This window comes from Lynx rufus, unplaced genomic scaffold (genome assembly GCF_022079265.1).
Source record: "Lynx rufus isolate CCGP_SWC_20201006 ecotype Redwood Valley unplaced genomic scaffold, mLynRuf1.p SCAF_1, whole genome shotgun sequence".
NCBI lineage: Eukaryota > Metazoa > Chordata > Mammalia > Carnivora > Felidae > Lynx > Lynx rufus.
The window spans coordinates 124,136,175-124,252,454 of record NW_025814823.1 but is presented as its reverse complement, the minus strand read 5'-3'; the positions used below and the strand labels follow the sequence as shown (position 1 = coordinate 124,252,454).

The 116,280-nt window shown below is 36.3% G+C and overlaps 1 protein-coding gene across 3 annotated transcripts; it reads right to left on the bottom strand.

The window, feature by feature from the left end:
- Positions 1-29,445: 29,445 nt before the first annotated feature.
- Positions 29,446-115,233, bottom strand: DDX4 (DEAD-box helicase 4). Of its 3 annotated transcripts, XM_047064772.1 has the most exons (21): positions 115,162-115,233; positions 100,644-100,704; positions 84,163-84,240; positions 80,265-80,342; positions 78,566-78,616; positions 73,875-73,934; positions 64,773-64,874; positions 63,518-63,598; positions 62,472-62,519; positions 56,459-56,506; positions 56,301-56,348; positions 55,940-56,082; positions 55,126-55,278; positions 53,969-54,123; positions 48,414-48,543; positions 46,977-47,143; positions 42,765-42,910; positions 31,944-32,043; positions 30,487-30,757; positions 30,227-30,337; positions 29,446-29,523 (listed from the first exon to the last, which is right to left on the bottom strand). In XM_047064772.1, the coding sequence occupies exons 1-21, from the start codon at positions 115,231-115,233 to the stop codon at positions 29,446-29,448; spliced, it is 2,181 nt and encodes a 726-aa protein (XP_046920728.1). The 3 variants fall into 3 exon arrangements, with proteins under 3 accessions (XP_046920728.1, XP_046920835.1, XP_046920766.1); XM_047064879.1 differs by lacking the exon at positions 64,773-64,874; XM_047064810.1 differs by lacking the exon at positions 73,875-73,934.
- Positions 115,234-116,280: the final 1,047 nt, after the last annotated feature.

The following is a 116,280-nucleotide window of genomic DNA, read 5'->3' as shown; positions in this document are numbered from 1 at the left end:
AAAATAGTAGCTAACTCAGAAAAGAGGTTTATAATTTTAATTTATATCTAAAAGAAAACATGTTAAACTGAGAGTCAGGAGCCCAAACTAAACCACTTATTTACCTAAGCTGCTTATTTAGCAGGTTATTATGATAGTTATATGTGGAGATCTTACCACTTGTCAGGCACAGTACTAAGAACTTTATCTCCTTTGATCTTCACAACAATCTTAAAATTATCAATAGTATGTTTATTTCCATTTTACAGGTGAGGAAACTGAGGCCAAAACAATTGAGAAACTTGTCCAAACTTAGTGGTGGGGCAAAGAATTGAGCTAAGGTAGCCTGACCCTCAGTTTCCTACAAATCAAAAGTTTAAATTAGATTATTTCTGGGATTCATGTGAGCACTATAATTTTACCTTATTTTGCAACTGACAAAACTGTAAAGGAAGTAAACAGATTAAGGAAGAGATTATGATGCAAAGGGAAAGAAAACTTATTTTTAAAACAAAGTATGCCTTCCAGCCTGTTTTATTTTAAACCCATTCCCCATCATCTTCAGGCAATGTTTCCCTAAGTCAAAGAATTTATCAGAAATAAGGAGATAAAGAGGTAGTCCCTTACCTACATAAGATATTAAAAACTCCATTTATTGTTTACCATCACTAAACTTATGCATAAAAATAGCACTTCTTTGGGGCACCTGGGGGGCTCTGTTGGTTGAGGGTCTGACTTCAGCTCAGGTCATGATCTCACAGCTTGTGGGTTCAAGCCCCATGTCAGGCTTCGCACTGACAGCTCAGAGCCTGGAGCCTGCTTCAGATTCCATGTCTTCCTCTCTCTCTGCCCCTCACCCCTGCTTGTGTTCTCTCTAAAAAATAAACATTAAAAAAATATCACTTCTAGGGGCGCCTGGGTGGCGCAGTCGGTTAGGCGTCCGACTTCAGCCAGGTCACGATCTCGCGGTCCGTGAGTTCGAGCCCCGCGTCGGGCTCTGGGCTGATGGCTCAGAGCCTGGAGCCTGTTTCCGATTCTGTGTCTCCCTCTCTCTCTGCCCCTCCCCCGTTCATGCTCTGTCTCTCTCTGTCCCAAAAATAAATAAACGTTGAAAAAAAAAATTAAAAAAAAATATCACTTCTTTAATTTGTTCAACAAGTACTTAGTAAACACCCAGTATATGTGTAACACCTGACTGAAGGTGCTGGGTATGACATAAAATCCTGGGTAAGAATTTGTTGATTAATTCATCTGTATTCTCTCAGCAAACTCCACAAAAATTATGGGAAAGGTATAGAAACACAACACAAAACAAACGGGAGCAGAGAAAATAACACATGAAATAAAGGATGGCAGCAAGTTTGGGGAAAATGAGAAGTGAATCAAGTGGTAACTGAATTGGTAAAAATAAGAAAAGCTGGAACCTAAAAATGCCTCAGAGAGGTGCCAAGACGAAGAATTGGGTGGTGGAATCACACAATGGCTCAGGAATTTGAGACACCAGTTGGATACAATCTATCTTCATTATTCATGGATTCCATGTTTGCAAATCCACCCTCTAAAATTTAATTTGTACCCCCGAAATCAATACTCTAGATGTTTTCACAGTCATTTGCAAACATGTGTATTGGCAAAAACAGAGTCACCTGATGTTCACGTTCCCAGCTGTGGTGAAACAAGATGACACTTTAATCTCATACTATATACAAATATCCTTTTCATCATCTATTTAGAGCCATGTTTTCTGCATTTTTGTTGGTGGTTTTGCTGTTTAAAATGGCCCTCGAGAACAGGTCTAAGGTGCTGGCTAGTGTTCCCAAGTGGAAGAAGTGATGTGCCTTACAGAGAAAATATGTATATTAGCTAAGTTTCATTTAGGCATGGATTACACAACTATATATATTAAATAAGGTGTCTTTAAGCCAAAACACACATAAAACAAGGTTATATATTGATCAACTAATGAAATAATTGTAACCAGAGGCTTGCAGGAACTCAATCTTGTTATTTGCCTAGAGAGAATGGTGTCTTATTCAATAATTTAGTGTTCTCAGCAACTTTATAGGTCATAAACACCACAGGGGTGCCTGGGTGGCTCAGTTGGTTAAGCATCTGACTCCTTGATTTTGGCTAAGGTCATGATCTCACGGTTCATGAGTTCGAGCCCCACATTGGGCTCTGCACTGATAGCATGGAGCCTATTTGGGATTCTCTCTCTCTCTGCTCCTCCACCATTAGTTTTTTCTCTCAAAATAACAAATATTAAACATTAAAAGAGAGAGAGAGAACAGAATTACCACAAATAACATCTGTGCAACAGAGAAGGTTAATGTGAACTGGTGGAGGAGAGCAACTTGAATCATGATCTCATGATTCGTGAGTTCGAGTCCTGCATGGGGCTCTGTGCTGACAGCTCAGAGCCTGGAACCTGCTTCAGATTATGTCTCCCTCTCTTTGCCCCTCCCCCTGCTTGCACGTGCATGCTTTCTCTCTCAAAAATAAACATTTAAAACAATTTTTTTTAAGTTCACAATTTAAGCGGGGAAAAGAGACATGTAAACACAATGCTATAAACTAATATGGCAAGGGCTGCCAAAGAGGCGTGTACAAAGTGCTACAAAAAAATGACAAAAGGGAGTCATTAATTCCACCCCCAAAATAAGAGAAAGGGACTTTTTAGTGGAAGACTAAGATGTACGAAATTATGTTCTGTGTAGAGAAGTGTAATAGCCAGACATTTGCTGGCACCTGGGACGGATTCGTAGAAGCCATACTAGTATCCCTTCAGTATACTTCCTGAAGTAGGATGAATGCTGGACCTCCAGAAGACAGATCTAACCAGAACCTGAAAATATAATCTTATTTGGAGTAAGGGTCTTGGCAGATGTAATTAAGGTACAGATCTCTAGATGTGATCATCATAGATTAGTGCAGGTCCTAAAGCCAGCGACTAGTGTCCTTGTAAGAGAAAGAAAACACAGAGACACAAGGGAAAGCTATGCAACTAGGAAACCAGAGATCAGAGCAACATGTGTGCAAGTAAAGGAAGCCAAGAACGGCTACAGTCACCAGAAGCAAGGAGAGATGCGTGGTACAGATTCTCCCCTAGACCCTCCAGAAGGAACCAACCCCATGGATAACTTGATTTTGGACTTTGGACTTTCAGAAGTGAGAAAATAAATGCCTGTTTTGAGCCACCCAGTTTGTGGTACCTTGTTACATAGTCCAAGAAAACCAAATTGCATGTGATTCACAGGCAAGGCTAACCCATCAAATTCTTTCATCTAGTAATGTGGGAGTGAATCAGCTAGACTGTGGTGGACAATGAGGCTCAGGTCGTGAGTGCTGTCAGGTTCTAGACATGCAAGAAAATGAAGAAGACAGTGAAGAAAAGCAAAGAGATAAGCAAAGGGGAGAGTCCAGGTGAGGAAAGTTCAATACCCAACTTCCTAGTTGTTTGCGTGGAACACATGAAACTCTGGTGCATTCTCTGCCTGTGGATATCCATGACATTATCTGCTATGTCACTCCAATATTCTGTTAAGTACATTGAATCCGTTTTTGTTCCTTGCAACCAAATGATCCTCAATTTAAATTGATTTTAATTTAAAATGATTTAAATTTAAAATGATTCCTGGCAGTAACTTGGTTTTAAAAATATACAAGGAGGTTGAAATAAAATGGTAATTGCTAAACACATGAGTAATTTCAAAGAGTAAGCTGTTAAGAAAAGGTTAACAGGTGTGAAATTTTACCAATAAAAAGGGTCACTGAACAGAAAGCAGTTAAGCTTTCTTTTGTAACTACCAAACTGATGGTTTCAGGCTCCAGACTAAATATTCACATCAGGGGAGAGGATGGAAAAATTGAGAGTATCAAATGGTCCAGAGACCAAAACAAGCAGAGTTCTACTAACCACCACTTACAACCCTCCGCAGAGTAGGTCTTGTGGTCCCTCTACCTTGGATTAGGTCTCTTCATCTTATATGCCAATTGCATAATTCCTTCAGTCTCTGAACATCTATTAGTATCTACTACATGCCAAGGACTGTGGTAGGTCCAATGTGGTAGCCACTAGCTACAGGTGGCTATTGAGGTGTAATTCCAAACTGAGATGTGCTGGAAGTGTACTATACACACCAGATTTTGAAGACTTAATACAAAAAGAAAGTAGAATTCTTTATTACTAATTTTTCTACTGATTTTATGTTGAAATAACATTTTAAGTACACTAGGTTAAATATATCATAATTTTACATTTTTTACTTTTTAAAATGAAGCTTGCATGACATTTGTTGGAGAACAGCTGCTCTAGTTTTAATCAAACTTACCCTGACCTCTTTTCTCCCCTATTCCTCTTCTGAAAATCTTCAGCTATAGTTTTATACTCTCAAAGTTTTGTAAATTTTACATTATTTTAATTAGGTCATCCATGCTTTTCCTATACCTTGATTCTTAAACTTAAATGTTAATAAATAGCATTTATAATATGATTAATCTGTAATCACAGCAGAATCAAGTAGTGTTTTGCACATATAGAAAAAGAAATGCAATCCCATGTCCCTCAAATTGTCACACTAGATTGAGTATACTTCAAAAAAAAAAAAAAAAAGAGAAGAGAAGTCAACTGGATTATCTTTTCCTAAACTCTACTCTAATCCTCAAAATCATGCCCCATTTATTCCTCCTAATTGGACAATGACTTTCTAGTAGAGCTTTTTGTTTTTCCTCAAGTTTTTGTTTTCTATTCTTTTGTTGATATGAGAAGCTTATACCTTCCACCTAATACATAATCATCCCAACTCTTAATCACATGTTTTGTTAAAATAAATCCATTTTCTTCTTGAAGAGTATTCTTGGAGCCAGCAACAATGAGGTTTTGACAGCAGGAAGTGGATGCAACAGGAGGGGTGCACAGTGAGGAAGCAGCATGTCCTCTGAAAGAAGCTTAAGTCTGATAAGAACACTGTAAAAAAGGACACATTGGTGGAATGGAAGGTAGAGTGTATGTATTTATTTGTCCTCTCAGAATTAAGAATGGGCTTGAATTAGGGCACTTGAGTCGCTCAGTTGGTTAAGCATCTGACTTCAGCTCAGGTCGTGATTTCATGGTTCATGAGTTTGAGCCCCCCCATCAGGCTCTCTGCTATCGGTACAGAGTTCACTTCAGATCTTCTGTTTCCCTCTCTACCCCTCCCCAACTGGTGCATGCTCCCTTTCTAGCTCTCTCTCTCAAATAAATAAGAATGGGCTTGAATGAATGTATATGTAGATTAGAGTCCTTTCCACCTAATAGCCTCAGTTTCCCCCACTAAAATAGGAGAAATGGCCATCTGCTAAGAAAAGGATCTAAGGACAGCAGTGACATTTACCTAATGAGAAAAGCACACTAGGGACCAGATCCTGCTTAGGACAAGGTAACTGAGTGACACCATGGATCCTACACAGCTAAAAATGAAACATTCTTATTCTCAGAGGCTGACTGGTGAAAAATATCCTCATGTTTCTGTGGCACTCATATGAAGACTCAATTCTTTATTATTTCAGGACAAAACAACTATAGGGTAAAATCAAGGAATATCCTCTAGGCACAGGTCAGAGGGATGTTTCTGTTTCCATTACTGTTAACTAAACTCTTGATTCCATCTTCCTGTTTTAATAATTATAGCAGGAGATAATTACACAGCTATCTGTAAATTAACTGTATTAAAACTGCAAGAATCTCTGGCAGCCTTTCTCATCTAGGCTTCTCATCTAAACTACAAACAAGAACTTAAATGACAATTCCATTTCACAAAGAATGGAACATAATTAGTACCAATCCAGATGCTGAGTGGTCCATTTATGAATCTTGAAAAGAAAAACAAAGCTGGAGGCATCACAATTCCAGATATGAAGTTATATTACAAAACTGCAGAAATCAAAATATTTTGGTACTGGCACAAAAATAGGCACATAGATCAATGGAATGGAACAGACAGCTCAGAAATAAACCCATGTTTATATGGCCAATTAATCTTTGACAAAGGAGGCAAGAATATTCAATGGGAAAAAGACAACCTCTTCAACAGATGGTGCTGGGAAAACTGGACAGCTATATGCAAAAGAATGAAACTGGACCACATTCTTACACCTTACACAAAAATAAATTCAAAAATGGATTAAGGACCTAAATATGAGACCTGAAACTATACAAATCCTAGAAAAGAACCCAAGTAGTAATTTCTTTGACATGAGTTGTAGCAAGTTTTTTCTACATGTGTCTCCTAAGGCAAGGAAAACAAAAGCAAAAAATAAACTACTGGGACTTCATCAAAATAAAAAGCCTGGGCACACTGAAGGCAACAATCAACAAAACTCAAAGACAACCCACTGAATGGGAGAAGGTATTCATAAATGACATCTCTAATAAAGGGTTAGTATTCAAAATATATAAAGAACTTATCAAAGTTAACATCCAAAAAACAAATAATCCAATTAAAGAGTGGGCAGAAGACATGAACAGATATTTCTTCAAAGACATGTAGAAGGCCAACGGACACATGAGAAGATGCTCATTATCACTCATCATCAGGAAATACAAATCAAAACTACGTAAGATATCACCTCACACCTGTCAAAATGGCTAAAATCAAAAACACAAGAAACAAGTGTTGGACAGTATGTACAGAAATAGGAACCCTCACATACTCTTGGTGGGAGTGAACTGGTACAGCCACTATGGAAAACAGTAGGAAGTTTCCTCAAAAAGTTAAAAAAGGAACTATCCTATGATCCAGTAATCGCACTGGGTATTTACACAAAAAATACAAAAAAGCTAATTCACAGGGATACATGCACCCCTATATTTATTGCCACATTATTTATAATAGCTAAAGTATGGAAGCGGCCCAAGTATCCATTGACAGATGAATGGATAAAGAAGATGTGGTGTGTTTACACACACACACACACACACACACACACACACACACACACACACGAAAAGGATGAAATCTTGCCATTTGCAACAACATAGATCGAGCTAGAGAGTATAATGCTAAGAGTATTAAGCCAGTCAGAGAAAGACAAATATCATATGATCTCACTCAAATGTGGAATTTAACAAACAAACAAGCAAAGGGAGGGGGAGGGGAAGGGAGAAACAAATCCAGAAACAGACTCCTAACTATAGAGAAAAAACAGATGGTTATCCAGAGGGGAGGTGGGTGGGGTGAAGGAGATTAAGAGTATACTCTCCTGATGAGCACTGAGTAATGTATAGAATTGTTGAATCACTATACTGTACACCTGAAACTGTACATTAACTATGTTGTACACATAACACTGTATGTTAACTACAGTAGAATTAAAACAAAAAAAACTTAAAATTGAAAAATAAAGTGGGTTTTTGAAGTCTATTTTTCTGAAATATAATAGAATCATGTAACTTTCCAAGGAAACTCTTACAAATGGATCCATTACGTTATCATGCCAAGAGCTAATGGAGTATTGTGCTTTCTGGGAAACTCTACAAGCCTTTCAAGAATTTACCTCACTAATTATTCTTCAAGAATGTTTAAGACCCATGAATGGAAAACATTATTTGCATTTTCATATAACCACAAATACCAAATGGTTTTTCCACATCATTATATCTAAACCATTATAAGTAAAAAGGATATACACAGATAATAGTCAAGCTTCTCTCATTGTGTTAATACTAGCTGAGAAATAGTCAATGTGCCCTAGAACTTGACTTTTCAAAGTAGAGTCTATGGCTCGGCTGCAGAAGTATTAACTAGGAGCTTTTGTTTAGAATTATTTTTCTTTTTTTTTAAATACCAGTATAATTATGACAAAGTGTTATATTTATTTCAGGTGAAATAACAATTCAGCAATTCTATACATTATTAAGTGCTCATCATAAATGTACTTTTAATCCCCTTCACCGTTCAATTTTTCTTTTATAGCTTCTTTTTTACAATCTTGATTTATAAGTTTTGAGATTTTTTTCATTCTACATTTAAATCTTTTACATTTAAATACCTAATCTATATGGAATTTACTTTTCATTCATCAAGGATTTCTTATTCTACTGAATCAAAGTATTATTCCTATCACAAATTAGATTAATTTCTGGATTTTTCTGTCAATTCTAGGGATCTATGTTCTGGTAGTCAGAGGATATGTGAAGGGAAAGGGAAGAAAGAATAAATTTATTACAAAAAAAACCCGTCATAAAGTGGAAATGAGGGGGGTGCCTGGGTGACTCAGTTGGTTAAGCATCCAACTTTGGCTCAGGTTATGATCTCACAGTTCATGAGTTAGAGCCCCACATTGGACTCTGCACTCTCAATGCAAAGCCTGCTTTGGACTCTCTGTCTGCTTCTCTCTGTCCCTCCCTTGCTCACATTTTCTCACAAAAATAAACATTAAAAAAAATAAAGTGGAAATGAGAGCTGATTTACAATATGCACACACACATTTATTTGAAGGGCCCAGAGGAGCAGATAAAAAATAAAGGCCTAGGTACTAAAGAAGCATAGGATCCAAATGAGTTCTGGGAAAGATAGAGCTGAAATCAGAGATCACAGGATTCAAACTCCAATTTAATAAAGAATTTTGAAAGAAGGGAAAAAGAGTTGACACAGGTAGCATTTTGTACTATGGATAAACTAAAAAACTGAAAGATATTTATGCAAATAACAGGTATCTTGAAGACACTAAGAACATAAGCATTAACCAAGTTGGGATAAAGGTTCCTTTCCCAGCACATGGATGTACACTCCTCCTCTAATTACAGTGTGCATGTTGCTGCTGTTGCTTTTGTTCCAGTAAGAAGCACTCTAGGAGATTCTACATTAACTAAGAGTAGGGACTTTTGTGTTCTGTTTTTGTAATACAACCTTTACCTTTGAGACTACTTAAATTCATGTTTGTGGGAAATACCATTGCTGATTTATTGTTATAGAAAATTGAACTTAGACTTCTGCTTACAATATAGAAAACTCCAAGAAAATTTAACTTCCACCTTAACAACAACAAACACAGCCAGCTAATACACAAAGATTTTTCTTGAGCCCGTCAAAGAGCTGAGATCCTAAGGCAACCAATAAAAGGAATTCTAAAGATGGGCAAGTTCCTGCAAAGAGAGACAGATCATACCAACTGTTTCACCTTAAACAAGAAAAGGAGAAAGAAGTGACCATCATACAAATAGATAACAGGTCACCAAGACTTATAATGAATCATTAATGCCAAGTGTGGACTAGCATTTCTTTTTCAAGTAGTTGGGAGAACCCAGTCACAAACAAGCTCTTTACCAGACTCCTCCATTGACTTTCACAAGAAATACTGGGATGCGCCAAGAGACTGCACTCACCCACCCCCACCGGACCTCCTCAGTGAAGCAAACGGCAAGATGAAATCAACTGATTACAACAGTATCAAAGCACAAAGAACCCCCTCGCCACTAGGGCACAGACAAAACTCCACTTCTTCTATGAGGAGATAAAAGCAAACCTCACTGCCTCTGGAAGATGACAGGAAAATCTTCTAACTTCAGGACACAGGAGAAGATCCATTAGCCACTGGGAAACAGGTAAAAACAAAACCTCTCTACTCATTGGGCAGGGGCAGGAAAGCAGCTCAGGCTCAGTATCTGGCACTTCTATCCCAAAATCTGCTACCACTGGAATACAGAGTAAACCCTCTCTTGCCCTAGACCAACTACAGATCTCAGGCACAGGCTAGCTGCCAAGGAGAGGAAAGGTAGAAATGCTGAGAAAGTCTCACCCCCAAGGCTTAGGAGTACAAGTCTTCCATAGGACAACTTCTGTTATGCCAGGACAGCCATAAGTATAGCATCAGGTAATCAGCACCCACGGTCTTCTGATGGGGGAGAGAGACCCCTGCTGTGGTAGACCCGGGTCTGGTAGACCCCAGACCTCACTCTAAGCAAAAGGTAATAGCAACCCACTGTTAAATAAAAAAAAAATTGCAGCCTAGGATACACTGAAGCTCAAACCAAGCTCAAAATCTGGCTAGGCTGCATCAAGTCCCCACACTGATGGCCTGCCAGAAGAAGTACACCTATTTCCAGGTATAAAAATTATTTACCTGATTCTTTACCCATGATTGGAATTTGAGTAAAATTTGTCAAGATATAGTTAGCAGAACCAAACTAAGACATGACTCAGATAGTGGAACCAACAAACAGAAACCCTAAGATAATAACCATATTGAACAGCTTGGTGAAAAATCTTTAAATGGTATCTAAGAAGTTTTTCTCTTTATATGTTGTGCAACAGGATAGTTTTGAGATATTAATATTCCACTATTTTTCCTTTCTTCCCCATTATGATCAAGAAACAGGATCATTGTTGTCTTTGACTCAGGAAGGTGAACAAACTGGAAATGTCTACGTGAAGTACATGACTCGTTCAGTGGTTAGGGAAAGCCCAGATTAATGGAAAAGGTAACTCAGGGAAGGGAGACGAAGTGCCTAGAAGGGAAACAGAGAGTAACAGTAAAAAAGCTCTGACCCAACTTCAGATTGGGGACAGATTAAGGATTTGGAGGTTCCATGAGCTTGATCTGAAGGGCCTGCCCACAGCTTTGGTGGTTGGTGTTCATGACCTAAAATCCCAACCAACTCCATGTGTTGGGGTTAGAGTGATCCCCATAATGACTGAGATAAATTCCCTACTATTTCAATCAGATAGAAGATTCCAAATGAACTTTTAATTTGTGATATTATATTTAAGCATATAGAACAGGATTCACATCCAGACTCTTGTTTTTAATTTTATATCATTTATGTAATAATTTATATTCTGTGGTTACAAAGCTTCTAGACACAAGGTCTCCCAGTGATCTTGCCTTTTGTTATTCACACTCTGTATAATGCTGTCTTGAATGTAGATTGGAACTAGTAATGTACATTTAGTTTGTTTATTTATTTATTTATTTATTTATTTATTTATTTAGAGAGAGTGCATGCACACATGGGTTGGGGGGGCAGACAGACAGGGAGAGAGAGAATCCCAAGCAGGCTCCACTCAGCACAGAGCCTGACATGGGGCTTGATCCCACAACAACAAGATCGTGATCTGAGCCAGTATCAGGAGTCAGACCCTCAAGCGAGCGACCCAGATGCCCCAGTAACTCACTTCTAATTAAAAGAATACAGCAAAAGTTAAGGGATGTCACTTAAGGTTTTTAAATTTTAACTTCAGGGGCACCAGGGTGGTTTAGTCGGTTGGGCATCCGACTCCGGCTCAGGTCAGGATCTCACAATTCCTGAGTTTAGGTCCCGCATCAGGCTGTGTGCTGACAGCTGTGTGCCTGGAGCCTGCTTTGGATTCTGTGTCCCTCTCTCTCTCTCTCTGCTACTCCCCTGTTTGCTTGCTCCTCTCTCTCTAAAAAGTGAATAAACATTTAAAATAACATTAAAAATATTGAAATATTTAAAAACATGGAGGCAGCCATAGCACGGATTTAAGAGGTAGAGGAGAGAATAGGTGAATTAGAAGATAAAAGTATAGAAAAAGGGGAAGCTGAGAAAAAGAGAAATAAAATCCAGGAGTATCAGGAGAGAATTAGAGAACTAAGTAATGCAATCAAAGAGAACAATATGTGTATCATAGGAATTCCAGAAGAAGAAGACACAGAGAAAGGTGCTGAATGTGTACTTGAACAAATCATAGCTAAAACTTCCCCGATTTGGGAAGGAAAAAGGCATTGAAATCTAAGAGGCACAGAGAACTCCCTTCATATGAAACTTGAATCCATCTTCTGCATGACATATAGTGAAACTGGCAAAATACAAGGATAAAGAGAAAATTCTCAAAGCAGCTAGAGATAAACAGGCTCTAACTTACAAAGGTAGACACATAATAATAGTAGCAGACCTATCTACTGAAACGTGGCAGGTCAGTAAGGAATGGCAGGAAATCTTCAATGTGATGAACAGAAAAAATATGCAGCTGAGAATCCTTTACCCAGCAAGTCCGTCATTCAGAATAGAAGGAGAGATAAAGGCTTTCCCAAACAAACAAAAACTAAAGGAATTCATCACCACTAAACCAGCCCTACAAGAGATCCTATGGGGGATTCTGTGAATGAAATGTTGCAAGGACTACAAAGTACCAGAGACAACACTACAAGAATGAAACCTACAGACACCACCGTGATTCTAAACCCATATCTTTCAATAATAACACTGAATGTAAATGGACTAAATGCTGCAACCAAAAGACATAGGGTATCAGAACTGATTAAAAAAAAAAAAAACAAGACCCATCTATTTGCTGTCTACAAGAGACTCATTTTAGACCTGAGGACACCTTCAGATTGAAAGTGAGGGGATGGAGAACTATCTATCATGCTACTGGAAGTCAAAAAAAATCTGGAGTAACCATCCTTAGACAAACTAGACTTTAAATTAAGGCTGTAACAAGAGATGAAGAAGGGCATTATATAATAATTACAGGATCTATACATCAGGAAGAGCTAACAATTATAAATGTCTATGCACCAAATACAAGAGCCCCCAAGTATATAAAACACTTAATCACAAACATAAGCAACCTTATTGATAAGAATGTGGTAATTGCAGAGGACTTTAATACCCCACTTAAAACAATGGATAGATCATCTAGACATAGGATCAATAAGTAAACAAGGGCCCTGAATGATACATTGGATCAGATGGACTTGACAGATACATTTAGAACTCTGCATCCCAAAGCAACAGAATATACATTCTTCTCGAGTGCACATGGAACATTCTCCCAGATAGATCACATATTGGGTCACAAAACAGCCCTTCATAGGTACAAAAGAATTGAGATCATACCATGCACACTTTCAGACCACAATGCTATGAAGCTTGAAATCAACCACAGGAAAAAGTCCGGAAAACCTCCAAAAGCATGGAGGTTAAAGAACACCCTACTAAAGAATGATTGGGTCAACCAGGCAATTAGAGAAGAAATTAAAAAACATATGGAAACAAATTAAAATGAAAATACAATAATCCAAACGCTTTGGGATGCAGCAAAGGCAGTCCTGAGAGGAAAATACATTGCAATCCAGGCCTATCTCAAGAAACAAGAAAAATCCCAAATACAAAATCTAACAGAACACCTAAAAGAAATAGAGGCAGAACAGCAAAGACACTCCAAACCCAGCAGAAGAAGAGAAATAATAAAGATCAGAGCAGAAAATAAACCATATAGAATCTAAAAAAACTGGAGAGCAGATCAACAAAACCAAGAGTTGGTTTTCTGAAAAAATAAACAAAACTGATAAACCTCTAGCCAGGCTTCTCAAAAAGAAAAGGGAGAGGACCCAAATAGATAAAACCATGAATGAAAATGGAATTATTACAACCAATCCCTCAGAGATACAATCAATTATCAGGGAATACTATGAAAAAGTATATGCGAACAAACTGGACAACCTGGAAGAAACGGACAAATTCCTAAGCACACACACACTTCCAAAACTCAAACAGGAATAAATTGAAAACTTGAACAGACCCATAACCAGCAAAGAAATTGAATCAGTTATCAAAAAATCTCCCAACAAGTAAGAGTCCAGGACCAGATGGCTTCCCTGGGGAATTCTACGAGACATTCAAAGCAGAGATAATACCTATCCTTCTCAAGATATTCCAAAAAATAGAAAGGGAAGGAAAACTTCTAGACTCATTCTATGAAGCCAGCATTACTTTGATTCCCAAACCACATAGAGACCCAGCAAAAAAAAGAAAACTATAGGCCAATATCCCTGATGAATATGGATGCAAAAATTCTCAACAAGATACTAACAAATCGCATTCAAGAGCATATAAAAAGAATTATTCAGCATGTTCGAGTGGGATTCATTCCTGGACTGCAGGGCTTTTTGCATTTGCAAATCAATCAATGTGATACATCACATTAATAAATGAAAAGATAAGAACCATATGATCCTGTCCGTCGATGCAGAAAAAGCATTTGACAAAACCCAGCATCCTTTCTTAATAAAAACACTCGAGAAAGTCAGAATAAAAGGAATATACTTAAACATCATAAAAAGCCATTTATGAAAAGCCCACAGCTAACATCATCCTCAATGGGGAAAAACTGAGAGCTTTCCCCCTGAGATCAGGAACACGACAGGGATGCCCACTCTCACCGCTGTTGTTTAACATAGTGTTGGAAGTGCTAGTATCAGCAATCAGATAACAAAAGGAAAACAAGGGCATCAAAATTGGCAAAGATGGAGTCAAGCTTTCACTTTTTGCAGATGACATGATATTATACATGGAAAACCTGATAGACTCCACCAAAAGTCTGCTAGAACTGATACATGAATTCAGCAAAGTTGCAGGATACAAAATCAATGTACTGAAATCAGTTGCATTCTTATACACTAATAATGAAGCAACAGAAAGACAAATAAAGAAACTGATCCCATTCACAATTGCATCAAGAATCATGAAATACCTAGAATAAACCTAACCAAAGATTTAAAAGATGTGTATGCTGAAAACTATAGAAAGCTTATGAAGGAAATTGAAGAAGATACAAAGAAGGGAAACACATTCCATGCTCATGGATTGGAAGAATAAATATTGTTAAAATGTCAATACTACCCAAAGCTATCTACACATTCAATGCAATCCCAATCAAAAATGCACCAGTATTCTTCTCGAAGCTAGAACAAGCAATCTTAACATTTGTATGGAACCACAAAAGACCCCGAATAGCCAAAGTAACATTGAACAAGAAAACCAAAGCCAGAAGCATCACAATCCCAGACTTTAGCCTCTACTACAAAGCTGTAATCACCAAGACAGCATGGTATTGGCACAGAAACAGACACATAAACCAATGGAATAGAATACATACCCCAGAACTGGCTACAAATGTATGGCCAACTAATCTTTGACAAAGCAGGAAAGAATATCCAATGGAAAAAAGACAGTCTCTTTAACAAATGGTGCTGGGAGAACTGGACAGCAACATGCAGAAGAATGAACCTGGACCACTTTCTTACACCATTCACAAAAATAAATTCAAAATGGAAAAGGACCTGAATGTGAGACAGGAAACCATCAAAACCCTAGAGGAGAAAGCAGGAAAAAACCTCTCTGACCTCAGCCGTAGCAATTTCTTACTTGACACATCTCCAAAGGCAAGGGAATTAAAAGCAAAAATGAACTATTGGGACCTCATGAAGATAAAGAGCTTCTGCACTGCAAAGGAAACAATCAACAAAACCAAAAGGCAACCAAGGGAATGGTTTTTGCAAATGACATATCGGACAAAGGGCTAGTATCCAAAATCTATAAAGAGCTCACCAAACTCCACACCCGAAAAACAAATAATCCAGTGAAGAAATGGGCAGAAAACATGAATAGACACTTCTCTCAAGAAGACATCCAGATGGCCAACAGGCACATGAAAAGATGCTCAACGTCGCTCCTCATCAGGGAAATACAAATCAAAACCACACTGAGTCATGCCAGTCAGAGCGGCTAAAATGAAAAATCAGGAGACTATAGATGCTGGAGAGGATGTGGAGAAACGGGAACCCTCTTGCACTGTTGGTGGGAATGCAAACTGGTGCAGCCACTCTGGACAACAGTGTGCAGGTTCCTTAAAACATTAAAAATAGAACTACCCTATGACCCAGCAATAGCACTGCTAGGAATTTACCCAAGGGATACAGGAATGCTGATGCATAGGGGCACTTGTACCCCAATGTTTATAGCAACACTTTCAACAATAGCCAAATTATGGAAAGAGCCTAAATGTTCACCAACTGATGAATGGATACAGAAATTGTGGTTTATATACACAATGGAATACTACTTGGCAATGACAAATAATGAAATATGGCTTTTTGTAGCAACATGGATGGAACTGGAGAGTGTGATGCTAAGTGAAATAAGCCATACAGAGAAAGACAGATACCATATGTTTTCACTCTTATGTGGATCCTGAGAAACTTAAGAACATGGAGGAGGGGAAGGAAAAAAAAAAAAAGAGAAGGAGGGAGCCAAACCATAAGAGACTTAAAAACTCATAATAAACTGAGGGTTGATGGGGGGAGGGAGGGAGGGGAAAGTGGGTAATGGGCATTGAGGACGGCTCCTGTTGGGATGAGCACTGGGTGTCGTATGGAAACCAATTTGACAATAAATTTCATATTAAAAAATAAGATAAAATATATTTGATAAATAAATAAACTTTAACTTCTGTCTTTCTCATACTCTTTTGCCCTCTCACTTGCCCTGACAAAGCTAGCAGCCATGTTGTGAACTGTGCTACAGAGAGCCATACATGGCAAGGAACTCACAGGACAGCCTTTGATCAATAGGCTGTAAGAAACTGAGGTCTTCAGTCCAACAACCTGATATGAACTAAATCTTGTGAAAAATTTGAGTGAGCTTTGTAGCACATCTTTGCCCAATCCAGCCCTGAGATGACTACATCCCAGGTAACACCTTGACAGCAGCTTTGTTAAAGACCCAGAAACAGAGGACTTAGCTAAGCTACATGCAGAAACCTAACCAACAGAAACAGTGAAATAATATGGTTTTATGTCACTTAGTTTGGAGGTAATTTATTATGCAGTGATAATTCGAACAGATTTCAAGAGAGAAAACAGGAAAGTTATTAATATACATCTATCTATATGTGATATTTCTTTATAAAGTAAGTATGACCAGTGGTTCTTAAGCAAGGGTGTTTATCAGAATAACCCAGGGCTAAGGTGAGTGCTAGAAGGGAGAAATATATGGGAAAAGTAAAGTGGGGTAACAAAAATGAAGGAAGACAAAGTCCATTTTGTTCCAGTGGGATTCCAATGACTCTGGTTCAGGACATGGCAGGTGAGGCTGTTGAGGCCATTGTCCCAGGATTTGATCTCCCTGTTACAGAAGGGTCCTGGCTCACCATGTTCTTCATGTGGTCCCTCAGGATCCTTTGGTTTCCTGCTTCTATGTACCATTTGGATTTGGTTTCCAAATTGCACTGAAGACAAACTAGAGTCAAGAGGAACACCACTGTGGTATCATCAGAATCATCCCCAGACTTTATCCTGGAACAGGCTTAGCAGTCCTATTTTAGGAAATGGATCCAGATGATCCTACAAAAGCCCATGAAAACATTCTGTGCTTTAATTCATTTATTCTGCCCTGGCAAAGCTTATGAAACAGCAATCCTGACAAAGAGTACAGTGAAATGTCCTTTTCACATGTATAGTCTCTTCACATCTCCCTCAGGATCATGAAATAGCCAAATGGGTTAAGTTTCATTTTCAGTCATGTCTCATTTTCCAAAACTACAAAGCAAGATTTCAAGTCATATCCAGAAAGGGTTGGCAGAGTTAGAGGTTTAAAAAATCCCTAGAAAAGATAAACAGAGTAAAAAATAAATAAATAAAAATTAAAAAAATCAAACAAACAAAGGACAGAGATTTGACAAGTGTTTTTAGACTATGTTGACCTTAACAGGATAAGGGCCTTTGGTCAGAAAAATATAACAGAATACTTAGTCTTGTCAGGGGGCTGAGAAATAACTTACTTAGTAATGGGAAGCTCTCATAATAAAATATGGGGTAATAACCACTAAAGATTAATTAGACATTAGCCTCTTTGCTTAAGAATGTTCCATTATATTCCCTTCCTATTCTATACCCTATACCTCAATCTAACTGATCAGAACATATTAAAAAGGTCTAAAATGGAGACACAAGGTGCCCAATTCAAGACCTACAAAGGTAGTTTATGAGGATAAAATGATGTAAACGGATACTACATCTCATCAAACAATCCCATTTACAATTGCACCAAAAAGAATGAAATACCTAGGAACAAACTTAATCAAGGAGGTGAAAGACCTGTACTTTGAAAATTAAAAAACACTGATGAAAGAAACTCAAGAAGACACAAACTAATGGAGAAATACTCCATGCTCATAGACTGGAAGGCTTACAACCACTAAACCGTCTATACTACCCAGAGCAATCTACGGATTCAATGCCCTGTCAAAACACCAATAGCTCTTTTCATGGAACTAAAACAAATAATACTGAAATTTGTGTGGAATAACGAAAGACCCTGAAAAGCCCAAGCAATCTTGAGAAAGAAGGACAAAACTGAAGGTATCACAATCCCATATTTCAAGATATACTACAAAGCTGTAATAATCAAAACAGGATTGTACTGGCACAAAAACAGAGACATAGGTCAATGGAATGGGACAGAGAGCCCAGAAATAAACCCACACTTACATGATCAATTCATCTATAACACAGCAGGCAAGAATACACAATGGGGAAAAGATACTTTTGATTTTATTCAAAGGTGTCAATGGAAGGTTTCACACAATTAGATCACAACTATTACCTGGCTGGCATCAACTGTAAAATGCATCCTGATACTAAAAAGTAAGAACATGTACATCCTGCAATAGATGAAAATAGTTTAAAATCTTTAGAAGTGATTTTCCATTTGAGGAGTGCAGCTTCTAGCCAAAAAAACCTGTATGACATTTCAGGACCAGCCACAGGCAATTACACAGGATTTACCTGGCAGGCCTCACAGGAGAAAGCTGTCCTCCCCACATCCAGTTTGGGGTACAACCAGTACACTGTAATCTCTGAAAGCTGTTGCAATAAAGGACTCTGGCCCAGGTGACTCCATTTGGAGGTCTCCCTATATGGGAAAACTGTAAGGCAAACTCCTTCATTCTGACTGAATACTTTTTCACTCCTAGCCCTTCTTCCTCCTTCCTCCAACAGTCCATAAATCTGCAGAAGGCTTTTGTTTGTGGCTCACTCAACACCACCCAATATCTATGCTGATGCATCTGATCCTCACTCTGTAGGCCATTCCATAGGGAGAAGTGGAACTGGGAAGTCTTTTCTCTGGTTTAGACTCCTATTTATTTAACCGCAATAAGTGACTAAAAGCTTGACTGTCACTTTCATTTTGGCTGGTTTAATTCACTACTCCAATACCTGGCAGCTCAGCTGAGTTTCTGCCATTCAGTCAAGTACAGCAGAACGCAGTCAGGCAATCTCAACACAAAGCATGGCCATAGTCAGAGGTTCTTAAGAAGCTCATCAGCCACGATTTCAGGATTGTTCTCTTTTTCTGTGTATTCAAGTAAATATTGAGCAACTGCCGCTTATGAGAACACTGACTTGCTGTGCTAGACATGACAAAACTTATCCAATGGAAACAATTCACAGCACTGTAGATATGTATTTGGATGATAAAAATATTTTATTTTCATGAGAAAGGACTTGAAGGAAAGAAGGAAGCAACTCAACTATGGTAATCAAGGAAGGCTTTGTGAAAGGAAACCATCTTCAGAACACTGAACTAGTACAATTTGGGTAATTAGTGGACAAAACATATGCCTATTAGAGTATAATATTCCCACTATCAAAGAATATAAAGAGTCCTTTTCTAACACTGAGGAACATTTTCCAGGTTAGGGTTTTGTGGGATTTTGTTTTTGTGGTTTTTTGTTTTGTTTTGTTTTCTTTTTGGTAAATTAGAGGTGCATGCCTCTATAACAAGAACCTATTTTCCTCTGCAGAGTAACATGGAGTGGGATGTAGGATTATTTTCCATACTTTCAACCTTAATTGTTTCGACTACATTTTCCTTTGGTTTATATTCTCCAAATCCTAACTAGTGGGTTATAGAAAGGGCACTTGAGTATTTTCCCTCATAACTGTTTACCTGTGACAAGTAATAGGCCATTTGGCCAGTTAATAGCCATTGGGCTGGATAGAGGCATCCTCCAAAAAGTGTAACCATTCTGGTCTAAATAGTTGCACTCTGAAAGCTAATTTAAGGAGCAATTAAGTTTTGAAAAAGAAGCCTGGCTTCGCTCCAGCTGTTCAATTAATTTATTTATTATGCCTCACTTTCTAACTCCACTAACATTAAAATAGGTTGATAATATCTTCAAACCACAAATATTTAAGTACTCTTCAATGCCAGGGAGAAGTTCATGCTTTCCTAGAGCTTTCAGTTCAAACTGAGTCTATACTCTAGAGCTAAACTGTTGACCAAGAAGCCAGTAGCCACATGTGGCTATTGAGTACTTAAAACATGGCTAGTACAACTGAAAAACTGAATTCTTAATCTAATTAAAATTAAAATCTGAGAATTGTCTCACCTACTGGAAACTTTTCTAAGTATGTTTGGAACAACTTGGGTATCTATAGTACATATGTGAATCCTAATACATTAAGTCTATTTTACAAAGACTAAATAATTTCCAATGAAAACCACGTCTAAAATGAGTTGTGGGGATATCTGGGTGGCTCAGTTGGTTAAGCATCCAACTTCGGCTCAGGTCATGATCTAATGGCTCGTGAGTTGAGCCCTGCATCAGGATCTGTGTTGACACCTCAGAGCCAGGACCCCGCTTCGGATTCTGGATCTCCCTCTCTCTCTGCCCTTCTCCCACTTGCACTCTATCTCACTCTCTCAAAAATAAATAAACATTAAAAAAAATTTAATGAGATATGAGGTAATTATAATATGGTATAGTGGATTTCAAAGATTTAGTACAAAGAAAATTTATAATATCTAATTCTTATAAAGATAAAATGTTGAAATGATATTTGGGATATACTGATTACATATATGGCTCACGTTATATTTCTAAAGTACAGGACTGCTGTAAAGCAATACTTTGCCCATAAAAGCTTAAACACAGAACAACTTAAGAAACTCTACTGCATACACGCATTTTCTTTCTGTTCCCTTCTTTCTTCCCTTGTTTTCTTCTCCCTACTCCTTCTAACAATGATGTGCACTCGACTCTTAAGAGCTAGAAAGACTGCTGACCCAGGGCTTAGATGATTCAAGGCAACCTATGTCTTACTGGTCTAGAACTTAATAAAAGAAGAACAGGGCAATGACTCAGCAACTCCAACATATTAGGAACATCTTAGAAACTTAAGGGAAAGTGTCAAAGAGCTTTGCATTTCTGCAAGGACAGTATCAGGAGTCATTTTCTATTAAGTCTCAAAAAAAATGGTTTAAGGGGTTTTTAAAGTTTTAAAATCACAAAGTCCTGAAATATTACTAAAGGACAAAGTAATTACCTTATTCTAAATTACATTTATTTTATAAATATGACATATTAAATAAATAAAATGGAAAAGAGCTTTCAACAAAGTATTTTAACCATCACATAATGGACTCATTAAGTTATCATTATCTGTACTTCTAATGGTCATTCTCCAACTCCTACAGCACTGTGAGGGTACACAAAAAGAATGAGAAATGCCTTATTTATAAGTTTACATAGATTCATTGCTATTTGAAGGATATCAAGAAGTTAGTTTTTGTCCTGACTCAGTTTAATACAGAAATCGGTTGACTATTCCTGAGAACATATCATTTCATCAGTATTGGCAGAGACTGCTGGCTGATTCCCAGCTTCCTGGGCACACAGAAGAAGACTACTTTTCCGAGCTCCCTTACAGTTACATTCAATTAAGTTCTCAACAGTAGAATGTGAAAAGAGATGTATATGCCATTTCCTTGCCTGACCCATCAAAATCTTCCATATGTCCTTGTCCTCCTTCCTCTGCCTCCACTCTCTTCCGTTCTCTAGCTTGATGAAGAGAAGCATAAAGACCTTTTAAGCCATTTATCAAAGATTACAGATCTACATGATGGAAGAATCCTGGAATTCTAAGTAAATAGTTGAGAGGCAACCTACCTACTGGGAATACGCTCCTTAGACAGTCAAGGTGGGCAAAAAAAAAGTAAATCTATCATAAGTCACTGAAGTTTTAGGGGTTAGCAACAGGTAGGGTCACCCTAATAGATATAGTCAGTGACCCAAAGGACTGTTATTTAGCCTAAGGACAAAACACTTCCACATATCTTGCTGTCACTATTGAGCAAGATAGCACCCCATCTCTCTTAATTCCATTTTTTCTCCACTCTCTTATACCACTCATGGTATATGGTTTGCAAAACCTGACTAGGTAGAAATGTAAACAGGTGTAGAGACACAAATATACCCAACAGGCATATGAAAAGGCACTCAACATCACTAACCACCAGGTAAATATGAATTAAAACCACATTAATAGCTAGAAATAGTAATACTGGCAATACTAAGTGATAGTGAGGATGTTGAGCAAATGAAATAGTCTTAAAATGCTGGTGGCCACGTTAAATAGTACAACCACTTTAGAAAACTCTTTGGCTGTTTCTAATAAAGTTAAACACATACCTACTTTATGACCCAGCAATTCCACCCCTAGGAGAATTGAGTGCTTATGTACCAAAAGACTTGCACAATATTCATAGGCACTTTATTCATAAAAAATCGTGAACAATTGAAATGCCCATCAACAAGAAACTGGAAAAACAATTTGTAATGTATTCATATGACAGAATAAAAAAAATGAACAAACTAGTGATACACAAACCAACATGGATAAATTTCCCAGGTTTTACGTTGGACAAAAAGCCAGACACAAAACAGGGCAAGCTCTATGATTCCATTTATATCAAGTTCAAGAACAGACAAATCTAACTATTGTAACAAAAATCAGAATAGTTATAACCTCTGGGCAGCAATTCAACTGGAAAGGGGCAAGAAGGTCATAGAAGTGATAGATATCTTGATTTGGGTGATGTTTAGAAATATATGCAGTAAAAATTTAAGCCATATACTTAAGATTTGTGTCTCTGATTATATGTAAATTTTGTTTCAAGTTCAAAAATTAAAAAGTTAACTTGTTTCAGAGCACACAATTATTAGTAAGTTGTTGAGCTGGGTTTGAACTTAGGTCAGTTTGAGTCTTTTCACTTACAGTAGGGTTCATTTTCCTACCAAATTATATACACAGATGAGAAAACTACAAGGTCTCTTTAGAACTTTGTTTAAATAGGCAATCAGCATCACTCTATGTATTTTATATCTAATACCCACACTATGATAAACTGTACTTGTTTTGGTACTGCATTCTATATCAAATGGTGGTATTAACTTTGTGACACTATATCAACAATACTTCTGTTTTCAGAATTGAAAAAAAATTACTGGAACCAAACTTTTTACAAACACAGATGACTGGTAACCCAGTAATATAATTCAGAAAAACAACAAACATTTTAAGATGAAACTGTCAGAACCTGCATTACATTTACCTGGCAAGAACACACTGGCTCATTACCACGTGTGAATTATCATGAATAAATCTTCAGTGGTGGAACATCTAAAGGACGATGAAAAAATGAAAAGATGAAGTATAAAGATGCCAGAACAGTCAATTAACAAGCATCACTCATGCCCATGTAATATTTATAAAGAGATTCAACCACTATAGCTGCAGATGTGATCTGACTTGTTTCTCAACTATACATTTAACACTGATAAAGCAGCTAGTGCAATATTAGAATAAGACTTGAACATCAAAATACAACTATACCAACATTTAGCTATGATACTCTGCATTCTTACACAGTCTTCAGACTGCCTCTGTTAAAAAACACTTTAATGCATGCATTGTGTGACTTCTTCATTGATTAGAGATGAACATGGAAAAAAACCCAGTTATTGTCTTATTTTTATATATAAGCAAACCAAGGCCTAAAGCAGATCACTGATAGCACTAGGCACCACATGTCAACAAATAAAGCCAATGTTAAGGTTACTCCAACTAGTTATTTATTTTGAAGCATCATGCCTACCTTGCTATATAAGAGCTTCTCCTCCAACACATGTAAGCTTTTAAATAAAGTGTTTGGATTTCTGTTGAAAATGTTTTAATCCCCTACATTGTAACCCCCCTTCCAAAACGAAGACAAAAATCAAATTAAAATGGACATATCCAAGACTTTGGGATAATTAATAAGCTCATATATTCAGGAGAAGAAAAGGTGGTTTTTGTCCCTGGAATAGTGAAAAAGAATCCCACAAACACATTAGACTCCAGCTGCAGAACACACTAAGTGATGGAGACAAAAAATCCTTTTACGAATTCTCACACTCAAAATCCCCCACAGAAAAGTAAATTCCAATACCCCACTTTGATGATTTTAAAATTATTCCCTAAATTACAGCAAAACAATCAATCATTTAAAGGATTAAGGAATTTACCTGAATCTCCAGCCCCCAAACTTGAGGCCACATCATTTGCTCACTTCTATTTCAGCGTCTGTACTGTCCTCTCTTGACTTGAATTCCTCATGGCACTACCGTATATTCTCTAGAGTAGGAGTCTTAAATCTGCTGTTCTGAACCCTTTGGGTGGGGGGTATAAGTGGATTTGAGAGAGGCTGATAAGAGCCCTGAGATTTAATGTACAATTGGGCTCTGTAGATGTGATCCAGAAAGTTTAGGAATGCTAAAGGGAAAGTCCAAGGACAGCCTACAGTGCCATCCCACCTCCAGTGCACCCGTCGCCCATGCAGGCACCCTTCCGCTGTGGTTCAGCCCCCTGGGTCCCTTCAGGCCAGCCTCCTACTCCACCCGAAGGCTCCCTTTGCCCCACGCCCTCGCTAGCTGTCATTTCCGGGCCTCGGAATGAGCTCTGCCAGGGCCTGGAGAGCGGAAGAACCACAGGTTGGGGCCGCACCTGGGAGCCGCCTCCAGAAGCCCGGACGCAGGCGGAAACTGCTCCGCAGCACCAGCAGCTTCACAGTGGCCACCGCCGCCTGCGTGTCCAGGCTCGGCTCTCTCCTGGTTGGATGCTGAGAGCTCCTTTCCTCAGGATCTCGGGGCACAATGCTGGGCTAATATTTACAAAAGATGTATTAGGCACGCAGTTAGGCAAGGGGTGCGAAAGGGCAGGGAGCGGCGCGGGGCGTGGGGAGGGGGCAAGAGGGGATCATGCCGATAGCAAGCAAGAGCAACGTCTGCCCACCACAGATAGCAGCCGCATGCTGGCGAGCGACTGAAAAAGGGCTCTCAGAACTTAAAGACTAGATAGGTACCCTATCTTCAACACATTTAAAAATCTGTGAAGAGCACACAAACCAACCAAAATGAAAAGCTGCCTTCTCCCAAATTAATCGGATAAATAAAGCCGTTAACTATGCAAACTGGGTAAGTGTAAAGTTATGGGCAGGGTTGGAAGAGTAAACGTCCCACCAAGGCATCTGCTCTATATAGAAAAGTTATCAACGCTGAAAAACGTAAATCAGAAAAGCCATAGCTACTCCACTTCAAGAACAGAGGGACAGATGAAGTAGGTAAGTTTACCCCAACTGTAATCAGGACCACTCTTCACCTTTATTTGCTACTGCATCACCATTATTCCCAAACTTTCACATTATGCTTCATATTCCACATTTTGAGCTTCCTACTTTGGTTTAGGCCAGAGCCTTTGGCTCATTAAAAATGCACAAGCCTCTAGGAAAGAAAAGCTAAGCTTTATTGTTCACATCCCAACCTATGCCTTCTCTAGAGAACAGGCTGTGATTGTAGAATTAAAGAGACACAAGGACTCCTGGGTGGCTCAGTCGGTTGGGCACCAAATTCAGCTCAGGTCATGATCTCACGGCTTCTAAGTTAGAGCCCTGCATTGTGCCCTGTTCTGACAGCTCAGAGCCTGGAGCCTGATTTGGATTCTGAGTCCCTTTGTGACTCTGCCCCTCCCCCATTCATCCATTCATTCGTGTTCTCTCTCTCTCTCTCTCTCTCTCTCAAGAATAAAACATGTAAAAAAAATTTAGAGAGACAGAAGAGCACTTAACCTGTAGGCCCTGCTGGGAAAGGTAGACATCGCTGTATCTGAGTAAAGCTAGCATTCAATAAACATACAACTTACATACTGATCAAGGCTTAAGATTTCTGATGCCAAGCAGCAGAACAACTGGTGAATGTAAAAAAAAAAAAAAAAAAAAAAAAGGAAAAGAAAAAGAAAAAGAAAAAAAAAAGATTTTCAGGTTAAATTCCTAAGTGAAGCAGAAAATTCACTATTAAGCAACATTTCAAAAAACAGAAGAGGGGTGCCTGGCTGGCTCAGTTGGAAGAGCACTGCAACTCTTGATCTCAGGGTTGTGGGTTTGAACCCATTCTGGGTGTACAGATTAAATAAATAAAAACTTGGGGCGCCTGGGTGGCTCAGCCGTTAAGCGTCCGACTTCAGCTCAGGTCATGATCTCACGGTTCGTGAGTTCAAGCCCCGCGTCGGGCTCTGTGCTGATGGCTCAGAGCCTAGAGCCTGTTTCAGATTCTGTGCCTCCCTCTCTCTCTCTGAACCTCCCCTGTTCATGCTCTGTCTCTGTCTCAAAAATAAATAAACGTTAAAAAAAATTTAAAAAAATAAATAACTTAAAAAATAAGAAAAACAGAGGAAAATAAGATTGCCCTTGGAAATAAGAAATTGCTTTTAAAAATCAGAGGGTTAAAAAATAGTACAAATTCTACCAGAACATAACAAGCCAAAAGACAAAAAACATGAGAGATAGGATATAGACAGAAGAAAGAAAACTTAGGAAAAATTATGAGACAATGTACAAAACACTTTCAGGTCCAGAAAAGAATGATCTGCTAAACACACCAACTACTAGCCAGAATTAAAAAGCCCACTCAAAAAATTTAGAAATATCAGTATCTTTTGGAGTCAATACAGTAACCCAGAAAGGTAATGATATGGTGAAAAGAGCATGTTTCTTCTCCCAGAAAGAAAAAACAAAGACAAACTGAAGGGTAAAATTGCTCAAAGGTAAAACTGCTCAAAGAGACTACGATTCAAGTTTAAAGCAAATTAGTATGTGGAATGGTTTTGATCAATTTTCATTTGACCCTGACATTTAGAATTCTTCCTGGAAACACAACAGAGATCATAAAATTGGAAAAATAAATTTAAAAAAAGGAAATAAAACTGGGTTAATTGGTCCATTCAGCAAACAATATTTTCCTCTGTTTTTCTTATTTTTTAAGTTTTTATTTATGTAAACCCTGCCTGTTGATTTCCAATTTTAGAACCAACCTATAAATATAAAAGAGAAACTTTATGGTTATTAGAATAGAGTGGAAATGTTAACTCTGGAAATGTTAATGTACAGTTTGAAGTTGATACACTGTAAAAGCCCTAACAGAGAGAAGAGAAAGGGTGACTTTACCATCACCTCACAAAGTATACTTATAACTATATTAAAATTACCCAAGAAGTAAGACTGAGGTCAGTTAAATCTTTACCTATTATACAGAAAGCCAAGAGAAATCTCAGCTTGGTGAGATAAAAATAAAACATAAGATACCAACTACCAGAAATGGTGAAAGACCATTGAACATGGGATGTGGAATAGCAATTTGAAAGAAAGAGGCAGAATACTTCTTCCTATTATAAACTCTTCAATAGCATTTTATTTTCTAATCATACCTGTACCTGTTACTTTGATGTATTTTAAAGAAATCATTCAAATGTATACCTAGAAATGCAGAAAGTAATTGAACATGGGGACATTAACAGTGGGTTTGTAATGATACTGTAACTGGTACAATTTTATTTCCTTTTTTATACTGATTCAGTAATGCTATTATGGTAATTTGACAAATCATGCAAATTCAAAAATATTTTTAAAGCAATCAGGCCAGGTATGACCAAAAGCTCTTTCAAGAAACAGAAAAAAGGGGCGCCTGGGTGGCTCAATCGGTTGGGTGTCCGGATTCAGCCCAGGTCATGATCTCACGGTTTGTGGGTTCCAGTCCTGCATCAGGCTCTGTGATCCTGGAGCCTGCTTCAGATTCTGTGTCTCCCTCTCTCTCTCTGCCCCTCCCCTGCTTGCACACACTCTCTCTCTCAGAAATAAATAAAACATTTAAAAAAGAAACAAACAAAAAAGACAAATGGACTGTAAATACCCTTTGTAAACAAAACAAACTGGAGGAGAAAATTAAGACACACAGGTACTATGAGTAATGACACCAATGCTTTCCTTAATTTAACCTTTCCCAGAAATGAGATTACACAGTACATGTTAAATATTTCCCATATTTTCATTACTTGAACTTCCCTTGAGTTGTCTGTCTGTTCTTTGTGCATTCCTCTAATGGTATTCCTATATATCCACATTATCATGAACTACTCACTGATAATCCATTGGAGTCACTGTAATCATTGTAATCATTGTAGTCGTATTTTTCTTTGTTGTTTACTCGTTAAATAAGCAACTCATCCTTTTGTGCACAAATCCTTTGGGATTTCTGACTTCTGAGTTTTAACTCAACTCTCACCCCCAATTCAAAGCTTTCATACTTAACTGTATTTTTTGTAGTTCTAACTTTTAGTAATGCACATGGAACTGATATTGAATATGGCATGGGGTAGGTATCTAATCCTAAAAACATGTGTTAAACAGACCTTCTCTTTTCATGTGCGATGCCTTAATTATAAACCAAATTCATGTAACAAGATATATGTTGAGGACATGTTGCTTTGGATATTTTAAGTTAATGATAACAAACATTTGTAATGGTTAATTTTTTGTCTCCCTAATTCTTACTTGTTCCATGTCTTAATGTTTTGGTTCATTTACTTAATGATTTATTAAGAACTACTTACATTCTAGACATATTTAAGATATATATTAGTAAATGAAAAAAAGTTTCTTTCCCTCATTATTCTTAAAATATCAAAAAATTAATTGTGGCAAAAGTGAACAGTATTGTTTTTTGTTGATATAGTTTGATTTCAAATAATGATTTTCACTATTACATTTGTGTATGAATGTATATCATACATTAATATTTAATTTATGTAATACCTTGTTCACTTCATTGATTTTACAAGGCTCAAAATTTCAAAATACAGGAGAACTATGATATGCAACAAAGAAAAATTTTAAATGCTGTTAGAAAACTAAGGGCGCAAAGTGTTTCATCCTTTATTTTCAAGGAAAGTCTGTATAGAATAAAAACAAACATTTGTTACGTCATTGTGTACAGAGTTCACATTGCATTTAACAATTTTCATCACATATGTGATGACCTAAAGTCAAAATCACCTTAAAAGGCTTATGTCTTTCACTGTCTGTTACATGAAAATCATGTTACCATATTTCAGTGACACACTATTGCTTTAAAGGCTCCTTTTTAAGCAAAAAAAGGAGACTCAGTTTCTAAACAAAAGTTTGTCATAAATCCTACTGCTTGTTTTAGGATCAATAAACACCACACTAAGACTATGTATTTAGACATGAAACATGTTTAAAACCCCTGAAGAATACACTAGAAATAAGCAAGACATTCAGAATGCTTTAATCTTTCCAGTTAACACCATTTATATCAGTAACTGCAATGTTGTTAATTTTTAGTATTTCACATAACTAATCAGCAAGAATTTTTTTTAAGGGTAGGAATAAGAACAGAAGGACAGAAGATGCTAGAGTGTCAGGTTTTGCACTTCTGTTAAACTCAAAAATCAAAACTATTTTCTTCTCTGCATCAAAACTGTACCACAAACTTGAAGGATGTTTTAGCTTTAATCCCATGACTCATCGTCTACTGGATTGGGAGCTTGTGAAGAAGAAAACCCTGCTGTGTTCAAAGTATTCTTGCCCTGGTAATTCTTTAAAAAGAAACAAAGAAAGAAAGAAAGAAAGATTTAATTTTATGATATCTCTCAAATTACATTCCCAGACTCAGAGAAGGTACTCAAGCTTCCCACCATGTTTTCCCCAAAAATATAAAAGACTGGATTCTCACTAAATTTAATCCATTTGATAAAGGCCCATATGAGCCTGGGTAGTCTAAATTACACAAAATATTTCAAGAAAATCTTTCTTTAATCAGTAGTTTTGGCAGATGGAAAAACTGAAAGCTCTATACCTTAATAAATAAGCATAAATATTTAATGGTTAGTGCATTCACTGTTGCTGTATAAAAGTGGTGCTGCCTATAAACAGACACATCAAAAAGGACATGCAACTCACTATCTCTAGTATTCTGTCTTACTTAATAATACTGTCAGAACTCTAAAAATAAGGAATTCTTACAGGAAATTCAGAAGAATCCAAAGGAGAACTGTAAATGCCAGCAAATTTGAGAAAGGAGGGATGTTTGAGCATGAACTGAAAGGTTATATTATTCCCCACTTTTAAGACCAAAAATACATACATACATAAAACTTTAAGAAATATTAAACTTTTAAGTATAAAAAATGACAAGATAATTATTAAACGTTATTGTTACTTCACAATATTAACTACAACATTCACAAAGAGTAACTGGAAGCCAAGTTCTAAATTTTTCCCTCAACTAACCTTTCTAGTATCAACTGATGCAAATACATTTCCTCTTGCACTACCACTGAAGCCAGGAACATATGTACTAAAGGCAATTTCTTCCAACCACGCAGGAACATCCTGTTGAGCCTAAAAAAAGAAATTATTAACTTCATATTCAATATGCATCTAGTCTCAAAGATTACAGCAGTTTACTTTTCCTCAATATACATAGATATACAAGGTCTACTTTCAATGATAGAATAATATCCATTCAGTTTTAAACATTTAAAACTTACATCTGACAGTACTTTCACTAAAGGCTGTGCCAAATGGTTATCTGATTCAGGATCAAAAAAGGAAATAGCTCTGCCAGTATTTCCACAACGACCAGTACGTCCAATTCGATGAACATATTCATCAATGGTAGAAGGAAGATCAAAATTGATAACATGTTGAACATTTTCAATATCCAGCCCCCTGGCAGCTACTGAAGTAGCAACAAGAACTGGGCACTTTCCACAGCGAAAATCTCCCAGAGCTTGCTCTCTCTCTCTCTGTTCTCGGTCACTAGAAATCAAAGAAAGCATGTGTCAGGACAACTCTTAAAAAATTATTACAGTGGGGGTGTCTAGGTGTCTGAGTCGGTTAAGTGTTTGACTCTGGATTTCTGCTCAGGTCATGATCTCACAGTTCATGATTTTGAGCCCCACATCAGGCTCTGCACTGACAGTACAGAGCCTGCTTGGGATTCTCTCTCCCCTCCTCTCTCCCTGGCCCTTTCCTGCTCACATGTGCTCTCTCTCTCTAAAATTAATAAACATTAAAAAAATTACTACAGTGAACCATTCAAGTTCAACATGTTTTCAGTAACAGTAAAAATAGCAGCAATCAACATTGCTATCTACTTCTTACATACCAGGTATTATACTAATTTTTTTCAAGCCATCATTTTATTTAATTCTCACAGTAACACTTTGAGGGTGGAACAATTATCCTCATTTGCACGTGAAGTAAGGTAACAAAGGTAGTACAGAGTGCTACAACACAAATTTAGGTCAGACAAACAAACATCAGGGTATCTGAGCGGCTCAGTCAGTTAAGCATCTGACTTCAGCTCAGGTCATGATCTCACATTTCTTGAGTTTGAGCTCCACATTGGACTCTCTGCTGTCAATGTGGAGCCTGCTTTGGATCCTCTGTCCTCCTCCCTCTCTGTCCCTCCCCCACTTGTGCGCTCTCTCTCTCAAAAAATAAACTTTAAAAAAAAATTTTAACAAGTGTGACAAACATTAAATCTCACCCATTAATCTTTTACTTGTCTTGACAATACACAACTATTTGATTAGAATGTTTTCTCAAAAAAATTGTTTAAGTATAATCTCAGAATTCTGTATATTCATTAGTATTTCGGATCCATGAGTAAAGTGTCAATGAAGTTGTGCTCATATGACATTTTTATGCACTTCAATAAAAAATTTCAACCAAGAGGAAGATTGGATTCAGCAGAAGAGAAAAACTTATTGAGTTCTCTTGAGAAGTTACCACTCCTCATGATGAGGAGTCCAAGACAAACCTTTAACTCACCCATCCCCACCTCTTAGTTCTTATAAAAACTTAAAATGACTAACAGTTTAGATCTTGAGAATTCTGAATCTTAGGATTATGTCATGTCGGTTACATGCACTGCTATTTCTTAGCAAATGACAAATACAAGTGTCACCTCCCTACTATGAAATCGTATTAATCTACTCACCCATGAATACTTGTTGTTGATATTTTTTCTTGACAAAGGAAAGTAGCAATAAAATCTGCTTTTTTCTTAGTCTCAACAAAAACCATAGTTCTTTCATCACCTACAAGACAATGAAACAGTGATAAACACAGAAACTATAAAATTAGGAAAAGGAAAAAAAGACAGGAGGTATTAGTAGGATATAGTCTCATCCATCACTGTATTCCCAAGACCAAGACCAGGCCTGGTAGGTAACAGCAGCCCAAATATTTCCTGAATGAATGAATGTCAAAGATAAAGTATCAGAACTGTTTCCTACTTTAGGGACTAAAAAAATGAACTTGACCGTTGCCCTCCCAGGCCAACACCAAAAAGCTGACTAAGGGCAAGATAAATGGTATCTACCTGCCAACTCTTAGCAGTTCCAAATTCATCTCAGGACCTTCATTTCCCACTCATTAAATTAATGCCTTTGCTCCTTACCTCCCGAGATAATCCAATCTTGCATTCTGCCTTGATTGCCCAAACTATTTATAAGGCATCCAACCCAAGGCTGACAAATTCTGCAACATTCTGTGTTTCAACATTCTCTGTTAATTCAAACCCTTTTATTTCCAAGGTATTATTTATCAAAAAAACTAAGTGACTTTATCCTAGGATTTTATAAGTCAAAAATATTTACCAGTTAGCTTAAAGAATTTAATTGGTAGAACTTCAAGCATGAGCCAGAGATTTTTTCACACAAGGTATTTTTTCCTCTCCCTATGTTGGAGAGGAAAGAAGGTAATTTATAGCCTTAATGGAAAGAAGACTGTATTACTGTTCATAATTCCTCTCCCTCATTTCCCTATTAGTTGGCTTCATTTATTCAACAAATATTTAGTGCCTAAGAGATGCCAGTCACTATTCCAGGTGTTGGAAATACTGCAAAGAAAACAAAGCCCTTGCTCTCATTGTGGAGATGCAAATAATAAATATTATGCAACAAGCCCTAAAATGGAAAAAAAAAACCCACAAGGATAAATAGAGTCCCAAGAGGGCTACTTTAGATGTACCGTTTCTAATTAGATGACATCTAAGTAGAACTAAGAATAAAATAATAAACTACTGAGATACTTGGGGAAGAACATCAAGGCACAGGGAAGGACAAATATAAAGGAAAGGCTAAGAGACATGGGAGTTATGTGCTAACACACACACACACACACACACACACACACACACACACACACAGGGGCCCTCATGTGACCCCTACATTTTGGGTAGAGGGAACAGCAAGTAACAAGGCCATGACGGAGAAACGCGCTTGGCACGTGTGAGGAACAGCAATGAGGAGTCTGGCTGGAGTAGGGTGAGCAAGAGACAGCAGAACATGAAGACAGAGAAGTAATGGCAGCTGTGTCACACAGAGTCGTGAAGGCCATTGAAAAAAAAATGTCTTCATTTTGAGAAGGGAAGCCACTACGTTTTGAACAAAGAAGTGACAAGATCTGGTCTTTGTTTTAACTAAGGACTTAATGGATTCTGAATAAATTCTGCTGTTAGAGCCAAAACGATTTTGCTAACAGAAATGATATATGCAGTTAAAGAAAGAAATCAAGGAGGACTCCCAAGACTGTGTCTGAGTAACTGGAAAAACAGAACTAACATTAACTGAAATAGGAGATCTATAAGAAAAAAAGGGCTCAGAGGTGGTGTTTCATTAACTCTCAGACCTGTGAACAATCAAGCAGAAAAATCAAAGGGCAAGTGATTCCTACAGGAATAAATCAGTTAAATCTTTGAGATATAGTCATTTTCATATTATTAGAATAGTGATTTTTTATCAATTATTTTTCCACAGTTTTGGAAGTCATCCAAAAAGATGCCCAAAGCCAAAACTGATACAACTGATAGTATCAAGTACTTAACACTCTTGAGCAACTTAAGCCCTGATCTCTTTTCTTGGTTTTCAGTATGAATCCCAGTGGCAATAAGAATTTAACTCTGACTTTCTCTAGAATTCTTCCTCTCTAATGATTTTGTATTTATTCTAGTTCAGACAATAGGTCATACTACCACTGGTGATAGCAATAATTGCAAATTTAGCTTTATGATCAGACCATTCAGTGATCTCTATAAACAGATGAATTATAAATCTCTATTCTGTTGAGTGAGAAGTGAAAGAGTATCCATTTTGTTAGTCCATTGTGAGCTAAGTAAAAATCAACTAAGAATCTAAAAATAATTCTAATAGATTCTACTATTCTCCTAATAGAATAGTAGCTAGATTGCAATTCTCTGTATTTCTGGGGTCAGTCTTAACCCCAGAAAGTTAAGCGGTAGAACTGTGGCTTAAAGCAGTAGAACTAAAGCACTTTATGTGTAATTCAGAAAGGATTTATTATATGTAATAATTATGTTAATACCTTGTGGAGAATATTAAAAAATTAAATTACAACAGCTCTTAAAGCCTCTTTAAAAAGCCTCACACCTGTAGGAATGGCTAAAATCAAAACCAAAAGAAACAACAGGTATTGGTAAAGATGTGGAGAAAAAGGAACCTTCTTCCACCATTGGTGGGAATGCAAATTCGTGCAGCCACTGTGAAAAACAGTATGGAGTATGGAGGTTGCTCAAAAAATTAAAAATAGGACTACCCTACAATCCATTAATTGTACTACTGGGTATTTACCCACAAATTACAGAAATGCTAATTCAAAAGGATACATGTACCCCTATGCTTACTGCAGCATTATTTACAATATCCAAACTATGGAAGCAGCTCAAGTGTCCACTGATTAATGGATAAAGAAGATGTGGTATATACATACCATGGAATACTATTCATCCATAAAAAAAATCTTGCCATTTGCAATGACGTGGAAGGAGCTAATGAGTATAATGCTAAGCCGAATAAGACAGAGAAAGACTAATACTATGTGATCTCACTCATATGTGGAATTTAAGAAACAAAACAAACAAGCTAAGGGGGAAAAAAAAGAGAAAAAAAAAATCAAGGAGGACTCTTAACTACAGAGAACAGAATGATGGTTACCAGAGGGGAAGTAGGTGGGGAATGAATGGGTGAAATAGGTGACTGGGATTAAAGAATACACGTACTATTATGGAAGGAAAAAAGTAAATAAATAAATAAGGGAGGATAAAGGAACACAAAGGGAGATAAGGTATCTACACTTCACTCAAACTGACACAATACAGACAACAGTACTGACACACTGTAATTATTTATGTGCAGTGTAATGCCTTGAGAGCAACCACTAACAAAGGTATGCTAAGATATACTTAAAAACTCGGGGCGCCTGGGTGGCGCAGTCGGTTAAGCGTCCGACTTCAGCCAGGTCACGATCTCGCGGTCCATGAGTTCGAGCCCGACGGGGCTGATGGCTCAGAGCCTGGAGCCTGTTTCCGATTCTGTGTCTCCCTCTCTCTCTGCCCCTCCCCCGTTCATGCTCTGTCTCTCTCTGTCCCAAAAATAAATAAATGTTGAAAAAAAAAAATTAAAAAAAAAAAAACTCAAAAAACTAGGAAAATCAAAACTGAATTCTAAAAAACATTCAAGGAAGACAACAACAGAGAAATGAGAAACAGAAGGAACAAAAAGAAGACAGAAATGGTTAAACAATAGACTCTTAAATATAGAGAACAAACAGAGCTACTGGAGGGGTTGTGGGCTGGGGGATGGGCTAAATGGGTAAGGGACATTAAGGAAGACGCTTGCTGGGATGAGCATTGGGTGTTATACGTAGGGGATGAATCACTGGATTCTACTTCTGAAATTATTGCTGTATATGCTAAGTAACTTGGACAAAAATTTAAAAATAACTAAAAATAAGAAATGAAAAAAAAAAAAGAAGAATAGGCAAATGTCATGGACGAATCTGAACTTAGTCCTTTTCAGAGTCTTGTAAAATCAAACCTAACTTCTTCATGTTTACTGGCACACATAAAAATAAATGTTCTATGGCACAAACATTAAAAAAAATGAAATGATTAAGCCCTAACCTCTAATAAATGCAATGAACCTAAATGGTATAAATTTAACAATTAAAAGGAATAAAATTGACAGAAGGGCTAAGAACCAAAAATACAAGTATATCCATACCATGGAATACTCCTCAGCAATACAAAGAAATCAACCACTGACACAACAACTTGATGATCTTAAGGGCATTACAGCGAAAGGAAAAAACTATTTCAAAGGTCACATATACATGATTCCATTTACATAGTATTTTTGAAATTATAATATTATAAAGATGGAAAACAGAAACAGATTAGTGGTTGTGAGGACACAGGGATAGGCAGTGAGGGTAGGAGTGGTGGGTATGCTACAAAAACAGCACAAGGGATATCTTTGTGGTGAGGTAGTAGCTCTGGATCTTGATGTTGGTGGTAATTACACAAATACACCCAGGTAGCAAAATGGCAGAGAACTATACATATACACTGTACCAGGACCAGTTTCTGCAAAAGTGATGGTAAATCTGAATAACTACCCAAACTATCTAGAATACAACCCAGAACAAGTAGAAAGTATGAAAATGAGGTTACAAAATATGGAGGACAGAACAAGAAGATCTAATATTATCTAATTACTGTTGCAGAAGGAGAAAATAGGAAGAGGGGAGAAGCAAAACTAGAAAAAAAAATTATAAAAGTCTATTAAAGCATCTTTTAAAAAGTGTCTTATAGGTCTATCAAATTAATTCTGATTTGGTTTACTGAGTTAAATAAAACAGAAAAATAATTTATAGAAGCAAACATTCCTAAAATTCCCAGAGAATAACAAAACTGAATTTCTAAAACTGAACTGTTTTTGAAAAAAAATCTTCCTACAGGAATTAAATCTGAAACATTTAAGATTACAAGTACACATAAGTGAAATCTTTGATAAACTCAAGACTAATAACTTCAGTTTAAAAAAACACACATCTTTTCTCTGATTTATCAGTTTTAAGCATAATACAAACACCTTATTTTAGTTGGGTTTTCCTTAGCCTATGTAGGTTAGCCACTCAAATAAGCTAATATTCTCCATAATGTTTAAGAGCATAACAACATAGGGGCTCAGTCGATTAAGGTCCAGCTTTGACTCAGGTTATGATCTCATGGTTTGTGGGTTCTAGCCCCACGTCAGGTTCTGTGCTGACAGCTCTAAGCATGAAGCCTACTTCAAATTCTGTCTCCCTTTCTCTCTGTCCCCACATTCTTACACTCTCTCAAAAATTAAAAAAATTTTTTAAAGACTTAAAAGTATAAAAACAAACTTGTGTTCAGTAAATTGATTCATTATTCAACAGTATTTATATTTTGCATAATGTCATCCTGAAAATAATATCCAACATCTTCAGCTTTAGGTAACTTAAACGAGTAGATTATATTGAGTAAATTAGTGATCACTAGAATTCTCACATATTAATTACTAAACCAAGTTCATGTTCTTTTGCTTATTTTTCATATGCAATATCTTTGAGGCATGTTAATAAACATGTTCATTTTTGCCACTTAAAAATTTGCAGCACTTTCATACTTTAACAAAGTGTGCCGTAAAAAAGTAGTATATGTAGTTCATGAGGGGCACCTGGGTGGCTCTGTCAGTTAAGCATCCGACTTTGGCCCAGGTCATGATCTCACTGTTGGTGAGTCCGAGCCCTGCATCAAGCTCTGTGCTGACAGCTCAGAGCCTGGAGCCTGTTGCGGATTCTGTGTCTCCCTCTCTCTCTGCCCCTCCTCTGCTTGCGCATGCTCGCTCGCACTGCCTGTCAAAAATAAACACTAAAAAAAAAAAAAGTGAAAAAAAAGTTCATGAGCTCTGGTAGTCAGCTACAACACTTATGTCTGACATTCCTGCCTCCAGTTTCCTCTATGAAACAGAAGTTACTATGGTTAAAAGTTATAATTAACATAAGTTAAGTGAGACTATAGGAGGAGTAATAAAAACAGAGATAGAAACTGTATGTGCTTCTGTTTTGTAGGAAAAAAAAAAAGAGTAGTTTTTCCCTACTGTAGTAGCTCTCAAAATTTTGGTCTGTGGCCCCATTAAATTCTTCAATTCTTATATTATTGACAATCCCAAACACTTTCAGTTATTAAATCTACCATATTAAAACTTAAAACCAAGAAAAAATTGAAATACTTATTGGCATGTATATTATGTTAAAATAAATAATTCTCAGCATAATAATGAAAACTGTTTTACCTCAGAGATCCTACGAGAAGGTCTTAGGGGACCCAGGGAACACTCATTTTGTCCTAAACTGAAGTGTCAGTTTACTCCAGAAAATAACTTACAGCTATTTTCAGTAATTACAGTATTAAAGTTTATTCTTTCTTTTCCTTAATCAGCTTATATAGCAGAGACTGTGCTGACTTTATTATGTTTTTTGGTTATTTAAAGGGAAAAAAAGCAGCAAAAGTACTATATTTATGAAAGAGCTATGGTTCTTAACAATCATGTTACCTTCTATATTTATTTTTAAAGGTTTTATTGTCATTTAATTAAACTGGCAACCAAGTACTGTTTCTCAGCCACCAATGATCCTACACTAATCCAATGTTCAACTCTCCTCTGACAACTCTTGATTCTGCCTTTCTAAAAATGAACCATAAATTAAGAAAAAAAAATCCATCTAAACTATCATTGTGATTTCTCAGAAAACACCAGGAAAAGCACAAAAGTTTGTTATCTCACCTTAAAAAATAAAAGAGAGGCTAAAAAAAATTAGGCTTGTTTGATGTGTTACTATTTTTAAGAGTTGAATGGCAACAGTTGTCAAGTCAGAACAGATATTAAACTTCCTCTAGGTTAAAAAGCATAGGTAAGATGTAGACTTTATGGAAATACTTTCAAAATTTATACCTTCTGGGAAGTCCCTGGAGATGTATAAATGCCCATATGTTTACACCTACAGGAGAAACATTGACTAAAATACTTAGGAAATAACTCTCTAGAGTTTTTCTATATTGATCAGAGGGCTAGAGGCACAATGCCTAATACAACAGCATAGTGTTGCCAATCAGAATTTCACTTATTATTTAAAATGTTTATATGTAGGGGTGCCTGAGTAGCTCAGTCAGTTGAAGCTACATCTCCTGATTTCAGCTCAGGTCTTAATCCCAGGGTCGTGGGATTGAGCCCTGCATGGGACTCTGCACTGAGTGTGGATGGAGCCTGCCTAAGAATCTCTCTCTCCCCACTGCCCCTCTCCCCTGGCGCACGTGCTCTTTCTCGAGGGCACTTGTTGGGATGACCATTGCGTATTGTATGTAAGCCAGTTGGACAATAAATTATATTTATTAAATAAGTAAATATATATAAAATAATTTTTTTTATTTAAAAGAAATAGTTCACTTCTTAATTTTAATATAGCACCTTCTAGGCTAGTGGTTCTCAAATGGGATGTATACCAGACTCACATGTGGCATTCTGTATAAATACAGAAAAGCAGATCCTATTTGCACTTACTCAATCTTTTTACCAGATGTTCTTGGTATGAAAAATTAGACCTACCCCATTTTTATAAATCAGATGTAACATTTACATAGTTCTTTGAAAATAGGCTTATCATTATCATTAGAGACATTTCATTAGAGACATCATCATTTAGACATTCATCTAAAATTTCTTAGAAATGACTTTATTACCTTTATTTTGCAATGCCACAGAAACAACCAAATTTCCTTACTACTAGCATTATTCTTATTATAAACCCTCATTAAATCTTTCATTTTCGATAATGATCACTAATAAATTAACCAGGATCATTAAGTCTTTGTTAACTATATAGTTTTTGTTTTCTCTTGATACTTTCCCAAAGGCTATACTATAAGCCAGATAGCAGAGTTTGTATATTTGTGCCTCTATCAAGCACTTCTAACTACTGATATTAAAAAAAATAGTCTAGGGTAGAAGGTTCTAAGTTGACATTGTTTTAATAACTTTTAGACCCTATCACTGGACAAGCAGAATTTACAGGACTAGTTCAGAAGCAGAAAGAATCATGAAAGTCTAACAGATGCAATGGAACAAGAATTAATTACATGAAAAATCAGGGGAAACTTTAGAAGATAGGAACTCACTTAAGCTGCTATGTATTACAGTTGTAATATGACTCAGAGAGTTTCCCAGACTTAATTTCCTATCTAAGCAAATAATGGAGGCTTTTAAAAGTTCAATGTCAGATTTCTTATGAAAACTTCCAGAGAAGTTAATTTTGTGATCTTATTATTCAATATCGTTTGGCTCTTGATGTGCAAAACAAACTCAAAGAAGCCTATATTGTTAATAGTCTTGCTGCATCTATGCAAATAAGCCTAACAGAATGAGACCAGCCTTTCTGTGACCAAGAATAATCTCTGAGATTGTTGTGATCATGAGAGGATATAGCTGTCAGGAAAAACTGTGAAAGACTTTGAAATAACCAAGAAAAATTACCATCTAGCACACCCTTCATGGTTATGTGACTTTTACTCTATTTTTTCTGTTATACCTCTATTGCAACTGATAGCGATGCAAATGATTTTTATCAATAAAAATAAAAATGAAGTTGCCCCTCAAATGTAACTGATTACTGCTTTGTGGATATTGACCAGTTTTACATTTATTTGTAAATTTATTTGGGCTTTCCTAATATCCTACACATACGTGTTCTTTGAATTGCTCAAAGTAGCTATAACATCTTACTAGTTCTCCTAATAATTAATGAGCTCAATAAAATGTTTGATACATGTTCAACTAAAATTAAATTATGAGGGGACCTAGGTGGCTTAGTCAGTTAACCGTCTGTCTCCTGATTTCAGCTCAGGTCATGATCTCATGGTTCATGAGATCAAGCCCCGCACAGGGCTTTGCATTGAAAGTGCTGTCTCTTACTCTCTCTCCCAAAATAAATACACATTTAAAAAATTAAATTATGAAAAAGGCAGCTGGTTATACTACTATAAAATAATTATACCTATACATTTTAAAGGCACAGGGGATAGGCTAGCAGATTTACCTTAAAAAGTAGAAAAAAATTATATGAACAAATATATGTAAAACTTCAGGATATACTGAATGGATATTCCATGCAGATTAAAAAAAATACATACATACATAAATTATCAAAACAATTAACTCTAAACTGCAGAACATTTAACAGTTTAAATAATACAGAAGTATACAATAGTGCTCATACAGTGACTTCAAAGATTTCTCAAAGGCAAACCAGCACTTCTGAAAACTCTCATTAGAATTATTCTCAAATTATCTTTATTGCACAAATTCATACATAAAAAATCTTAAGGTTTTATAAATCTTAACATTTATACTAAAAATGTTCTAACTTCAGCAAAACTACATATTGCTTATCTCTTCTGCATATGGAACTTCAATTTATACCTGACAAGTTACTTGACCTCTCTGTATTTCAGTGTCCTCAATGTTAAAATGCGGTTAACAAAACTTACTTCAGAAAGTTGTTTTGAGCATTAAATGAGTTAATACACGTAAAACAGTCAGAATAGTATGTGGCCCACAGAAGTTATTATTTTAACTTAATATGCCATATACAGTAATTTATGAAACACTGGATGAAGCAAACCAGTAAAATTTCTCCAACTCATGATGAGCATTTGGTTTTAAAAGTTTTGTGTTTTTTTAAGACTCAGCGGAAACTAAAAAATAGAAGCCTTTAAAAGTGTTTTCTAGGGGCGCCTGGGTGGCTCAGTCGGTTAAGCGTCCGACTTCGGCTCAGGTCACAATCTCACAGTTCGTGAGTTTGAGCCCCGTGTCAAACTGAGCTGTCAGCTCAGAGCCCGGAGCCTGCTTCACATTCTGTGTCTCCCTCTCTCTCTGCCCCTTCCCTGCTCATGCTGTGTCTCTGTCTCAAAAATAAATAAACATTAAAAAAAATTTTTTTAAGTGTTTTCTAAGTCAGCTTTTTTTTTCTCCTCATTGTTGGAAATTAGATGGTTTCCTGACCTCTCCTCATTCCTCCATCCCAACAGTGACATTCAAATTGAAACAATTACTAAAATGAAGAAGGGGAGGGGGAATATATAGCATGTAAGTACACTTAGCCTATGAGGTAATAAGAAGAAATTAAAATATTATTACTGGGTACTAAGCAGGGCACTTGCTGTGATGAATCACTGAATTCTACTCCTGAAACCAATATTGCACTATATGTTAAAACTAAGATTTTTTAAAAAAGGAAAAATAAATTTTGCTACATATGGTGGAAAAAATAAAACATTTTTTCTCAGTAATAAAGTAGGTCCTATAATGAAAAAAATTATAAATAAAATAGCAATATTAAAAAGTTTTATTTTTCGGCACAAACTAAGCCCAACTCAATCAAAGAAATACGACTTTCTATAAAAATTATTTGGGGGGGGGTGAGAAATTTCTCATCACTATTGTAAAAACCAGAACTAAATGTTTAAAGTTCCCTTCACCTCTAAAATTTTTTGAATCTACAATTATAGAAATATTTTGGAAGCAAAAACTATGAAGTAAAAATAACTCAGGGTGAAGAAAATGGAGTTTAATGTAAAGGAGGCTTTTTTATTTCTTACAATGAAAAATATATGTATTTCTCCTGGAATAGCTTTTAGTCACATATTTCAAGTCTCAAATCTTTTTTTTTAATCTTTATGAAGAAAAGATTAAACTGCTATATAATTTACAGAGGAAACTAAATCATAAAACCTTTTATAAAGAAAGCTTTAGAGAAAGAGGAAATAATGAAAACACACTTATTTAAAAACCCATACCAAACAATTTTTAGAGTAATTTAAAAATTAAGCATTTTTTAAAAATCAAAATTATGACAAAAAAATAATATCAATGTAAGATACCTATGTTTCGCAGAATTTCGACAAGTTTTTCTCTTTTTGAGTACTGGCCAACTTGGAGGATGGTCTGCTGAACATCTCTACATGCTCCACCCACTTGTCCAACAGCAACAAACAAATAATCCGACTTTAAAAACTCCCCAGCCAACCTTCAAAGACAAAAAATTACTCCTTAACTTATCCTCTTCCATTAACACTCACAATATTCACTGAATTATTCCAAGTGTTATTTAATGTTAATTAGACAGATTATAACAACTATAACAAGGTAGATAACTTACATCATGCAAGTACTAATTCCAAAGATCAGTATAAAACATTAAGATTTTGTAAAATACTAAATAACTTAGTGAAACGTGGCCATGCAAAACTATTTAAAATGTGTATATAACAATAGAAAAGTATGCTAAAGTATCAGACTACAACAAATAGGAACTTTTGTTACAAACTGAAATGCAAGCCTAGGGCAAAAATTCTGTCCTTCACTAATGCTTTTATGTATGTTATTGCTAAAAGTTGTTTTCTGAAAATATTACTTGTTAAACTACTATGCTTTGAACAATTATCAGCAAACCAGACCTTACTTAGGTCAGTGCTTTTCATGTCATGACACATACAAAAAATTGTAGCATTTATACAGCATGTCTGAGCAAAAAAATGAGACAGGAGGTGAAGGGCCTAGAGGCTAGCTCACATCAGGCTGTGTATGGTCACCCCAAACGCTGAGGATATCAGCATGTGGACACACACATAACTCACAGACAGCATACAATTAAGAATGCCTGCTTTAAATCATCCAGCAACAGAGGAAGAGGAGAAAGGGACTGGCAAAGAACTGAATTTTTCTGTGATTAAGGAGGAGGGCCAAATCTATCATCAGTCCTCCTCTGTCCCATTTAGCAGTCCCTACTTCTTAGCTGTCTCATGAAAATCTCATGAGCAAAGCATATCCAGAATCTTAATAAATCATTACTGCTTCTTTCTCTTCACCTGCTGTTACCATAAAAGAAAAAGAAAAGCTTCTTTTTGAAGTCCTTCCTTCAAGAATCAAGCACCCTCTCAAGCACAAATCTTAAAACAATCTACAGTTCATTACTTTCCATCATATTTTTTTCATTCACTAAAACATTAATTGTGTGTCTGTGTCAGGCATACATGATACAAGGTACTGGGAATACAAAGATGAATATGATAGTTTCTGCCACTGAGATGCTCACATCAAGTAAGATAAATATAGTTATATAAAAAATAATTACTACACTTTTAAGTATATAACAATTTTTAATATTGCATAATCATATATAAAACATTTTAGTATTTCAGAGAACAAAGTGAGGATTGATGGGGGAGGGGGAGAGGGGAAAATGGGTGATGGGCACTGAGGAGGGCCCTTGTTGGGATAAGCAGTGGGTGTTGTATGTAAGTAATTACCCATGAAAATCTACCCCAAAACCAACAGCACACTGTACACACTGTATGTTAGCCAATTTGACAAAATTTGACAGTAAATATTTTTAAAAATTTTTGAAAATTAAAAAAATAAACATTTTAGTATTTAATATATTTTCATATTCCAGTTTTAACAGTTAACATCTACTAAACATTTACCATATTCAAAAAAATGTGCCAAGTGTTTAAAATGGTTTCTTAACCATACAATGGCAAGAAATGGATGAAGTGATGTGTATTTCCAAGAGTCTTCAAGTACTGAGCTAGATCTAAGCAGCAGCAAGCAAGAATGTATAATAGTGATGACTAGGGAAAGACATTCTAAGAAGAAAGAAGAAACAAGAAAAAATAATGAGGAAGGATGGAATTTGGCTTGCTCAGCCAACAAGAAATAGTTTTAATAGAAAAGAAATATAAAATCCCAGGTAATAAAGTAGCAGAAAAAGCAAAGATTTGATCATATGTACACTTTGAAATCTTGTTAGTCTGTGGAAATGGGAAGACACAGGAGGGCTTATTTTGTTTTTTTAAAAAAAAATTTTTTTAACGTTTATTTATTTTTGAGACAGAGAGAGACAGAGCATGAACAGGGGAGGGACAGAGAGAGAGGGAGACACAGAATCTGAAACAGGCTCCAGGCTCTGAGCTGTCAGCACAGAGCCCGACGCGGGGCTCGAACTCACGGACCGCGAGATCATGACCTGAGCCGAAGTCAGACGCTTAACCGACCAAGCCACCCAGGCGCCCCAAGAGGGCTTATTTTGAATAAATGTCTAAGAAAAACCTAAAACTTTATTTTGGAATTATTACTGACACAAAATTGAGATTAGAGTCAGGGAGGACAGGTTAGAAAGCTACTGACAATGAGCAGAGAGAAAAGTGAAAAGGACTTAAATTAAGGTGGGAAACAGAAGAAACTGATTTGAAATATTTTAGAGATAACTGCCAAAATGACTTTTTGAAGAGCATAAAGTTAAAAGAATATATTAAAGCAATCAAGATGATTGAAAGGATTTGGGCTTGGAAAGACAACACTGCCAGTAAGGAAAACTGAACAGGAAAGAGGGCATTGAAGAAGAGCTTCCATTTTGGACATAGTGAACTTTACAGGTAATTCATCTAAGAATAAAATACTCCTGAAGAGTTAAATCCTCAAGTCTGGCAATCCGAAGAGAGATTAAGGATACAGGTAATAAATTGGGGACAGTTACAGAAAGAAACATCAGCCAAGGAAATGGATGCTGCAATAGTTCAGTGAATATGTAGAATGATAACACTGGACTTCAGACAGAATAATGGGCAAGGTCCCTCAAGGTGAGGGACTCTACTGTTTACCCTACATACCCAGGACTTATACTCAAATATGGCTCATAAAAAGCCCTCAACAAATATTACTGATGACAGTACACATTAGTCATTCTGGCTAGCCAACATTCAAATACCTTCCTATTTCAGGGTGAATAAAAAAACATATAGGCAGCAGAATATTACCTATTTAGGTATTTACCTATTTACCTATTTAGGTAGGTAATTATCTTCTTCTTATTAGTTGCAAAGGTGATAAGGGAAATACAGATACCACCTTTCAAGTTTTAAGACACCAGTTATTATAAGAAACTATTATTTTATGTACCACTAAGAAAGAAAAAATCCTAACTGGTCAAATGCTCTCTTATGATTTAGATTTTTTCCCCCAATAAAGAGCTCGTTCTAACTTTATACAAAGACTTTTTAAATCATCTATTAAGTAAAACAAATCAATAGCCAGCACCACTAACTTGTGGCTTGTGAAGTATTTCATCCCATGTAAGACTCTATCAGACCAGGAGACCCACTTTACAGAAAAATAAGTGACAGAGCAGGCCCATAACCGTAACGTCTACAGGTCATATCACATGACAACAGTGAGATGCTGCCAGGCTACAGAAAGTGGAACATCCACTTAAACAAGTGCTTGGAAGTGTTTCTTTCTGAATATGGCACATGATTCAACAGGGCACGGTAACTTTCAACCAGAAATCCTTATATGGTACATTGGGTCTGAGAGCAAGGCATGCAAAGCAAGAGTGGTCCACTTACCATTGCTCTCTGTGACTCATATTTGAAACTGTGTTTCCTGTCCCACCCACAGCCACAGATTCTGCAGGTGTGGAGGTCTTGGTTCCCAAAGAAAGAAAAGTTCTATCAGAGTAAATACGCAGGAGTCTAACTAAATGACAAGCTAAGAAGTTGCTGTTGAGACACTTCAGGCTCCCTAGGGCCAAGGGATCAGCAAGTAGGAAGAAGAGTTAGAACTCTAGAAGGGACACATCATCTACAAGGGATGTGTTATCCTCATCTCAGAATTCACCAAACCATATACAGTAAGATACTCAATATATGTCAACAGTTGGTATGTGAATTTTCTACAAAAGGCCCAATTTTTGCAAGCTCTACAATTTTGGTTTCAAGACACAAAAAATAACTTCATTGAGTAAGCACTTATTAAATCCTATCTAGGTGCTGTGTACTCACACTCACACACACACACACACACACACATTTAATAAAATGTTACAAATTTTATAAAGTGTGGCAAAGCCAAGGATAAAGGTTACAAACAATGAAAAATGCAGTTAAGTTTTTAGGAATATATCCACTTCTTAAACTACCTGTGTTACCTTAAATTTTAAAAAAACTCTTAAAAATCATACAGTCACATTGGTTTTCCTTTCATAAAGCCATTTATGTACATAACAATTATTTTTAAGAAGAAAAAAATTTTACTTTTGAATTTCCTCTGGAAAAGTCGCACTAAACATAAGGGTTTGACGCTGTTCCTTTGATGGCATTCCTGGGCAGGAAATTAACTTCCTCATTTCTGGTCCAAAACCCATATCCAGCATGCGATCAGCTTCATCCAAAACTAAATATTTGACTTGTCTGAGACCAATCTTTCAGGATATTTTCAAGGGTTAGAGCAGAAAATGCATATTAGTCAATATATTAAACTAAAATGTGTCCACAATTCCAACTACTGATTTATTCCTAAGAATGTAAAGTAGAAATCAATGCATAAAATTATGAGAATTGTTTTGGTTCGTAACACTAGTACTGTTTATTTAAATGTTTATTAACAATTCTTGATCTTCACTAACATGTTAGCTACTAGCCTCATACGGCTATTAAGCACTTGAACTGTGGCTAGTATGCCTAAAGAACAAAATTTTTCATTTTATATCCTTTTTAAATGTTTACAGCCACATGTGGCTAACTACCACAGTGGACCTCACAGATCTACATCTTATTATCTGATAAAGTCAGATTCTTAAATGTAAGGAAACATTTCCTAACATCATGACATATTCAAATGTCTTATAACTGGTAAATTTATTTCTAATGCTTTAAACTCTTAATAAATTCTCCATTCTGTAATCACTTGGGAACAACTGAGAAACTTCTCTCACCTTCTTTGCATGAACACTTATCACTACAAAGAGAAACAGACATTTGCAAGGAAAACAAATGAATGTCGCACAACCATGTAAGATGTTAAGTGAGAAATCAAAGTGGATTTCTCTGGGTAGTCTGAATAAGTATCATATTTTTATGCAGAAAGACCGTATTTTGAGTAACCCCTTTAGAGAAGAGCCTAAAAAAAGCAAAAGAGGTTCATGAACGTGAATTTAAAGCAATGATTTAGTGATTTAATAATGTGGTATGTGAATACCTACATTAAATATATAACTCTAAAATGTCTTTTTAAAGACTTGGAAATTTAATAATCCTGGTTAACATTACTCCTATGCTTCAACAGGAAACAAAATTGCTAGTACACAATTCAGGAAGAAAATATGTCATCATAACTTATATGAAACTATGGGAGCATGTAATGCATTTCTCCCAGTGTAGTGGAGTACAGGATATAGACTCTAGTCAGATCCAGGTTCTAACCCTAGCTCTATCACTAGAGCTAAGTGAGGGATTTTAAATAAATTGCATAATATCACTTATTGCTTTCTCAAACACAAAATAGGAAATACTTTTTATCTCATGTTGGAATTATTTTAAGAATTATGTAATAGTCCATTCAAAGATTCTGATGGGGGCCTAACATATAAAGGGTACTCTAATAAATATATATCTCTCTATATACCATTCTTCCCCTTTCCCATACAAAAAAAAATTATTAATCCACAATTTTGTCATCCCTCGAGGGCCTACCTTTTCTTTACCTATGATATCCATCAGTCTCCCAGGAGTAGCACATAATATATTACAGCCTTGTACTATTTGTCGAATTGAATGACCCAACTGGGTTCCCCCATATATAACAACAGCTCTTACACAGGTCCTATTTACAAGAAAAATAAATGTTATTTTCTAGTTTTGTGAAAATTATACATCTGTTTCTAATAAACTATAAAAAGAAATCCATAAAGAAAAAAACGAATACATTCTCATTATCTAAAAAAATTAAATTCTTCCCAAGAAGTTGAAAAAGAAATTAAAAACTATGAAAAAAAATCTGCAATCTATCCAAGCAACAGTTCTTCAAAAACAATGGTAAACACCAATACCACCCACAAAAATATTGACCAAAAACATGAACATGCGGTTCATAAGAAATACAACTGGCTTTTAAACATTTTTTTTAAGGTCAACATTACTTTAAAAAGGAAGACAAATTAAGACAAACATAACATTTTCCTTGAAGTGTAATAATACCATGTTAGCCATGGTGTCAGGAAACTGACACTTAATAGGATAAAATGAGACAAGCTCTTTCACAATTAGTCTCTATTAAAATTGTAAAAACTTCTCTCTTGTCCCAATAAATTCACATATATGAATTTACCCTTTAAGTATGTCCCCACAAATGGGCAAAGATGAATTTACATAAATATTCACTGCCAACTATTTAGCATCAAAACAGTAGAAGAGTTGTAATTACAGTCCACTCATCCCCAGAGATACTTGTGCATTCCCATAGAAAGGGCAACAGTTCCAGATTAACATTTACCATTAAAAAAAGAGAGTGACAACAGCTTAGTGTACTACCCACTTATTGGAAGAAGGATTAAAGTGCGTATGTGTGCACCAGCTGTTTTTACACTAATTCATGTGAAACTGTTAACAGTGGTTAACTCTGAAGAGGAGAATTAAATAAGTTGGGGGGGGGAGGGTTGTCAAGAGTGCAGGACAGTTTTATGTTGTAGGGTTTTTTTTAAGTTTACTTATTTAAGTAATCTCTACACACCACATGGGGCTCAAACTCCCAACACTGAGATCAAGAGTTTCATGCTCTACCAACTGAGCCACCCAGGTACCCCCAAAATTTTATGTTTATTAAACAAACTCATTGCTTTAAACAGATTCTATTTTCTGCTATTGCTAGGCCTAAATAAAATAACACATTTAATATTTATAACTCAGCAAATGCTAAGTATTCAATAACTTCATTATTACCATTAGTACTCTAAGTGTACTATAACTTAACCAGTCCTTGACTGATAGGTATTTACTTTTCATTTTTGCCATAACGTTGCAACAAATTTCCAGGTACAAAGATTCAATTTGTGCATGACTATTATCTGAATTTGCCATGCATATGTTTTTGTTTTTAAAATAGTATTTGTTCAAGGGGCACAAAGGAGGAGACTTGTTGGGATGAGTACTGGGTGTTATATGTAGGTGATGGATCACTAGATTCTACTCCTGAAAACATTACTACACTATGTGTTAAATAACTTGGATGTAAATTTTAAAAAATTAATAAAGTTAATAAATAAAATGTTATTTTTTACTACTTGATTTAAAAGCCTAAAAGCAACACAGTACATGGGGATTATCAAGATATAAGCAATATATATCCACTTTCTTCAGGCTTTAAATGATTTTTAGTAACTTTAGTTTTTCTTCTCATTTTAAAATAAACTGATTCATAGAAAATAAAATATAACCATTTCTACATAAAAATCTGTAAAAAAAAAAAACCCTATAAAAATAAAACTAACACCCCATTAGATAAAGTGGTATACACCAATGTGTAATTAACAAAGGAAAATTTATTAAGCATTCCAAAAGTAGTTTCGCCTTTTAAATAAAAAAGTAAAGATACTTGTCCCTTTCCTCAAATATAGATCCTAACTCCCTTTCCCCTTAAGCGTGTGTGAAGGCTGGCTTCATAGGAGTGCAACCTGTGCAGTCACATAGGGTCCCAAGATAGGAAGAGTCCTTAGCTTCGTTTAATGCTCTGCTATATGCAGTCTTAAAATTCTTAATAATTTCTATTATTTTACTTTTATTTTTTTTTAATGTTTGTTTATTATTGAGAGACAGAGAGAAACAGAGCATGAGCAGGGGAGGGGCAGAGACAGGAGGAGACACAGAATCCGAAGCAGTTATCAGGCTCTGAGCTGTCAGCACAGAGGCCGATGCAGGGCTTGAACTCACAAACCATGAGATCATGACCTGAGCCGAAGTCAGATGCTTTACAGACTGAGCCACTCAGGCGCTCCCATTTCTATTATTTTAGAGACAGAGAGTACATGCAGGGGAGAGGGGCAAAGGGACAGAGAGAGAACCCCAAGCAGGCTCCACACTTAACGTGGAGCCCAATGCAGAGCTCAATCCCATGACCCTGGGATCATGACCCGAGTGAAAATCAAGAGTCAGAAAGCAGCTCAAACCGAATGAGCCACCCAGGTGACCCCATAATAATTATTGAACAAAAGACCCTGCATTTCCATTTTGCACTGTTCAAGCAAATGACATGGCAGTCCTGGGGTACAGGGAGACTTAGTAACTTGCTGAGTGATGAACACAATATGGCAGAATTGACTCAGACTATTTTATACGAGACATTGTAGCCTCCTCCTTGCTCTTCCTCATTCATTGTCTAAGCAAGCCAGTTGTCATTTCCTAAGGACAATCAAGGATCCTTATGGGACAGGTATAAACAAGTCTTCAGAAAACTACAATTCTGGCTGGTGTCTTGTCTGCAATCTCCTACTCCTGAGAGAGACCTCAAGCAAGAAGCACTCAGCTAAACTCTTCCCCAACTCTTAATCCCCAGAAACTAGTACACAGTATTTATCATTTTAAGCAACTATGTTTTAGGTAATTTGTTAGGCAACAGATAATACCAAATGTTGGCAAAGTGTAGAGTGAACTGGCGTTCTCATACACTGCTAACAGAACTATCGGTACTGGCTTGAAGTTCATACCCTTTAACATTAAACTTATAAAAACCTACTTTAAGGAAAACTTAAAACATAAAAATAGAAAAAGTTTATTTAGCAATCTGCTCATTATGATTTTATTTATAGTAGTCCCAAACTAGAAACAACCGAAATGTGCCAAAATACAGAAATAAGATACAATCTGAAAATGATTAAAAATTAAGTCTACTTATGAAATAAGCATCTTTTATATTATTAAATTATATTAAACAGTTTATTAAGAACACCCTAAGTGCATTAAACATGCACTAAAAACTACTAGAAAATATACCACCAATGTTTATTATGTATCTATTATGATCTGATTTGTAAGCATGCTTCTCTAAAAAATTTTTTTAATCTTTATTTTAGAGAGAGACAGAGAGAGCACGCACATGCACGTGAGTGTGGGAGAGGCAGTGAGAGAGGGAGACACAGAATTCAAAGCAGGCTCCAGGCTCCCAGCTTTCAGCACAGAGCCTGATGCGGGGCTTGAACTCACAAATCGAGATATCCTGACCTGAGTGGAAGTCAGATGCTTAATTCACTGAGCCACTCAGGCGCCCCATGTTTCTTTTAAAAATAAAAATGAAGTGGGATTCCAGGGCTCCCCATGTTTCTTTTAAAAATAAAAAAAAAAAACCCTGGGATTCCAGGGTGCCTCGGTGGCTCAGCAGCAAGAAATACCACAGAAAATGGTGGAAGAAAGCAGAATAAAAATAAAGCTCTGACTTTAAAAAAAAAAAAAAAAAAAAAAAGCAAAAAAAAAAAAAAAGCAAGATTCAATCCATATGGAAAAAATAAGTTCTCCACTTGCAGAATTTGTAAAAGTTCTGTGCACCAGCCAGGTTCTCATTACTGCTAGGGCTATGCCTACAAAAAGGCCATCTGTGCAATGTGTGGAAAAAAGGTTTTGGATATCAAAAACTACAAGCAAACATCTGTGTAGACGTGTCAATGACATTTCTGGCTTTTTGATTTTACTTTTTGCTTTGAATTTCCAAGGCATAACACAGATATTCAAGTTAAAAATAACACGTTTTAAAACGATTAAAATCAAACCATTGATTAGTTGACTAGTATTCTTTTTTTTGCTTTCAAGAAGTTCTTAACAACAGTGTAACTAGTATTCTGCCTTAGTTCTTTTCCTCACAAGCTTGTTGAACTAGCATAATTGGCCAACTTAATGAAAAATACTTTCCCAGTTCTGTATACACTTTTTATTTGTCATATTCAGATAAGTCTTATCCTCACCCTCTACTTTATATATATCAGAGAACTGAGAAGGATATTACGACTGATATTTTGCTGTGAACATGAGACTTCTAACTCTTCCCTTATTCCCTTCTTGCTTGCATGGTTCTTAGAATGAGCAGTCTCTTTGTTAATTGTAGGTTCACAGGGCATTGAAGTATCCAAGACCACTACTGCTGAATTATTTGTTCTTGATGCCAAAGTGCCAGTCCCTTTCCTACAAAAATACAGAGTCAGCCCGTGTCTGTCCAAATGAACACACTGAATTTCAGAAAAATACAGGTTATGCACATTACCTTGAATTCAAACGGTCATGAAAGCCAAAACAACAGTGTTCATCCATGGTAATGTGTAACAAATGAGTTACTACTCTTTAGGAAGTCTCCTTGAAACAAAAACCAAACTTTTCTTTTTTACCTTCCCTCCCTACCCCCCAAAAATAAATAGAAGAAAACCAAAATAAATAAGTAAAACAAAACAAAACAATTTGGGGGCGCCTGGGTAGCCAGTCAATTAAGTGTCTGACTTCAGCTTAGGTCATGATCTCACGGTCCATGGATTCAAGTCCCACATTGGGCTCTGCACTGACAGCTCAGAGCCTGAAGCCTGCTTCAGATTCTGTCTCCCTCTCTCTCTGCCCCTCCCTGGCTCACACTCTCTCTCTCTCTCTGTCTCAAAAAAAAAAAAAAAAATTGAAAAAAAATTGAAAAAAAATTTTTAAATAAACTGGGATTCCATAAAGATTATAAAAAAAGCACATTTTGGGGCGCCTGGGTGGCGCAGTCGGTTAAGCGTCCGACTTCAGCCAGGTCACGATCTCGCAGTCCGGGAGTTCGAGCCCTGCGTCAGGCTCTGGGCTAATGGCTCAGAGCCTGGAGCCTGTTTCCGATTCTGTGTCTCCCTCTCTCTCTGCCCCTCCCCCGTTCATGCTCTGTCTCTCTCTGTCCCAAAAATAAAAATAAAAAAAACGTTGAAAAAAAAAAAAAAGCACATTTCAATCAAGTAATACTAATTACATGGCTGCACTGAGTTCTTCTGAGAACTCCACCGAGACTTTAAGAAAAATCTCTAAAGAAAACCTTGTTTTGAATGGCATTCCAGGGTGCCTGGGGGGCTCAGTCTCTTCTTGATTTCGGCTCAAGCTGTGATCTCATGGTTGTGAGATCAAGCCCCACACTGGGCTCTGTGCTGAGCATGGAGCCTGCTTCAGATTCTCTCTCTCCCTCTCTCACTGCCCTCCCGCCCTCAAAATAAATAAATACACATTTAAAAAAAAATGGATGGCATTCCAGATGTACATACCCAAAAGAAAATTTTCGGGCTTCCAAATAGATCTGATTGATCAACTCTCGAGTTGGTGCTACAATAATACACTCTGGTTCCTGCAGATCTTTGAAACGACTGGCTGTTATTCCATCACGCATCATATGTGCCAAAATTGGCAAGAGAAAAGCTGCCTAAAAGTTAAATTACATAGTATACGAGTTTATAATACATAATCCTTCTCCCTGTAGAAATAAATCTATTCCTTATTTCCTTACAGTCCCTAGATTCTTCCTCCATCTTGCTGGTAAATTTAAGATGACAGAAGAAAACAGTTTTAGTTCAGTGAGTTTTTAACACCTCAATCCTTATGCTCATATTACACAATATAAAATTTTTGATATTTTTCAGTTTTTTAAAAAGCACACCCATTGATTCTAAATAAATTAACATTAACTTATTTATAGAGGGGAATGTACATATAACTTGATGTAAATCACTGCATTTAGCAATTATTCTAAATCTGTCCTTTTGGAGTAGTGATAAAATTATCACTCCGAATTCATGACAAAAGTGTTACACAGAGCAAAAATTTGGGAAATCATTCATTTGGATTACTCACCCTTACTGAAGTTAATGGGGCAAAAGAAATGTTTTGTAATAGTTTTCTCATTAAGATACTAAAATCTACCTCCAAAGTAAGATTTAAGTCACACATCAGCTGCTATATTATATAACTCACTTATTATCCCCTCAACTCTACTATGGAGGCTGATTAAGGTTAAAACAGCATGAACCAAAATTGCATGATTCAGAAAGCATAGTCTTTAAGACTCATCTCATGGAACCCTATTTAACAGACAGATCCCAGAGGTAAGTCTTAAGACCAGCCCGATCTCATCCGAGTTCTTTTGGACAGCATAACCTGAGGTTATATTTATAACCTCTAGTGCTTTGACCCTCTATCATTTTATTTCAGATATTAACATTTCCAGAAGGAGTTGAGCACTCTTAAAAAAATGAATTAAACATTCATTTTGCTTCATTCAGAAGCAAAAAACTTGAGTATTTATGCACTTCATTGAAATTATCGATCTACCATTCAATCGAAAAGATTCAAACTACTTGAAAAAAAATTAAGTTCAAAAACTATTAATAGTTTGATTATGGAGAATACATGTTAGAAAAGGACTTACAGTCTTTCCAGACCCTGTTTGAGCACATGCCATCAAATCTCGCCCTGCTAGTATAATAGGAATACTGTATTTCTGCACAGGAGTAAGCTTAGTATAACCAGCTTTAGCAATGTTGTTATTCAGTGTCTGACAGAGATTAGCTTCCTCAAAAGTCTGAAAAAAAAAAAAAAACAAGGCAGGGGAGTGGGGGGGGGGGGCAGTGATTAAATTCCATATATCACACGCAGATCATTCCATAAACATATCCCATCTGAGTTATTCTTAAGTTTTTGTTAATTCCATTCTATATACTAAACTTACTTTACCAAGATGCCCCTACTCAAAAGTAATAAACAGAGCCTATATATTATTACTTCATAGAATTAAAGAATATTCCCTATAGATACTAGTTCTAAAAACAGTTTCTCTGATCTCTCAAAACCTGTGAAATACAAATACTCTGATCAGTAATAATGGCTCATTAATCAACAGGGGACTGTAAGCTCCCCTACTCCTTAGAAAATCATTCTCCTAAAACAGACTTTCTCAAATATTTAGGAAGCAGACATCTTGAATCTCTAGAAAAATATCCTTTTTAGATTTAAATGAAGTTCTCATCCTGGTTTGGGAATGTGGAGATGAAATTTAATACTCTTTCAACATAGTTATTAATTCTACTGTACATGGTAGATGTGGTTCTTAATTTCTAACCTCAGCCATTAAGTGCTAAAAATGAGATTTTTTTATTCTTTCGTATCAACCTATGGAAATGTACCAACTATTTTAAAAACAAAGTTTGCTACACAGTCAATAAAGATATAATTATCACACTGACCAGAATTGCTGGTGGTGCATCATGTCCAGATACTTCTACAAGAATAGTATCATATTTGTCAAAGTTTATGCCTGTCTGATAATGTGCAAAGATGGAATCCTCATCCTCAGGTGGGGGAGGTGGTATGTAGGTCACCTTTGGTCCTTAGAATTCAAATAAAAGAAAGAGCTTACATCACAAGGACCAGAAGAAAAGTAAGAGGAAAAACAAGAACTGAATATCAAATTTTAAATGCTGTAGAACTTCCCAATGTTTACCATTCAACTTTTCACTTCAAATAAAAAAAAGTCAACTCTGCTTTTAAGTATTTTTCATTTTTATTAAAATACAAATTCATGGGATCACACAAAAGTTAGTATACCTTGAGTATCACCACTTTCTCCTCCTTCAGCTTCTGACTTCCAAGAATCTTAAAGGCAATCAAACCAAAACAAGATATAAATGGTTTTTATTTTTTAATTGAAGGGTAAAAGAACTTTGACCATAAAAATCAAATACTTTATCTAAAGTAAAACTTACTTTTTCCAGAGCCTGTTATTACTTCTTCATTTAAACCTTTGTAACCACCTAATTTAAAAAAATCCATACTGACAATTAGTCAAGATAAAAGGCTGTGCACATCTTTATTTTCATTGCTTGTTTTCAAAGAAAATAAGTTCTAAAAATGGACAGACATCTTTAAAGTCCCTTCACACAAACAAGACAATTTTGATAAATAAAATCCTTAACAATTTTAGGTTTAACAATTAGGTTAACAATTAGGTTAACCTTAACAATTAGGTTTCCTTAATACTCAAAATGCAGCTGATACTGTTATATATTATTAGTTTTTGTTTCAGCTGTTCTGTCCCTTTCCTAATTCCTATACTCCTCAGCAAAGGAATCTATTTTGTAAAATGAACTAAAAGTCCATCTGTATTGGGGTATCCCCACTACCATTCCCAGGTTGTATGATTCAGTAGGACTCAGAATATAGTCATACTCACAATTATGATTTATTACAAAGGACAGAACATAACATCAGCAAAGGAAAAAGGTGTATGGGGCAAAATCCAAAGATAACCAGACATAAGCTTCCAAGAGTCCGCTCCCAGTGGTGTCACACAGGACTAATTTCCCCAGCCCCAAGTTGTAACAACACCTTGGAAACACTGCCTACCAGAGAAGCTCATTAGAGACTCAGTACTCATGGTTTTTATTAGGGGCTGATAATGTAGCCACTTTCTGCCTCGCAAATACCAGGCAGAAATTTCAGACTCTCAAAAGAAAAGAAGGTATTAAAACTACATTGTTGGGGCGTCTGGGTGGCTCTGTTGGCTGGGTGGCTCAGTTCATGAGAACTCATGATCTCATGGCTCATGAGTTCAAGCCCGGTGTGGGGCTCCATGCTGACAGCTCAGAGTCTGGAGCCTGCCTCAGATTCTGTGTCTCCCTCTCTCTGCCCCTACCCTGTTTGCGCTTTGTCTCTCTCAAAAATAAACATTAAAAAAAAAAACAAAAAAAAAACAAACCCTACACTGTTGTACAAACAATTCAGGCACAGTGAGCCATTCTTACACTACTCAGGGTGGTGAGAACCCTCCCCAAATCCAATTTCCCGAATACTAGACAAAGAACAACCTTGTAAGCAGGATATTCAAAGAACAACAGTCAGGACTGTTGCGTTAACTCTTTTCCATACAATACCCTATGGTTTTTAGACAATAGTTATCTATTGTGCCACTTTCAGGTATTGTCAGAAAAAAAGAATAAGGACTGCACTAGATTTAAAAATCTAACAAGATACATTTTTACATGTAAGCTAATTTTGTCCTGAATATCCTTGTCCAAACAAGATTTGAGCATTTGTAAATATGGTTTAACTAGCCATTAGTAACCTCTTTCTATAATGAAGAATCTAAGAATCAAGAGGGTAAAACAGAGGCAGCTCAAAGGAATTGTCTCTTTGAATGCTCGGAGAGTACTAATGATCACTGAGGATTTTTCAGAGAAATAAAACAAGCTTTATTATTTTCCTGGTCAGGAAAGCATTTTCACTTTTATATGACATTTAAATATTTCTAACTCTAAAAAAATTTTTCATAGTACAAAATCATGTATACTCGACACCGTTTATCCCTTTACCAAATCAAATCAAATAACTATCTCATACGAAAACACAGTTTTGTTTTGTTTTTTATTTATTTTGAGAGAGGGGGCAGGGAGGGCAGGAGTGCTATCAGGGCAGAGCCCAAACAAGGCTGGAACTCACAAACCATGAGATAATGACCTGAGCCGAAATCAAGAGTCAGATGTTTAACCCACTAAGCCACCCAGACGCCCCCCAAAACATACTGTCTTAAGAACTTATACATACATATTTCAATCTTCAACATCTGCACAGTATCCCATTTGATGGTTATATTATTTAGTAAACCATTATTTATTGATGAATTCTGGTTGACTTTCAGTTTTTACTTATTATAAATGAAGATTCAGTGAACACCCTTGTGCATACACTGAGCAAATACATCTATGATATATAATTCCTATAATGGAACTGCTATACTGAGGAGTTTTAAGTCACTCCCAAAACAGGCAGAGCAAATGTATATTCCTCAAAGTGTATAAAAGTACTAACAGTTACTTTTAACATCAAAAATTAAATTTTGTTATTATATAATGCCCTTCTTCATCTCTTGTTACAGCCTTTAATTTAAAGTCTAGTTTGTCTGATATAAGTATGGCTACTCCAGCTGGAACAGCTAACAATTATAAATGTCTATGCGCCGAATACAGGAGCCCCCAGATATATAAACAATTACTCACAAACATAAGCAACCTTATTGATAAGAATGTGGTAATTGCAGGGGACTTTAACACTCCACTTACAGAAATAGATAGATCATCTAGACACACCATCAATAAAGAAACAAGGGCCCTGAATGATACATTGGATCAGATGGACTTGACAGATATATTTAGAACTCTGCATCCCAAAGCAACAGATATACTTTCTTCTCGAGTGCACATGGAACCTTCTCCAAGATAGATCACATACTGGGTCACAAAACAGCCCTTCATAAGTTTACAAGAATTGAAATCATTCCATGCACACTTTCAGACCACAGTGCTATGAAGCTTGAAATCAACCACAGGAAAAAGTCCGGAAAACCTCCAAAAGCATGGAGGTTAAAGAACACCCTACTCATGAATGAGTGGGTCAACCAGGCAATTAGAGAAGAAATTAAAAAATATGTGGAAACAAACGAAAATGAAAATACAACAATCCAAACGCTTTGGGATGCAGCGAAGACAGTCCTGAGAGGAAAATACATTGCAATCCAGGCCTATCTCAAGAAACAAGAAAAATCCCAAATACAAAATCTAACAGCACACCTAAAGGAGATAGAAGCAGAACAGCAAAGACAGCCTAAACCCAGCAGAAGAAGAGAAATAATAAAGATGAGAGCAGAAATAAACAATATAGAATCTAAAAAAACTGTAGAGCAGATCAATGAAACCAAGAGTTGGTTTTTTGAAAAAATAAACAAAAGTGATAAACCGCTAGCCAGGCTTCTCAAAAAGAAAAGGGAGATGACCCAAATAGATAAAATCATGAATGAAAATGGAATTATTACAACCAATCCCTCAGAGATACAAACAATTATCAGGGAATACTATGAAAAATTATATGCCAACAAATTGGACAACCTGGAAGAAATGGACAAATTCCTAAACACCCACATGCTTCCAAAACTCAATCAGGAGGAAATAGAAAGCTTGAACAGACCCACAACCAGCGAAGAAATTGAATCAGTCATCAAATATCTCCCAACAAATAAGAGTCCAGGACCAGATGGCTTCCCACGGGATTTCTACCAGACGTTTAAAGCAGAGATAATACCTATCCTTCTCAAGCTATTCCAAAAATAGAAAGGGAAGGAAAACTTCCAGACTCATTCTATGAAGCCAGTATTACTTTGATTCCTAAACCAGAGAGACCCAGTAAAAAAAGAGAACTACAGGCCAATATCCCTGATGAATATGGATGCAAAAATTCTCAGGAAGACACTAGCAAATCGAATTCAACAGCATATAAAAAGAATTATTCACCATGATCAAGTGGGATTCATTCCTGGGATGCAGGGCTGGTTCAACATTCGCAAATCGATCAACGTGATACATCACATTAATAAAAGAAAAGATAAGAACCATAAGATCCTGTCAATCGATGCAGAAAAAGCATTTGACAAAATTCAGCATCCTTTCTTAATAAAAACCCTCGAGAAAGTCGGGATAGAAGGAACATACTTAAAGATCATAAAAGCCATTTATGAAAAGCCCACAGCTAACATCATCCTCAACGGGGAAAAACTGAGAGCTTTTTCCCTGAGATCAGAAACACAAAAGGGATGTACACTCTCACCGCTGTTGTTTAACATAGTGTTGGAAGTTCTAGCATCAGCAATCAGACAACAAAGGCATCAAAATCGGCAAAGATGAAGTTAAGCTTTCACTTTTTGCAGATGACATGATATTATACATGGAAAATCCGACAGACTCCACCAAAAGTCTGCTAGAACTGATACATGAATTCAGCAAAGTTGCAGGATACAAAATCAATGTACAGAAATCAGTTGCATTCTTATACACTAATAATGAAGCAACAGAAAGACAAATAAAGAAACTGATCCCATTCACAATTGCACCAAGAAGCATAAAATACCTAGGGATAAACCTAACCAAAGATGTAAAAGATCTGTATGCTGAAAACTATAGAAAGCTTATAAAGGAAATTGAAGAAGATATAAAGAAATGGAAAAACATTCTGTGCTCATGGGTTGGAAGAATAAATATTGTCAAAATGTCAATACTACCCAAAGCTACCTACACATTCAATGCAATCCCAATCAAAATTGCACCAGCATTCTTCTCGAAACTACAACAAGCAATCCTAAAATTCATATGGAACCACAAAAGGCCCCGAATAGCCAAAGTAATGTTGAACAAGAAGACCAAAGCAGGAGGCATCACAATCCCAGACTTTAGCCTCTACTACAAAGCTGTCATCATCAAGACACCATGGTATTGGCACAAAAACAGACACATAGACCAATGGAATAGAATAGAAACCCCAGAACTAGACCCACAAACGTATGGCCAACTCATCTTTGACAACGCAGGAAAGAACATCCAATGGAAAAAAGACAGTCTCTTTAACAAATGGTGCTGGGAGAACTGGACAGCAACATGCAGAAGGTTGAAACTAGACCACTTTCTCACACCATTCACAAAAATAAACTCAAAATGGATAAAGGACCTGAATGTGAGGCAGGAAACCATCAAAACCCTAGAGGAGAAAGCAGGAAAAAACCTCTCTGACCTCAGCCGTAGCAATCTCTTACTCGACACATCCCCAAAGGCAAGGGAATTAAAAGCAAAAGTGAATTACTGGGACCTTATGAAGATAAAGAGCTTCTGCACAGCAAAGGAAACAACCAACAAAACTAAAAGGCAACCAACGGAATGGGAAAAGATATTTGCAAATGACATATCGGACAAAGGGCTAGTATCCAAAATCTATAAAGAGCTCACCAAACTCCACACCCGAAAAACAAATAACACAGTGAAGAAAAGGGCAGAAAACATGAAAAGACACTTCTCTAAAGAAGACATCCGGATGGCCAATAGGCACATGAAAAGATGTTCAACGTCGCTCCTCATCAGGGAAATACAAATCAAAACCACACTCAGATATCACCTCACGCCAGTCAGAGTGGCCAAAATGAACAAATCAGGAGACTATAGATGCTGGAGAGGATGTGGAGAAACGGGAACCCTCTTGCACTGTTGGTGGGAATGCAAATTGGTGCAGCCGCTCTGGAAAGCAGTGTGGAGGTTCCTCAGAAAATTAAAAATAGACCTACCCTATGACCCAGCAATAGCACTGCTAGGAATTTATCCAAGGGATACAGGAGTACTGATGCATAGGGGCACTTGTACCCCAATGTTTATAGCAGCACTCTCAACAATAGCCAAATTATGGAAAGAGCCTAAATGTCCATCAACTGATGAATGGATAAAGAAATTGTGGTTTATATACACAATGGAATACTACGTGGCAATGAGAAAGAATGAAATATGGCCTTTTGTAGCAACGTGGATGGAACTGGAGAGTGTGATGCTAAGTGAAATAAGCCATACAGAGAAAGACAGATACCATATGGTTTCACTCTTATGTGGATCCTGAGAAACTTAATAGAAACCCATGGGGGAGGGGAAGGAAAAAAAAAAAAAGAGGTAGAGTGGGAGAGAGCCAAAGCATAAGAGACTCTTAAAAAACTGAGAACTAACTGTTGATGGGGGGTGGGAGGTAGGGGAGAGTGGGTGATGGGTATTGAGGAGGGCACCTTTTGGGATGAGCACTGGGTGTTTTGTGGAAACCAATTTGGCAATAAATTTCATATATTGAAAAAAATTAGATTAAAAAAAATTAAATTTGGATTACAATAATGTTAACCCCTTGTAGGTAAACCAAGTAAAAACTCACCTCGTCCACTTCCACTGCCACTTCTGCTTTGGTAAGTGTCACCATTACCTGTAAGGCATTGTTCTGCAGATTACTTAGACATATAGCTATTTCTATTCAAATACTGAGTACTGAGGATACCTGGTCCCTTTGTCCATCCATCTCTTAATTCTACATTTAATTTAAATCTTTTCCTCATGTGAACACTTTAAAGCCTTCATTTTTTTTTTTTTTTTAGAGAGTTTTAAGTTCACAGAAAAATTGAGAGAAAGGAACAGAGATTTCTCTGATACTTCCCTCCGGCCCTCACATTTTAACAGCCTCCCCCATTATCAACATTAGAAATTTATCATATTAAAAGTTTACAGTAGGGCTCACGTTCGGTGTTATACATTCTATGGGTTTGAAAAAACATAAAATGACTTGTATCCACCATTGATGTATCATACAAAGTATTTTCACTGTTCTAAAAATCCTTCTTCATACTATTCCTTCCTGCCCCCAACCCCTGGCAACCACTATTCTTTTTACCCTTCTCCAAAGTTGTTCCTTTTCCAGAATGTCTTAAAGTTGGAAAGTATTTAGTAAGTAGCCTTTTCAGATTGGCTTCTTTCACTTAGTAACATGCATTTAGGGTTTCTACAGGTCTTTTCATAGTTTGATGGCTCATTTCCTTTTAGTACTGAATAACAGTCTATGGTTTGGATGTACCAGTATATACACATTTGCACATTTTTATCAACAATTGTGTTGCTGTGTTTTTTCATTTTCTCCTCAAATCACCTAAAGAGTTCTTTCTTTGAAACCACTGCAAACTTAATTTTCCTTCCTCCAATTCAAGCTATATTTATACATCAAATTAACTGGTAAGTAAGAGAGAAGAAATAATTCACAGTGCACAAATTTTATAAGGAAGGCAAAACTGCCCATGTATAAAAAGCAGATCTAAAAATCATAGAAAATTATGAGCTAACCAAGTATACTTAAATACATCTATTAGTTTACTAATTGTAGAGCTAAAAACATATATGAATGTTTAACATTCAATAAGAAATTCTATTTCTCACCTGCACCACTTAAAGTTGGTCTTCTAGAACCAAAAAGGCCACCAGCACGCTGCATCCCCTCATCTTGTTCATATTCACTATCTGTATTTGTACATAATGAGATTATATTACTTTTAAGAGGTTTTAAAATGATAAAGAGAAGAAATTCTAAAAGAGTGACAAGAAAATCAAGTGATAGTGCCAGAAGTTAAAGATATGAGGCAAAATAGTTTAAATTGTAAAGGAATCACAATGAGCATTTTTCTAAGAATCACACAAAGGATTTCTCCATAAATTATTTCTTTGAATTACAAATGACTTCCTCAAAACTTTTATTAAAATTATTTTTTTAAAAAGTTAGGGCCAGTACTATGTTAAAATATCATATAAACAAAAGTTAAATAACCTCCACAAATAGCACTGCTACTGCCCCAGAAACTTCACATTGCATAGCCTTTTTGCTTATTCTCCAGAACAGTACCCGCTTGCTCCCACTGTTGCTAAATCAAACCTTACAAGTCCTGAACAACACCTAGACCCTTACACTTTTTTAAAAATGACAATTCACTAATCTCCTATACATCTATTAAATTATTACAGATTTAGTTTTGACTTCCAAAACCACGCATCTTTCCTCCTCCATTAAGAGACACACGCAATCCAGCAGTGACTTCTGAAGTCAATACCCCTAGCTCTAAGAAACGATGGCTGAAGTTGTTAGAAAGCCAAATTGGTAAAAGAGGGTATAAAGGAGGGTACAGTCTTAGAGAAGGCTACCTATTTCTAAGGTTGGCTTTTATGATGAAGGCTTTAAAACAGTAATATTAGGCACTTGGGTGGCTCAGCTGGCTGAGCACCCTACTCTTGGTTTTGGCTCAGGTCATGATGTCACAGTTTGTGAGTTTGAGCCCTGCATTGGGCTCTGTGTGGACAGAGCAGAGTCCACTTGGAATTCTTTCTTCACCCCCACCCCTTTCCCGCTCTCTCCCTCTCTCCAAATAAATAAATAGACTCTAAAAAAAAAAAAAAAAAACCAACAAAGTAAGATTAAAGAGCTGAGTCACACAAACTTCTATAAAGACTCATCTATTCCAACAGGTATGCAATTAGATATGTGTCTAAAAATGTCATATATAATGTAAGCAATTATATACCAGCTACAGTGTAAGCTCTTCTCATATAATCCTCTCGAGAGAACAAGCTTAACTGATAGGTTTTATTTTTTATCATTTCCTTCTTAACAGATAAAGCACACCATTTGCAATTCACTACTAACTTGAACTTCCTAGACCAAATCCTCCACTGCGACCTCGGAAACCACCTCTTCCACCTCTTCTGGATGACCCTGAAGCTTCTGAATCATTTCCATCTTGATAGCCTATAATATGAAAACACACACAAGAACAACACAAAATAACAACAAAGAAATCTTGGAGAAATGGTGTCCAAATTTATTTTAAGCCTTGCATAATTCAGTAACTTTACATATTTTAAGGCATTAATAGTTACTAAAAAGAAATGCCATATTTGACCTATAAATGTTCAACTTTGGGGCACCTGGGTGGCTCAGTTGGTTGAGCGTCCGACTTTGGCTCAGGTCATGATCTCGCAATCTGTGAGTTCGAGCCCCGTGTCCGGCTCTGTGCTGACAGCTCGGAGCGTGGAGCCTGCTTCAGATTCTGTGTCTCCCTCTCTCTCTCCCCCTTCCCCCACTCATACTCTGTCCCTGAATCTGTCTGTCTCTCTCTCTGTTAAAAATAAACATTAAATGTTCAACTTCACTACCATAAACAGATATAGCTACAATTTAAAAAAAGAAAAAACCCACTGCTTTCTGAGAATCAAAACGAAAAATAACCAGAGGTAGTTAGTTGGCTGGCTCAGTCAGTAGAGCTTGTGACTCTATTCCAGAGTCTTGAGTTCAAGCCCCACATTGAGATGAAGAGTTTATTTGAAAAAAAAATTTTTTTTGACGAAAAAACTGTCACTTGCAAAACACTGAAAATTACCACAAATGTATCATTAACAACATTTCTACAACGCACAGAAGCATTAGATAAATCTAGGCTTACATTTGTTCTTTACAGAAAACAGTAAAACATCTTACTCAAAGCAGAGACATATAGACATATACAAAGCCTGACTTCCTACTATAAACACTTTAAATTCAATTAAATACCAAAAATCAGTATAAATATTTCAAGTAACATATGATCCCACCTAAGGCAGAACGAGGTCAATTCAAAACCAAAACGTCAACTGGACAGAAAATAAAGAAAGTGAGATTCAGTTTATGAACTTGCCACTATTTACAAACAAACTTCTCAATAAAGGTAAAAATTCTACCTGTATTTCTTGATACTGAATTATATGTGTTTTTAAAGCCTATTTATAAAATAGAGCAGACTTAATTCAAGGTAGATTCATGGTGATACATCTACAACCTCAAACTTAGATTCCTCAAATCTAGCAACAATCTCTTTATCAATACTTATATCCACCTTTTCTAAATTATTTATTTGTGCCTCTTTATCTTTGAATAAACCTTGTTAGAGTTTATCTCTTCTCAAGAAACAGTTTATTTTTTTGACCCACTTCTTTTAAAGGTATGTTACTTTGGTGTGAGCACATGAATAATAAAATGAAAACCTATAGACCTACTAGCCAGCTTAAAACTAAAAACGTTCCCAGGGCACCAGGGTAGCTCAGCTGGTCCAGCCCAGTCCAACTTCAGCTCAGGTCATGCTAAGTTCATGGGTTCAAGGCCCAAGTCGGGGTGTGTGCTGACAAGCGTGGAACCTGCTTCAGATCTGTCTCCCTCTCTCTCTGCCCCTCCCCAGCTTATGCTGTCTCTCAAAAATAAATATATTAAAAAAAAAAAAACTAAAAATATTCCCAAGACCTAGGGAGACCATGTATAGTCTTTCACCCTATGTTTCCCCCTTCCTCAACCAATATCCTGAATTGTTTCTCATTTCCTTGCTCCTATTTTAATTTTACCAACTATGTGCATATCTTTATGCAACATATTGTTCAGTTTGTGTTTGAGCTTTATATAATGGAATCTTATAGAATATGTATTTTTTATCTTGCTTCCTTTTATTCAACTTTTTGTTGATGCATACTTCATTCACTTTTAGTGCTGAATAACACTCCACTGTATCTGTTTCATTCATGTCTATTATCTTTTTAACTTCCTTCTACTGAGTTTAATTAAATAAGTTGAATACATTAATTTCTTTTCTACTCAATGCATTTAAGACTACAAACATTCTTCAAAAAGTCAGCTGCTTTAGCTGTATCCCTTAAGTTTTGATGTTTTTACTGTCCATTCAGTTCTAAATACTTTATTATTTCCATATGAATTTTCAGAAATTGAGAAATTCAGTTTCCAAACCACAAGGGTTAGGCTTTTCATTATGGATTTCTGTTTTCACAATACTTTAACAAGAGGACATAGCATACGATAAATTCTACAGTATATTTTGAGACTTCCTTTTGGCCTTAATTTATGGCGAAATTGTATCTATTTTCTAGATGCTGTAAAAGAATGTGTAAAAGAAGGGTGTGTATTATTCCAAACAGAAATATTAAATCAGGCTTAATAACTAGTATTCAAATCTACTGTAGTCTCTATAGTCTTACTCATTTCTGGTCTGCTCATTCTATCAGTTTGTAACGGAAAAATGGTTTAAACCTAAGATTAATGGTTTAACTAGAATTTGCAATTTTTTTCCATGTAATTATGTCTACTTTTGCTTTATATACCTAAGAATATATTGTTAGATTTCAAACCATGTTCCAAACTGTAATATTTTCCCAGTGAACATGCCTTTTATCATTAGGTAATTACTTCTTTATCCCTAATATGTCTGCTTTAGTCTATTTTGTCTCCTATTTCTATACCAGCTTTTGGGGGTTCATACTGGAATGACATTTTGCTCTTTATTTGCAACTCTGCATTGAAATACATGTAACTATACACATATTATGATTACTGACATTGATTTCTTACTTCTTTCATCCTCTTTTGTGTTTTCTCTTTCCTGAGTTTTTTTCAACTTTTTTTGTTCTTTCTGTCCTTCTATTAGATTTCCCAAATGCTACATTTTATGCCTTTACTGATATCCTTCAATCTCACCATGAATATTTTATAAATATTTAAATTAGGGGAATCTGGGTGGCTTAGTCAGTTAAGCATCCAACTTCAGCTCAGGTCATGATCTCACAGTTCGTGGGTTTGAGCACCGCATCAGGCTCTGGGCTGACAGCTCAAAGCCTGGAGCCTGCTTCAGATTCTGGGTCTCCCTCTCTCTCTGTCCCTCCCCCTGCTTGTGCTCTCTCTCTCTCTCTCAAAAATAAATATCAAAAACAAATTTTTTAATAAAAAATAAATTATCTTCAACCTTGTCTATTTACTACAAAGTCCTGCCCTTCTACTGGATTTCCTCCACTAGTGAGTTATACATTATGTACTTTTTCTTATTATCTTTCAGTTTTACCATTTTTAAGAAATCCTGAAATTAGTTTCAATCCATTCTCTTTCCTACTGAGGTGACAAAGAACTAAAGTCTTTTCATTTGTTAGTATGTTGGTTCTTTGTTTCTAAAACACCTAAATTAATTACCATCATTTATTACTATCTTCTACAAGCAATACTTACTTAGGCTTACCAAGATGCTTACCATTTTTAAAACATGTGTTTATTTAGTTTTGTTCATCATTGCTTCCTACTTCTTGTTGCAGTTTCCTCTTACTAGTAAATATGATTTAGTAGTTATTTCCTTAGTGGTATGACAGTACTAAACACTGTCTTTATCTCAATGGTATTATTTCTCTCTGATAACTAAATTTTCTGGATATAACAGTTCAGATTCAGAACTATTCTCCTCAGAATTCTACATTCTCCTCTATTCTGATCTCTACCTTTATTGGAAAAAAAAAAAAACGCACAGAAGTTCTGCTATCAATCTAATGTTCTTTTACAGGTGGATCAGTATTTTTTCTGATAGTTCAAAATATTTCTATCTTCATAATTTTGCAATTTCAATACACAAATAGGGGTGTAAGTTTTTTTTAATTCTCTCTGTAATCTTGTGCCTCCTTAACTCTAGAAAAGTCTCTGAACTATTCTTTGAATAGTATTCTTCCCGTCCCTCTTTCATCTTCTGTGTTCTTTCCTCAGGAGATATAGAGACATATGTTAGAGTAACAGAGCTTCTTATTTTATCTTCCCTAAATGATATCTTCATGTTTTCCATTCCCAAGTTTAGAGAATTTCTTCAGATCTCTATATGGACTCATTTATTCTACTCATCTTTAATCTGTTTAATCCATTCATTATGCTCCCAATCACTACTGCTTTCTGTAAATTCAATTTGGTTCCTTTTCAAAACTAGCTTCTCTGCTGAGCCAACGATTATAAAATGACTCAGTACTTCCAGTACCAAAGCTTAATAATTCTGTACACAAGAGAAACACAAACATTTAAATGAAGATGCTTTCCTTTTCCTATAACTAATGCCAATTTCCAGTTATGTAAGAAGTCTAATAACTTGAGGTAAAAATAACATGGATGTTACATACAATTAAAAATCTGCATGACCTTCTTGTTTGAAGGTAGGGACACTATGTATCCCACATGGTCATAAAAATAATTTGTTTTTAAATAAAGAGGTTAAAAGGTAAGTAAAGCACTACAGAAGTTACAATGAATGAACTAGATCTACACTTTCAACATATAAATCTTTAAAAACAAGGAATAAAAAAAGTCACAAAAAGAGGGAGAGTGCTTGGCTGGCTCAGTCAGTAGAGCATGCAACTCTTGATCTCAGGGTTTTAAGTTCGATTCCCACGTTGGGTGTAGAGATTACCTAAAAATAAAATCTTAAAAATAAGTCACAAAAAGGTATAATAAATTTTTATCAAAGTATGAATATGAAATATATACACACACCAATGTTAAATTAACTCTGGGAAGAAGAAGATATAAAATATAAAGGGAAGATGAATCTTCCAACAATTATGTATCTTTTTATATATGAAATATACATGACAAAATGTTCCTGTTAAATCCAGGTAGTGGTATTCAAGTGTTTGTAATAGAATATTCTGTGCTTTTCTGAGTTATTGAAATATTTCAAAATTTACCACTTTAAAAGTCACTTTTCATAAATAACATTAATTTTTTTAATGTTTATTTTTGAGAGAGAGAGAGACAGAGAGCAAGTGGGGGAGGGGCAGAGAGCGAGAGACAAAGAATCCAAAGCAGGCTCCAAACTCTGAGCTGTCAGCACAGAGCCCAACGCAGGGCTCCAACTCACAAACCATGAGATCATGACCTGAGCCTGAAGCCGGACGCTTAACGAACTGAGCCACTCAGGCGCCCCAACATTAATGTATTTTTAAAGGTGACACATTAGTCCTTCCGTGAGGTGCGTTCTGCATTTCATAAGGGACAGCTGACAAACGCTTACAGCTCTTAATGATGTCTGGTAACAATCCTCAAAAAGGCGTAACTTTATAAATCATTTAAACTTCGGGTAAAAGAAATATAAACATCTTTTCTTCATTTAAGAAAGTACTTACCATAAATTTAGTGAGGTCACTCAACCTTCAATATATAAAATTCAATTATATTTCTATATACCATTCTATGTACAAAATGAAAATTTTTAAATGATATTGATCAATGACATCAGCAAAAATGGCAAAGTAACAAACTCCATATTCTGCTACTCCAAAAAAAGAAAAAAAAATGGACAAAAATTGTCAGAATAAAAATTTTCCAAAATGAAAGTTAATCAGACTTGCAGTAACCCAGAGAATATTTTAAGCTGATTCTCAGAACGGTGAACTCTGTGGCATATTTCAACTTACTTCAGTCCCATCTCCTGGCAATTCCACTTCTAGGCATATATCCCAAAGATGCAAAAACAACGACTCCAACAGATAAACATATATGAATGTTCATACGAGCATAAGAGCATTTTATATATACAATGGATAATTATTCAACCATAAAAAGAAAAGTTCTTTGTTCTGACACATACTACAACATGAACATTGAAAACGTTATGCTAAGTGAATTAAGCCAGACAGAAAAGGGCAAATGTCTTATGACAGTTATCAGGACATGCCAATCAAAACCATAATGAGATACCATTCTACACCCACAAGGATCACTACTACCGAAATGACACACAATAACAAAGACTGGTGAGGGTACAGAGAAGTTGGGACACTCCTACATTGTTGGAAGGAATGTAAATTGGTGCAGCTGCTGTAGGAAACAATTTTTCAGTTTCACTCCTAAGTATGTACACCAAAAATGAAAACACATGTTCACATAAAACTTGTACGCAAATATTTATAGTAGCATTAGTCATAATAGCTCAAAAGTGGAAAGAACCCAATAATCCATCAGGTGATGAACAAACAGAACATGGTACACTGTGAATTATTAATTAGCCATTAAAAGGAATTAAGTACCATCACATGCTACAACATGGACAAACCTTGAAAACATCATGGTAAGTAAAGAAGACACAAAAAAACCACATATTATATCATTTCATTTACATAAAGTCCAGAATTGGCAAATCCATAGCTACAGAAAGTCAGTTAGTGGTTGGGTTGCTAAAGGATGGAGATAAAAGGGAAATGGGATGAATTGCTAATAGGCACAAGGTATTTGGGGAGTGGGGAGAAGGAAATGTTCAGGAATTAAAGAGTGATGATTTGACATACAACACAGTGAATATACTTAAAACTACTGAATTATACACCTCAAAATGGTGAAGCTTATGTTATATGACAAATTAGATAAATAAACATAAGTATCACAAAATATCAAATACTAAAGTAAAGAAAGACGTATAAACACTCACTAGTGAAAACTGCAAAACATAGGAAAAACTCAAGATTTACGATGGGGATATTCAGGAATTGGAAGCACCAATATTTGCAAAGATGGCCATTCTCTTCAAACTAATCTACAGATTCAGTGCAATCCCCAAAATATCCCATTAAGTTTTTTCCTGGAAATTGATAAACTGAATCTGAAAGTCACATGGAAATGCAAAAGACTAACAATAACCCAAGTAATACTGAAGAACAATAAACTTGGAAGACTTACACTACCAGATATTAGGACATATTATGAAATTACACTAATTTAGGCTATATGATAAAGGTGTGAAAATACAGAAACTGACCAATGGAAAGGAACCAAGTCCAGGAATAGTTCCACATAAATACTGTCACCTGATTTAGGACAAAGGCAGCCTAGCAGTGGAGAGTGGAAGGGAAAGTCTTTCAGAAAGTGATACCGGATCAACTGCACACCCTTATGGGGAATATAAATGGACCTTGATCCCTATCTTACACCATATAAAAAATGAAGTCCAGATGAATCACAATCTGAATGTGGAAGCTAAAAAAGTAAAATTTAACAAGAACAAGAGAAGACAGTATCTCCATTACTTTAAAGGGAGCAAAGAGTCTCCAAATATAAATGTTATCCAAGAGTTATTTTTATTGTTCTTGCAAATTTTCTGTGTTTATTTGCAAATAAAAAGGTAAAAATAGACACCCCAAAAAAAGGTGGCAAAAAACTTCAATCAGCACTACACAAAAGATGATGTGCAAATCGCCAGTAAACATACGATGCATTGCACATTTTATTAGCGCATCAAGAAAAGGCAAGTTAAAACCACAATGAAATATATCACCACAGACTTAACAGAATGGTTAAAATTAAGAAGAAAATACCAAGTGAGGTGAGGATGTGGGAGTGTACCTCAGTATATTTATCTTGAAAACATTTGACAGTAAAAAAAATATACAAAATCTATGAGCCAACAATTCTATTTCTGAATATATAACAGTATCACCAAAAGCAATGTACTGGAATATCCACAGCAGCAGTTTCAAAATAGTCCAAAATTGGAAGACATCCCAACAGCCATGTACTGTTCTGTACAGCAGAACAGTAAAACAAAAGAATCTATATAGTAATGATAATGATTACAACTGCAACCAACACTATGATTGCATCTCACAAACACATTAAGCAGAAAGAAGCTGGAGACAAAACAGCATGTTGTATGATTCCATTTATATTAGGTACAAAAACAGAGAAAATTAATCTGTCCCGCCAAAAGTCAGAATACAAATTACCCATGTGGTGGGCAACTTGCTACTGAGTGAATATGATCATAAAAGGCGCTTTTGAGGTGCTAGTAATTTCTACTTCTTGATCTGGATGCCTATGAACATGTATGATGCATGCACACGTCTGGTACTTTATGTCATATTTCAATATAAATTTAAATACACTTCTATTTATGCACACATACTTGTATTTACTCACCACCATGTGCACGCTTTCCCTACCTTCAAATGTATACAACTCCAGAGAACAGCGATCAGGAATACCCAAAAATGACTGTTTCCCTGTGAGTCACCCTGTATTAGTCAACAGGCCAGGATCAAGCACATAGAGCTTTTGGCTTCTGACTGCATCCCATAAGTATGAGTTAAGTAGATTTAAAGAGAATAGTGAGGAAGATACTCACTGTTCTGCAGAAAACAACCAAAAATTTAAAACTAAGAGCAATACTTTAGGAATATTAAGTGTTAAAATTGCTTGTTAAAGTAAAAGCAATTCTAAAAGGGGAGTCTGGCTTTTACTTAAATTTCCTTGCCATTATTACATGTCCCCCTGCAATTATCATTAAAAAATTTATGAGGTAAATAGCCATCCCTCATTCACCACCAAATTCCTCCCTACCTCACAGCCCTAAGAAGGTTATACTGAAGTCCACAAGTCCTAGCTTCACTAGGGAGCGTGGGCTAACTATTCAATAGGGAAGGAAAAAGCCGTTCCCAAGTTATGGTGAAAATACTAATGTATCTGATTATTATATAGTTCCTAAGGATAAACTCTTTTAATATAAGGAGATTTAATATCTTTTAACGTAAGGATTTTTAGTAATTTTTATCCATTTTATAAGTTCACTATGTGTTGTTGAAATATCAAAAATAAAACCCACATGTCTACCCATAAATGATTATCAAGAATTAAGCATGGTAATGTTCATACCATCTCACCTCAACTTCATCAGAGGCAGGATTAGCAGAGTATGATAGAGCACTGCCAGACTTGAACAAAGAATAATCTACAATTTCTTCCCTCTCCCTCATCTCCAAATACTCTATTCAGAGACAATGACATCCCAGTTCATATATATTGTGAATGGCCAGAACTCATAGTCCCTATTCTGTACTTCATAACACATTCTGGAGATCTTCAGGGAAAGAAACCCAATGACATTAGAAAATGTAAGTACAAACTGTTCCAAAATATGGTCCTTACCGCCTCTCTTGGAAAATCCTCTGTTCCGTGTTTGATTATCTTCACAGTCATTACTAGATTCTTGAATAAAAATTTAACATGTGAGTAGTATCTAAATAATTAACTTTAAAGGTGAAATATCTAAATAGCACTGTCACAGGACAAATTAGTGAAAAAATATTTTCTTAAAGTAAAATAACATTTTAATTCTTGAAACAATTTTAGCAACAAATATAAAGACATTATTCAGTTAACTCCCTATACAAATCATTTAATATATCTAAATGTTAAATGTTAAGCATACAATTGAGAACTCACTTTTTACCAAGTGCCACACACAAGCCAAAAAATAGGAATTTCAAAATGTTAGTAGGACTAAAAATGGTTTCAGAAACATCTAAACTATTAAGTAGTCAAGTGGTTCTGAAATGTCAGCCATAGGCCACTAGAAATACATGGCTATTTTTTTTTATAATGCTATCAATATTTCTGTAATTTGCCTTTCTTAATAAACCTCAGACATTAGAGGCTTTTTTTAATGCTAACTTTTCCCTAATCATCCTAATGAAAGAATTTGCAGATATCCCATCTTTTCTGTTTTTAGTGACATTATCAAATAACATTACCACAGTTTTTAAATAGAGAATAACTACACTGAAGGCTAAGAATGAGCTAGAAAGTGGTTAAAAGGAAATTCCTAGAACCCACCCCCAGAGATGTTTATTTTGAAAGAATAGGTGAGAGCAACAAATGATTAATTTTTCAAAATTTAAAAATATGTTACTAATATGACCTTTAGTAATAACTTTACAAAACTCTTTCTAGAAAACTCCAACAAAGCCACATTTGGGAAATAAAGAAATGGCTTATACATGTCATGAAATGTTTAAAATCTGAGAAGTTTAAGTCACAGTAATGTCATCAAGTGGCTAGACAGCTTAGAAGCTATCAGTTAAGTTCCTTGCAAAAATGCTAATTTAACAATTAGTATTGTTCTATAAGAAATAACCCAGAGCTCTTGTTGCAGGCTCCTACTTGAAATGAAGTCAACAACTACCAAACATTCCTTAAGAACAATCTAGGGCGCCTGGGTGGCGCAGTCGGTTAAGCGTCCGACTTCAGCCAGGTCACGATCTCGCGGTCCGTGAGTTCGAGCCCCGCGTCAGGCTCTGGGCTGATGGCTCGGAGCCTGGAGCCTGTTTCTGATTCTGTGTCTCCCTCTCTCTCTGCCCCTCCCCTGTTCATGCTCTGTCTCTCTCTGTCCCAAAAATAAATAAAAATGAAAAAAAAAAAAAAGAAAAAAAAAAAAAAGAACAATCTAACAACCAGACAACTTTCTAGAAAGCAGGATTTAATACTACAAGGGAACTTAACAAGAAGGAAAAAATTGGGGAAAGGTTAGCACACCCTGGAATAATGATGACAGCTAACACTTATTGCCTTATATGAAAAAAAAAACAACCTATGAATTAATTTGAGAAGTGAGAAGGAGAAAGAAGTCTCACATTATTTTTGTCCAATTATTCCCCTAAAATAAATCTATATTTTGACCACACTGGGAATTAAAATAGCCTAATGGCATTAGGAGAAGTTGGGTGAAGGGCACAATTATATTAGCAGAGGGGTGAAGGAAACACTCTAACTTGTTAACTCTAACTTTCTAACTTGTTGTAAGTCTCAGACTATTTCAAAATAACAAGTTATTTTAAAAAATCACTGTATGGGAATGCAAGCTGGTACAGCCACTCTGGAAAACAGTATGGAGGTTCCTCAAAAAAACTAAAAATAGAACTACCCTATGACCCAGCAATTGCACTACTAGGTATTTATCCAAGGGATACAGGTGTGCTGTTTTTAAGGGACACATGCACCCCAAGGTTTATAGCAGCACTACCAACAATAGCCAAAGTATGGAAAGAGCCCAAATGTCCATTGATGGATGAATGGATAAAGAAGATGTGGTATGTATGGTATGTATGTGTGTGTGTGTGTGTGTGTGTGTGTGTGTATATATATGTATGTATATATGGTATGTATGTGTGTGTGTATATATGTACATATATACATATATACATATACATACACATACATACATATGTGTGTGTGCATGTATACATATATATACATATACATACACATACATATATACATATATGTGTGTATATATATGTACATGTATACATATACATATATATACACACACACATACATACCATACATACATACATACAAGGGAGTACTACTCAGCAATCAAAAAGAATGAAATCTTGCCATTTGCAACTACATGGATGTAACTGGAGGGTATTATGCTAAGTGAAATTAGTCAGAGAAAGATAAATATATGACTTCGCTCATATGAGGACTTTAAGAGACAAAACAGAAGAACATAAGGGAAGGGAAACAAAAATAATATAAAAACAGGGAGAGGGACAAAACATAAGAGACTCATAAATATGGAGAACAGAGGTTTACTGGAGGGGGTGTGGGGGGGGGGATGGGCTAAATGGGTAAGGGGCATTAAGGAATCTACTCCTGAAATCACTGCTGCAGTATACACTAACTTGGATGTAAATTTTAAAAAATAAAGTTAAAAAATAAAATCACTGTAGAGTTAGAAGATAAAGCCAAGGATAAAAAAGAGAGATTATCCCAACATCAGCTATGACCACATTATATTATTAATTACATAAAAATCACTAAAACTGTATAAAATATGTAACTTAAATAAAATATAAAGACACTTTAAACATATAAACATAAATAACACATAATACATTGATTATATAAAACATATCAAATATATATTATTAGTATGCAAAAATGTCACATATATTATAGCATTTTATATAAATAATATCACAAAATTATTAAAAATTAATAGTAATAACAGAATTCAGTATAGTTTAGCACTGTTCTAAATGAATAATATGTACTAACTTTTTAAATCTTCACAAAAACCTTATGAAATGGGTATTATCATCTTTTATCAATAGATAAAAGCTATACCAGCTAGAGGAAACAAGACTGCAGGGCAAATAACAACCACAAAAGATGCTATTCATTTGCATGCAGAGTAATAGCTTCTATCATGATATTAAAATCTGTTCCTGGGCTTGCCAACAACAACTGTAAGAACAAAAGAATTCAATCCATATATATGTGGGGTTTTTTTGGGTTTTTTTTTTTTTGTTTTTTTTAAGGGGACATAAGCTTGAGAACAGAAGAAAGAAGATGAAAGAGAAGAAAGCAGACCATTTTAGAGGAAACAAGTTCTCTCAGGTGCCAGGAGAAACTGGACTTTGTGCTCAAAAGCACAAATTGGTTAGGTGAACATGATCTTGAAATATGAACTGATTTAAAAATGGGAGATTAGGTAGAACAAAAATGGAAAAGAATAAAAATTGTTTTTTTTCTTCTGTCAAATATTACTTCTATGTTATGTACATTTTCATTTGAATAAGATATGAAAAAATGCAGAGACAATTAGGCAGGATGAGACTGACGACAGTTTAGGGAAACAGTCTTATTAGAGATATTAAAACCCCATCTAACTCCAAACAGGTTTTAAGGTGATCATTCTAGGCTTGGTATTGATTTTGAGAATCACTGTTAAGAGTATAAAAAGATTAGGTCTCAAATAAATCATGAAGATGGATGGCATTTACTGTTTACCATGAATGTGTGTGGTACTAAACTTCATACTTTCACACACATTTTCATTAAGTTTGCCTAACAACCTTTTAATATGATGGCCTCCACTCTGCAGAATAGCAAATTGTGGCTCTGACAAATTAAGCAACTTGCTCTGTCATTTAACTAGGTCACAAAGCAGGACCAGGAAACAAAGTTGCAAATCCAAAATGTATTATGTCATTATGTTTCCATAGATAAGTGATTACCAAACAAAATGACATCAGGATCACCAGGCAGGCTTTTTAAATACAGGTTCCAAGGCCTCATCCAAATCTACTTAATCAGTAGAAAGCACTATTAATTTTTATAATCTATCTTCTGATAACACTACTCTACTCTCATCATTCTCTTTACTCCTCCAAACCAGTGTGTCAGTACTTTTGATAGAAATGCCTTGATAGCAGCAGTCATCTACATACTCATGAATCTTTTTCCACTGTCAAGAATTATGTAAGTCTGAATAGGGATCTGCATGTCCCAAACTCTATGTGTACATGGACATGGAGTTTTGATTCTTAACTTGTTCTTTCTATTATCCCCTTTTTCTTAAGGTAGCAAACCATTCAGAAGTCGTACCTCATAGACTAAGTCAAATGGCAATAGGCCAAACTAGGATGCCTGAATTCTTGGTCAGTGCTCTGGTTATAATTGCTGTATGAAAGTGGGTTTGAATAAATTAGAACTGAAAATCACTGTGACACTTAATCCTAGTTTTCCCTTTAGCATGTACTCTGAACATTCAATTTTATTTTTTTTTTAATTTTTTTTTCAACGTTTTTATTTATTTTTGGGACAGAGAGAGACAGAGCATGAACGGGGGAGGGGCAGAGAGAGAGGGAGACACAGAATCGGAAACGGGCTCCAGGCTCTGAGCCATCAGCCCAGAGCCTGACGCGGGGCTCGAACCCACGGACCGCGAGATCGTGACCTGGCTGAAGTCGGACGCCCAACCGACTGCGCCACCCAGGCGCCCCTGAACATTCAATTTTAAAAGCCGCTACAAAAAACATTAAACTTACGTCTCCAGAAACCAGAGCTATCACCTTCTTCAAACTTGTTGTTGGAAAAACCTATACAAAATAGAAAATTAAACTTGCAAATTTCTGAAAACAATTACCTGTATCTCTGTGGTAAACAAACCAAAAGACAAAGGGCAAAAAACAGCAAAACAAGTGCTACTTGTTATGATGCCCCTTTAATACAGGATAAACTACACAGAAGTATAAATATAAATACTGAATAAAAACTCACACGGGTTGGGGGGCACCTGGATGGCTCAGTTGGTTAGGCAACCGACTTTGGCTCAGGTCATGATCTCACAGTTTGTGAGTTGGAGCCCCAAATCAGTCTCTGCGCTGACAGCCCAGAGCCTGGAGCCTACTTCAGATTCTGTCTCCCCCTCTCTCTACCCCTCCCCTGCTCATGCTCTGTGTCTCTCTGTCTCTCAATAATAAATAAATGTTAAAAAAAAAAAATTTTTTTTTTAAACTCACATGGGTTGGGTAACAATTTCTGCCTTGTGTCAATTAACTAAGGTAAAATGTCAGCCAACGTTATAGCATCTCAGATGTCATATATTCTTCTATATTATATGGTCAAACTAGGGCTATATATCAACATAACACACTACATACTTTCTATTCAAAATATCAAATGTTTTAAAACCTTCAATCTCTTCATTTGCCAGAGGACAATATTACTCAATTATAATCCAATAATCAGTAATTTTTCCCATCTCAGTAATAAGGAAATTCTTCTAACATTTTTTATTTTCAGCAAGTTTTTTTTACATCTTTCATTTAACTCTACTTTCAGATTTCTCATATAATAAAAACCTGTACGTAGATTTACGTGTCTCTGGAACATACAGATATGTCTCTAAAATTAATTTTAAAAGGATCTATCAGTAATATTTCATAAAATTTTTAAATGTTGAATCTTACTAAAATTATCTTTAGTGCAAAGACATTCATGGAATAATATACCTTAAAATTAAATGTCAATATAAGATGCCTGTCAATCAGTATTTAAGCAAAATTATAAAATATGCTTATATTAAATGATGGCTTCTGCAATACAGAGACTAATCACTTTGACAGGTATTAAATTTATATGCAGAATGTATATATAAAGTCACTTAATATCTCACGTACAAAATAATCTAACATCCCTTTTAACACAGAAATCTAATACACAATTATGATATAAAAGTAAGTACCCTATAGCTTCAATGTGTAATTAGATGAAAAGAGTTTTTCCTTGAAAAGATAATTTCCAAATAAAGATAATCTATACAGAAATAGCATATTCCATAAAACCTAAGTTTTCAGTTATTTAGTTCATGGCAGTATTTGCAATCTTTTAAGTTGGTTCAGAAAGGATTATAATCTATCTACTACCCTCCACAACTGACCTTTCCCAACATTCAACCCTCTTCAATTGTCTGGTTTCCAAAATGCTTGGTAAAGTCATCCATCTTCACATTATCAGTCTTGATCTTAAGTTATGCTCCAGTTCTGATATACAGTTTTTAGTTTTTAAGAAAAAAAAAATGTAACTTCGAAGCTACTACTGGTTCTTTGCTCAACTCAAATTTACCTTTTGAAGTATATAAGATGGATCTCTTGCTGGGGGCCATAGGGGAAGAGTCTTGAGTACAGGAAAAAAAAACTAGGGCTCACTCAAACTGTGATTATAAGATTATCGTCAGCAGTTTACCTCTGTTTCCAAAACTCTTTCCAACTCCAAAGCCACCCACTGTGGATGTATTCTCCCTTTTACTAGACTCGCCAGCATCTGAAAATTCAGACAGAGTTAAAACTCTTTAAAACATATAACTAACTGTGCCATCAAAGACTAGAAATTAAAGGACTCCTTGAGATTGCTTAAAAATAAAATCTTTTTTAAAAAAAAAAGGAGGAAACCTTGCTGGGTCTCTTGACCTCAGAGTTGTAAATTCAAGTCCCATGTTGCATGTAAAAATTACTTAAAAATAAAATCTTCAGGGGGTGCCTTGATTGTGCAGTTGGTTGAATGTCCCACTCTTGATCTTGGCTCGGGTCATGATCTCATGGTTTGTGGGTTTAAGCCCTGTGTGGGGCTTTGCGCTGATGGTGCCAAGCCTAATTGGGATTCTGTATCCCCTTTTCTCTGCCCCTCCCCTTCTTATGCTCTTTCTCTCTCAAAAAAATAAAAAAAAAACAAAAAAAACCTTTAAGTAAATTATTTAATTTTATTTTAAATAATTAAGTTTTATTTTTATTTTTTTAATGTTTACTTATTTTTGAGAGAGACACAGAATGCCAGCAGGGGAGGGGCAGAGAGGGAGGGAGACACAGAATCTGAAGCAGGCTCCAGGCTCTGAGCTGTCAGCACAGAGCCCAACGTGGGGCTCAAACTCCCAAACCGTGAGACCATGACCTGAGCCAAAGTTGGATGCTTAACCAACTGAACTATCCAGGTGTCCCTATTTTAAATGAATCTTTAGGGTAAAGGTACCTCCAAGGATAGGGAGAAACAAATATAAGAACTTATAAAGATATAATATGCTTCAACTTTTTATAAAAAATTCATGTTATAATATTAAGGTAAAACCATAAATATACTACTGGTGAAATACAGCTTTCTATTAGTTGTTATTTCATGAATGACTTTTCCTGACTTTTAATGAGGAAATTCAACTGTGATTTTCTGTATATTGAAACCTCACCCTGTATAGAGCCAGCTACTTAAACTTATGCCCCTGTATGAAGGTTACATGCTACTGAACATGTTATATTCTTGTCCGATTTTTTAATTATTACTTATTTATTCTGTTAACATTTAAACTTCTCAATCTTTCCACTTTTAAAATTCAAATTAGGAAGGAACTAGGCAATAAAGAAATAAAAGCTGTGACTGCCACTCCCCTTATCACCTCTCCACTCTTCCAGCGTCTTTACTCATATTATCTTTGAACTTTATCTCCTACCACATAACACTGAGCTCTCAACATTTTAATTCACACCAAACAATGTCCCATGTTCCGCACTGTGAACTTCTAATACTTTGTACCTTCCTGTATACTTCAGCAAGGCATTCCCTGCTTTCATATTTTCCTACCAAAATTCTTCAGCATGGCATTCCCTGTTTTCCTATTTTTTCCTATCAAAATTCCTTTCACACTTCAAAACCCCAGTTCAAAGGCAACCTCATCTGAAGAAGTCTTCTTTCAGACCTCCCGTCATCATCAATCCTTTCTCCACATTCCCACAGCACACTACAACTTTATTTCTTTCCATGTGTTTCTCTATCACTACATTAATCTTTCTGAGGGCAGAGGTGCTAAGGCAAGAAGCATGGTTATTTAGAACAAAACACTAGAACAAAAGACATCTGAAACAACATAAACTGCCACTTCACACTATCACTAGAAAAATTAAAGTGTTATCTTATGGTCTTCATAAATTGTGTCTTACCTATCTGTGTAATATCTTAATACAACTAAGTTAAAGGACCTGCAAAACTTCTAAAGCCACGTGCAAAACTGCGTAAGAGCAATTATCCATATTTTCATCAGATTCTAAAGATGTGTGTGATTCAAGAAGTTAAAGCTATTTATGTTATACTTTATAGAACATAAAAAGGGGATCAATGCTGTATTATAAGCAATTAAGAGACAATTTCAAAAACAAATTACTAGCTATGCAAGTTCTGAGAAAAAAATATCACAGAGGTTGAAACTAAAATAACGGGTTAACAATAACGAAAAGGAGTTATATTAATGGGTCTATGAATTCCCAAGATTGTATGTGGTACAATGGTAACTTTTTTAAGTATTAACATTCAACCAAGAATTTTGATAAGTCTGTTTTTCAACCTAACCCATATGAAATTAACAACGTGTAGTAAAAACTGTCTAAGTGGTGTTTTTCTCATTTAAAAAGCTTTTATTCAGAGATACCAGCTTCCAGTTATGGAATGAGTAAGTCACACAGATGAAAAGTACAGCATAGGGAATATAATCAATGATACTGTTAATAGTGTTGTATGGTAACAGATGGTAGCTACATTTGTGGTGAGCATAGCACAACCCACACAGGTGATGAATTACTTCATTGTACACCTGAAACTAATTCAATATTTTAGGTCAACTATACTTCAATTAAAAAAAAAGAGAAAAAAGTACATTCAATTAATGTAAAACTTTAACAAGATATATAAGTATACTTTCTGAACTTGAAAATTTAAAAATAGTTAATTCAAAACATTTCTGGCTTTGGTAAAAATAAAGTATTTAAACTTTTAAAAAGATTTTTTTCAATAATATTTTGAAATCTACATCAAAAAGTGTCACCTCATCTATTCTAAAATGGGATTTAAAAACATCTACTCAAAAATAAAGTTTTAAAATAAATCCAATATTAAATATTTCTCTAAGTGTAATATTAAGATATTATCTCTAATGTTAGTAATAACTAACAAAACCCACACCTGAACCTCTTGGCAAGATTACATGATTTTTATTCATCAATGCTTCTTACTATGAAGGTTTTAAAAACAGAATATATGTGCATATTTAAGGAATAAATTGGGGCACCTAGGTGGCTCAGTTGGTTAAGCATCCAACTCTTGATTCTGGCTTGCGTGATAATCTCACAGTTCATGGGTTTGAGCCCCATACTGGGTTCTGTGCTGATGGTGCCAAGCCTGCTTGGGGTTCTCTCTCCCTCCTCTCTCTCTCTGCCCCTACCCTACTCATGCTCTCTCTCAAAATAAATAAACTTAAAATTTTTTTTAATAATTATTTCCAAATTATATCAAAATATAGATCCACATGTTAACTATGTTAACTGAATCCAAACAAGAAATTAAGTTTTCCAAATATCAAAGGAAATGCCACACCTTTAGTTTCCAATGAATAAAAATCCTTAGAAGTAAGATTTTTCAACATCTAATGAATTCAAGATTAAATGTTTTGTGTATTTAAAACTACCAATTAGCCCTTATTTATGGCATCTTGTAAAAGAAATAAATGGTCATAAAGATATTTAAATAAATTGGAGGTTCTCATATTTTATCACACTATACTAAAACATAAAGCAGAATACTTTCAGCATTTTAATAACAATCTAAAAATGGGCCATAGTAAGGTGTTCTGCTGTGTCATTATCAGATCACACGGTTGATCTAAAAATAACAATGAAAAGTTTCAACACTGGGAAAATAACCTCTTAATATTAATGACCTAAAAGAAATGCTTCTGTGCTGTCTTGAGGAATTTAAAAAAAAACAGGTTCTTCTCACCCTCATCTGTGAAGTTTTTACCAACATTCCTCCCATGCCAATTGTTGGACATCAATAATCAAACACATTAAGTAGCAGCTCTGTAAAGCAACTATCTTTAATCAATCTAACCAATCTATTTTTATCAATTGAACTATCTCCTACTATCCCAGAAAAGGAAAAAAAAGCAAAAAGAACACTCATAGTTGAAAAAATGATAAACTCATTACCTCAAAGTCTACTCTGCAGAGAGTGAAAACAGATTTAGCTTTGCACTCAACAGCCATAATAGTCTCTATTCATTCTACCATTCAACAGTTGAGAAGTTTTAATGAAAGACAAAGATACTTACCTCTGTTTCCCAAACTCCTCCCAGAAGCAAATCCACTTCTCATGAAATGATCTCTTCCAGAAGGTCCATCATCCATTTCTAAAGCAATTAACATTTTGAAGCAAATCCAAATTAGCATCTGGTGGTACACAAATTTTAAGCCATTCCAATGTACCACCCACAGGACAAAGGAGAATTATATAAATCAATAAGAAAAACAAACAGCCTAGTAGCCTATCTAAGGGAGTTTTCCAAAAGAAAAATAAATGGTAACTAAAGCTTACTCAACTAAACAGAATGGAAATCAAAGGAAGGAAATAGCTTTTTTCAACCACATGACTGACTGGAAAACAGTTTTAAGTTTGCTAATAACAAAACCAGTCAAAGACATAGGGGAACAAGAACAAATCGTATACTATAGTGAAGCTATAAATCAATCTTAATCCTAATTTTAAAAGAGTATACTTTTTGAAAGTATATTAACTTCTCCTCTGGATAAACAAATCAAACTGTCATATAGAAATTGAATCAATACTTACATCTCTACATCATGCCTAAACAGTTTTACAGGTGAGCTCTACCAAATCTCAAAGAACAAATTATTTCAATTTTCTACAACCATTCCTGGAAATAGAGGAATTATTCCCCAACCCATTCTACCAAGTGAACATAATTTTGACATGACAAGGAAAACTCTCACAAGTAGATGCAATATCTCCAAAACAATTATTAGCAAAACAACCCCAAAGGAAACTGAACAGACAAAACATTATGACCAACTTGGGTTTTTCCCCATATGCAAGGGCATTTTAACATCACAATGTCTTCAAAAGGTAATTAACAACATCAACATATTAAAAAGAAAAAACTACCTCCATAGGTCTATGATATAAGTCAACACAATTTATGACTTAAAAACATATACTTAGCAATTTAAGGGATATTCATGGCAGCTTTGTTCATACCAGCAAAAAGGAAACAACTCATATGTGCATCAGTAAGAGAATAAAAATATATGGCACAGTCACACAAGAGTATTACATATGTAAATATGTTCTATAATTTATTATACAGAATTATATATATTGTATATGTGTAGTGTATTCATGTAAGAGTATGATTATAAATGGACCAAAACAACTGTCAACATGGATAAAACTTAAAAAGAAAACTGAGTGAAAAATTCAAATTGCAGAAAAAGACTATATATAGTAAGTTACCATTTTTGTAAAACTCAAGAAGCAATCTTAAATATAGTGTACAGTGTACATATGTAATAAGTTTCTTTAAAAAAAAAACAGGTGCCTGGTGGTTCCATCAGTTGAGGGTCTGACCCTTGCTTTCGGCTCAGGTCATGATCCCAGGATGGTGGGATTGAGCCCCATGTGGGGTTCCATGCTGAACGTGGAGCCTGCTGGAGATTCTTTCTCTCTCTACCACTGTCCCTCTCCCCCACTCATACTCTCTTCATGTTTAATTTTTCTTTAGTAATTTTAGGGATTACTGTTCTCACTTTCAGAAATTTAACTAAGTGCCATCACTGAATTTTATCCAGTTCAATCCCCAACAAAATACATAGGAAGAAAAACATCAGTACAGAAGTCCATAATATAAATAAATGATGAAGCATAGCTATTTTTCTATAGTGCTCTGAACCCTATCAAAACAAATCAAAAGAAATAAAAATAAACTCCATTTAAAATGAAATCAGATTAATGAAAGCAATTCCCACCCAGTGACCAAAGAATATATCTCATATATAGTCACATTTGGACCAGATCCAGGAAGGAGGAGCAAATTTTGAACTTAAAAAAACAACAACTCACATACTGAACCAAGCAAAAGTACCAACAACTATGGGACTTCAGTATGAGTTCTAGTCCTCTATGATCTTCCAACCTTCCTCTGAAATGATCTGCTTAACACAAGGTGAAAAGGTTAAGGGAAGATGAGAAAGACTTTGTGGCAAAGAGTTCTAAAACAACTTCTCATTTTTTAGGGCTACCAGCTGTCCTAACTTCTAATCCCCTTCATTATCCTAAGTAGCTCAAAGACTAAACATTTATAAATCACCAATGTTGGAAGGAAAAAAAAAAAAAAAAAAGAGGTTAGAGTGGCAGAGAGCCAAAGCATAAGAGACTCTTAAAAACTGAAAACAAACTGAGGGTTGATGGGGGGTGGGAGGGAGGGAAGGGTGGGTGATGGGTATTGAGGAGGGCACCTTTTGAGATGAGCACTGGGTGTTGTATGGAAACCAATTTGACAATAAACTTCATATATTGAAAAAATAAATAAATCACCAATGTTGAGTCTTCCATCTAGAGATCACGTAATTATAAAGGTAATGTGCACTGGGGATCTTGTTAAAGTGTAGATTCTGATGCAGTACTTTTGGTTGGAGCATTAGATTCTGTATTTTAAGAAGTTTGCAGGTAACATCAATGCTACTAGTCTGGTAACCACATTCGGAGTAACACGATTTTTATATCCACCAAAAGACAAACCAGAAAATATTCACAGCAGAAATATTCAAAACAGGAAATACTGTAAACTACCCACATGCCCATTAATACAGTTTACAGCACAGTTACAAAGTAGAAAACATATATCCAAGAATAACTCACAACTACTTGTGATAACATGGAGAGAACCTTGAACACAAGAGAATATATAGTTCCATTGTAAATGATTCCAATTTACAGGAAAAACTGATCTGTGCTGCCAGAAATCACAATAGCAGTTACTCCTGGTCAGAATGATGGTGCTTCGAAGGAAGACATAGAAGGATTTTAGAGCTCCACTAATGTTCTATTTTTTGATTTGGGTACTCAACACAGCAGTATGTTTAGTTTATTCAAAACCAGCAAGCTGTACATTTATGATGTGAATCTTACTTTAAAATAGTGAATCTGTGTGTACACTGTGCTTCAATAAAAAAAATTCTTTTTAAAAAAAGAACTTGGTCTACATAGATCTGAGGACAAAGGCAACTAACCTTGTAATTAGCAGGTAATTTCCATGTTCCAGAGGTTATTTTTTTTTGAAAGATGAAAAGCATAAAATCAAAATTAAATTAGGACATGAGAAAAGAAAACTAGAGGCCAATCTTAATAAATTAATCTTAAAGTGCTAAATAAAAAAATTAACATCTCGTTTCACTGAAAACTACAAAATAGCTATGCAGGGTTTATACTAGGAATACAAATTGTGTTCAAGTTTAAAGAACTCCATTTACAACACTACATTAAGAGATTTAAAGGAGACAACAGATACAAGTAATTTTTTTAAAAAAGCATTTATTAACATTCAACTGCCTTTTCTAAACAAAACTAATATTTGACCAGAAGTGGAAAAAAACTTCCTTGGCATGATTTAAAAAACAATTAATGTAAGCCTAAAGCAAACATCATACTTTAATTATAAAAATTTGGGAGCATTAACTGAAATTGAGAAAAGTCTAAATGATTATTATTTTTATTACTATTTAGTGAATGATATGCTTTATTCATTACTTAAGACAACAAAAGGACAAAATCTGTGTTAAGAGATGAAATCTGCATCACACATCACTAGGGAAAAGAGAGCATGTTTAACAGATGTTGCAGAGAAAACTTTATGCAGAAAAAAAATGGATCTCTATTTTACATCATATTCAAAATAAAGGATTCAACTGTACACTTAAAAATGGTTAAGCAGGTTAAGCTTCTTCAACTTCATAAAGACTATCTACAAAAAAACCCAGAGGTAACATCACACTTAATACTGAGAATCTCAAAGCTTTTCCACGAAGATCATGTACAAGTCAAGGATGTGCCCTCTCATCACTCCATTTCAATATCATACTGGAAGTTCTAACTAATGTAATAAGCCAAAAAAAGAAAATAAAAGGTATACATATTGGGAAAGAAGAAATAAAACTCTTTTTTCACAAATGACATTATCATTAATGTAGAAAATCTAAAATACAGACAAAAAATGCCAGGAACTAATATGCAATTATAGCAAAGGATAAGGATACCAGATTAATATACAAAACCAACTGCTTTACTAAATAACAGTAATGAACAAGTTGAATTTGAAAATAAAACACATTACCATTTACATTAGCACTTAAAAAAAAGTGAATAGGTATAAATCTAACAAAATATACAGATCTCTGTGAGGATAACTACAAAACCCTCATGAACAAAAACCAAAGAACCAAATAAATGGAAAGATATTTCACATTCATAGATACAAAAACTATTGTCAAGATGTCAGTTCTTCACAACTTGATCTATAGATTCAATGCTAACCCAATCAAAATCCCAGCAAGTTATTTTATGGATATTGACAAACCAATTCTAAATTTTTATATGGAGACTTTACATTCTATACCTAGAATAGCCAACATAATACTGAAGGAAAAGAACAAAGTTGGATGAATGACACTACCCAACTTCAATAGTATACTATATACTATATTATAAACCTATAGTGATCAAGACAGTGAGGTATTGGGGCGTCTGTGTGGCTCAGTTGGTTAAGGGTCCAACTTCAGCTCAGGTCATGATCTCACAGTTCATGGGTTCAAGCCCCATGTCAGGCTCTGAGCTGACAGCTTGGAGTCTGGAGCCTGCTTCAGATTCTGTGTCTCCCTCTCTCTGTGTGTCCCTCCCCTCCTTGTGCTCTTTCTCTCTTAAAAATAAGTAAATAAAATATTCAAAAAAAGATTTAAAAAAAAGTGTAGTATTGGCAAAAGAATCAATCAATGGAAAAGAACAGAGAACCAAGCAACATCCACATAAATAGGGTCAAAAGGCAGTACAATGGAGCAAAGACAGTCTTCAAAGAATGGTGCTAGAACTAAACACCCACAGGGAGGGAAAAAAAAAGAACACAGATCCAACCTTACACCCTTCACAAAAATTAACTCAAAATGGATCACAGATCTAAATGTACGTGCAAAACTATACAACATCTGGAAGAAAACATAGGAGAAAACATAGATGACCTTGGGTATGGAGATGACTTATTAGACACAACACCAAACGCATGATCCATTAAAGAAACAATTGATAAGCTGAACTTCACTGAAGTTAAAAACTTCTGCTCTGCAAAACGCAATGTCAAAAAAATGAGAAAACAAGCCACACACTGGGAGAAAATATCTAAGAACACATCTGATAAAGGACTGTTAGCCAAAACAAAGAACTCTTAAAATTCAACAAGAAAACAAATCCAATTAAAAAATGGGTCCAAGACGGTAACAGAGACCTCAACAAAAGAGATACACAGATGGCAAACAGGCATATGGAAAGATACTCCACATGATAGGACATCAGAGAAATGCAAATTAAAACATTAAGATGCCACCATATACCTATATGGAAGGCCCAAATCCATTAACACTGAAAATATCAAATGCTAGCAAGGATATATAGCAACAGGAACTCATTTATTTGATGGGAAGGTAAAAGGGTATTGATATTTAGCAAGACAGTTTGGTAGTTTCTTACAAAACTAAACATACTCCTACCATATCATCTAGCAAGAGTGCTCCCTGGTATTTACCCAAAGGAGCTGAAAACTCATATCCACATAAAAACCTGCACATGGTTGTGTTTATAGCAGCTTTATAGCCAAAACTTGGAAGCAATCAATACATCCATCAGCAGGTGAATAAATTTATAATTGTGCTACATCCAGACAACAGCATATTATTCATTGTTTTAAAAAAAAAAAACTGAGCTATCAAGCCATGAAAAGACATGGAGGAAGCTTAAATGCATATTATTAAGTGAAAGAACCCAATGTGAAAAGCCTACATACTGTATGATTCCAACTGTGTGACACTCTAGAAAAGGTAAAACTATGTAGACAGTAAAAACAGCATTGGTTACTAGGGGATAGGGGAGGAAGAGAGATGAATAGGCAGCACACAGAGGATTTTTAGGGCACTGAAAATGCTCTTTTTGATACATGATGGATACATGTCATTATACATTCATCCAAACCCACAGAACATACAACACCAAGAGTGAGCTATAATGTGAACTATGGACTTTAGGTGATTATAAAGTGTCAGTGTAGGTTCAACTGTAATAAATGTACAAATCTGGTTGGGAATGTTGATAATGGGGGAGGCTACGCAGGTGTGGAATAGGTCACATGGGAAATATCTACGCCTTCCCCTCAATTTTGCTATGAACTAAAACCACTCTAAAAAATCTAGTCTTAAAAAATTTTTTTTAATTTAAAAATATCATGGTTAAAATGACAAAATTTACGTTGTATGTTTATTGTACCACAATTAAAAAAAAAAACCACTTCATTTTAACTGCTATAGACCCATGGTCTGGGTTGACCACAAAAGCCCAAATGCAAAGATCTTTTGTGAATCCTGTATTCACTCATACTGAATACACAATGTTCTGATTTGTCACTGAAATAGTTACCATGAATTTTTTTTCTAAAGGACAGAGTCAGATAATTAAAAGCTAAATGTGAAAAGTAAAAAACTCTAACAGTAACAGGTGGTTACTCCTAACGCAGAGGTGACAGAGTTTGATCAAAACTGCAAAAGCATATCAGAAAGTAAAAAAATTAGTTCAATGACCTCACAACAAAATTTTTCAACAATAAGACGCATCACAGACAAAGATGACAGATTACAGTATGGAAGGAAATATTGGCCATGTATAAATCAGAAGAGCACAAAATCTAAAATACAGGAGGAATGCCTGCCAATCAATAAGAGAAACAGAGCATGCATAATAGAAAAATGGGCTAAAAACATGAAGAGGCAACTTACAGGAGAAACCTAAAATATTACCAAACATATGAAGAGATACTTCAGCTGTTAATCAGATAAATGTATTTAAAACAATGAGATTTTACTTTATACCCAATAGGCTGGCTAAATTTAGAAGACTGAATAGTATCAAATATCAATGGAGATATAAAAACCTTTATATCCAACTGATGGGAGTATACACTGGCATAGTTATTCTAGAGAGCAATTATTAAGTATTCAGTCAAATTAAGTACACATACACCCATGACCCTCTAATTCCTCTCCTGCGTCCATTACCCAAAGACATTCTCACTCCAGTCTATGAAGGGATATGTACAGAAATGTTCACCTTTGTGGTAGTGGAGGGTGATAAGATGTATTCTCAGGGTCCATTATGGGAGTGGGGGTGGGGTGTAAATAAAACTTGGAGACAAAGGGTATTAAATACCTTGCAGTAGTTACAAACAATGAAATCAATGATCCATTACAAGTAAGTCTTAAGCATAGTGGTAGGGTGGGAAAGAATGAGATCTTTACCTCAATTACATTTTTCTAAGTTAAAAATACACACATAGAAAAAACAGGCACACAAAACAGCATGTTTTAAAACACACATAAAGAAGAACAGTTCCTTTGGGGGAAAAGAGCACCTGATACTCCCTTACATAAACAGCTCATCTAGGACTAATTCAAATCATTCAAAAAAGGGTAATGAAAAAAATCAGCAAAGACAACATAAGATCTGTGCCATACTGGGGTGCCTGGGTGGCTCAGTCAGTTAAGCGACAGACTTAACTGACTCAGGTCACGATCTCAGAGTTTGTGAGTTCGAGCCCCAAATGAGGCTCTGTATTGACAGCTCAGTGCCTGGAGGCTGCTTCAGATTCTGTGTCTCTTCCTGTCTCTGCCCCATTGTGTCATACAATGAGATAAAGAGGAGGGAATGACAAAAGAGGAAAATTAAATAGGAAACAGAGTTTAAAAAACTTAAATCTTAGGGGCGCCTGGGTGGGTCAATTAAGTGTCTGATTCTTGGTTTCAGCTCAGGTCATGATCTCGTGGTTCATTAAGTTCAAGCCCCACATGAGACTCCATGCTGTCAGCGAGGAGCCTGCTTGGGATTCTCTCTCTCCCTCTCTCTCTACCCCTCCACTGCTTGCCCTCTCAAAATAAATAAACTTAAAAAAATAATAATAATAAAAATAAATAAAAACATAAATCCTCTTGACAAACACTAGCTAATTCCTCTCTAGGGAAACTGCTCTCCCCAACAAAACAGCCTGGCCCTGGCCCCATTACTTGATAGAGGAGCCAAGCACTCAACATGCTGTGTCCATGCACATAAAGTTGATTTCCTACCAGCATTTTTAATGGTCCACTCAAATACAAAAAAAGCAGGCAAGGACAACCAGACTTTGGCCCAGCTGCCAGTAAGAAAGGCTCCCCAAGCAGACACCTAGATTTGGTGCTCGGCACAGGTCGTCAGGCTCTGGCTTGGTGGCCAACATCCAGGATCTTCGTGGGGCAGCACTCCTTTCCTTCATGGAAAGGAGTCTGGGGGTCACGCTAAACTCCAAGTTTAAGTTCTGGACCCTGACATGAAGCAGTGATGCCACTTCTGGGGCTTGTCCATGGCTGTACTCCTGAACAAACTAAGCATGGACCAGGCCAACTCAAAAGTGAGCCCAGCCTGGGCCAGGGGCACCCAAGCGTGGCAGGGGCAGACAAGGGAAAGGAGAGAAATTGGTCTGCTGCCTGCGATGGGTCTTAGAGCTCAGCCAGTTTTACATCATAGTTACTGAATCCATAATAGGTGTTTTAAAAAAATTTAAGATTCTGAGTGGTTGAAATGATGTCTGGCAGCAGCTTAAATATAATTCAGCCTGCTAAGGTGTTACTGTTTGTGTTGAGTATAACAAGCAAGGAAGACAAGTTAGAAGGAATAGGATATGAAAACATAAGCAGAGTAAACATTATTTAATTATTTACTGTTCTGTTTTAATTGTGGTTTAGAGGGACTGGCCATTTATTTTTTTTAAATATCTTATAGACTTTCATATTGACCGTATTTCCTGATTACTTAACAAATTCATCAGATTATTAATTTCAAAACAGCGTCAGAGCACTTGGGTGGCTCAGTCCATTAAGCATCTGACTTCAGCTCAGGTCATGGTCTCGTGATCCCTAAATTCAAGCCTTGTATCAGGCTCTTGTGCTGACAGCTTGGAGCCTGCTTTGGATTCGGTCTCTTTCTCTCTCTCTCTCTCTCTCTCTCTGCCCCTCCCCCCTCACACTCTGTCTCCGTCTCTCAAAAATAAACAAACATTAAAACAAAAACTTTCCAAACAGCGTTAATAGTCTCAACCAAGAAAACATAATTACTAGAGTTAAATACTCAAAAGATATGTGACACCTTTATGGAAAAATTATAAATAAACAGGAGATAACCAGGCCCATATATGGAAAAACTAACTACAGTAAAGATACTTTTTTAAAAAGTTTAGACAGAGAGTGAACTTGTAAGTGGGTGAGGGGCAGAGAGAGAAAGGGAAAAAGAGAATTCCAAACAAGCTCCCTGTTGTCAGAGCAGAGCCTGATGCCAGGCTCAATCTCATAAACTGTGAGAACATGACGTGACCCAAAACCAAGAGCCAGATGTTCAACTGACTGAGCTACCTATGTGCCCCAAAGACACTTTCCTTCCAAGTTAATACATAAATTTACTGCAGTTTTATCAAAATGGCAGTAAGATTTTTCTGAATGTAAATACAGATACTAGGGGCACCTGGGGGATCAGTCAGTTAAATGTCTGACTTTGGCTCAGTTCATGATCTCGCGGTTCGTGGGTTCAATCCCCTCATCGGGCTCTGGGCTGACAGCTCAGAGCCTGGAGCCTGCTTCAGATTCTGTGTCTCCCTCTCTCTCTGCCCCTCCCCGACTCGCACTCAGTTTCTCTCTCAAAAATGAATAATTTTTTTTTAATTTGTTAAATAATAAAAAAAAAAAGTTTAAGGGGCACCTGGGTGTCTCTGCCGGTTAAGTGTCCCAACTTCGGCTCAGGTCATGATATCACAGTTTGTGAGTTTGAGCCCCACCTCAGGCTGTGACAGCTCAGAGCCTGGAGCCTACTTCAGATTCTGTGTCTCCATCTCTCTCTGCCCACACTGCACTGCCACCCCTGTTCACACTGTCTCTCTCTCTCTGTCTCTCTCAAATATAAATAAACATTAAAAAAATTTTTTTAATTAATACAGATACTAAATTTTTATCTGGAAAAATAAGGTCAAGTATATGATTCTGAAAGAATAACAATGAAGAGGGAATCATCCTAGCAGATAATAAAACTTACAATAAGCCCATAGAATTAATAGAGCTCTATTTGTGCACGGATAGACATACAGAGCAGTGGAAACCAAAAGAGAACACAGATGCAGACTCTACTGGGTTGAACAGTGTCTACCCAAAATTCATGTCCTTCCTAGAACTTCAGATTATGACCTGATTTAGAAGTAAGGTTGTTGCAGATATAACTGGTTGAGTTATCATACTGGAGTAGGGTGGGCTCTTAATCCAATATGACTGGTATCTTTATAAGAGTAGACACAGAGACCCAGACACACAAAGGGAGAAAACCTTGTTAAAGTGGAGGCAGAGATTGGAATTAAAGAGCTTTCAGTCAAGAAATACCAGGGATCAACTGCCACCACCAGAAGCTAAGGGAAAGGCATGGAACAGATTCTCCGCTGGAGGCTTCAGAGACCGCATGGCTCTGCTAACACCTTGATTTCAGACTTGTAGCCACTAAAACTCTAAGAGAATCAATTTTTATTGTTTTAAACCACCCAGCTGTGGTGCTTTGTTACAGCAGCATTAGGAAACTAATACAGAAACCTTCAAAAGAAGCGTTGGGACAAATGACCTTTCTTTTTGGAAGCAAACATTAAGGTAGACCACCAATATACACCATTACGTTCCAGATAAATTTAAAATCTAAACAGAACAAGTAAAACTTAAGGTTTTTGGAAGAAAATTTTGAATATCTTTGTAAACTAGATATAGAAAGTTTTCTTACAACACAGAAAGTAAAATAACCTAAGAAAAGATTGATACATTTTCTCAAAACTGAAAATTTATGTACAATATAAGCATAAATAAAAGAGAAGACATACAACACAAAATATTTATAACCTAATGTAGCCAACAATTAATCAATACACAAATTATGTAATGAAATCCTTGAAATGAAGGACAAGTGATCCAGTTAAAAAAAAAAAATAGGCAAAGGATATAAACAGGCAGTTCACAGTGCTCAACACAAATGGTCAATGAATAAAATGGAGTAAAACTTGTGACATATTCAGATAATGGAACATGATACAAAATTAAATCAGTTCTGTATATATCAACATGGACAGATCTCAAAATGTCAAATAAAAACTGCAAGCACAGTAAAACAAAGCATTTGTGCATAAAATACAAAGTAGTACTTATTTATAAGTACTTATGTGTATTTAAAAATTAAAAACTGAAAAGTTACTACATACATTATATTTGTTTCTTGAAAGAGAGAACAGATACAAAGAACAATATTCAGGAGAGACTAAAGAGGATTTCAGTTTCATCTGTCATATTCTACTTCATTAAAAGGAAATCTGAAGAAAAATGCTAAATCAGTGGTAAATACTAGGATACATGTTATAATGTTCCCTAATTTTTTGACTCTTAAACTTCTGAAAATTAAAGTAATAAACAATGAAAAATATAAATAAAAAACACAGAAAACACAGGAAAGAAAAAACTCTAAGTAACAACAGAAATAACCTTCAAATAAAACTAACAATCCTCAGAGAAAAAAATAACACAAGGAAATTTCTCAAAAGTGCAGAATATGTATTTCAGATTTAACAGGCTCATTAGGTGTCTTACACAATAAATAAAAAGTCCCACATCAAGGTACATAATCATTAAATTTTCAGTATTCAGAAGACAAAATGAGATCCTAAAACTTTAGAAGAATTCAGAAAAATAGTCATACACAAAGGACCAGAACTCATTAGAATTTCATGTACAATAAGGCAATATGAAGTCTGTGGAGGAAATTATTTCCAACCTGAAATTTTATTCTTAAACTATTAAGCATGAAGGTAAAGACACTTGTAATATCTCAAATTTATGTCCTATTCTTCCTTTCTCAAGATGAAAGAAAACTGACTCTACCCAAGTGAGGGGGGAGGTGAAAAAAAATTAAGACAGAGAAAACATGGGATCCATGGAAAACTGAACAGGAATGAAGAAGAGGTGAAGTTATTAATTCTTGGGATGCGAGCCAAGAGAGCAGCAAGTGTACTAAAACCAAAACAGAAGAGAACATAACAGAGTATACTGTATAAAATAACAAAGAAATGTAACCATAACATATTTTATGTCTCAAATGAGAATGATGCATACATAGCCATGCAGATATAAAAAACGAATTTAGATTTTTAAGCAAAAAGTGTAACTATTAGGAGAATGGGAAGGGAAGAAGTGTGAGGGAGGTTGCACGAGGGAAGGGGAAAGACTAAATACTCATGATAGATACTGAGTTAAATGATGAATGAGAAAGGGAACTAAATGTTTTCAATTGTAAGGTGTGAAGTTACCATGTGACATTTTAAAAAAGAGGTTAGAGTGGAAGAGAGCCAAAGCATAAGAGACTCTTAAAAACTGAGCACAAACTGAGGGTTGATGGGGGTTGGGAGGGAGGGGAGGGTGGGTGATGGGTATTGAGGAGGGCACCTTTTGGGATGAGCACTGGGTGTTGTATGGAAACCAATTTGACAATAAACTTCATATATTGGGAAAAAAAATAAATAAATAAAAAATAAAATCAGTTAACATGAATTTTTTCCACTGAATTTTGCAAAGAATAAGATTATAATAGTTGATTTAGGAGGGTTTCTATGACTATCATTAAAAGCAACATGCATTATTTTTTTTTTTTTTTTTTGACAGAGAAAGAGAAACCATGAGCTGGGAAGGGGCAGAGAGAGAGAGAGAGAGAGAGAGAGAGAGAGAGAGAGACTGAGAGGATCCCAAGCCGGCTCCACACTGTCAGCAGAGAGCCAGAGGCTGGGCTTGATCTCACGAATCATGAGATCATGACCTGGGGCAAAACCAAGTCTGCCACTTAACCAAGTGATTCACCCAGGCACGCCAAAAGCGATATGCATTTTAACAAGATTCTAGTTAAGATTGTTAAAAGGATGTGGACAGTAGGTAAACAAAGGAAAAGCAAGACACATAGCTGTGATAAATAGGAACACGTACAAGCTTTCCAGTTATGGAATGAATAAGTCACAGTAATAAAAGGTACAGCATAGGGAATATAGTAAATTGTATTGCAATAGCATTGTATGGTGACAGATGTGAACATAACAATATATAAACTTGTAGAATCACTATGGTGTATATGTGAAACTAATTTAAATTGTATGTCAACTATACTTCAATAAAAAATTTTTAAAAACATGTATATAATATGCCATTGGAATACAGTTATGTATGTAGGAATATATGCAGAAATCTAAAACATCTCAGTCAACATACTCCCAATGGTGGCTTAATCTGGGGGCCAAAATTTCAGATCATTTCTTTCTTCCTTTTTACCTGCATTTAAGGTTTTTTTTTTTTTTCCAAGCGCATATTTAGGTATTGGCATAGATACATTCATTAGCTTCATATGCATTTCTATAATAAAAAATCTATTTCTATGAAAAAAAAAAAAAAGAGCTACAGGGCGCCTGGGTGGCTCAGTCGGTTGAGCGTCCGACTTCAGCTCAGGTCACGATCTCACGGTCCGTGAGTTCAAGCCCCGCATCAGGCTCTGGGCTGATGGCTCAAAGCCTGGAGCCTGCTTCCGATTCTGTGTCTCCCTCTCTGTCTGCCCCTCCCCCATTCATGCTCTGTCTCTGTCTCAAAAATAAATAAATGTTAAAAAAAAATATTTAAAAAAAAGAAAAAAAAGAGCTACAAAAAATGCTTGTAAATTGCATGCTTACCTTCTTGTAGATAGCATTTTTTATTACCTGATTTCATTTCATTTGCCTAAACATTCAGAGATCTAATGCTAAAGTTGGTGGCTGTTTCAATCTAGCTTCTTCAAGATTTCACCACAAAACAATGTTCTACTTTGATATACATCTAAATTTTAATTCCTTTACAAAAATTGGTTTTCAGCACCTGAAAGAACAAGGTTTCTCCTGATGATATAGTAATCTATGCAAATAAACACAGAATCTTTTACCTGTTTGTCTTTTCTGGATATTTCAAGTACACATGCATGTAAGTAGTTCATAGGATGGAAGCAAAGTTAGCTTTCTGCTGGGGTTTCAGCAGGCAGCAATTTCATCAATTTTTCTTAATCTGAATATTCTATATTAAACCACTACATTTAAAAGTTTATGTAAAATAAATACATCTTGACAACAGCAAAAGCATCTCTTAACTTCTGTCAAGATAATTACTTTGAACTTAAGGTGAACATGGGAATTAAAATTTGCTTTTAATTTTTATTTTTTTATTTGAGAGAGAGAGAGAGTGCAGGCAAGCAGGGGAAAGGGAAAGAGGGAGAGAGAGAGAAAATCTTTTTTTTAAGTCTTTTCATTTACTTATGAGACAGAGACAGCATGAGTGGGGAGGGGCAGACAGCGAGGGAGTGAGAGAGAATCCCAAGCAGGCTCTGCACCCCAACTTGGGGCTGGAACTCACAAACCATGATACCATGACCTGAGCCAAAACCAACCGTCAGACGCTTAACTAACTAAGCCACCCAGGTGCCTCAGGAAAGAGAGAGAATCTTAAGCATCATCCACACTCAGTACATAGCCTGACCTAGGCCAAAATCAAGTCAGACACTTAACTGACTGAGCCACCCAGACACCCCAAAACTCGTATCTTGATGGCTTCCCAGGATTAAACAATTACCCTGACAGGTCACTACTACTGCAACTTACTTCAACAACCTTATAGTCTACAAGATACTCATTTTATTTTTTTAGCATTTATTTATTCTGAGAGACAGAGCATGAGGAGGGAGGGGCAGAGAGAGAGGGAGAGGGAGAATCCCAAACAAGCTCCATGCTGTCAGCGCAGATTATGGTAGGGGGGATTGATCTCATCAATTTTGAGATCATGACCGGAACCAAAATCAAGAGTCTAGCACTTAATAAACTGAGCCAACCAGGTGCCCTGAGACTCATTTTAGACCTAAAGACATCTGCAGGTCAAAGTGAGGGAATGGAGGAACATTTATCACGCAAACGGATGTCAAAGGAAAGAAAGCTGGAGTACCAATACTGACATGGGACAAACTAGATTTTGTTCTTGTATTGTTTTTATCCTGTCTTGGTATCAGGGTAGTACTGGTTTCATGGAATGATTCTGAAAGTGTTCCCTCTATTCCATTATTTGTAAAACTTTGATAAAGAGTATCATTAATTTTTTTTAATATTTGGTAGAATTCACCAATATAACTATAAGGTCTTGGGCTTTTCCATGCTGGAGTTTTGATTCTTAATTCAGCTTCATTCTTTTTAATGGTCTAAGAAGATTTCCTATTTCTTGGATTCAAGATTCATGATTCAATCATGGTAACTGGTGTGTTTTTAGGAATTATCCATTTTATTTTCCTAAATTATCTGATTTGTATTTAAATGTATATAATAATCTGTTATCACACTATGTATTTCTGTGGTTATCTACCGTCTTCTCTTCCATTTCTTTTCAATTTTGAGTCTTTTTTTCCTAGTTAATAGAATTAAAACATTGCCAATTTTGCAGGGATTTTTTTTGAAAAACTGGTCATTACTTTTAATGTTATGTAACTGTTTATTCTAGTCTCTGTTTTTTGTTATTTCCTTCCTCTACTAAGTTTCAGCTAAGTTTATTCTTTTTCTAGCTCTCTGCAGTGTCATGTTAAGTTGTTTAACTTTTTTTTTTTAATGTGTATTTATTTTTGAGACAGAGACAAAGCATGAACGGGGAAGGGTCAGAGAGAGGGAGACACGGAATCTGAAGCAGGCTCCAGCCTCCGAGCTATCAGCACAGAGCCCGACACAGGGCTCAAACTCATGGACCGTGAAATCATGACCTGAGCCGAGGTTGGATGCTCAACCTACTGAACCACCCAGGCGCCCCAACTTTTTTTCTTAATACAAGCATTTATAACTTAAGTTTCACTCTAACATCTGCTTTTGGTGCATCCCATAGGTTTTGGAATATTATGTTTTCTTTTTCTTTTGTTTTGAAACACATTTTGATTTGCCATTTGATTTCTTAACTGACCCATTGCTTGTGTAGTGTTAATATTACATATTAAATATTTAATATTTACACTGTAAAAACAAACAACAACCTAATAATCCCATATCCTACTTCCACATGTCAGGAACCCTGACAATTCTCTAGTGTTATGAAAGACAAATATACAACTTCCAAGTTGGGCAAAGGATTTACAGGAAACCTACAAAACCAAATAATATTAAAGCACTATGGTCTATATCACTATACTCTCTCCTCTCTTGCTTCCTCTAGCTGGAAGTGGCCCTCATTAAAAACATCCAAACAGAATGAATTCTCACAGAAATCTAACAAACACTATTTATAAGATGTCTAGTAGTCTGCTCCTGATTCACTAGGTGAAGACTTTAACCTAGAAAAGGATCCATCTTTTTGCCTCAACACATACCTGATGATGAAGCTGGAGTCCTGTTAAAAGTGTCTCCATTTGCTCCAGAAGAATACCTCTCCTGTTAACAGGAAGAAAAGACTCATTTTCTACTTTGAAAATAAGAATGTGTCATCACAAATGCTAGAAAATTTTAACAACTGGACTTTGTTCCAAACAAAACAGTAACAGGCTCTAAGATTTTCTACGCCACTCATTCCTTAATTATTCCAAAACCTCTTCACTTTAATACTGAACGTATAGCGTATTAATGTATCACTTAAAACATTGATCAGCAAACTATAGCTATGAGCCAAAACCGGTCAGCCACTTGTTTTTGTAAATAAAGTTATATTGGAACATAGCGATCCTCATTCATCTAGAAATGTCTATGGCTGCTTTCCCACCATGATACCGAAGTTGCAACAGAGATCCTAAATTCTGTGAAGTCTAAACTATTTACTATCTAACCCTTTATGGAAAGAGTTTGCTGACATCTGACTTAAAAGTTTACCCACTCATATATTTGAAAAGTATAATTAAGTACTATTATTATATAAATAAAATCTGAACAAAATAACACATGAATAAATCAATGCCTGCCAATATACATTTTTAAAAGTTCTGTATTTTACAGTATACTCATTAACAATGCACAGAATAAAGTAGAGCACAGAGGAGAGCAGTGGACAATAGTTTCTACAGTAAAGTACTACAGGAATTTATCTTTAAAACTTCAACTTTGTTTCTATAAAGGGAAACAAATTAACATGTTCACAATTTTTTAAAATGAATTCACTCTAAAATAAAAGGTCACTGATGCACTAAAAACAATATACCTATATATGTACAATGCAAATGCAGTATAAATACAACGAACTGGTTCATGTTAGCTACTGGATCAGAATATGCATCATTAACTTTAATCAAACTTTTCACAGCAACAGCTGAAATGTCGATGATGTTCTCAAATACTACCTATCCCATTTTCCCTACTTTAGTCTCAAAAACTATGTATTTGCAATTAATATATATGTATTACATTTCCAGGGATGTACTTGCATTTCTATTGGGCTCAGAAATTTCAACTTTTGTTATAAAACCAATAGCTAAATGTCAAGTTAATTTGGGAAACTTCCAATATTTCTTAGTGTATCTCTGTGTTAACAAAAACTTGAGTAACCTTTTTCTCACCTTAACTCCTAGGGTGCTCTTATAATCATTAACTGACACCTTAATTTCCCCTCATATAAGCTACCTCTACTTAGGACAAAACTTACAGAAGAGAGGTCTCAAATTCTTGCACATAAAAAGCAGAATTCAATACTTTAAAAATGAAAGGTGTCCTAAAACTTAAGATGATACCTTAATTAACTGGCTACTTTAGAACAGACACAATATTTCTTTACCTAAGTTCCTTTAAATAAGTCAAAAGAGTGCAAAAGTAGTACTTCTTTTCTTTTTTTTTTTTTAATTTTTCAATGTTTACTTACTCTTTTTTCTTGAGAGGAGAGACAAAGCATGAGCAGGGTAGGGGCAGAGAGAGAGGGAGACACATAATCTGAAGCAGGCTCCAGGCTCTGAGGTGTCAGCACAGAGCCTTATGCTGGGCTTGAACTCATGAACGGTGAGATCAGGACCTGAGCTGAAGTCAGCCACTTAACTGACCACCCAGGTGCCTCAGTAATACTTATTTTCTAAGATTTATTTCACAAAAGACACTAAATGACTTTTAAAACTACTTTTATAAAGCCCAAGAGCCACCCAATTATTCTCTGAGTTATTAAGAACAGAAAGGCAAATACTTTTGGGATTTTGGTAATTACTACAGTATAAAGTTCCAATTTACAATTACCATAGACATTAAAACAAGAATGATCTAGTTTTCTATCTTTAAAGTGCAATTCTGAAGACTTTTTTTTCCCTAGTGGCCAAAGTATTATCAAGTGACTAGAAACCAAAAAAGTTCTGGTTTTATTTAAGTGATCTAAAGCTAATAAAGGTAATGAGACACTCTGGCAGTCAAGAACTTAAAAATTATTATTAGATGACCTTCAGGCTGTGGAATTTAATATTCCATATACACGAAATTTAAAAATTCCAAGGCAAATTCTGAAACAAAACATCATTAAAGATTCTTAACCTTTTTCATTACCTTAAAAATAAATTACCTTCATATTCCCTTCTGCTACTGCAGCACTTCGCTCTCTTAAAACAAAATGTCTACAGTTAGTTGCTGCCTCTACTTTTTCATATCCCTTTTTTCCTTAAATCTACTCCAGTTTAGCTTCCATCCTCATTCTACGCTGAAAATGCTTTTAATAAGGAAATTATGTAATAAAATTACTACTTTTACCTTTCATTCTACCAGAGCTCTCAGCAGCATTTGAAATGACAGACTATTTCCTTCCTCTTTATAACATTCTCCTCTTGGCTTAAGGAACCCACAATTCTCTGGTTTTCTTTCTTGCTCCAGTGGCTACTTCCTCCTCAGTCTCCTTTTGCCAGCTCCTCTTATACTGGACCTCTCAAGTTGGACTATCCAGGGTCAAGCCCTCTAAATCTGTTTTACACTATGAACTTTACCTAGTCTCGTAGCTTTAAATCCCATTAACACACAGGGACACCTGGGCGGCTCAATCAGTTAACTGTCCAACTCTTGGTTTCAGCTCAGGTCACGATCTCATGGTTAGTGCACAGAACCCACTTGGGATCCTCTGTGTCTGTCTCTCTCTGCTCCTCCTCTGCTCACAGCTGTCTTGCTCTCTCTCAAAAATAGACATTAAAAAAAATTTTTTTAATAAATTTAAAAAATCCCATTAATATACAGATAATTACCACATTTATTTTAATGTTTATTTTTGACAGAGAGAGAGAGAGAGAGAGAGAGAGAGAGAGAGACAGAGCATAAGCGGGGGAGGGCCAGAGAGAAAGGGAGACACAGAATCCGAAGTAGGCTCCAGGCTCGGAGCTGTCAGCACAGAGCCCAACGCAGGGCTCTAAGTCACAGACCTCGAGATAATGACCTGAGCTGAAGTCGGATGCTCAACCGACTGAGCCACCCAGGTGCCCTGATAATTACCACATTTATATCTATATCCCTGATCCCTCTTCTAAGCAACTAATGCATAAAAGCTATTTTACTTTTATGTTTTCATAGCCATCCCAAATTGAACACAACAAAGCTAGCATTCTTTGTTTTTACCCCTCCCAAGCTTATACATTTTTCAGAGATTCCCCATTTCAGCAAATGGAACCATCTTCTATCCAGTTGCTTAAACTTAAAAGAAGTCTATGGTACAACACAAGCAATATAGTCAATGATACTGAAACAGCATTGTATGGTCTACAGATGGTAGCTACACTATCATCAGCATACCTTAACATACAAACTTGTCAAATCACTGTACACCCAAAACTAATATTGTGTATCAATTATACTTAAATTAAATAAAATAATAAAATTAAAAAAAACTAGACATCAACCTTGATTACTCTCTTTCACTCCCCACACCCAGTCAAGCCAGTCCTACTAACTCTAAGCTCACAACTACCTTCAGGCCCCTCTCCCTTTGCTTTTCCCTTTCCCTCTCTGACTTCATTTTCTACCACTCTTGTTTCATCTTACAGTGCTTTAGCCACACTACATGTAGTAGGATGAAATATGGCCACCCACATTACCTTATTTGGAAAAAGAATGCAGATATAATTACAGATTCTGAAAAAGAAGAGATTACTCGATTATCTGTGTAGGCCTTAAATGTCACTACAAATGTCCTTATGAGAGACAAAAGAAGTTAACCAAGGCCATGGGAAGACAGAGCAGAGAAATTAGAAATTTCAAAATATTTTACACATAAGGGTTCTCACACGCAGCTACAAATAACTCATTCTCATTCTGGTAAACACATTTCTTTTGACCTTCTATGTACTCTTAATATTTTCAATTATGAAATATCACACCATTTAAAGGTCTTTTTCTTTTAAAAGTCTTTTTCAAGCAAATGAATATTTCCACCAACATAGTAAGGTTTTGATCTCAATGACTTGTCAGAGCTGCTATTCAAATGAATTTATAGCTGGACAATTTATGAACCTTGGAGATGCCTCCTCCCTGTCCAATTTGGGGTCCAATACAGACAATTCCATGTTTTCTTCCCCCAGCCCCTTAAATTCCTTAGCAAATATATCTTTCATTTTATATTCAGAATCCCCTGAAATGCCTAAGAATGTATCAATTTATACAAAGTACCAAGATCTCATTTCCTATTTTAGGTTCCATGTCAAATAGAGCTGAGATAGGTTGTCCAAATAAAATGACCAGACAGGTTATATCAGACAGTGTCACATAAAATTTAAATTTCAAACAAATTATTTCTCCTTCTTTGATCTGATACAGAAATTAAAGTCCCAAAATACAGACAATATTATCCTCCATCCCTTCTTCTGATTGATCAGTCCCGGCCAGATCAGCCCCATTCACATCCACAGTTGAAGCCTGGTCCTTTCTTTGACAACTGCTACATGGAGACACCTAAAATTACTGCAGTTACTTCAGTACCTCCAGGGCTGAAAAACTCCAACTCTTGAGTCTCATGTATCACACACAGATCTAAGGTTCTAGAGAGCTAGCATGTCACACAACAAAAAGAAAACACCTCAAAATTTAGAAAAAACAACCAAAGCCAGGAACAAATGTGACTGTTCTAGGAGCTTACAATGTAGGCCCTAATTTCTGTATCTGGGAGCATTTTCCAAATAAAATTTCTCTCCCCCAAACATTTCACAATCAAAACTTATAGTGAAAACATCTCCCACACACTATGAGAGAAACCTACTATAAATGACAATAGTGTATAGACAGAGAAAAAAGAAAACAAAAGGCTCTCTAGTTTCAGTTTCTCTCTGGTGTCACCAAATATCTATCAGTTGACTAGAATCTGTTGGCTGTAAATTGATGATTCTTCTTCAAGAGGATTCAGTTTTCTCTATTCTCTAGACCTGTTCCACCAACATCTCTGCCACCTTTGCAATCTCTTTAGCCTTCTCCTCAGCTTTCTCATATCTTTTCATCACTCTACTCTAGACTTAATTGTTTAGATTGGGGCTGGAAGAAGGTGGCGACGTAAGAGGACTCTGGGCTCACCGCGCGTCCTGCTGATCACTTAGATTCCACCTACACCTGCCTAAATAACCCAGAAAACCGCTAGAGGATTAGCAGAACGGAGTCTCCGGAGCCAAGCGCAGACAAGAGGCCCACGGAAGAGGGTAGGAAGGGCGGCGAGGCGGTGCGCGCTCCACGGACTGGCGGGAGGGAGCCGGGGCAGAGGGGCGGCTCGCCAGCCAAACAGAGCCCCCGAGTCTGGCTTGCAAAAGCGGAGGGGCCGGACAGACGGAGTGTGTTCCGACAGCAAGCGCGACGTAGCGTCTGGGAGGTCATAAGTTAACAGCTCTGCTCAGAAAGCGGGAAGGCTGGAGGACAAAGGGAGGGAGAGTTGCTGAGCCCCCGGATGACAGAGCTCAGTTTGGTGGGGAACAAAGGCGCTCGCCAGAGCCATCTCCCCCGCCCATTCCCCAGCCAAAATCCCAAAGGGAACCAGTTCCTGCCAGGGAACTTGCTCGCTCCACACAAACACCCAACTCTGTGCTTCTGCGGAGCCAAACCTCCGGCAGCGGATCTGACTCCCTCCCGCTGCCACAGGGCCCCTCCTGAAGTGGATCACCTAAGGAGAAGCGAGCTAAGCCTGCCCCTCCTGCCCCCGTGCACCTTGCCTACCCACCCCAGCTAATATGCCAGATCCCCAGCACCACAAGCCTGGCAGTGTTCAAGTAGCCCAGACGGGCCACGCCACCCCACAGTGAATCCCGCCCCTAGGAGAGGGGAAGAGAAGGCACACACCAGTCTGACTGTGGCCCCAGCGGTGGGCTGGGGGCAGACATCAGGTCGGACTGCGGCCCCGCCCACCAACTCCAGTTATACACCACAGCACAGAGGAAGTGCCCAGCAGATCCTCACCACTCCAGGGACTATCCAAAATGACCAAACGGAAGAATTCCCTCAGAAGAATCTCCAGGAAATAACAACAGCTAATGAACTGATCAAAAAGGATTTAACTAATATAACAGAAAGTGAATTTAGAATAATAGTCATAAAATTAATCGCTGGGCTTGAAAACAGTATAGAGGACAGCAGAGAATCTCTTGCTACAGAGATCAAGGGACTAAGGAACAGTCATGAGGAGCTGAAAAGCGCTTTAAACGAAATGGAAAACAAAATGGTAACGACGACGGCTCGGATTGAAGAAGCAGAGGAGAGAATAGGTGAACTAGAAGATAAAGTTATGGAAAAAGAGGAAGCTGAGAGAAAGAGAGATAAAAAAATCCAGGAGTATGAGGGGAAAATTAGAGAACTAAGTGATACACTAAAAAGAAATAATATACGCATAATTGGTATCCCAGAGGAGGAAGAGAGAGGGAAAGGTGCTGAAGGGGTACTTGAAGAAATTATAGCTGAGAACTTCCCTGAACTGGGGAAGCAAAAAGGCATTGAAATCCAAGAGGCACAGAGAACTCCCTTCAGACGTAACTTGAATCAATCTTCTGCACGACATATCATAGTGAAACTGGCAAAATACAAGGATAAAGAGAAAATTCTGAAGGCAGCAAGGGATAACGTGCCCTCACATATAAAGGGAGACCTATAAGACTCGTGACTGATCTCTCTTTTGAAACCTGGCAGGCCAGAAGGGATTGGCACGATATTTTCAGTGTGCTAAACAGGAAAAATATGCAGCCGAGAATCCTTTATCCAGCAAGTCTGTCATTTAGAATAGAAGGAGAGATAAAGGTCTTCCCAAACAAACAAAAACTGAAGGAATTTGTCACCACTAAACCAGCCCTACAAGAGATCCTAAGGGGGACCCTGTGAGACAAAGTACCAGAGACATCACTACAAGCATAAAACATACAGACATCACAATGACTCTAAACCCCTATCTTTCTATAATAACACTGAATGTAAATGGATTAAATGCGCAAACCAAAAGACATAGGGTATCAGAATGGATAAAAAAACAAGACCCATCTATTTGCTGTCTACAAGAGACTCATTTTAGATCTGAGGACACCTTTAGATTGAGAGTGAGGGAATGGAGAACTATTTATCATGTTACTGGAAGCCAAAAGAAAGCTGGAGTAGCCATACTTATATCAGACAAACTAGACTTTAAAGGCTGTAACAAGAGATGAAGAAGGGCATTATAGAATAATTACAGGGTCTATCCATCAGGAAGAGCTAACAATTATAAATGTCTATGTGCCGAATACCGGAGCCCCCAAATATATAAAACAATTACTCATAAACAGAAGCAACCTTATTGATAAGAATGTGGTAATTGCAGGGGACTTTAACACCCCACTTACAGAAATGGATAGATCATCTAGACACACGGTCAATAAAGAAACAAGGGCCCTGAATGATACATTGGATCAGATGGACCTGACATATATATTTAGAACTCTGCATCCCAAAGCAACAGAATATACTTTCTTCTCGAGTGCACATGGAACATTCTCCAAGATAGATCATATACTGGGTCACAAAACAGCCCTTCATAAGTTCACAAGAATTGAAATTATACCATGCATACTTTCAGACCACAATGCTATGAAGCTTGAAATCAATCACAGGAAAAAGTCTGGAAAACCTCCAAAAGCATGGAGGTTAAAGAACACCCTACTCATGAATGAGTGGGTCAACCAGGCAATTAAAGAAGAAATTTAAAAATATATGGAAACAAACGAAAATGAAAATACAACAATCCAAACGCTTTGGGATGCAGCGAAGGCAGTCCTGAGAGGAAAATACATCGCAATCCAGGCCTATCTCAAGAAACAAGAAAAATCCCAAATACAAAATCTAACAGCACACCTAAAGGAAATAGAAGCAGAACAGCAAAGGCAGCCTAAACCCAGCAGAAGAAGAGAAATAATAAAGATCAGACAGAAATAAACAATATAGAATCTAAAAAAACTGTAGAGCAGATCAATGAAACCAAGAGTTGGTTTTTTGAAAAAATAAACAAAATTGACAAACCTCTAGCCAGGCTTCTCAAAAAGAAAAGGGAGATGACCCAAATAGATAAAATCATGAATGAAAATGGAATTATTACAACCAATCCCTCAGAGATACAAACAATTATCAGGGAATACTATGAAAAATTATATGCCAACAAATTGGACAACCTGGAAGAAATGGACAAATTCCTAAACACCCACACGCTTCCAAAACTCAATCAGGAGGAAATAGAAAGCTTGAACAGACCCATAACCAGCGAAGAAATTGAATCGGTTATCAAAAATCTCCCAACAAATAAGAATCCAGGACCAGATGGCTTCCCAGGGGAGTTCTACCAGACGTTTAAAGCAGAGATAATACCTATCCTTCTCAAGCTATTCCAAGAAATAGAAAGGGAAGGAAAACTTCCAGACTCATTCTATGAAGCCAGTATTACTTTGATTCCTAAAGCAGAGACCCAGTAAAAAAAAGAGAACTACAGGCCAATATCCCTGATGAATATGGATGCAAAAATTCTCAATAAGATACTAGCAAATTGAATTCAACGGCATATAAAAAGAATTATTCACCATGATCAAGTGGGATTCATTCCCGGGATGCAGGGCTGGTTCAACATTCGCAAATCAATCAACGTGATACATCACATTAACAACAAAAAAGAGAAGAACCATATGATCCTGTCAATCGATGCAGAAAAGGCCTTTGACAAAATCCAGCACCCTTTCTTAATAAAAACCCTTGAGAAAGTCGGGATAGAAGGAACATACTTAAAGATCATAAAAGCCATTTATGAAAAGCCCACAGCTAACATCATCCTCAACGGGGAAAAACTGAGAGCTTTTTCCCTGAGATCAGGAACACGACAGGGATGCCCACTCTCACCGTTGTTGTTTAACATAGTGCTGGAAGTTCTAGCATCAGCAATCAGACAACAAAAGGAAATCAAAGGCATCAAAATTGGCAAAGATGAAGTCAAGCTTTCACTTTTTGCAGATGACATGATATTATACATGGAAAATCCGACAGACTCCACCAAAAGTCTGCTAGAACTGATACATGAATTCAGCAAAGTTGCAGGATACAAAATCAATGTACAGAAATCAGTTGCATTCTTATACACTAATAATGAAGCAACAGAAAGACAAATAAACTGATCCCATTCACAATTGCACCAAGAAGCATAAAATACCTAGGAATAAATCTAACCAAAGATGTAAAAGATCTGTATGCTGAAAACTATAGAAAGCTTATGAAGAAAATTGAAGAAGATATAAAGAAATGGAAAAACATTCCCTGCTCATGGATTGGAAGAATAAATATTGTCAAAATGTCAATACTACCCAAAGCTACCTACACATTCAATGCAATCCCAATCAAAATTGCACCAGCATTCTTCTCGAAACTACAACAAGCAATCCTAAAATTCATATGGAACCACAAAAGACCCCGAATAGCCAAAGTAATTTTGAAGAAGAAGACCAAAGCAGGAGGCATCACAATCCCAGACTTTAGCCTCTACTACAAAGCTGTCATCATCAAGACAGCATGGTATTGGCACAAAAACAGACACATAGACCAATGGAATAGAATAGAAACCCCAGAACTATACCCACAAATGTATGGCCAACTCATCTTTGACAACGCAGGAAAGAACATCCAATGGAAAAAAGACAGTCTCTTTAACAAATGGTGCTGGGAGAACTGGACAGCAACATGCAGAAGGTTGAAACTAGACCACTTTCTCACACCATTCACAAAAATAAACTCAAAATGGATAAAGGACCTGAATGTGAGACAGGAAACCATCAAAACCCTAGAGGAGAAAGCAGGAAAAAACCTCTCTGACCTCAGCCCTAGCAATCTCTTACTCGACACATCCCCAAAGGCAAGGGAATTAAAAGCAAAAGTGAATTACTGGGACCTTATGAAGATAAAAAGCTTCTGCACAGCAAAGGAAACAACCAACAAAACTAAAAGGCAACCAACGGAATGGGAAAAGATATTTGCAAATGACATATCGGACAAAGGGCTAGTATCCAAAATCTATAAAGAGCTCACCAAACTCCACACCCAAAAAACAAATAACCCAGTGAAGAAAAGGGCAGAAAACATGAAAAGACACTTCTCTAAAGAAGACATCCGGATGGCCAATAGGCACATGAAAAGATGTTCAACGTCGCTCCTCATCAGGGAAATACAAATCAAAACCACACTCAGATATCACCTCATGCCAGTCAGAGTGGCCAAAATGAACAAATCAGGAGACTATAGATGCTGGAGAGGATGTGGAGAAACGGGAACCCTCTTGCACTGTTGGTGGGAATGCAAATTGGTGCAGCCGCTCTGGAAAGCAGTGTGGAGGTTCCTCAGAAAATTAAAAATAGACCTACCCTATGACCCAGCAATAGCACTGCTAGGAATTTACCCAAGGGATACAGGAGTACTGATGCATAGGGGCACTTGTACCCCAATGTTTATAGCAGCACTCTCAACAATAGCCAAATTATGGAAAGAGCCTAAATGTCCATCAACTGATGAATGGATAAAGAAATTGTGGTTTATATACACAATGGAATACTACGTGGCAATGAGAAAGAACGAAATATGGCCTTTTGTAGCAACGTGGATGGAACTGGAGAGTGTGATGCTAAGTGAAATAAGCCATACAGAGAAAGACAGATACCATATGGTTTCACTCTTATGTGGATCCTGAGAAACTTAACAGAAACCCATGGGGGAAGAGAAGGAAAAAAAAAAAAAAGAGGTTAGAGTGGGAGAGAGCCAAAACATGAGACTGTTAAAAACTGAGAACAAACTGAGGGTTGATGGGGGGTGGGAGGGAGGGGAGGGTGGGTGATGGGTATTGAGGAGGGCACCTTTTGGGATGAGCACTGGGTGTTGTATGGAAACCAATTTGACAATAAATTTCATATATTAAAAAAAAAAAAGAAATCTGGAAAAAAAAATTGTTTAGATTTTGATTATGAGTCATCAGAGCTCCTTCTCCAAGCCTGCCAGTTTTATCTGGATGGCCATTTTATTTAGATGACCATTTTGACCAGCTTCTACAAGTTGCTCTTATTTACCATATAATAATATCCCGGCTTTCTAGTAGAAGTCACAATATCCTCCTACATCTCAGTGATAATTATAGGCAGAAATTGCTCAAAATCTTCTTAAGGTTCTAGCAGTTCAGCTTCCTTAGGTCTGCAAATACAATGAAGTTCAAGGGCCATATTTTTTCTCGCTACTTCAGAATCATAGTATGAACAGAGAAGCCCCGAACTTTATTTTCTTACCTAATTATTACAAACTTTGCTACTACTACTTAACAAAATTGTATTGTGGATGGGCCAATTATCTCACGCTATTTCTACTTTAATCACAAGAGTATTTGACTTCTGAAATGTGTCACCAAAAAGGCAGATAGATGGAGGCAATCACTATGTAGACCTACTCCCATGGTCCTCTAACAAGAAGCATTCATTACACAGCTAGTAAGCAAATCCAATACCCTGTTACATTCACCATACTCACCACTCCAAAACTCATTCCAACAAGCTTACATGAAATATGCAAATGCCTAACAATTAAGATGTCTGGACTACATAATTGCTGCATTATCAAATTCTTCCTAACCTCACATCTTTCACTGGTCTATACCCAAGTAGTACACTTCCCAGTGGCCTATCAGTACAAAATCATATAAGAATGGGTAAATATTAAATCTCCAAATAAAAATCCTAGAAAGTTTTCATAAAAGGCTGATCACATATTGTTTAAGATGAGATTAAGCCACGACAGCTGCAGGGTGAAGACAAATTCTAAAAAACAAAAAGCCCAGCTGTCTCTTAAAATAGAAATTCAGGGGGCCACCTGAGTGGCTCAGTTAAGCATCTGACTCTTGGTTTCGGCTCAGTACATAATCTCAGCAGTATGTGAGTTTGAACCCCTTGTCAGGCTCTGCACTGACAGTATGGAGCCTGCTTGGGATTCTCTCTCCAGACCTCCCCACTCATGCTCTCTCTCTCTCTCTCAACATCAATAAACTTAAAAAAAATTAAAATAGAAATTCAGAACCACCAATCAAAATGGTGCCTTTAAATGAAACTAGGCAAAATAAAAGACCTCAGATCTCTCCCACATGTATATATCATGTAATCATCCTCACTTTCTGCACTTTTTATTCAACCAAGGCAGACAAAGGCATTGATTGCACCATGTTCCTCCAAGTCAACTAGGCCAGATAGCTAATTGCTCAACAGCATCAGGAATTAAGTTTGCAGACAGATACAAAAAATTTACAAATTGGCCCCACATAAATATTAAGAATCATAAGGTAAAGTTAGTATTAACATTTAATTTAGTATTCTTAATATTAAACAAGGTATGTTACTAAATAGCACAAATATTTCCAAAAAGGTAAGTCTGAAAGATCTGACAGTCAACCACCCTCAATTTCAGACAGCCTATGCAATAAACAAGTACAACATGATTGAGTCTAATGTACTATTTAAAGAATGCTTAATGAAGAAAAAAATCTCAGACTAAGAAAAAACAAAATTAAATGACTAAGTTCAAGTGAAAAAGTCTGTATCTGTGAACTAAACTTTGTAATATAATAAATTTACTGAGAACTGGGGTAAAAAGAACCATAAAATATCCTTTAAGTAATTCCATTTTTTAAAAAATACTCCCAAATTAATATACATATATATAAGCTGTAGATATTCATGACAACATTACAGTGAAAAGCTAACATCTTAAATTCCCACCAACAGAAAATCAATTATATTACAGTAGATCCATTCCTTGAAGTACTATGCAACCTTAAGAAATTATTTTTAGGAAGTTAGTAGTAATATGGAATAGTGCTCAAGAGTGAAAAGGCTGGAATCAAAAATATTATTATGTACTGTCATTGGGGGGGGGAAAGAAAATTTAATAAAAATTTACAAGAGTGTGCTAATAAACATGATTGTTAAGTACTTTTTCTCCTCTTTTCCCAATATTGTAAAAAAAAAAAATTTTTTTTTATGATAGGCACAGGACTATAAAAAAAAAAAGTATCACACAAAAGATGTCTTTCTCAAGTAAGCTCCAAAAAAAAAAAAAAAAAAAAACACGATAAATTCAGATTAAGATCTTGAGTATTTTGACACCCTCACCCAAAAATCTTCAGTATTTTGAAATAAACTTTATATATAAATCAAATCCAATTAAGAGAAATAAAGGATTACATATATTTTTATGTGATAGAACTTCCATTAAGATATCTCTTGAAATAACGAAGTGTTTGTAAAAAGTGACCAACATAAATGCAAACTGGAAATTCCAGAAAAAAAGAATATAGTGGTGCCTAAGTGGCTCAGTCATTTAAGCAACTATTGGTTTTGGCTCAGGTCATGATCTCAAGGTTTCGTGGGTTTGAGCCCCTCAGCGGGCTCCATGCTGACAGCACAGAGTCTGCTTGGAATTCTGATTCCCTCTCTCTCTGCCCCTTCCCTGCTCATGATGTTTCTGTCTCTCTCAAAGTGAATACATTAACTTAAAAAAAAAAAAAAAGAAAAGAAAAGAATACCAACTTTTGAGACATTTTCAAATAAATAGCACTTGTGCAAAAACAATCCTTTAAAATATATTAACTTCTAGGGGCACATGGGTAGCTCAGTCAAACATCCAACTTCGACTCAGGTCATGATCTTAGCTTAGGCCATGATCTCATGGTTCGTGAGTTCGAGCCCCATGTTGGCAGCTCAAAGCCTGGAGCCTGCTTCGGATTCTATTTCCCGCCCTCTCTCCCTCTGTCCTTCCCCCGCTCACACTATGTCTCTCTCTCTCTCTCTCTCAAAAATGAACATTAAAAATATATATATTAACTTCTAAAGTAGAGTTTTTTTTTTTAAGTCAACTTTCAAATCAGAACTGAAACCCAAAAAGCTATTCCAAGTCCTGTTCTTTTGAATTACAATATAACTCTCCAAATGCCACTAAGGAAAAAGATCTGATGATTTGCACATTTGAAGAGCCAAGTGATGACACCATCTCAATCAGCCTAACATACGCATCCTACTTGTAGGAAACCAATTTATAGAATTCAAAATATCACCCAACACCAAACTGTATTTTTCAGTTTTCAATACAAGTGTCTGTCAAACATGTTCAACCATATTTGTACCAGCTGCTTCCACCCACAGTAAGTCCTCAATCACTGACATTTAAATTGTCAATAATATCACTACACATATTTTAGTTAATTATCAAATTACCTCATACTATTTTATTCCATTTGAGGCTTAGAGTGCCTCCTCTTCATTGCCCCTAAGGCAGTTAATAACAATCAGATGGAGGTAAGCACAGCACACTCCACCGGACTGTAATCTAGAACTTTCCTACCACAGTGATTTTCAACTTCAATAAAATCTGTAGTGTTTAATAACCACAAACTTTAAATTTTACTACCTTCTCAAATACAGGAACATAGGAAGACATATGAGGTTTGATTATTTCCGCTTCCCAATCTTCATCTCCCATGGTGGCTTCCAGTTCTATTTTTATCTAAATTTTTTTAAAAAAACGTACATTTGGCCTCTATTAGATCAGAATCATATACTTAACAACATGAACTGTCACAATTTCACATACACCTCCCAAAACTACGGAACTAGCTGCTGATCTTCCCCAAAGATCCCCTTATTTTTTATCTTTAAAAATGAGTTGAACTACTTAACCACTCTTGCAACCACAATGTCCCTACTGGGCCTTTCTCCAAAATCTGTTTACTGACTTTATCCTCTCCTTTCAAGGATCTCCCAAACAGCTTACTGGATATTAAGGGTAAGGGAAATTTCTCAACTACTACTCAATGTTTCTCTCTTTGCACACCTCCCTTCAAAAGTAAAGATGTTTGGTTTGTAGGTTTTGATAGTTTACTGGGAGAGAGGGAGCCAGGGCCAAGGCCTTCAAGCTTGGCGGGGTAGGGGTCACGAGTTAGGTGGCCCAAATCCTTTCAACAATGGACAACTAGTTACTCTAAGGGGGATTTGTACACAAATGATACTACAGCCACTCTTGTTCGGATAAAACGCCACACACAAGCTGGGCAAAGATGCTTCTTTACCTCCTCTACAGGCCTCTTCGCCCTACAGGCGTCAGCCGAGCTTTAAGACCTACACTGGCAAGTAAAGAAAAAGCCCCAAAGGACGGCTCCAACGCCCACCTGCCCCGTCCGTTCTTCATCTAGCCTAAACTCCCACTACCGGGAAACCCACAGGGGCCAGCAGAGACCCGCTCCAGGAAGAAAGTCGCCAGGCCACTCACCTCTCCGCTGCTTGCTCTCCCGGGGTCTTCTCAGGCGGCGACGCCGCTTAAACGGCTGCACGTGCAGGACGCTGCTGACTGCGTCAGGTGCGCAGCTTCAACAACAAATGGCACCAGGCGACGAGTGCCTCCAGCCAATCAGCGCTCAGACCACCGGCGTTGCCCCGCCCCATCTCCAGCCGTGCGTTCCCTATTTGCTCGCATTTGAGGTCGCTAAAGCCAGACCCGCTCTCTTCTTCACACAGTGGCCCGTTAGGCCTG

Bases quoted from the DNA above. Each gene is read 5' to 3' on its own strand.
- DDX4 (XM_047064772.1), bottom strand. From the start codon at position 115,233: ATGGGAGATGAAGATTGGGAAGCGGAAATAATCAAACCTCATATGTCT. The intron at 64,875-73,874 runs GTAAGGACCATA...TTCATATTATAG, and splicing joins AGGATTTTCCAAGAGAGGCG to GCTATCAAGATGGAAATGAT. The intron at 30,338-30,486 runs GTAAGTTTTAAA...TTCTTTTTTTAG, and splicing joins TAGTGAAAGTACTGTCAGAT to GCTCAACAGGATGTTCCTGC.